The sequence below is a fragment of the Vulpes lagopus genome, chromosome 21 (assembly GCF_018345385.1).
Source record: "Vulpes lagopus strain Blue_001 chromosome 21, ASM1834538v1, whole genome shotgun sequence".
Taxonomy (NCBI): Eukaryota; Metazoa; Chordata; class Mammalia; order Carnivora; family Canidae; genus Vulpes; species Vulpes lagopus.
This window is the reverse complement of record NC_054844.1, coordinates 44,665,072-44,769,669: the sequence shown is the minus strand read 5'-3', so window position 1 is coordinate 44,769,669 and position 104,598 is coordinate 44,665,072. Positions and strand designations below refer to the sequence as shown.

Below are 104,598 nucleotides of genomic sequence, written 5' to 3'. Positions count from 1 at the left end.
CGCTGGTTCTCTGTGTTTGCTCCTCGGTGTCCCTGCTGCAGCCGGGACGGGGGGCGGGGAGGCCACAGGCCGGCGGGGTGGGGACTCGGCTCCCGCGGCCTCTCCCCCAGAGCTCAGGAGGGGAGGTTTGGCGGAGTGGATGTGACCATTCTCGGGGTACTTGCCCCCGTCGGGCTGGGGTGAGGGGTGCAGGGCGCACGAGGGGCACCCACGTGGGGCTGTGCAGGCAGCGAGGCCACTAGGCCGCCCGCCACCCCCTGCGGCTCCTAGGCCAGGGCCCCAGGGAATAGGCGAAGACCAGGGACAGGAGAGGGACAGCCAGGTCGGGGGGACATCGATGTCCCTACACTCGACGCGCCTCGAGGCCCTGGAGTCCCGCGGCCTAATCACACGACACGTGTTTCTGGGAGCCCGTGCTCCACAGAAACCACAGCCAGGGAAACTGAGGCAAGCTCAGGCCACTGAGGCAGGGGCGCAGCCAGGTGGGGTGAGCAGCGGGGACAAAGGGTCCAGTCGGGGCGCCCTGGTAATTAGCTTTGGGGCCTGGGCCCCCCCCCAGCCTCTGGACCACGGGGGCTTGATTTTTGTTTTTTGTTTTTTTGATTTTTGCTTTCAATTAAAGATTTGTATTTATTTGAGAGAAAGAGAGTGGGGGCGATGGAGGGAAGGAGAGGAGGGGGGGAGGGAGCGGCAGCCCCCCAAGCCGGCTCCATCTCAGGACCTGAGCGGAAGGCAGGCAGGTGCTTGACCCACCGACCCCGCAGGTGCCCCTGGGCCACGGGTTCTATCCTGGGCACCGGGTTTGGGGGCGCGGCCCGAGCCCCGTGAATACACGGTCTCGGGGCTTCTTACGGGGTTTACCGAGGAGGCTTCATTACGGCCTCGTTCTTGCAAATGAAAAAAGTGGAAGCACGAAGAGGTTGCGGCTTCGTGCAAAGCGCAGGACGTCCTAAGGGGCGGCGGGGCTGGAGGGCGGGGTCCCCGTCACCACGGGCCGGCAGGACAGCTGCGGTCCTACAAGGGAATCAAGCCAACAGGCAATCCCTGCAAGTCCCTCCGCGCGGCCCCGCTTAGGTTCTGAGAGCCGGCGATCGGCGCGGGGGCGGGGAGAGGGCTCCCTTTCCACACCCCTCCAAGGCAGTCCAGAAGCTTTGGGGCCCGCGGAAAGCAGCAGCAGCAGAGACTGGAGTTAGACCTAAGGAGGGACTTCCCAGTTCTCGGCCGCTGGAGAAAACGACTCACGGGCCACAAGGAGGAAACTGGAGTCCGCGCCCAGAGAGGCCCGATCCCCGCAAGGCCGCAGCCCCCGCCGCTCTCACCCTCCGCGCCGCCCCACCCCCGCCTCTAATTTCGCTAAAATCTTAGGAAAATGGGGCGGAAGGACGCCCAGGCGGCGGCTCGGGCTTGGCTGCGGCCGCGGGGTCCACGCGCGAGACCGGGCGCCCCCGCGGCTTCCCTTTGTCCCGGGTCCGTCCGTCCGTCCGCCCGCAGGCCGCCCGCTCCCCCTCCCCCCTCCCCTCCGCTCCCCGCCCCCCCGCTCGCCCCCGCCGTCGCTCCGGGCAGATTTATGGCCCGCCCAGGGCTTCTCATTGGCCGCCCGCTGACAGCGCTTGATTTAACGCCTCCCCCCATTGGCGGAGCCTGACAGCCCGATTTACGAGCCGCCCTGCCATTGGCCGCCCGGCCCGCGCCCTGATTTACGGCTCCGCGGCCGCGGAGGGAGGGAGGGAGGGAGGGGAGGGGAGGGGGCGGCGGGCTCGAGGAGGCCCCTCCCCTCCGCTCCTTCCCTCCCCTCCCCCTCCCCCCCTCCGCGGCCGCCTCCCTCCGCCTCGCGAGCCGCCCTCGGGTGCCTGTCCCTGCGGCGCCTCCGCCCTGTCACCCCGGGGAGGGCAGGGGAGGGGAGTGGAGGGAGCGCGAGGGCGGCCGAGCGCGCCGAGGAGCCCAGGGAGGCCGAGGGGACCACGGGGTGGCGGGCGAAGGGAGGCCGCGGGCGGGGAGCAGGGAGGGGGCGGCCGCGGGACGGGGCGCGGGCCTGGGGGTGCGGGGCCTGGGGCAGGGGGGAGGCGGGGGGAGACCCCGCCCCGACGGCGGCCCGAGGACGGGGAGGCCTAGAGCAGCGGGGCGCGGCGGCGCGGGGACAGCGGCAGGGGCGGGACGGAGCCCCGCGGGTCGGCGACGGGACGGCGGGGACGGGCCCAGCGGCTGCCCCCCTCCCCTCCTCCCCCCTCCCCGCCCCGCCCCGCCCCGCCCCCCACTGTCTGCGTCCTGGCCGGGCCTTCGGCAGTCAGCGGCGCTGACGCTTCCTTGCGGGGCGCCCTCCTCCGCGAGCCCACGCCCGGGCCGCCCACACCCGTCGGCCGAGCGGGGAAGGGGCGCCGCGGGGCGGGAGTGGGCGGGTCAGGAAGGACGAAGGGCTCCACCTGCAGGCCCCGCGGGCAGCTCCCCCGCCGCCCCGCCGGGAGGGCCGAGCAGGGCTGGGGGGAGCGCCAGGGGCGCCTCGGCGGGCGGACGGTAGGCCAGAGGGGCCGGGATTCAGACGCGGGTGTCTGTGGCCCGCCCCCCTCGAGGGGCAGGAAGACGTGAGGCCCCCCACGCCCCAGAGCACAGGAGTGGGGGGCTCCTAAGGAGCAGGCCAGGAGTGGGGGGCTCAGGGCGTCTCCCAGAGCTCCAGGCCCCCGCCTGTGCACCCCCGGCCTGTGCCTGTGCACCCCCCGCCTGTGCACCCCCGGCCTGTGCACCGCAGCCTGTGCACTCCCGTATGTGCACCCCCCGGCCTTTGCACCCCAGACCTGTGCACTCCGACCTGTGCACCCCAGGCCTGTGCACCACCCACCTGTGCACTCTGGTCTGTGCAGCCCTGGCCTGTGCACTCCCCAGCCTGTGCACCCCCCACCTGCGCCCCCCTGGCCTGTGGAGCCCCAGTCTGTGCACTCCAGCCTGTGCAGCCCCAGCCTGTGCAGCCCCAGCCTGTGCACCCCCCACCTGCGCCCCCCTGGCCTGTGGAGCCCCAGTCTGTGCACTCCAGCCTGTGCAGCCCCAGCCTGTGCAGCCCCAGCCTGTGCACCCCCTGCCTGTGCACCCCTGGCCTGTGGAGCCCCAGCCTGTGCACTCCAGCCTGTGCACCCCTAGCCTAGGCTCCCCTGGCCTGTGCAGCCCTGGCCTGTGGAGCCCTGGCCTGTGCACTCTGGCCTGTGCACTCCAACCTGTGCACCCTCCGCATGGGCACCCCTGGCCTGTGCACTCCAGCTAGTGCACCCCTGGCCTGTGGAGCCCTGGCCTGTGCACTCTGGCCTGTGCACCCCTGGTCTGTGCACTCCGACCTGTGCACCCCCCGCATGGGCACCCCTGGCCTGTGCACTCCAGCCAGTGCACCCCTCGTCTGTGCACTCTGGCCTGTGCACCCCCACCTGTGCACCCCCCGCCTGTGCAGCCCCACCGCCGCTGCAGGGAATTAAAAGCAGCCAGTAGTGCTGATGCTCCCTGCCCGGCCTCCAGGACGATGGAGGGCCAGCGCCTGCTGCAGCCCCACCCCCACAAGAACCGCGTGTCTGTGCCCCCCCCCCCCCCGCCAGGGGGACTCGCTCTGGGCTCGGGTGGGCAGTGCACACACGCGGGGCACAGGGCGCAGGGCACGGGGATGGGGGCGTCCAAGGGCATGCCGAGCTGCGGGGGAGCCGCCGCCCCACACCCCCCCACACACCGTGCCCTCCACCCACTGGGAAGGCCGCAGCAGCTCCCGCACCAGACCTGCTGCCCGGGGGGCCTGGCGGCGGGGGGCGGGCTCCTAGGCTGGCCCTTTAAGAGCCACTTAGGGTCAGAAAGCCTGGGCTCCAGACGGGGAAGGAGCTGATGTCAGAAGACGGATGGGCGGCAAGATGGGGATTGATGCTAATGGGGGAGTTAGAGCTAAGTACCCAGACGCTCCGAGGGCAGGCCCGCAGATCCGTCTTCCTTACGCTCCCCCCAAACCCGGGCTGTAAATCTGCCTTCTCAACTGGGGGAAGGGGGACGGGGAGGAGATGCTCTCTTCCCTCTTCCTGTGCTCTCCTTAACCTGCGCCATCCCCCACCCCGTTCCTTTGTCCTCTCCCGATCCAGAACTGCCTTCCACTAAGATTTCTGATTTTTGGCTTTCCATCAGGAGTTGAGGTGGTGATTTCAGCTTGCGGGAGGAGGCCACCAGAAGGGAGGGCCGGGGGCGCTGTGGAGAGAGGCCAGCAGGGCAGGCAGCTCCCGGCTGCCTCAGTTTCTCTTCCTTCCACGTCTGCTCACGCGCGGAGGGGGCTCTAGCAGCTTCTGGACAGTGAAGGCAGCCGGGACGCTTGGGGCGCCGGGAGCGGGCCGGGAGCTGCAGGGCTGGGCTCGTGGGGCCTGGGACACCCGGGGAGGCTGCGCGAGCTGTCCACGGCAGGATACTCGGCCTGGCTTCCCGGAAAGCCCTGGCCCACGCTGTCCCTCCCCGGCCACGTCCCCCGCCTGTGAGCAGGCAAGGTCGGGCCCATAGTCTATGGGAAAGGCAGGTCCAGCTGGGGTCTGAGCGAGGAAGGCCTCGGACGGCGGGGGCCAGTGGCCCCGGGGGACTCCGCGCCTGCGTCACCTTCAGCGTTGTCCTGGGCTCTCTGGCCCCGCAGGCCCGCCTGCCCCTGTCCTCCCTGCGTCTCCGGCTGCAGCGGCTGCAGCGCTGGACCTGGTGGCCTTCCAGTCCCGGGCCCCGCTGCCTGCGGGCTTCCCGCTCCCCAAATCCTCCTCAGGGTCCACACCTGAAGACTCGCCTCCTTTCTCCCCTTCCCCAGGCTCCCTTCAGGGCCCTGAAGTCACCTCGAGGCCGCCCTCCGTTTCCTAAGTGTCGGGGCTGGAGAGAGAGCGAGGTCGAGGTCATGGTGAGAAAAGTTGGGGGTTGTGAGGCCGAGCCACGGGGACCCAGGCTTCCCGCCGCCCGGTGTCCGGCCCAGCGCCCCCCGCCACCCCAGGGAGGTCAGCCAGGGCCCTCAGCCCCGCTCCGACCATAAATCCTGTCTTTGTCTCCCCCTTGGAGCGGCCCCAGGCGGCTGGGGGTCAGCGGCGGGGAGGGGTCAGGCCGCAGCGGGGAGGGGAGCCCGAGGAGAGGGGGGAGAGGACGGACAGGGGCAGCTGGTGGGCAGGGGTGGGCAGGGGGTGGGCAGGGGGTGGGCGGGCTCCACGTCCGCATCCTTCAGATCCCCATCCCCGCTGCACATTCCTGCAGGGCGGCACTGCGGGGCGGGCAGACTCCTAAGACCAGGGCACCTTGGGAATGACCCCTGGGAGTCAGGAATCCTGGGGGGTGGGTAGGGGTGGGGGTCCCGGAGGAAGGGAGCGCGGAAAGAAGTGGGGGAATGGGCCTATTCTGAGAAGCAAACTCCTGCCACCAGACCCCATGTGCGGGAGCCCGGGCACACACACGGGCCACATCCCAGGTTCCCGGCCGGCCGAGGGCAGGAGGGAGCCCCGCAGAGCCCCTCCCCAGAGGCCTTCCTGCTGGACGTTCCTTCTCCATCTCTCCATCCTTTGCTGTCCCCAGGCTTGCGGCTCCCTCCTCCGAGTTTCTCTCCCTCTCCAGCTGCTTCTGGCTGCCTCTGTCTCTCTTCTCTTCTTCTCCCTCTGTTCCTCCCCCTTACCCCCCCCCCTTTCCTTGGACTCTCCATCTCTTCTGCTCCTCAGCCCAACCACGTCCTGCTCCCTCGGTGGCCACCGGAGCCTCAGGGTGACACCCGGAGTCTCAGGGTGACGGGAAGGAGAAAAGAGGCTCTGAATGGGCCCCTGCTTTGCTGGGCGGCCTGGGGCCATGCTGCGTTCCAGTATGGGCTGTAGGGGGGCAGGGGAGCCAGGCGACCAGGACAAAAGCTCAACCAAGGGAGGAGAGCTGAGAGGATGGAAGAGAAAAGACAGAAGAGCAAACAGTAGGGACGCCTGCGTGGCTCAGTGGTTGAGCCTTGGCCTTCGGCCCAGGGCTGGTCCTGGGGTCCTGGGATCGAGTCTTGCATCGGGCTCCCTGCATGGAGCCCGCTGCCCCCTCTTCTCCCTCTGCCTGTGTCTCTGCCTCTCTCTCTCTGTGTCTCTCATGAATAAATAAGTAACATCTTAAAAAAAAAAAAACAAAAAGAACAAGCAGTAAAGGGGGGAGGGTAAGGACTAAAGGTTCCCTTTAAGCATATTTTGGGTCGGTCTGAATGGGAGGAGCTGAGGGGCATCTCCTGAGTCAGAGAGAGAAGCACCCGGCAACAGGGCCCGGAGACTCAGCCAGAGAAACAAAGACGTGATGCCCACCAGGCAGCCGGTTCTGGGCTCTCTGGCTTACCCAGGGCTCGAGGACCTCTCTCTGGCCTGCAGCCGTTGTCGTCGTGGAGTGCCGGGTCCCTCCCCACTCTCCTCCTCCTCCCCTAACACCCGCCCTGCCACCAGTGCGAATGACATCAGCTCTGGCTGCCGCTGTCCTCAGCCCTGCTGATGTACTCTCCCATGGGTGAAAGCGAGGCCAACTGCCCCTGCTCCACCCACTCATTCTCCGGTCCAGGAGCTGGGGCTTAGACACCCCAGCACCCCGGGGTGGAGTAGGGCGGGCTGTACCAGGAAGCCATCTGCAGGACTTGGTGGGGAAAAAGGGGAGGGCCTGGGCACCAGGGGGAGGGAGAGGGGCTGGAAGGGGGCACTTGGGGAAGAGGGGCTGCGGCACTAAATCACACTGTGGGGGGCTCTCTCTGGCTGAGCTCAGTGGGGTGGGTAAAGGATAGACATTTGAGGAGGGGAAAGAAGAATGGGGGATCGCCACATCTGGCAGGCAGGTGTCTGGCACCGTTCAGGCTGCAGTCACTTTCCCAGCCAAAGGGGAGGACGCGGAGACGGGAGGAGGGGCTTCCCAGGCCCCCTGGGGAAGAGGGAAGAGCTTGCAAACAGGCCCAGAGGCCCAGAGTCAGATGGAGACGGACGGAGGGAGATCGTCAGACCCTGCTCCCCAGTCTGTGCTTCAGTCGGTGCCGGAGGAGGGAGGAGGGTTTGCTCCTAGTCCTGAAAGAAACCCGCTGGCCGGAGGGCTGGACAGGCCAGAGCTCCCCTCCTCACGGGAAACAGAGGCAGGAGGGGCCAGAGCAGGCGAGGCCGAGGCCGGGAAACAAGCTCAGAGGATTTCTGTCCCCGCACCGCAGCCCTCCCGCAGCCGGGGTCAGGGCTGGTGATGCAGGAAGACTAGGGTGGTGGGGCCGCAGGCTAAAGCCGGGCTGCCTGGCCCTCCTCCACACCCCTGCACCCCGACTTTCAGAGCAGACGACAGGGGTGATGACCCAAGCGTCCTTTTTTCTACCCGCTAAGGGGCATTCGGGGCTCAGGTTCCCCGCAGGTGCTGAGCTCTACTGCCCGGTCCTCCTACAGCGGGGAAGACCCGACGGCCGGGCTCGGGTGATGCTGGAGAGGCCCTTCCCGACTCCATCACCTTCCCTCCTCTCCCGAGGCCCCACCACGGGGCCTCCTGCGTTCTCCCGGGGTTGCGGCCCGTGCGTGGGCTGGCGAGGGGCCGACCGCGGCGCAGAGGAGGGCTCCCCGCACCGCCCCCCCTCCCCTCCCCTCCCCTCCCCCCCTGCCGGGGACGGACGGGGCCGGGCCGGGGCGGGAGAACGCCAAGGCCCTCCGGTCGCCGCGGCAACCGCGAGCCCCAAATCCATCTTGTGAGCTCACCGCCCATTAGGATGCAGGGCCAGGCTCCGCGCCAGCCCGGCCACATTCATCTGCGCGCGCAGAGGGGAGGCGGGCGGGCGCCGGCCGCGGCGGGGGCGCTTATTTACACGCGGCCTGACCTTCCCGCCCGCCCCGCCCGCCCGATAAATAACGGCCGCGCCGGGCGCAGGGGGGCGCGGGGGCGCGGGGGCGCGGGACGGGCCGGCGCGGGCCCCACGCAGGTGCGCGTCTCCGGGTTACTAATGGCCGAGGCGGGAGCCGGCAGCTGGCTTTGGGGGCGGCGGGGGGCGCTCGGTTCCCGGGACTCCCACCGCGCGAGCGCACCCGCGCCCCACCCCTGGCGCCGATTTCCAGGCGAGGGGACGGAGAGATGCCAAGGAGGCAAACAGCCCCGTAAATTAGGGACCGGGTGGAATGCCGGGGAGTCTCCGAGGTAGGAGGGAAGAAATATTGTAAGGCGGGGAGGGATGGGGGGCAGGGGACTGGAAGCAGCTGCCAAAAAGAGAGGAAGAGGACCAGAAACCTCACACAAAGGCAGTTTGGAAGAAGAAATCGGTTTTATTCCTCTCTGCACACAGCAGGATGTGAAGGTGGCTACTATCTGCCGACTCCAGACCTCTCCGACCCAAACACGCCCCCTCAAATAAGCCCCGTTACTCGCCCACTTCAGTCTTGGAGAACTGGCAGGTGGAGGGTGGGACGGAAGGCTGAAGTCTCAGGAGGGTTTTTCTGAGACATTTTTGTGGGAAGGTTTGGGTCGAGGGGAAAGATTAGACCCAAGAGTGGGTGTTCCAGCCTCCATCTTCCTGGGGAAATCCAAATCCCAAAGGTTTTCTGAAGAAAGGCACCTCTCTCAGCGGCCTAGGGAGGGAAAGAGCCCAGACCTACTGCCTGGATGTACGGCTGAGGCACAGAGGAGGAAGACCCGAGGCAGGGGAAGTGCATGTGGGGAAGCCGGGGGCCAGAGCCCAGAGGCCAGAGGCCCAGTCATAAATCCGTCCCCCGCCCCAGTTCTGAGCAAAACCCCTCCTTCCCAAGACTAAAATGGAGTTTTAGGTCGGGGGACTGGCTTTGCTCCAGGGCACAGCGAGGACGAGCCAGGCCAGGATCCCACGGGTCGTGACGCTGGAGAGTCGAGGGAGTGGGCCAGGGGACAGACGCCGCAGTGAACACTCACAAACCACAGTGGCTCTGAAGCTATGAGCCAGGATCAGGGTAAAGAATGCAGCTGCGACTGAAATACAGAATTCTGTAAGCCCTATCCAATAAAATGTAAATCCCTGCGTCTTCCACTCTGTCCCCTGCCCATGAGAAAACCGGCAATCTTTTTTTTTTTTTTTCCAAGGCTGGAGGACAGGGCAGTAAGAAGGAATGGGAGGAAATGCTGAGGCCACTAAGTGGGGCTGTGGCTGAGCCGGGATATGCCACCCCCACTCATCCTATAGAAAAGAATTCTCTCTCCCCCTCCCCTTGCTAACATATGGGCTGTTGGGAAAAAGGCCCAGTAAAGGCAAAGGGAGGAAAACACTCAGCACATTCTTTCTCCTGCTTTGATCTCAAGTGTAACTGCAGCAAAGGGCACAGGAGTTGAGAAGAAAATATGGGGGGTAGGAGAGCATGAGAGCAAAATCTGGTGTAAAAAGGAAAAGGGTGCTTCCCTTACCCTACGCTTGAATCTGCTGGGAGCTTTACTCCCAGACTGCAAAAACAGTGAGACAGAAGAGGAAGTATACGTGGGGGTTTGGGGAGCAATCACAGACAGAATGGAGATTTAAGGATCCCTTGTGATCCCCGAGATGACCCTGAGAGCATCAGTTGGGGGACTGGATGAGAAGTCACAGCAGACATGTGGATTTTTTGAGGGGGTGAGGAGCCAGGAACAGTGAGGTCTTCACCGAAGGAGTGACCACTTGATCTGTTCTTTGGCTGACTGCAGCACCTGCAGGGACAAGGGCGGCAGTGAGGGGCTTGCCTGGGGCAGGGCAAGGTCCGAGACCGGGGCTCTCCTTCCCCTCACTTGCCTTCCCTGTCCTTAGGAGAATGGCAAATACAAAATCCCCAAGGGTAGAGGGATGGGAAGAAGCTCTCTAAGGCCCTAGAGGGTTGTCAGTTTGGGAAATTCCAAAAAAATTCAAATCCACTGGGGGGATGAAGAGAGAAGAGGTATACCTGGGAGGAAAGAAAAAAACTGGGGGTTACTGGACATATGTTAGAAAGGAGGGGTTACCACATCCAGATGGACTTCTTGGTGAGAATTCCAAATAGAAAACAGAATCCCTCCCTTGCCTCCCGCATCAGGTAGGCAATCTATCCATTAAGGAGCAGGATGGATCTGCAAACCTGCTTATTCTAGGATATGCATTTCCAGCTTAGCCTCATTTGAATAATAAGAAAAGAGAGAGAGAGAGAGAGAGAGAGTGTGTGTGTGTGTGTGCACGCGCACGCACACAGACCATCTGTTTAAGGCAAGCCTCTGCTGGGGAATAAATCACTGAATGAGGCATCAGGCAGGGAGGGTTTGAAGGGTACAGAGCAAGGCTGACAGCCACTGCTCACAGCAAAGTGGGACAGGAGTTGGTGGGCAGGGCGTGTTGGCTGGATAAGGCCCAGTCCTCTGGAATACGAGGGAGCCAAGAAAGATGGGTCTTCAGTCTCTAGACTCATTCAGACTTGGGCTGGGATGGAATGCTACTCCAGCCTCTTTAGTGGCCCCATCCATCCTGGAGAGGAAGAAAGGAGAAAGTCCTACCTGAGACACGGTCTGCTCCGTGAGGGGGACATCTTCACCCTACGGCACAGAGAGACAAACAAACATTTAGCACGGGAGAAAGCTGGAGTAAGACCTGACCGGAGTCAGTAGTGGAGAAGGAAAAGGTGGTCCTTTCAACTGTAGCAGGAGGCAGATGCCCGACTTCTGAGTCCCTTCTAGGTAGGAGAGCCACAGTTTTCTTGGCCAGAGGGACTGTGAGCAGGAAAGGGTCATTTCATCCATCCTCTAAGGCAGGAGGACTTCTTAAAAGATTTATTCCATTCCAAGTAATCAGCAGGTTATCTGATCCTCAACTTGGGGGTGGGGGACCTGATTCCCTAGTCAGAGAAGACCTTCCCTGAATATCAATATCACCAGGGAAAGGATGAGGGGGAGCCAGGGGTAATTTAATGGATCCCGCAAGGCCTGATGGGTAACGACAGCATGTTAATTTGAAGAAATAAACTGCTGCAACAGCAGCCTGAGAAGGGGAAGGCGGGAGTGGGGGGGACCCTCTCTCTTGCCACATAGAGACATATGTTAGAGGAGAAGATTAAACTATGCAAATGGAGCCCACGGCAGTTAAGGGAGAAGATTTCCCATTACCCGGCACTGTCAGCCTTCACTCTGTGGAGGTCAGAGCTGGGACATTCCATGAATGGGGAGATTTGCTTTGCTCAAACACCTCTGCACCCCAAAATTTACTGGTGGGCTCTCCCTATACCCACCATTATCTCCCCAGTGGACTTGGAGACGTCTGTGGTTAACTCAGAGGCCCCTTTTGGAGATTACTACTACCAGGAGAGGACTGAGGTTCTGGCAAATAAATGCTTCCTGAGAGAGAGGTGCTGTCCTCACGTAAGAGTTTAAGACAAGGAAGACACTCCTCTGCCTCACCTGACTGGGATCCGTCCCTAAAGGGAGTAGAAGTCAACCTCAAGCTCCTTTATAATTCCAGACACATTAATATCAAAGTTTCTTTTATTCATCATTGAGTCACTTAAGGATGTATTAAATGACCCTCTGTGCAAAGACTGTAAGGGACGCTAGGTATCAGGTAAAGGGGCAAAAGTATGCAGCTTCTGCTTCCTCTCTTTGAGACCATGAGAATTTGAATGGGAAGGAGGAGGCCATATGGATTCTATAAGCCCTAACCTTCGTAGGCATTTAGCAGGTCGGCCCTGGAGGGTGAGTAGATGGGGGAAGAAGGGGAGCACACTCCTGCTTACCCTTAATGCCACCCGGTGTACCACTTGCTGGGGATCACTCTCTAGGATCACCCTAAGAAGATAAAGAAGAGACCATCATTCACTCTGTCCTATAAGACAAACTCATTCACTGTATGGAAACTCTGGTCACTCAGGCCACTCGCCTTAGGACAGAGGCAATTACTCCATCCCCTCACCCTAGATCCAAGGCAGGTCAGAAAACTCACCCTCCATCTACAATTTCATCCACGGCCAAGAAGAGCCCCTCCATGTTCTCCAGCAGAGCTCGCTTTTCTACATTTTTCCTGAGTCCCCAAGAGAAGAGAGAAAAACCAGCTTGTGTGTAAAAGGAACCCTAGGACATTGTTGAGTTGGAGATCCAAAACTAGACCTATAAAATGTCTCCACCAACCACACAGACTAAAAAGTAAATAAGAACTTTTTGGCTTATCCACTCTAAACCTCTTCTTACTCTTAGTTGCTAATAAGTAAGGATCAGGAATGTCAGGAAAGAGATTCAAAGAATATAGGCAATTTCTGATTATTCAAGGGTTGATTATCCAGCTAGTTTCTTCCCTACCTACCGCGATGCTGCTAGTGACACTGCTCGTAAACACTGACATCACTGGGTGGAAAAAAGGAAATAAACAGCTAAACTCAATCTGGAGGTGGCGGGAGGGTGGAGAGGAGTTGAGTGCAAAGTCTATTTGTACTTCAGCTCTGACAACCCTTCTAAGCCTCGCTCCACTCCCCCCGCCTCCTCCTCCCTCACCAGCTCCTCTCAGGCCTTGAAAAGAAGCCCAACTAGGGGGCTGGGAACAGTCGGGCCCTCGTCCACCAGCCTTAGATCCGGTGGTTGTGCATGTGGCCAGTCACATCCGTCAGTCTGACTCTTTCACTAGATCACTGAAATGAAGTCTATTCATTCACCTGGCTAAGAAATAAATCATCCCCTTCCTGAGGAAATCTGAGCCATTCGCCCTGCTGATTTTGTGGGGCTGAGAGCGCCTGCTGTTCTGCTCCGGATGGCGGATGGCTGTCTGTACTGGGTTCACTTGGGAGCTGCTGGGGGAATGAAGTTCAGAGCCCTGGATGTTTTCAGGAAAAGTATCTTATATCTCCTCTGTTGCCCGTCTACATGGGGAACAGGGCTGCTGGGGAGGTGGAAAGGGAGGGGAAGGTAAATGGCATATTCTTCCTGTTTTAAAGAAGGGAAAATCTAAGGGCTAAAGTTAAAAACTGGGAGCGCTGCCTCCTTTCCCAGGGTACTGATGTTACATCTGGGACATTCCCCTATGCTTGCCCTTTCCCTACCCTCTAATGAGGTCTAGGAAAGCACCATAAGGGTGCTCAGGACTCTGACAGAGCCACTGGGTAACATGAGAGTAGACAGACATTGCTCCTCCCCGTCCCCGTTCTTAGGAGAATTATCCCACAGGAGGGACATACTTTCCATCCAGTCCTCCCCATCAGTGCGAATTACTCTGAAATAATAAGCCTCACTTCTCAAGGTAAATCAATTCCCAGGAGCCTCTGCTAATTCCCCCCCAAATCCCTGGGCCTGATGAATATGACTTTCTCTCCCCAACAGATGTCAAGAATGGCCTGCTCACCTCAGCATCTGGCTCAATGAGTCAAAGAGGCAATTCAGAACAGCCATGAGCATCAGCTGTTGGGAGACAGAAGAAGCAGAAGGATAAGGTTCAAGGCCCTGAAAACTGCTACCTGAACACAAAACTCACTAGTTCATTAAGCGTCAAAAGACACAGGCTTTCTTTCACAAAGGACCAAAAGCATAAGGTGAAGACAGAGCAAAACAGAAGAGGACCTGTGAGTTCTCACAGAAATAAATTCTGCTATACGATCCCACAATTTGAGGTCTGTCTTTGGCCAGACTGTTCAAACTTTCCTATCATAGTCCCCAACACGTCTTTACCAACTCTATATGTGTCACCCAGTATCTTAGGTAAAGAAGTCATTGACCAAACAATAGCTCAGCTCAGAGTCAGTGGAAGGAGCATGGCCTTTTGGAGTAAGATAGACCTGGGCTTAAATCCCAGCTGAGCCATTTCTAAATGTGTGACCCCGGGAAAGTTATTAGGTTGAACCATATGAAACTGCCACTTCTGTAGTTCAACAGTGGCCATATGCACGGAATTTCATTACATTCCTCATGGCTTGGTTGCCTCATCTATAAAACAAGGGCACAGGGCAGCCTGGGTGGCTCAGCGGTGGAGCGTCTGCCTTTGGCTCAAGGCATGACCCCGGTATCCAGGGATCGGGTCCCGCATCAGGCTCCCCGCATGGAGCCTGCTTCTCCCTCTGCCTAAGTCTCTGCCTCTCTCTCTCTGTATCTCTTACGAATAAACAAATAAAAATTTTTAAATATATTAACCCCAATTTGACCCACCCTAGTAACTCTTTTTTAAAAAAAATATTTATTTATTCATGACAGAGAGAGAGGCAGAGACACAGGCAGAGGGAGAAGCAGGCTCCACGCAGGGAGCCTGATGTGGGATGATCCTGGGACCCCGGGATCACGCCCCGAGCTGAAGGCAGGTGCTCAACCACTGAGCCACCCAGGTGTCCCAAATAAAATCTTAAAAACAAAAAAGAAAGGGCACAAATGCCCATAACCCAGAAGTGCCATAAGATAGAAGTAACAAAGCACTTAAAGTAGTAAGAGCTTCAAAAGAGTTGGTTCTCTCAAACTAACTTTTGCTTCAAATTATGTGGGGGCTTATTTCTACTTATCTACTCCTGCAGACATTGCACCTGAGGTAAGTAGCCTTTCCTGTGCACAGGCAGCAGGTTAGGACTGTACCCACAGTCTTCTCAATTTGATCCATTCAGGATGTATGGCTTCATTCAACATGACCCCAAATATTGTCTAACTCATCCAAACTCAGTTAGGTGTGCACCCTATGTAGCAGGAGGAAGCATCCCTCCATCCTTGACCACACCTCAGAAATCCATCTTTTATGGATGCCTGGGTGGTTCAGTCAGTTAAGTGTCCAATTCTCAATTTTGGCTCAGGTCATGATCTCAGGGTCATGAGATCAAGCCCGGTATTAGGCTCAGTGCTCAGCACAGAGTCTACTGGAGATTCTTTCTCCCTCTCTCTCTGCCTCTGCCCCCCACACCCCCACCACTTGCGCTCGCTTTCTCTCTCTCTCAATAAATAAAATCTTTTTAAAAACCTCATATTAGCCCCCCACTGGGTGTAGACATTACTTAAATAACAAAACTGAAAGAAAGAAAGAAAGAAAGGAAAGAAAGAAAGAAAGAAAGAAAGAAAGAAAGAAAGAAAGAAAGAAAGAAAAAGAAAGGAAAGGAAGGGAAGGGAAGGGAAGGGAAGGGAAAGAAAAGAAAGAAAAGAAAAGAAAAGAAAAGAAAAGAAAAGAAAAGAAAAGAAAAGAAGAAAAGAAAAGAAAAGAAAAGAAAAGAAAAGAAAAGAAAAGAAAAGAAAAGAAAAGAAAAGAAAAGAAAAGAAAAGAAAAGAAAAGAGCAAGCAATTGGGGAAAACGTCCACTCTAGGCTGATTTGCTAGGCCACATCTGTGAGGTCAACAGTGATCTCTCACAACTTCTTTACCCCAGAGGGACGTGGCACTCCTGGGGTCCAGACCCAATGACTATGTCCTGCCTTTGGTTTAGGAAGTGGGATCAGAGAGAGCGAAGAGGAGTGGGATTCTCACCTCATTTTCGTAGGAGCTGCCAATCACATAGAAATAGAGATCGATACTGCTCTTGTATACCACCGTCAGGCCTTCCAAGAGGGCGATTTCACCTGGGGAGGGGGAGAAAGGGAAGGTGGAAATAGTGGGTGGCCTGAGATCAGGAAGTAAGACAGGAGTTGCCACGAACCCCTGGTACCCAGCTCTTTGGGCTTAAGTAAGTAAGTCATAACAGCCCCCAAAGACCAAAGTTCGCCTGCTCTTTCCTTCTGAGTGGTAGCACAAGAAGGGAAGTACAAACTTGGGGGAATCAAAATGTATCTTCTCCTAACCACCTCCCCAACAACTACCCTTATTTCCCTCCTTGTATAGGAGACAGGATACTAGTCGATCCTTCGGAGGTGAAAATGCAGAGCGGTCACCTTTACAGACTTCCATTTACCTGCCCTAATGGATGCGGTACAATAAGCAGAGCTGCAGTTAAATTTGTCAAGTGAGGCTCATAAATCCAGGGACTAGACAGGTAGCTAACAGCCAACCTTCCAGCACGGTATTCCCGCGTGAGGTACACTCACCTCCCCATTACATTCTGAAGAGTTTATTATATGAGGGGAGGAGGAAAAAAGAGAAAAAGGAGGCAGTCATTTTATCCTTTCTCTGCAGTCCTGCTGCCACCCCCTGCCCACTATGGTTCCCCCAGCACAGGGAGCAGCAAAAGGAAAATGACCTACTGTCAGTCCGATGGGTCTTGTTGAAAATGTTCTTCTCAAAGGCCTTTTGCTCCTTGACACTGGGGTAGGTGTCGTCATAGTACTGGTCGAGGGAAAGGAGATAGGTTGGGTCATTAGAGCTGGGAGCCCAGAATGATTAGTGACTGTGTTTTGCCCTGGATCTTGGATTTCTTGCCTTTAAGGCATGGGGTGAGGGAAAAATACTGGCACGAAGGAAGAACTACGGAGGTAGGGAATGGTCAGTGAGTAACTGAATATAAAACAAAAACAAAAACAAAACTCTCGTAAAGACCCTGCCATAAGCATGCCCACCTCACATCCCTAAGACCCTAAGGACGGAGGCCTGTGATGAAGCTCTACCCCTGTCTGCATTCTGGGAGAGCAACCCTGAGGCCACTCTCATCCAGTGCTTCCTAGGGGCTACCCCATGGCAGGGAGTAGGGAACACAAAAGGCACTAGGGCACAGAACACGCCTTTTAGACCCTCACTCACACTATGAAGCTGAGGAATGGGAATGGGGAAAGGCTGCAAGAAGCTCCTCTAAAGAAAGGCAAACCCGACTCAATCTCTCGCAGATCTCAGCTCTCTTTTCTGCAAACTGAAAGAAGCAGGAGACAGTCGAGCACATTGTTGAGCCCACTCCCAAGCTCTCCCTGGCTGGCAAGGGGTAGAGATACAGGCTGCTAAATCGCTCTGCTCTTTAGGGGCTAATCCGTCGCAGTCAGCTGAAGACCTATGACAGGTCTGGCATTTAGTAACTGGATAACTGTTTCAAAAGGTGTCCTGCATAGTTACATCCAATTACAGGGAGGAACAGCTGGTGAATTCTAAACTAATCTCTACCTGCTGATTGATTTATGCTGTGCTCGCCCGGAGTGAATACACCAGGGACAGAAAAAATTTCCAAAGGAGGGGGAGAATATGGAGGGAGAGGAGAGGGGTGTCCTTCCTCCTCTCTTTCAATAGATCCAAAGTTAGAAACATCACACTGGGAACGTCAGGAGGTAACAAGCCTGGTGGTGACTGCAGACCTAGGGCTGGAACTCTGGAACTGCCAGGAGAATTCCTGGAAAAACCCAGGCAGGGTGACAAAGCAGAAGGAGAGGGGACAGGAGTGACGGGCCTGGGCAACCTGCTTCTCACACCCAAACACTGTATTGTTCAGAAACCAAGGTTCCCAAGCTTTTCCCTGCTCTGGTACAACAAAGGAGGTCAGAATCTGTGGGAGGCAAGTATGGAAGCAGGGCAACCAAGACACAGAAACGGTTTTATCTGGAGTAGGCACAAGAAAGAAGAATTCTCAGAATTATAGCATCAAGGACTATGAAACAGGGGCAATCCCAAATCCAAATTTCAAAATAAGTCTTTGTCTTGCTCCTAAATGAATTTCAAAGGGAATCTCACCTTGGCAAAAAGTCGATCTCCATCATTGTCCAGAATCAGGATGGCTTTGACAGTATACAGGGAGGGTTCCTGAAGAGATATGAACATACCTTCAGTCCTGAAGGCTCCTGCCACCCCTGGCAAACCACGTATCTTCCCCTAGTCCCAGTGGGGCTGCAAGGGGATACAGAGGTGCCTCCGTAGTATGTCCCCTATCCCCTATCCCGAATGGTTACAATTAGACAATCCCCACGGAGAACGATCAAGTGATGAATGAACTGAATGGGGGGGGGGGGCTTTCAACAAAGGACCCTAAAGCAGCATCAGAGAAACAGTTTCTCTGAGCCAGACTCACAGAGGGTTTAATAAAGGTAGGTCATGCTCTTATTTTCAAGTATTATGCTACAGTTATTTTCCAAATTACCCTCTCTCCCTGGTCTCCCATGTGCAGGTAGGTATGGAATGCGACCAGATTAATTAGTAGGCACCGCACGAGGCTATCTGAAAATAGGGTTGAATGCCCTAGTGTACTTGAAGTTTCTGCAGTCCCAATGCAGTAGCAATGCAGAGGCATAAAGCAAGCCTTCCCTACACCACCCACACACCGAGCAGAGGGAAACGAGCACGCATGCGTGCACACACACTCAAACACACCAGTTCTGAATGCAGCCCAGTGAGACATCCATCTTCCAAGACTTCCCCTATGATCCCAATTCCTCTAGTACACCCCCAACCACTACCACTTAACCTGCCAAGACAAAAACCAATCTGAATTTTGGAGGAATTAAGTAGTAAGAAAAGGATCTACGAAGCCTGGAGCCTGGATATAATGAGCAAGAGGGGAGTGTTCTTTTACTACCAAAAATCAAATTTTGAGGATAATAGCTCTCATGAAGGAACTGCAGCCTCAGCCTTAATGGTTACACTCAAACAAATGCAAAACATAGCACTTTGCAAAAGCTCCTCTACTCCTGCAACTTCTAGGGAACCAGCTAACAGAAGAGGAAGAGGAAGGAAAGGGAGGCAGTGTGATGTGTATGGAAGGGTCTGCAGGCTCACATTCCTCGAATTTCTTTCTTTCATTCTTTCTTTTTAAATATTTTTTTTAAGCAGGCTCCACGCCCAGTGTACTCACAACCCCAACATCAAGAGTCGCGTGCTCTGCCAACTGAGCCAGGTGGTGCCCCTCACATTCCTTGAATTTCTAATCAACATTACTTACCATTGCTATCCCTCCCCTGTGCTATGAGAAAGGGCTGTTGCTTTGCTGCCTCCCTTTCCTGGCCTTACTTAGGAAACCCGCAGTCCTCACAGGGGCTAAATATAACCTCCAAGCATGTGTTTAACAAAGACCCAAGAGTGAAGATGGAAGAATTATTGCCAAGGATCCTGAAACTGCAACCTCTACAAAGGTAAACTGTCCCATGAGGCTCCAGGAGGTTTATGGTTCCACGAAAAGAATCAACCGTACCTCGGGGAGTTAAGAATGAGAGTAAAGGGAACCCAGTCTTTTGACAACAGGGTGATGAAGAATGCGTGCTTTCCCCACTTGGAATTCTTGAGAATAGCAATTTTTGTGTTTTGCTCACTGATTTATTCCAAGTGTCCTGAACAATGTGTGACATACACTAAACTCTCAGTACCTGCTGAATGATTAAGAGAATTAATGAAGTTTGAGAATAAAGAAAAACTTCCTGAAGCAGTAAGCATCTAGGGGACCCTCTTATAAGTAGACTTCCAGATACAGGGAGACACTCTGCTGTGGCCATCTTGGGTGACATTACTACCAATTTCTCTCTCCTCTGATAAACACTCCTCAGAGACGCCCACCTATACACACTACCCGCTGGAATAAATACACTGTCTGACTAAGGAACTCTGCGTCTGGCAGAGGGCAGTCCCCCAGAGGATCATCTAAAAGGTCACAAGTAGAGGAGCTTTCCTAACTCTTGAACCCCACAGAAAGCTCTTCCTATAAAGCAGGCTCGATTCTATCGCAACTGGATCCTCAATTCATCAAAAAGGGAGACACCAATGGGAGCGAGTGTCCTTAATAAGAGGAAAAGAAGCCCACAGGGAAGGAAATTCACAAGAGATCATTTTCCCTACAACCTCTTCCCTGGAAATCCTTGGCTCTGTTCCTCTCTCCACATTCACAGGAACACTAGAGAGCTTCCTAAAGGTTTACGCTGGGCACTGATCTGGCATCGGTGACTGGTTCCTGCAGCCACAGACTCTGGCATCCCTAGAAAGAATGGGATGGATCCCAAAGAAAAGAAAGACTCTCTTAGCCAATGGGGTACGAGTGCCTACAACTGCTGGCAAAGGCAGAAACAGATCCCTGGGCTAACCCCAAAATAGGAACTGGATCTCTGTGGGAAGGATGAAAGACGGGCAAAGGCAGGCAGGGGAAGACCAGACCCAGCCTACCAGCGCTCTCAGGAGGGCAGAGGCGCTGGAGAAAAGGCTGATCATTTCAAACTTCAAAGGAGTAAGCACACGAAACACAGCCGAGAACTCAGCCCCGAGTGGAGAAGCTGCTTCAGTTCTCCACCGTGCACAGCGGGAGCCAGCAGCTTCTCCTTTCCTTCTCCTGCCACGTCCCGACTGCCGCCGGGGGGCCGCCACCTCTCAGGGGTGGGGAGGCCACGAGTTCCTCTCCTACCATAAAACCAGCCAGTTTAAAGGCCCCAGAAGCCATTACTGATAATGTAATTTCATCTTAAGTTTTTGCAAAGGGCAAGTTTATAAATAACTCCTGGCTATTGAGAAATGGGCCTCCCGGACAAGGGACTAGGCCCGACCTTGTAATATATTAAATGCCGATGGCTGAAAAAGACCCTACAAGCTTAGGGCCATGTTCAAAGGACCTTAAAGGTCTATTCTTCCCTCCCATTCCCCAATGTGTAGCTGCTAGAAAGCTTTCGAGACAAAGTTCTGTGATGCACTGACTTTCAGAGAGCCACAGCCTGAGTGTATAACAGAACTTCACCTCAAATGCTAATTGTGCCTGGGAACGACAGGCAGGCAGGCTGGCTTGTGGGAGGTTGGGCGGCTCAGACACAGATTTCCTTGTATGTTTTTATTATCAAGAGAACTAGACCGGGCTCCTCAGGAGAGCTGAAACAACACGGAACAAGCAACCAGCCTGCTGCAAAGGCCTCTCTGATCTCAACCGGAGGCTTTCTGAAGCCTGGTGGAAAACCATCTCCCAGCACCCCCGCCCCCGGCAGAGGGGACAAGCCGGGGCCGCCGTTCCCAGTGCTGCCCCCTGGGGGCCCTCGAATGACCTGCAGCTTTCTCAGGATAACAGCAAAAATCTTAAAAAGGCAGCTCTGCATAAAAGCTCTCTAATTGTGTGTCTCCTAAGTCAAACTAGGAGAGATGGGTTCTGAAAAAGCACCGAATTAAGTCAGTTCACAACGTACACAGTAAGAGGGCACCCTGGGATAAGATCACGAAACGCCACCAGAAGGGCCTGGGATTGCAGCAGGCAGACAGGATATTTGAGGGCTAAGCCTGATCATTTAATTCACGGGGGTGGGGTGGGGTAGGGTGGGGGGTGGGTACGACCAAGAAGCCTCTGTGGAGTTAGAGGATGCCATCCACGCGGCTGGAAGGACACAAGTAAGAATCCGGCTGAGATTCCTGGAAAGTTCTTCATTTTCCACTTATAAAGAAATCTTTATGGCCATGCCAAAAGTAATACCCTGGCTTGGCAATAGGTCCTAAACAACAAGAAACAAGATGCTCTTCCCTCGACCCTATTTATAACGTAAAACCAAAACAGGATACCGCTCCCAGCTCCACAGAGCTAAGCAGGTATTGCTCCCTGATTCTGTGCCAACTTCTTTAAAATGAAAAGCTCCTCTGGGGTTGAGGGCTTCAATTTGTCAGCCACGACCCAAGGGACTTCAAACGAAAAGAATTAGCTCAAGGCTTCGACAAGGAAGCACAGTGTTTACACACTACCCAAAGGTTTGCTTGGATTCAAGCATAACTCAGGAGAGACTAGGAGCCACAGGTACCAGAGAACGGAACCCAGATGCCATGAGACCAGGTACTGGCTATAAAGAGGAAACCGAACACGAGTCTTAGGAAGGAAGAAGTGACGTCAGGAAGAGACACCTAGAGAATCTTCCTACCTGACACAGATACAAAACGTGAAAGCGCAGCGACTGCCCACAACTCATGACCTACAGGAGAAAATGTCTCTCAACACTTAAAATCCTTTGTTATAATCTGGGTCCGCCATTAACTCAAATTCTACCTTTCTTGGGACTCCACTGCTTCATCAGAGAAACGAGAGGCCTGACCCAGATCAATTAAAGTGAATACCTTAAGTTACAGCAGACCTCTTGGGTAAGCTGGTGAAATCTATGCACCCTGTTCCCAGAAAAATATACATTCACAAACTTTTATGATTTCATGGAGCTCAGTTAGAATTAAATATGATACTTGGTGAGGATAATAAGATCATGTGGAGAGGGGAGGGGAAAATAAGGGGAAATGAGTGATACTTTTGTAAATCACCCCCCTTTCCTCTGCCTGGCACCAAATCATGATTTCAACAAATATGTGTGTGGCCTTCATAAATTAATGAATATGACTGAGAAAACCAACGCAGCCAGCAGGGGGAGCAAAGGTCAGCACCTTTCAATGACTAAATTTGGCGGCTATGAGACAGGAAGGACAAAGATAACCAAGCCCAAGCTCTTCAGGAATGCAAAATTTTTTTAATATTTTATTTATTTATTCATGACAGAGGGGGAGAGAGAGAGAGAGAGAGAGAGGCAGAGACACAGGCAGAGGGAGAAGCAGGCTCCATGCACCAGGAGCCCGACGTGGGACTCGATCCCGGGTCTCCAGGATCTCGCCCTGGACTGCAGCGGTGCTAAACCGCTGGGCCACCCGGGCTGCCCAGGAATGCTAAATCTCAAGTCCTCTCTTAAAATTCAAAAAGCCGGGAGCCTGGCTGGCTCAGCTGGTTGAGCAGGCAACTCTTAGTGTCAGGGTTGTGAGTCTGAGCCCCACATTAGGCCGAGAACTGATTTAAAAAAATTTTTTTTAGAAAGTCGATCTGCGGGATTTTTCCCCGGGGGCCACACAGTAAAATCTCCAACTACTATGAAGGTGAAAGAATTACAGAAACGCAGCACTGGCAAGAGGAGGTGAACAAGCAGAAATCAAAGTACCCGCACCCGGGGCCTGACAGCAACATTGGAACCTCCTGCCTTCCCAGGTCTGTAACCCAAGCGCCCTCATTTAAATACCATTCGGTAAAGGGAAAAATCAAGTGGAACTAGATGTACTTCTGCCGAGTCCTGGTTACGATCATGTCTAAGGCTATCCGTGCCCCCGCCCCGTCTGCTGGTCTGAGAACGAGCTGACAGCCTCTGTGCTCACCTTACCGTCTACCAACCCAGAATTCCAAGTCACACTCGGAGGGTCACTGCTACCCTCTGCCCCGGTCTGTCACCCTCTGAGACGTCCACAAATAACAAACGGAGTTGAAGGAAGTCGGCAGAGCGACCCAAAGCTGTGGCTCTAGGTGGGGACTATCTGCCTTGCCCGTGTGAAAACGAAACAGCCGGAGAGACGTGCGCTTCACCTGCAGCCTGTGATTTAGGTCACAGGGCAGAAAAGACTTCTGAAACGATGGGCGTGGTCTAACGCCAGAAAACCCCCGAAAGCTAGGAAATGTAAGGAGAAGAGAACTCCTCTAATAATGTGACCTGAGAGCGAGCCTCTTCTGTGGGGAATCAGGCAAGACAGACGTGAGAAGGCCTTTGCCAGGCCTGGCACCTCCTAATGCGCACGTTCCCCAGGTCCGGCCCAGCGGGGTCAGCGGCCCGCGGGCCCTCTGCGCTCGTCCGCCTCATCACTCCCCACAGGAGGACCGGCAGGCACAGATTCCTTATTCCTGTTCGACCCTTTATCTGCTTCTCGACCTCCCCTTTCCGTAACTAGTCGTCTTGTCAGTATCCTAACCCTAACCAAGTCGGGTCAGTGGAGTAAAAAACAGTAGCAAATATCTAGATGAAAAAGACCCTAAGCCTGCCACTAGCCTCCCTCAAATAACGGGATCATTGCATTCATCCTCTGCCTCACAGGGAAGACCTGGCTTCTCAAAGACCTGGCTTTCTTCACATGGAGACCCCCTCCTCCTCTCTCGACCGTGTGACAGCTCCCCTAGACCTCTGATATAATTTATACCTTGCCAGGGACCAACTCTTTCCCACCACTGTGAAGGAGAGGGAAAAAATATATATAAATACGTCGGAAATCTATAACGAGGTCTTCTTGGAGGGCAAGACATGGAGAGAGTTAGAAGCAGCGTCAATTGCTCTTTGGGGGTTTTAGTTCAAGCCGAGGTCTGCTTCCAGCAATCAACCATTAAAACAAGCCGGCCAGAGTAACAGCACAGTTTATTCTGATCATTTAATTTGAAGTGTCAATAAATTAAACTTCAATCAATTAAACTAGGTGTGCAATAACCCAGATGGACACCCCGACACCAACATAATCACAATAAAAATTTTTATGGCTGCCAGGGACCTCACCGGGGGCAGTGCTGGCACTGCTTGCGCCCTCGCTGAGAAATATATCTCCACAGTGCAGGAACGAGGAGATTGCTTCTTCTAACGAAATGGAGGGGCCAGGCACCGGCAAGGACGCAGCTGGGAGAGGGGCACAGGGGACTGCCAGGAACGAGATGGGAGTGCTTTGGGGGCTTAATGTAATTGATACCTTTGCCCAGAGCAGGGGGAGGGGGCATTTAGGCCAAGTACCTCTACTGTTAGTGCCAAAGGAATTTAACAAAAGCCCCATTAAGATGATTCAGGAAGCGAAGGCCACGGAGCAATATCAACCTTTAAGTCATTGATGTATTCCGCATAGTTTCCTCCTCCATATATACGCACCCTCTTGTGCACTCTGGATGCCCTGATTTTTGAATGAGGCTTAGAATTCGGGATTTGGCCACTGTAGAATAAAAAAATGTTACTAAAGGGAGAGAAAGGGTAGAACTAAGTCTGGTCTGAAAAACACTGGAAAAACGCTCAAAGTGAATCTAGAGAGGATGAGGAAAAATGAAACCTCTGAGGAAAGATTTAAGGATCTAGACTGCTAGAGTAATTCATTGGAGGAAAAAAAAAAGGTAGAGGAGGAAGGGGTAAGTCATTATCTTTAAGATTTCATTGGTTATTAATGGAGAATGGTGACCCGCAGAGATCCCTCTCCATTCACAGCGAAGAAAGGAAGAACCAGCAGAAAACAGCAGGAGAGAGGAAGCCGAGTCCAAAGATGCAGGCTGGGAGCCCTATAAAGCACTGGGAAGAGAAGGCGATGAAAGGGTCTCTTTCCTTAGAGACCACCAGAGGACCTGAGAAAAGATCAGACAAATCTGCTTGAAACCTAGGGCCAAGTTACCTAACTCAAGAAAGAAACGTGACCCACTGTAAAGTACCTAAATGAAGGGCACCTACTGGTAATTAGAAATCCCCATAATCAGATCAAATTTCGGCAGATGTTTCTTCTTGACCCCCTCTAGATTTCCCTTCCCTTCTCAATATCCTATGGCTGTGAGCCTCGCAGAGGTGGGGAAAGAAGAATATACTTTGATGAGATTTCCCCAGAGGTCCAGAAACCTGGAAACAAATGTGAAAGGAGGAAGCCGACAAGAACTTTAGAAGGTGTCTGCCCTGTTTGAGGAGTGGTTTGTTAAATATTATCACGTTACGGTAAACTCTAGTTCAGGAGAGACCTAAGGTAAGATCCATGGACTCCTCATACTTTTCACAATGAAGATGGGAATTTAAGTAATCAGATGCTGCTGGGTAAACAGCGGAGGGGGTGAGGTTTAAAAGGACCAATGCAGGAGGGTGATTCTGAGTCCAATGGGGCTCAATTTCTTGGGCCAATTCGTGAGTGTAAAGAGAAATAAAAATTTAGGAAGTATCACCTGATTTTCAACTAGGGTTCCTCATCCGAAGCACCGAATCCTAAAAACTATTTAAATGACTACTTTTTTCTAACTTCTCCCAAGGATGGTACAAACTAGTACCATTGTGGATACAGAGAAGTTGATTCATTACATTAATGAATGCCTTAGGGCTTCATTCTCTCCTAGAACTCTGGTTGAGAAAAGGCTGGAACAGTGAGAAAGATCAATAAATTATTAATTGGAGGCCAAAATTATAATGAGATTGTAAAGAGCAAAAAAAAAAAAAAAAAGTCTTGGAAAAAGGCTAACCCAGAGGAGGGAAAATACTGGCTTATTATCGTAAGACCTCTGAAGACCAGCACACGTGTTGATACCTATTAGTACTTTGTCCCCAACAAAAGCTTTACGTAACTGAGGTTTAAAAGTACGATTCTGCATACTAAAGAGGTACAAAGTCCACGATGAGAACACCTACAGTAACATGAGAGAGAGAGAGAGACAGTCTGGGAGGATGACGAATCAAAATTTAATCCCAGTTTTGACACGTGCTTCCCTGAGCAATCCCTTTCCCCTGTAATTCGGTTTCCCCTAACTCCATTACGTAGATTTCCCATGACGAAGCATCAGTGTGGTTTTAGAACCAAAGTTCTGGGATGCTTGAGGAGGTTTGAAGGGATGTGTAAAGCGGCGTCGTAGGTACAGATCAAAATGGATCTAAGGAAGCAGCAGATTGCAGACTTCACGGAGGAAGCGGAGGCTGAAAACCGAGGTAAGGGAAAACGTGAGGCTTTCACACACGCCTCCTTCCCCTCACCACTACACACCGATCCCTCGTTAAGAGGGCTCCCAGGACCCTGTCCTCACTTCTCGTACCTTTTCAGCAGGCTCCCTTGTAAACTGATGGACGAGCGCATTTTAAAATTTTCTAAAGATTTCCGAAGAAATCAACTCCCTGGAGTATATCCTACTGTGTGTAAACAATATTGGCTCGGGGACGCCCGGGGGGCTCAGCGGTTGAGCACCCGCCCTGGGCCCAGGGCCTGATCCTGGAGACCCGGGATCGAGTCCCCCATCAGGCTCCTGCGTGGAGCCTGCTTCTCCCTCTGCCTGTGTCTCTGCCTCTGTCTCTCATGAATAGATAGATAAAATCTTTAAAAAAGGGAATACTGGCTAACTGCCTGGTGCAAAAAAACATCTTATTAAAAACTACTCAGGGCCTGCCTGGGCTCCTTGGTGGAGCCCGCGACTCTTGACCTGCAAGTCACAAGTTTGAGCCCCACACTGGGTGTGGAGATTACTTAAAAAAAAAAAAAAGTTAAATCTAAGAATTTTGCAAGACTCAGATTCCAAGCCTTGACCGATCCGTACAGTCTGAAGGAGCTATCCCTATCGTTGCCCTTTTGGGGGAGAAGAACTAAAGCCCGTCATTCCGGACGTGTGCATGTGCTGGGGCTGGAGGAACAGCCACGGGAGACACCGTCTCTGGGAAGCGGCTGGAATTCGGCTCCATCACGGGGGCACCCGGCGCTCACCCCGGATCCTAAGGGCGAAGGAAGGCGCCCGCGGCCTCTAGAGGAGCCAGGGCATGACGTCCCGGGTCGTGACGCGGAGCCCCCGCAGGAATCCTCCGGCCCAGTTCTCAGGAAGACGCAACGGTATTTTATTGGTTCTAAGAAGCAGAAGGGATCCTCGGGGCGAGGAACGCCCGCGCCCCTTTAGCCCCCGAGACTGTCCCGCACGCGGAGGGCGCGTGAGCACCGCGCACCCTGCACCGGGGGCTCCTGAACTCTTGGTGGGGAGCGGAAAACAAAACAAACAAAAAAAAACCACCCCCAAACCGGAGAAGAGCAGGGGGGCTCCGGGGTCACGTCCCCAGGCCGCGCCGGGCGCACCAGGCGTTCCAGAGCTGCGGTGGGACGCGCCCGTGACGACACACCTACACCGCGGGGCCGGGGGGATGACGTCAGAGGGAGGCGTCTCGGGGCTGTGACGTAATCCCCCACGGAGGCCGAGCGTGGCGACCCCGAGGGCCCCAGAGGCGGGGCCCGCGCGCAGGGCCGCCGCCCAGAACGCCGAGGGGGCGCGCCCCGAGAGGCCGCGGCCCCGCGCGTGGACGGCGCCCGCGGCCCTCGACTTCCCACGGGCTCGCCCTCCCGGAAGGGCTCCCCCCGCCCCCCGCGGCCTCAGCGCCTACGGCCCCTGGACTAGGCCGCGCGCTCAGCCCGCGGGCCGGCGGAAGCGTCGGTCCCCGAGGGCCACCCGGAGGTGCCCTGGCGACCCCCGCCCGCCGCGGGCGAACCCCAGCTCCCGGCCCCCGTGGACGCCGCAGCCGCTCGGCCGCCCCTCCGGCTCCTACCAAGATCAGCGCCTCCATCTTGCCCCGCAGCTGGTGCCGACGTGGAGCCGCAAAAGCAACGCCGCCGCTGATTGGCCCTGCTTCCCCGCTAGGCCCCGCCCAGGGCGAGGACTATTGGATGGTGTCCTACCGGCGCTCGGCCCGCTGGCCAATCAGAATGCTCGCTTGCTGAGCGGAAGCGGACTGTCCAACCAGAAGGCGCGGGCGTTTGACTGCCAGTCTAAACACTCAGTAGAACGCCACAACGTCACGGCTGGAGGGGGCGGGAGGGTCAGGGGGCGGGGTTGTTTCCATGGGGAGCGGAGGAAGCGATTGTGAATCTTCAATTGGCAGAGCGGGGAGCACGTGGTGTCGGCGGCCCGATTTCGCCACTTTGATCGCGCTGCCTTTAGGGGGCGCTGTGTCTCCTTGGCGCTCGGCGCGCGCGGCTCCGAACCCACGGCGGCCCCGAGCATCGCTGCGAGAGCCCGCGGGGGGCCCGGGAAGCACGGGAAGCCACGGGGCTTCCAAAAGCAGATTTTCAGGGGTCGCCCGTGGGGGGGGGGGGGCTCAGCGGGTGAGCACCTGCCCTCGGCCCAGGGCGTGACCCCGGGTCACGAGATCGAGTCCCGCATCAGGTCCCTGCAGGGAGCCTGCTGCTCCCTCCGCCTGTGTCTCTGCCTCTCTCTGTGTCTCTCATGAATAAATAAATAAAATCTTTTTAAATAAATAAATAAATAAATAAATACATACATACATACATACATACATACATACATACATACATACAGATTTTCTTTGACCAGACGTGAAACGGAAGGAATGTTGTTAGAGCTTGGAGGCCTGAGAGAGTAGGAGACTAAGGAGCAGAGGGTCCAGGACAAGGAGGGTGCAGGGAGCAGGGTCTGCGGTTTTCCAGTAGGGACGAGCTGTTGCAAAACGAGAAAAGAGAAGTTTACAGAATGCAGGGATTTCACAATATGGAAGGTTTTTTTTTTTTTCTTTTTTTTTTTTATGAAGTTTAGCTTTCCCCTAATCTCCTCCCCCACCCCCTCCCCAGGTTTGTTGGTCCCAAAACTCCTCTTAGGTCAGGGACACCTCTTTGCCATATATTGTCTCTAAAGAGGTGGTTTTTTTTCTCCCCCATTTCTGACAATTACATCTTCAGGAACTCTCCAAGAAGAGCATCCAAACCTACCCAGGAGTTTTTGTTTGTTTGTTTGTTTTTTTTTGATTGCAGAGTAGAGTCAGAGGGCCTTAGAGAGGAGTATAGAACAATACAAACCAAACCAAAGAGTTAACTGGTATGAAGGAAGGTATGTGATTTTCTGGTAAAGTCCCAGGTGACAAGCCTTGTATCTGGAGGAAGTAAAGGGCTCAGCCTTTATTTGTTCTGAATGGGAAGTTATTCAGACATTTAGCATTGTGTCAAGGTTGTCCTTGGCTTGGCAGCTTAATGATAAAGCTAACATTTAATGACAATCTGCTCTGTGCCAGGCACATGCTAAATCTTTGAATGGGTTGCTTAATATTTTTATTTATTTTTTAAATACTAAAAAAAGTTAATAATCTATTATAATTTATTTTTTTAAGATTTTATTTATTCATGAAAGAGACACAGAGAGAGAGAGGCAGAGACACAGTCAAAGGGAGAAGCAGGCTCCATGCAGGGAGCCCCATGTGGGACTGGATCCCGGGTCTCCAGGATCACACCCTGGGCCAAAGGCAGGCGCCAAACCGCTGAGCCACCCAGGGATCTCCTTATAATTTATTTTATTTAACGATCTAGAAAGGTCACAGTCATCAGCAGCTCCAGTGCAGTTTCAGGTGCAATTGGGAATTCAGGAATCACTGTGGAGCTGTTAGGGTAGCAAAACTTGTAGGTAAAATAGGTGTATGCTTTTGATAGCACACATGAAGGGATCTCTCTATTTTTTATTTATCTTTTTTTTTTACTTATTTATTTTTATTTTTTTTTTAAGGGATCTGTCTAAAACTGACTCCATTACTTTTTTTCTTCCTTTCTTTTCTCTTTTTAAAATAGGCTTCAGGCCCAGAGTAAAGCCCAACACAGGGCTTGAATTCACAACCCTGAGATGAGGACCTGAGCTGAGATCAAGAGTCAGAGATTTAATCAACTGAACCACCTAGGTGCCCTCATTAGTTGTGGTTTTTTTTTTTAAGATTTTATTTATTTATTCATGAGAGACACACACAGACACAGAGAGGCAGAGACACAGGCAAAGGGAGAAGCAGGCTCCATACAGGGAGCCCGACATTGGACTTGATCCAGGATCTCCAGGATCACGCCCTGAGCCAAAGTCAGGCTCTAAACCACTGAGCCATCCAGGGATTCCCGCCCCTCATTAGTTTTGTTCTCTGCAAGCTGACCTGGGCCACTCAACATGGCTTTTCTTGTTCCCAACGTTAGTGCATGTTCTCTCTCTTTTTTTTTTAATTTAAAAAAAATTTTTTTTTTTTAAATTTATGATAGTCACACAGAGAGAGAGAGAGAGATGCAGAGACACAGGCAGAGGGAGAAGCAGGCTCCATGCACCAGGAGCCCGACGTGGGACTCGATCCTGGGTCTCCAGGATCGCGCCCTGGGCCAAAGGCAGGCGCCAAACTGCTGTGCCACCCAGGGATCCCGCATGTTCTCTTTTTACAATAAATTCATGACCATCAGAAGATACCAATTTGATATACATGGCAGCAGGGCCTTCACAGCCACCATAGGTTTTCTCCAACCATTATGTTCTTATTAAATTTGAATTTACTTCCACAGGAATGTTAGTAGTTTCTCACCAGTCCTACAGCCACCGCAGCCACCTCAGCTACCTCTCCAGGTCCCCATGCCCAGCCACAGCCCCTACTCCAGGGCCGCCCCCTCACCCCCAGCTGCCTGCCACCCCAGGGCCCGTTATTGAACATTTTTGGAAGACATTTACGAAGTAGATGGTTATTACTCCCACTTTATAGATGAGGAAAGTAGAGCTCACTGCAGTTAAATGATTTACTTAAGGCCATACAGCAACTGGCAGCCATACATTCAAGCATAGGAGGTCTGGTTCTTCCCCAAAATCCAGTCTTCTAACTTGTGGTGCAGCCTCTTGTGGGTTCCATTCCTACCTGAAGTACTGTACACCAGAGCCAGATGTTCCATGCGGACCATGAAGAGGAAAAATGTGTGAGGGGTGGGGCCGGGGGGTGTTCTCTTTCTCTGATAGAATAACTAACAAATTTTAGCAGTCAGGTATTGTTGCGGAAAATGCCTCAATCTTAGCTCTCGGGCCTGTAGGTGACTGTGCTGTAGGGGGAAGAAAACTGGCTGTACCGAAACATTATTTCTTATTGTGACTTGGATTTAATAAGCAGGAGCCTCTGGAGCACCTGGCTGGCTCAGTTTAGGGCCTCTCGCTCTTGATCTCAGGGTCATAAGTTTGAGCCCCATATTTGGGATAGACATTTCCTAAAAATAAAAATTTTTTTTTTTAATCAGACTAGCCCTATCTAAAGTTAAAGTCTTATCTTCCACCTCCCCTTCACCTGGAAAACCTTTAAGAATTGATCAAATGGGAATGCCTGGGGGGCTCAGTGGTTGAGCATCTGCCTTTGTTTTTGTTTTTGTTTTTAAGATTTTATTTATTTATTCATGAGAGACACACAGAGAGAGGCAGAGACACAGGCAGAGGGAGAAGCAGGCTCCAACTAGGGAGCCCCATGTGGGACTTGATCCCTGGCCTCCAGGATCAGGCCCTGGGCGAAGGCGGCACTAAGCTGCTGAGCCACCAGGGCTGCCTGAGCCTCTGCCTTTGGCTCAGGGTGTGACCCCGGGGTCCTGGGATGGAGCCTGCTTCTCCCTCTGCCTACATCTCTGCCTCTCTCTGTGTGTCTCTCATGAATAAATAAATAAAATCTTTAAAAATAAAATAAAATCTTAAAAATACATATATATGGGGGGAAAATGGAGAAAAAGCTGGAAAGACTATACCAAAATGTAACCAGTGTTTTGTTTTGTTTTGTTAAGTGCTAGGACTTTTCTCAGCGTTTCCATATTTTCTGGGTGTTCCAAAATGTGCGAGTGCTATTTTAAAAGGAAAAAAATAAGCTATTTTTTAAAGGACAAAAGCCACTTATTCTCATGAAGCCTTCTCTGATGTGCACAGGTGGAGTTGAATGCTTTCCCCTTCGTTACCATCGTTGACCCTACTTAGAGCCACGTTGTACCACATAGACCTAACTCACTAGACTTGCCGTCTATGTCCCACTCATTTTGTTTCTTCGGCCCCTAGCCCTGGAGCGGGAACACTCAATCAGTAGTTACTGAGTGGAATGAACATTTGTGAAAATGCAAGATACAAAGAGGAATGAACAGTGTCAAAGGGAAGCTTAGGATGAAAAGACTAATAAGGAGCACAGATACTGAAAAGGGAGTGAGCCCTCAAGATTGGGGCATGGGGTCGTCCAGGTCTGGGAGAAGAGGAGGTGCGGAGTTAGGCGTTAACTCATTCACACATTGCTGAAATGCCAGGTAGAGTTCGGTAAGAATGAGAGTACGGAGGTCTGAATGTGTAAGAGATTTTTACTTTTTAATTTTATTTAATTTTATTTTTTTTAATTTTTATTTATTTATGATAGTCACAGAGAGAGACAGAGAGAGAGAGGCAGAGACACAGGCAGAGGGAGAAGCAGGCTCCATGCACCGGGAGCCCGACGTGGGATTCGATCCCGGGTCTCCAGGATCGCGCCCTGGGCCAAAGGCAGGCGCCAAACCGCTGCGCCACCCAGGGATCCCTACTTTTTAATTTTAAAGTAAAATAATTTATTTTATACATAACAAGCATCTTACCATTTTTATGTGTACAGTCTGTGACATTACATTGACGTTGCGCAACCATCACCCACTATCAGTCTACACAACTTTTTCATCATCCGAAACTGAAACTCTGTACCCATTAAACAATAACTCCCCATTCTCCTCTTCCCTCCAGCAGACTTTGGTAACCACTATTGTACTTTCTATCTGGATGAATTTGACTATTCCAGTACCTTCTATAAGTAGAATTATACAATATCTTTCCTTTTGTGTCTGGCTTATTTCATGCAGCAAAGCAAAAATGTCCTCATGGTTGCGTAAGAAATGTTTGAGGGATTGACTTGATGGCACAAAGGATTCAAATAAAGAAATACAGAAGAGGATGGAGATAAAACTGGAAAAGTACTTTGTGGCCAGATTGGGAAATGCCTTGAATGCAAGCTTAGGTAGCTGCTGTAGTGGGACCAGACGATGGTGGGAGATGGAACTGTTACAGTCTCTTGGAAAGTATTACAGCAATATCCTGTAGAATTAAATGTAAGTACATCCTCACCTAGAGAAATAAACACATAACCCGGTACATAATGATAATACAAGAACGCTTATTGCGACATTGTTTACAATGACAAAAAATAATATTGTGTATAAGTAAGGGAATAGTTAAATAAATTATTGTACATCCAGATTGGGGAATAACTTGCAACTAAAGAAAAAGTATGTTCTAGCTGTATACATTAACCTGGAGAAGTAGTGGAGTGGCATGTTAAGTGAAAAATTAAGTTACAGAGGAATTTGCGAGGTATGATCGCATTTTATTTATTTAAGAGGGAGTGAAGGGCAGAGGGAGAGAGAGGGGGAGAGAGAGAGAATCCCAAGCAGGCTACACGCCCAGCACGGAGCTGGACGCAACCCTGAGATCATGACCTGAACCAAAGAATTGGACGCTTAACCAACTGAGCCACTCAGGCGCCCCTGCATTTTTAAGATTTAAAACAATGTAAGACTCTAATTATGAATAACTATATTTGTAAATGTTTCTATTCTATTCAACAAATATGTATTGAATTCCACCGTGGTCAGCCACTCTAAGCACCGGTTATATAGCAATGAACAAAACAAGTAAGTCTCCCTACCCTCACGGAACTTGCCTTCTAGTTGGAGAGCAGGAGCAGATAATAACTAAAGGAACAGGGATCCCTGGGTGGCGCAGCGGTTTGGCGCCTGCCTTTGGCCCAGGGTGTGATCCTGGAGACCCGGGATCGAATCCCACGTCGGGCTCCCGGTGCATGGAGCCTGCTTCTCCCTCTGCCTGTGTCTCTGCCTCTCTCTCTCTCTCTCTCTGTGACTATCATGAATAAATAAATAAATAAATAAATAAATAAATAAAAAATAACTAAAGGAACAAATAAACTATATAGGAGTTTAGGTAGGGAGAAAATTAAATTGTTAGGGATAAAATTAAAATTGAAGACACTGGGGGCAACTCTGGTATGTTGCACGATTTGAAGTGATACCATTCATCTTGGGGAAAAGTGAGGGACAGAGAGGAAATTCAGTAGGGTGATCAAGGAAGACCTTCCTAAAAAAGGGGATATTTATTTATTTTTAAATTTTATTTGTTTGTTTTTGTATTTATTTATTTATTTATTCATTCATCCATTCATTCATGAGAGACAGAGAGAGACAGGCAGAGACACAGGCAGAGGGAGAAGCAGGCTCCATGCAGGGATCCCGACGTGGGACTCCATCCCGGGACTCCAGGATCAAGCCCTGGGCCAAAGGCAGGCACCAAACCACTGAGCCACCCAGGGATCCCCAAAAGGGGATATTTATTTATTTTTTTTTAAAGGGGATATTTAATAAACGATCTGAAAGGAGTAAGAGAATGAATGATGTAGATATCTGGGGGAAGAGCACTCCAGGCAAAGAGAACATAGAAGAGGGGATGACTGGCTGGCTTGGTCCTAGAGCATGTGACTCTTGATCTTGGTGTTGTAAAGTGTATGTTGGATATAGAGGTTACTTAAAAATAAAATCTTAAGAGAAAGAAAAAAAAGGGCAGCCCAGGTGGCTCAGTTGGTTAAGCATCTACTAAGCTCAGGTCCTGGGATTGAGCTGAGCCCCATATCGGGCTCCCTGGCTTCTCCCTCTGCCCTTCTCCCTGGCTCATGGTCTGTTTTTCCTCTCAAATAAATGAAATCTTTAAAAATATATATATAAAAAAATTAAAAATTAAGTTAAAAAAAAAAGAGAGAAAGCATATAAGGGGAAATGTGGAAGAAAAGTATGAATATATGTTACCCATAGGGGCACCTGGCTGGTTCAGTTGGTAGAGCATGTGACTCTTGATCTCAGGCTCATGAGTTCGAGCCCCATCTTGGGTGCAGAGATTACATACATACATACATACATACATACATACATAAAGAAAGCTATATTCTTTAAAAAAAAGAAAAAATCTGAATATATATATGTTACCCTAAAGGGTGAGATGGAAAGAGTGGATTATTAAATAGTTTTCCTTTATGTATGTCAGTATTATTTGACTTTATTACAAGCATGTGTTTATAATTAAAAACTAATAAAGAAAAAGATGAACATCAAAATGAGGATAAATGTGTAAGATTAAATGACATAATAAAAATATGTAAAAACTGTTAAATGTTCTACCATTGTTATTCATTACCTCATACAGAGTTGGAACCCGTTGAACACTTCTGAGCAGGGGCCTGAGATTATGGAGGCAATTTTTTTTAACTGGAGCAATATCATATACCAAAAAAGCAGCCATTTTATCATTTTTTAAAGATTGTGTTTATTTCAGAGAGAGCATGAGCAGGGCGGAGGGCAGGCAGGAGCGGGAGAAGCCGACCCCTCCCTGAGCAGGGAGCCGAATGCTCCTCTTGATCCCAGGACCCTGGGATCATGACTTGAGCCAAAGGCAGATGCTCAAGCAGCTGAGCCCCCAGGTGCCCTTAGCCATCTTAAAGCGTACAGTTCAGTGGTATTAAGTACATTCACAACGTCGTGCAACCACTTCTATCTGGGTCCAAAACATTTTCATTACACCCCCAAAATACGTGGCGCCCCAAAAGCAGTCGCTCCCAATTTTCCTCTCCCTCCAGCCCCGGGCAACCACTAATTTGCTTTCTATCTCTGTGGATGTTGCAGATAAATGGATTCATACCATACGTGACTTTTTTTTTTAAGATTTTATTTGTTCATGAGAGACAGAGAGAGGCAGAGACACAGGCAGACGGAGATGCAGGCTCCATGCAGGGAGCGCGACTCGATCCTGGGCCCCTGGGATCACGCCCTGAGCAGAAGACAGAAGCTCCACCGCTGAGCCACCGGGCGTCCTCATACGTGACCTTCTGTATCTGGCTCCTGTCCCCTAACGTGTTCAGGACGCACACGTTCCTCAGCAAGCCTCAGTATCATTTCTTCTCACGGCCATGTGATGACCCATTGCTCACTGTGCCCTGTTGCGTTTATCCATTCAGTGGAGGGACATCTGGGTTGTTCCCACCTCCTGGCTCTTGTGTATAGAATAGTCAGTACTGCTAGGGCCGCCCGGTGGCTCAGCGCTTTGGACCCCGGAGTCCCTGGATCGAGTCCACGTCGTCGGGCCCCCGCAGGGAGCCTGCTTCTCCCTCTGCCCGTGTCTCTGCCTCTCTGTGTCTCTCATGAATAAACAAACAAAATCTTTAAGAAAAAAATAGGACAGCTATGCACATTCATGTCACGTAACGAGCATTTGAGTACCTGTTTTCAGTTCTTTTGCTTAAATGCCTACGAGTGGAATTGCTAGGGCCTGTGTTAACAGTATGTGTGGCTTTTTGAGGACGCGCCAAGCTGTTTTCCACAGCAGCTGTACCGAAGTACTTTCCAAAGTACGGGGGTTCTAGTTTCTCCACATTATAACTAACATTTGTTGTTTGCCTTTTTTTTTAAATGACCATCCTAGTTAATGTGAAGTGGTGCTTCATTGTGGTTTTGATTTGCACTTCCTTAATGACTAATGATCTGAGCATCTTCTTATGTACTTGTTGGCCATTTGTAAGTCTTTTTTGGAGAAATTTCTATTCAAGTCATTTACCCATTCTTTTTAAGATTTTATTTATTTATTCATGAGAGACACACAGAGAGAGAAGTAGAGACACAGCGGAAGGAGAAGCAGGCTCCCTGCAGGGAGCCCAACGTGGGACTCGATTCCAGGTCTCCAGGATCACGCCCTGGGCTGAAGACGGCGCTAAACCACTGAGCCACCCGAGCTCCCATTTACCCATGTTTTATTTTTTTATTTTTTAAAAGATTTTATTTATTTATTCATGAGAGACACACACACACACAGAGAGAGAGAGAGAGAGGCAGAGACACAGGCAGAGGGAGAAGCAAGCTCCATGCAGGAGCCTGATGTGGGACTCGATCCCGGGACTCCAGGATCATGCCCTGGGCCGAAGGCAGGCGCTAAACCGCTGAGCCACCCAGGGATCCCCATTTACCCATTTTTTAAATTAGACTGTTGGTCTTTTTATTGTTGACCTCGAAGAGTTTCTTATATACTCTAGATACTAGGCCATTATCAGACGTGTGAGTTGCAATTATTTTCTCCTATTTTGTAGGTTGTATGGAAGAAATTTTAAGATAATTAATTTGAAAACCGTGTGTATAGGAAGGATTCCCGGAGCAATGCAGGGCAGAAAGACCAACTAGGAAGCCATTGTAGTTCTTCACGTTGCAGTGGACACAGAATAGTAATAATGGCAAAGTACCCCCAAAAGATGATGTACCACAAGTGACCGAAATTAGGAAAAGTCAAAGTGTAATGGATAAAATTAGCCATCTGTAAAAGTAGCCAATGACCTGGTGTAGTTTCAGGAGAGCATAATTCTATCAATATTCCTGAAGCCCTAGCAGCCTAATCACTTAAAGTAGAATGGCTGGAGCCCTAACGCAATCAAACTCTAACCTAATCAATTATGATAAAATGGCTGAAGTGAACATAAACAGAATCAATTATATTAACTTGGCTGGAGCTGAGACCCAATCAATTGACTTGTACCTTGTCTTCACAAAAAGGGGAGATCATCCGCATAGAATTCCCCCTCCCCAACCAAAAATAGGTTGCCAGCCTCTCCCCAGTGACATTTAGGGAAGAAGACTCCTTGTTTGGCCTACATAAGTATCATGTTTATTTATTTATAAAGAAGATGGATGTAGTTCTATTAGCCATTAAAATCATCCAACTAAAAAATAAATAAAGAAAATAAATAAAATCATCCAACTAATTCTCGCTTGTTCACTGAGTAGCCTTCTAGTTGTAATACTTGACTTCCAAAATTGTCAAGTGTTTTGATTGGTCAATAGGATTGTCTAGGCCACCGTAAGTTATATGTGGAACATTAAATCAACCATGTGGCTTATATTTCATGCTCTTTTGAGTTTGGTCAGCATAAATGAGTTCTCCTAAGATGAATTAATTTGACAAATCAACTTCTGGGCATTCAAGCTGAGCCTCTGATCCTCCTAAAGAAGAAAACTCAACCGTGTTTCTGTCTCTTGTCACTCTAACATCAACCCAGGCACGGAAGGAGCCTTATGTATTTCATGTAGTCAGAGAGGTAGTGTGTGTGTGTGGGGGGGGGGTTTGTTTTTCCATTTTAAGAGTGGAAGAAAACTTAGAAAGTGCTTCAGGTCGCCTAGGGCCACACATGGCTCACGTAGATTAGGTGCTGAATGTTCCAGCTCCCAGCCCAGGGCTTGCTCTGCCTCTCGCTACAGCAATCATTGTTTCTACAGAATGGGAAACAGCACAAACAGTGGGATTTACAGACAGGAGGGGGACAGCGGCCGTAGCTGATGACCTGGAGATGTGGGCACATCCCCTCCACAAGATGACAAGGAAGGACGCCTCAATCTTGAGTGCTCAGTAGGGGCACTTTCGGACAGTGAGGCAGGTCCTGGGGAGATAAGAGAAGGTCGCATCTTTCTGCCCCAACAGCAGTCTGGCTTTGTCTCTGAAGTGTGGGAAGTGTCTCCCCAACCACCCATGACTATGATGACATTTAAGACCACAAAGAGGAAGCTTTCTGGGATTATATAGCTGCGCTTGCATCCAGGAGAATGGGGACTTCTACCTGGATGAACTCTCAGGGCTGCTATTTTGCAGCTCAGCACCACCACCACCACCCCTGAATTAGCCTCCTCCTCGGGACTGGGTGCGCGTAGTCAGCTGTGCAGAGAGCAGCCTTGCTGTGTGTGGTGCAGAACTGAATGTCAGCTATGCTTTACAGAGCTCACAGGGAATGGCCTTAGTTAGGAGCAGGGATACTCTTTTTTTTTTTTTTTTTAAGATTTTATTTATTTATGAGAGAGAGAGAGAGAGAGAGGCAGAGACACAGGCAGAGGGAGAATCAGGCTCCATGCAGGGAGCCCGATGGGGAACTTGATCCCAGGACCCCAGGATCACGCCCTGAGCCAAAGGCAGGTGCTCAACCGCTGAGCCCCCCAGGCATCCCAAATAAATAAAATCATAAAAAAAAGAAAGAAAGAAAGAACGAAAAAAAAGAAAGAAAGAAAGAAAGAAAGAAAGAGAAAGAAAGAAAGAAAGAAAGAAAGAAAGAAAGAAAGAAAGAAGAAAGAAAAAGAAATATGAGGCGAGGTCATCTGCTGAGAGGGAAGTGGAAGGGGTGTTGGAGATTTTAGAAGAGAGAAAAGGTGAAACAATTATTGAGGAGAGTAGAAATGAGAACTTACCAGGGAAATGTAGTACTAGGCAGTGCTGAATTTGGGGGGCGAGCATTTAAAGTGATATTAGCCAGCAAGAATCTGAGACGTTTTCTCTAGCAAGATTTAGCTGCCCAGGTATAGATGTGGAGAAGCTAAATTGTTGGATTTAACCAGAATTGATTTTTTTAAGTTTCCTTAAGCAATGTCTACACCCAACAAGGGCTTAAACCAACAACCCCAAGATCAATAATCACATGCTCTGCCAACTGAGCCAGCCAGGTGCCCCAGAATTGATTTTTTTTCCCCTCAGGAAAGTATAATGGAGGGGGAAAGGGGCAAGGAAGTTAACGGTATTTGCAAATTTATAGTTCTGGATATGAAGGGGAGTGGGTGGATCATTTAAAGAATAAAATAACAAAATAGCATCAATAGTTTAGGGTCCTTGAAGGAAAAGGGGTAATTGGATGGGAGGAGTGGCGTAGGGTGTGAGAAGAAATGGTGAACAGAAGTTAAGGTCCTTGGGACATTTCGGAGGATTTCATCTGGATTAAATTGCTCCAACTTTCTTTTCTATGCCAACCCTTGGTCTTTCCTTATTTCTTCTTTCCACCTCTCCTCCCACCAGAGAGTAAGAAACAATGAAGCTGCTTTTCATTTCTCGCCTGGGTAACCGAGCTGCTGGCTCTCCACCAATCCTCTATATGGATCTCTGTCTCTTCACTCCGGAGAAGGAAAGCTGATAGTTGGGGGAAGATGAGGTCAGGAGATCGGCACCTTCCTTCTTGTGGGTGTCTCATTCTCTGCCAAGTGATCTCTTTGGGGAAAACATTGCCAGCGGAGCAGCAACCAGTTCATGAGCGTGGTTTCAGCTGCAGCCAGAGAGAACCGGACAAGGATAGCCGACAGGGAGCGTGTGAGGCCCTGGTGTAGACATGGGCTTTTTGTTTTTTGCTTTTTTTTTTTAATTTATTTATTTATGATAGTCACAGAGAGAGAGAGAGAGAGAGGCAGAGACACAGGCAGAGGGAGAAGCAGGCTCCATGCACCGGGAGCCCGACGTGGGATTCGATCCCGGGTCTCCAGGATCGCGCCCTGGGCCAAAGACAGGCGCCAAACCGCTGCGCCACCCAGGGATCCCAGACATGGGCTTTTTGGAAGGTTTACACACACGAGAATTTGGGAAGGGGCCCAGAGGCACTTAGAAAATTAGACAACCTTTGGGACGCCTGGGTGGCTCAGCGGTTGAGTGTCTGCCTTGGGCCCAGGGCGGGATCCTGGAGACCCGGGATTGAGTCCCACGTCGGGCTCCCTGCAGGGAGCCTGCTTCTCCCTCTGCCTGTGTCTCTGCCTCTCTCTCTCTGTCTCTCTCTGTGTGTGTATGTCTCTCATGAATAAATAAATAAAATCTTAAAAAAAAAAAAAGAAAGAAAATTAGACAACCTCTATAGGTGTCTCCATATGCTCCACAGAGGTGGGGCCCAGCTCGCCACAGTGAGGAGAACCCCCTTGTCAGCTCTGGCCAAGATGGTCACTCCTAGAGACTGGAAGAAGCTCAGGAAAGCCTTGCTAAGGTTTCCCAGCGTAGGTCATCCCAGTTTACCCCAGTGCACTTGGAGGGAGCGACCTGCCCGGGAACTTTGATGGGCAACTCGACTCTAGGCAGGGAGTGGACCCTGAGCCTCCTCACCAAGACCTGCTCTGCTGTCTCAGGAAACTTCAGGAAACCTCCTCTCCACCCAAACCCCTTTTGACGACATTGGGGTTCCCATACACTGTAACTGGTCAAATCTTACAGGTTTTCCCCCCACAACGATGCATTTATAGATATTGCTTCTTCTGCTTAGAATGTTGTCTTCCATTTTCCTTCCTGGATAATTCAGATTTTTCCATCTTTCAAGACTAGTTGAAAGTGTACCTCCTCTCCGAGGCCTTCCTTGAGACAGTTCCTCCTTTTCCTTTGTTACCCCCAAAACGAATTTATCTATTCTCACATCACTGTCCATATTCACTTACCGGTTTATACATGTGTCTGCACCATTAGACTGTGAATGCCCAAAGGTAAAAGATCACAACTTAGCTATCTTGCTGTCCTCCAAACTTAGCAATTTGGCAAATATTCTATAAGTATTTGTTGATAGTGACAGTATCTATACTCAGAAGTAGACACCTCAAGGTATATATAAAAAAGACAAAACAGGGATCCCTGGGTGGCGCAGCGGTTTAGCGCCTGCCTTCGACCCAGGATGTGATCCTGGAGACCCGGGATCGAATCCCACGTCGGGCTCCCTGCATGGAGCCTGCTTCTCCCTCTGCCTGTGTCTGCCTCTCTCTCTGTGTCTTTCATGCATAAATAGATAAAATATTAAAAAAAAGACAAAACATAAAATACAATTCTTTTCAATAAGTTTATATATTAGTTAACAATTTAATACTTTAATATATTTAATTATTTAATAATAATATTAGATGTGCCACTCAATAGTGCTTACTGTATCTCAGGCGATGATTCACTGAATTAAACATACATACCTGGCTTTTAACTCATTTACTTTTCTCTCTCTCTTTTAAGATTTTATTTATTTATTCATGAGAGTCACAGAGAGAGAGGCAGAGAGAAGCAGGCTCCATGCAGGGAGCCCGATATGGGAATTGACTCCTGGACTCCAGGATCATGACCTGAGCCGAAGGCAGACGCTCAACCACTGAGCCACCCAGGCGCCCCTCATTTACTTCTCACAGTAATATAAAGTATTGTTATTATCCTCAAATTGCTGGGTGGGTAAAATTAGGCTTGGAGAGATTAAAGAATTTGCTTGAAACCTCAAAGTGATTATCAGAGTACAGGCATTTCTTTTTTTTTTTTTTTTTAAGATTTTATTTATTTATTTACTCATGAGAGACACAGAGAGAGAGGCAGAGACACAGGCAGAGGGAGCAGCAGGCTCCATGCAGGGAGCCTCATGAGGGACTCGATCCCAGAACCCGGGATCACGCCCTGGGCTGAAGGCAGGCAGGCGCTCAACCACTGAGCCACCCAGGCGTCCCAGTACAGGCATTTCCAACTCCAAAATTCATGCTCTCAAAAAATTTTTTTAAAGATTTTTTTTTTTATTTAAATAATCTCTAGACCCACTATAAGGCTTGAACTCAGGACACCAAAATCAAAAATCTCATGCTCTTCCAACTGAGCCAGCCAGGGGCCCCCCAAATTCATGCTCTTAGCCTTTGTGCTATAGCAGTGTCCGAGTCAAGTTTTTTTTTTCCGAGTTAAGTTTTACACCATCACTAATACAAAACAAATAATAATCATCACTAATAATAAAACAAAATCGTATGGTTCGATTTGTAAATAAAACATTTAAATCAGGTTACTAATTATTCGGTACATATAAGGAACTCATGGACTACACGCTACATACATTGTCTCGTCATAATCATCCCTCATAATCGCCTGTGTGGGGAGTTCTAGTCTCCCCATTTAAGAGTCTAGAGGAGTTTAAATAATTTGCCCAAATGCCCAGTGCTGGGTTGAGCAGACACTCAAACCCCATCTCTCTTCCACTCCACACCGCCTCGGGTTGGAAGGAAGGGCCCAGCAGAGCATCCTCGTGGAGGGGAGGGCAGGAGGAAAGATAAGGAGGCTGGAACGAGGGCAGCCGGGTGGCTCAGGGGTGAGCGTCTCCCTCTGGCTCAGGGCGTGACCCCAGGGTCCTGGGATCGAGTCCCGCGTCGGCTCCCTGCATGGAGCCTGCTGCTCCCTCTGCCTGGGTCTCTGCCTCTCTCTCTCTCTCCCTGTGTCTCTCATGAATAAATAAATAAATAATATATATATTTTTTATTTTTTAAAAAAGGAGGCTGGAATGAGCAGGATGGCTGTGAAAAGCAATAAATAGGCATCTGGCTGGCTTGGCTGATGGAGCATGCGGCTCTTGGTCTCAGGGTGGTGAGTTCAAACCCCACATTGGGTATTGGGTACAGAGCTTACTTAATAATAAATAAATAAATAAAAAATAAAGTAGGCATCAGGTCTCCTCCTCTAAGGAGCAGAGGGTGAGGCTTCCTCGGCAGCTCCACCCCTGCAGAGGATTGCAACACAGTGAGGTGGGGGTAGGGGTTTGGGGTTCCTGGAAGGTGGCTGAAGCCCCATAAGGCTGGCCCTGTGCCACTGTGCGGCTGAAAGTGGCCCCGCCCATCAGTGCTGGTGGGAGAGCCATGGCCTGAGGGCTGGTTCCTGGAAGTCTAGCTGCCACCTGCCCCGCAAACTGCTGCATCCTAGGCCTGATGCCTCCAGAGTCAGGCTGCCCTGCTGGCTGCGGTTCTGTGCCAGGTGCCTCGCACACGGGCGTGTGGCCTCCAGGGACGTTGTTCTTGTTCCTCAAGCCCCTGAGGTGCTCTGGCCTCCAGGCTTTGAAGCTTCCATCTCCTAATAATAACAGACTCGCTTTCATTTTATTTTATTTTATTTTATTTTATTTTATTTTATTTTATTTTATTTTATTTATTTATTTTTATTAATATTATTTATTTTTATTTGATTTTTTTTTATTTTATTTATTCACCTGACAGAACAGAGCAGAGGCTGAGGGAGAAGCAGGCCCCCCACAGAGCAGGAGGCCCAATGCGGGGCTGATCCCAGGACCCTAGGATCATGACCTGAGCCGAAGGCAGATGCTAACTAACCAGGTGCTTAACCAGACGCTTAACCGACTGAGCCACCCAGGCGCTCCCAGACTCACTTCCCTATTGACTTCTTTTCATCTTCTCAACACCGCTAAATAGGTATTATCATTACGTCTCTATTTTTCAGGTGAGGAGAGAAAGCTCGGGAAGGTTGGGCTGCCCAAGCCACATAGCCAGGAAATGCTGAGACTCAAGCCTAGGCTTCAGGATTCAGGATCCAGGATCCAGGATGCAGTGGCAGCCCGGGTGGCTCAGCGGTTGAGCATCTGCCTTCAGCCCAGGGCGTGATCCTGGAGTCCCGGGATCGAGTCCCACGTCGGGCTCCCTGCATGGAGCCTGCTTCTCCCCCTGCCTGTGTCTCTGCCTCTCCCTCTCTCTGTGTCTCTCATGAATAAATAAATAAAATCTTAAAGAAAAAAAAAGGATTGAGGATCCGGTCCTCCCTCATTCTGCTCTAACCATGCCCACCTCCCTTTCGAGGTTTAGAATGAAGCCCTAGGGGCGGTTTCTTCGGGCTACTCTGGACTCCTCTAGTAGCCTTCATCCTTTTGGGTTCAGCGCTAGGCTCTGCTAGCAGGGCGTAGCTCTCGGACGTCAGAGTCTGGGAACCTCAGTCTTACCCACATCCCTGGACCTCTAAGCCCCAAGCTCTTTTGGCCTCAGTGTGGGGCTCAGGCTCCCCTCAACTCCTCAGTCAATCCTCAAACAATTTTTTTTTAAAGATTTTATTTATTTGTCCATGAGAGATCCAGAAAGAGGGAGAGAGAGGGGCAGAGACCCAGGCAGAGGGAGAAGCAGGTCCCTGCGGGGAGCCCGATGCTGACTCCATCCTGGGACCCGGGGTCACGCCCTGGGCCCAAGGCAGCCGCTCAACCGCTGAGCCCCCAGGCGTCCGAATCCTCTAAGAATTCTTATCCCTGGAAAGCAACCCCCTCAAAGACTTCTTTTGTCCTCTCCTTGCGCAAACTAGAGCACGAGGAACCCCCGGTGATGGGGTGATGGCTCGGGAGAGCTGGCTCTAACACCGGGGCCTCAGTTGGCTTTAGGAAGAGGGGCCTCAAGTATTCCCAGGACCCGCCGGCCTCTACCTCCCCCAGCCATCGGGGCAACCGCCAGGCCCTGGTGCCCAGGATAACGCCCGGCCCTCCCCTGGCCTCCTGTGGCTGCCTCCCCTTTCCGTCTGTTGGGAGAGGAAGCCAGGGGGTGGCGGGGGCCAGCCTGCAGGGCACTGATAAAGGGCCAGGCCCGCCCCCGCCCCCGGGGCCGCTGCGGTCAGAGCAGCGGGGAGCAGGCCAGGGGCGGCCCTGCCCTGGGGACCGGGACGCCGGTTCCACCTTTACCCGCCCCGCCCTGCTCGGGAAGCCGCTTGCGTAACCGGGGGCGTTTGGCAACAGGCTTGCGGCCTGGCCTGGCCTGGTGGTGTGCGCCCCGGGGGTGAGGGGACGGATCAGGCCCGCAGGCCAGCGTCTCGGGGCGCAGGAGCCGCGTGGAGGGGACGTGTGGCCGCGTGGTCCCCCCTCTGCCTGCTGCCCGGCAGAGGGGAGACTTGGGAGAAGGTGGGGCCCGGCCGTCCAGGCTCCCCGCCCCTGCTGACCACGCCGGCCAGGGAGGGACGGAGAAGGCCGCTGCCTCTGCACAGCAGCGACCCAGGGGAGGCTGAGGGCCCAGCCCGCGCCCAGGGGCCCAGGGGCCGCAGGTGTCCCCGAGGCAGGTGTCACGGAGGCAGGCCCCTCCTGGGGCAGGTGGGAGAGGCAGCGCCGGCCTGCGAAGGCCTCCTCCCCCGGCCCAGCCCGCGCCATCCCGATCCGTGTGTCCCCCCAAACAAGCAGTGAACCCCTGCGAACGCTTCCATGAGCCCGGTGCTCCAGGGTGCAACCCCCCCGCCCCGTGCTCTTGGGTCGCTCCCCCACCCAGCCCGGGCCTCCCCACCTCGCCTGCCCCCCATCATCCTCCACAGCCCAGCCCAGTTGCCGCCTCCTCCGGGAAGGCTTTCCTGAATCTGCGGAAATTCACCTGCGAAGCTGCTAGTATAGACCTTGCCCGGCGCAACTTCCCAACGAGGCTGTGAGTGGGGACGTGGCCTGCGGCACTCCTCCCTGTGTCCCTGTAGTACGTGACATCGTGGGCTCTCGATAAGCCCCCGTTGAGCAGACTAATGACTGCGGAGGCTGGTTACCCACCGTGGCGTCTGCGGCCACACCAGGGGCCTGAGCCAGTTTTCACTCCGTGTGTGTCCACTAGCTGCAACCTGATATCACTACTTCATCAGCCACAGGCGTGACTATCACCACCCCTCGCCCCGCCACACCACTGAGAGCTACATCTGGGCGCCCAGGTGCCAGGTGTGCAGCCCACGTTCACGCCCAGCTCATCAGGGGGTTCTGCGGCCCCACCTGCAGCACGCCCTGAAGCCGCGCGTCCCCTCCGGCTCTACGTGCATCATGCGAGCAGGACCATGGTCTCCTGGGACAGAGCTGGAGTCCCAAGCACTTGACCTCGGGGTTGGGTGGCTGTTGACCCGTCCTCCTCCCCTCGCCAAGGCTTCAAGGAGGCCTCTTGGGTCGCTCGGTTGTGTTGCTGGTTGTGGAAGGTCCTGAGGGAGAACCGGGGTGCTGATGTGGAGGCGGCGGGGGCGGGGGGAACACTCGGAGGAGCTCTTATTTATCAACCAGGACAGAATATTTTCGTCATTTTAACAGTGAGCACGATCCTTTCGGAGAATGGCCCCCCTTTCGCTGGGGGCCAGCGCCGCCCATCTGCCTCCCAGTCTTTAACTGTTTCCAATAGAACTTGAATATTCTAAGAAGAAAAAATAGAGAAAACGTCTAAGCTGCAGCTGCAAGGACTGAAGCTAGACCTGGGGAGGACTTTCCTTACAGCTGAGAGCCACTGAAAGGAAGCTAGGAGGAAGCAAGCCTCCTCCAGTCTCTGGAGAGAGATGTTTGGCCTGGGCCTAGGGTGCGTGTTGGAGGCCGAGGGGTGACGGAGTGATTTCTGGGGATCCTTGCTGGCCTGAGACGGAGCCGCTCCAGGTGCTGGGGATGAACCTGATATCCCGCGCACATGTGCCGGCCGGCCCGGAGGGTGTGTGGCGGCCATGCGTCTGGGGTGCCCCGCCTGGGAGAAAGGAGGACAGAGGGCACCCAGGGCCCCTGTAAGAGGGGTGCATAATGTCCCTGCTGGGCGCCCCCGCACACCTAACTCCCCTCACACACTGGCAACAAACCGGGCCAAGAAAGAGGCCTTTGTCCCAGGACATCTGAGGCTGCTGGGGGAGGGGACAAGCTGCAGGTGAAAGGACACATCAAAGCAGCACTGCCCCTCCTCCCCAAAACAGCTCCCTCGCCTCTCTCCCGGAACCCAGGCTTTCCTTAAATGAAAGCAATGCCCTAAATGCCCAGCTGCCCAAACAGCTGGGATGCAACACACTGGGTCCCTATCTCCAGCTGCCGTTCACCTTGCCATGACTCGGTTTCCCTGCCCCGAAGAGAGTCAAGGGGGCAGAAGGAAGGAGGTTACGACTTGCATAAAGTCGAGAGGTCACCCGGGAGAGGGCCTCCAGGTTGGGATTCATCATGTGCCCGGGAGAAACGCAGGCCTGGCGGGCCTCCTGGGCTCCCCAGGGCCGGGGCGCTGGAGCCCCGAGTGCCCCCGCTGGCCCGAGCACCGTGGGGGCGGGGTGTGGGCAGAAACCGCACCGGGCTCAAGTTTCCTCTCTTGGCCAGAAGGGGCAGGAGGAGAGGAGGGCCACGGGGAGAGGGGAGGAGGGTTGGAGGAAGGACGGAGAGCTCAGGCCCAGGTCTTCAGAGCGGAGGCTGGGGTGCCGCCGCGCTCCCCGTGCTCAGTGCTCAGGCCGGGCCTCGGCACCCAGCGCTCAGTGATGGCCCGGGGGCGGGGCGCAGCCCTCCCCTGTTTCCAGAGGTAGCGGGGATCGTCACCCCGGAGGTGTCAGCGCAGGCCCAGCCTCCCCAGCCTCCGCGCGGAGCCACGGCTCTCTCCTCACCCGGCTCGGACCCTGCCACAGGTGCCTGCGGGGTGGGGCGGGAGGCGGGTGTCCGGGGGCCAGGGACAAGCTGGGGATGTGGAGGTGGCGGCCCAGAGACTCAGCAGCTCCCCACACACCCCCAAGGGCCTCGGGCCTCCCCAGCGGCCCCCCTTAGGAGTGGACATCCAGGAATTCATCTGGGGGAAGAAGACCCAGATGGCTCCTTGAGCACCCGGGGACCCTCAGGGTGACCGGCTGCGGGGGGCGGCACGGTGGTCCTCTGGGTCGCGGTCGTGGGGCTGGGGCACCCGGAGCCAGCCCACGGCACGGCCGCCCTGGGGGAGCGATGCTCAGGTGCGTGGTACCCATCCTGCTGCCCCATGTGGCCGCCGGGAAGCTCGGGAGGCGAGGAGCTGGGGCCGCCGCTGGCCTGGGGGGCGAGAGGCGCCAGGACGGGCAGGATGCGCCGTGGGGGGGGGCTGTTGGGGCTTGGCCTCCCGTGGCCTTCCTGCCCCCGTCCCCCGCTGCAGCCGGCAGGGCAGCCCTTCACCCTGGAGGTCCAGCAGCTCGGGAAGGAGGAGGCCGGTGGCAGCCGAAGAGAGAGGGGGGCGGCCGGTCTGGGGCCTGGGATTCTCTACTCCTTGGCCCCCAAATGCCTGGAGCTTGGTTTCTAGGGACCGAACGGGGATGGCACACACTTGTCCCTTTCTCCCTCGTTCCTATACACCTGTTCGAGTCTGGATCTCCCACTGATGATCTCTCTCTCTCTCTCTCTCTCCGTCTCTCTCTCTTCCCTTTTCCTCTGTTCTGTTTCTCTATTTTACCTTCATGTGCCTCCCCCTCTTTTGGGATTGTTCCTACTATTTCTAAACAGCTTGCTCACCTGCCACTCCACGCCCCAGGTTTCGCCGATCCCTCCCCATCCTTTCATGGCTTCTGTTGATGCCCGGAGAGGTGGGTGGTCTAATAAACCTCAGAGCAGGATCCCAGAGGCCAGCACCCTCTCTGTCCCCTTCTCCCCGTCAAGGCATCCGCTCGCAGATGGTCCTCCTTTGGGATCCTTGGGTATAAGGCTCTGTGTCACTCTGTGAGTGCCCGGACCCTGCGGTACGAGCTCTCCGGGTGGGACCATCGGGGGGAGTATAGTCCCTGTAAATGGCTCCCGTCCTGCCTGGAACATGTTGGTGGGGAGGAAGAGGGCTGTGTGACCTCAAAGTGCAGGTCACACTGCAAAGTGGGAACAGTTTACTGTAAAGCTAAAGGGACGCAGGGAGGCCCGCTCGCTTTCCCGGGAGCCGTCATGCGTGCGTCCCCAGTGGTGGTCTGAGCAGTTCTGACTACAGCCTCCTCCCTGCTGTGTACCTGCCAGCCCCTGTGCCCCGGCCCCTTCCTTAGACAGGGAGGCTCCCAAGAGCCGGAGAGGCCTGTGCTGGTGGAGAGACCACCACCAAGCCCTGAGTGGCTGGGGAAGAGCACACGCTCCCCTGGGGCTGGTCCACGGCCTGCACCACACCGGCCGCTAGAGCTAATCTGGAGATTCTCATCAACTCCCTCCTTCCCGACCTTCCTGCCTCCAGGTCCCCCCGGGGACCCTTGTGGATTCTCCTTTCCTTGTCCCAAAGGTTCAGGAGAGATTGAGCTCCTGGCCTCCATGAGAGGGGCTGATACGGAGTCTCGGAGACCGGGGCAGCCCCGAGGGCAGCCTGCCTGGGTCCTGGGTTTGAAGCTAGGAGGCGTCTAGGGGTAATTCGCCAGGCTCTTTTCTGGCTTCGTGTTCTTCCCTGTAAACACAGAAGGTTGGACTAGCTCAGCGTTTCTCAAGGTGGGGTGGGGCTGTGCATCAGAAGCACCAGGCGCTTGTTAAGGAGCCCACCACTGGGTACCTGCACCTATGAATTCCATTCAGGAGGTCTGGGGTGCCTTGCGGGAGCCCGAGTTCCCACAGGCACAACAGGTGAGTGTGGCGCACGATCAAACTGGTGACTGCCCGAGCTGGGTGCCGCGGACCGCCTCCCTCAGCTAGGGTCGCCTCTGGTCCCGGGTCCGAGTTCAGGTCCGGGGAAGAGGCTGAATGGGGAAGTGATTTGCCCCAAGGCAACCTTCGGGAGGCGCGAGAACCTGGTCTCCTGCCTCCTAGGGCAGGCTCCTGGTACTGCAGCTACGGGTCAGATCCAGGAAGGCCCGAGGAGGGACCAAGGGAGGGGTGCAGGGTGAAGGGCTGTGAGGCAAGAGTCATTGTCCCTGCCCCCTGAGCCCCTTCTCCATTCACTTTGCCTTTGGGCAATTTCCTCCAGAACCTGGGTGGGGGAGGGCGGGGTTCCGGTGTTGAAATGGCATCCTGGGCAGACGGACACACCCCACCCACTCTGCCCACTGCGAGGCCGCGCCACCCCGCTCCCAGCTCTGGGGGGCCCTAGGGCCGGGGGGCGGGGGCGGCCCCCTCAGGATAGCTTCTCTCCCTGAGTTTGCGGGAAACCAAGGAGCGGGCTGCACAGTAGATTGCGGGGATGGGCCATCCTAGTGGTGATCAAGGTGCTGCAGCTTGGGGCGATCCCGCCCCCCAGCCTGCCTGCCCTTCCTCTGGGGCAGCGATGGGGGCCGTGTCTGGCCCTAAGCTTCGGGGAGGCCCCGTGAAAGCCCCTTGGATCCCTCCCGGGGGCGGGGAGAGCGGGCCCGGGAGGTGGGTGAGGGCGGGCGGGTCCGGTCAGGTGGGGAGGTGGGCTGAGAAGGGCCCGGAGGGCAGGTGACGCGGAGAGGGCTGGGGGCGCCTGAGAGCAGCCGCGGAAAAGGACCCGGAGCTCAAGCTGTGCACCCCGGGGCTTCATGGATGCGGAACAGGCTGAGAGCAGTGCCCGGCCTGGCCTGCCGGCCTCAGGCCCGGGGCCGCGGCAGCTCGAGCCCAGGTCAGGGAAGGTCGGCGGGGACGAGCCGAAGGGACAGTGCTTTTGAGGCTCTAGAGAGGCCTTTCTGAGAAGAGGAGAGAAGAGATTCCGCGGAAAGAACTGCGTGAGGAGGAGGGCCGCGGGCCGGCAGTGCGGGCCGGGGCGGGGGGCGGCGGGGGGCGGCGGGGCACAGGCAGTGGCCCGGCTTATCGGCCGTGGCTGCATTTCGGGCGACCTCCTGGGACGGGTGTGGGAGCCAGTCGCAGACTCAGGCCTGCAGGACACCCGCCGCTCTTGAACTCTTGACAGCGCGTCTAGGCCTCTGCGACGATTGTCCTATTACCTTAGGAACCCCGGCCGCCTGGCTGTGTGGGTTGGGGTATGGCCGAGATGACCCTGCAGGGACAGAGGACAGAGGTCCAGTGTCTCCAGAGACCATTCCTCCTCTGCTGCCTCCAGCTGATAAACCTCTTATCAGGCCCAAGCAGGGGAGCCCAGAGCCAGGAGAGGAGGAGAAGGCAGGGCTGCTATCAGCCACCAGGCCCGGGCCATATCTCGGAGCAGAGGAGGGGCTGTGTACTTGGCTCTTCCCACAACACGCTCCTGGGGGATCCCCAAGTGCTCATTCTCATCTTGGGAAGATGAGACAGAGGAGGAAAACTGAGGACAGAGGAGGAAAGCAGGAGTGATCCCTGATGTCGCCCCGGAAAATAGGGAAAAAAGTCCCCTGGAAGATCTGACTTCTGTCCTGGCCAGTGATACAGTTTTAGGGAGTAAGAAGAAGGGGAAAGAGAAGGCACCTTGCCTGAAAAGGAAGGTACAGACCTGCTGTGCTCGCAAGGACCTGTCTGCAGCCAGAGCAGGTGAGGTGGAGATCACACCACACGGACAGCCTCTGCAGCCCAAGGGGCTGGTCGACTGGGGGACCAGGGCGCACCTTCTCTCCCGCGAGGCTGCGGGAGCTCTCCGTGGAGCCAGGACAAAGTGGCTGGTCCCTAGCATGAGAGGCCTTAACCTGTTTCTCCTTTTTAAAACTTATTTGTTCTTTACCCTGTTTCTCCTTTGACACAGGTTCCTGGGGACTTTGGGCTTTAAGGACGCTGGACCAGGCCCTGGCCCAGTAGGATGCCCCCGTGTCCTCCCCAGCAGAGCAGGGACAGGGGGACACAGTTGCCCACTCCAGAGCTGGGCGAGATGGAGCTGACTTGGCAAGAGATCATGTCCATCACTGAGCTGCAGGTGAGCGGGACTGGGGGGACCCAGGGGAGGGGAGAGCTGAGGAGCAGGGAGTCTGACTGGGGCTGAGCAGGGGGCTGGAGCGAGCGGGGAATGTTCCAGACACTGGAAAAGGAAGGGCTGGGGTAGGAAGGCGACCTGGACCAGAGGTGCGGAAGAGCAGGGCAAGGAGTGGTGGCGAAGGAAGGATCTGATTGGCCGTGTAGGCTCTCAGCAGCCCCTCCCCTCCCATCTCTCTAGCCCACCTGGGCCGCCTGCCTTCGCTCACCTTCGTCCCTTCTGAACTCCCTCTCCTCCAGCCCTGCCCATCTTCTCCCCTCATTGCCTCCCCCTGCCCTCAGATGCTGGGCCCCTTTCCCTCAGGTAGCAGAGCAGTAGTTCAGGGGCCTGGGGAAGGAGGGGGTCAGACTATGACAGGGTCCTTGCCTCCTGCCAGTTGGACAAAGGGGTGTCTGTTGGCCTAACAATGATGCCTTTGTCCCCGGCTGGGCTGGAGCACGGTGGCTCCTCGATGTGGGTTGGGGGCCCTGTTTCCAGCATGTTCCCTCCTTCTCTCTGCACCTGGGCAGGGACAGAGGGCCTGGGGAGGAGAGGGTAGTGCGAGTGCCGGCTCCCCAAGGTGCCTCTCAGCCCCCAGACCTAGCCCTCTGCCCCCCGCTTCTCTGCCCTGCCATCTGCCCTAAACCCTCCTCGTGCTCAGCAGCTCCCCCTGCCGGGTGCCAAGGGCATGGCCAGCGTCTGAACTTGACCCTTTGACCCTAGATAACCACAGCAGGAAAGGGTTCTGGGGGGGTCATCACAGATAACAATTGTCTTGTCTTCTTGAAGGAAAGAAAGGAAAATGAGCCTTTTCAAACTTGGGTGAGAACTTCCCCTGAAGAGCGGGAGATTCCATAGCGTTGCAGCGTTAGGTAGTCCTTCCCGGAGTCTGACCTGGGGACTGCCGCTCCTGTTTAAGCTTTTTAAAGCTGCTTTCTGCTTGGAATAGCGGCACTGCAGCCTTACGAGAGGCTTTGCATGGTGTTTTGCACCTCTCTGTTCCCGTTATGTCACCGCACCTTTCAGGAGGACCCAGCTGGTTCTCCTCCTCAGCCTGTCTTCAAACCTCTGCGTGTTTTCTTGCAGGGCCTAAATGCTCCAAGTGAGCCGTCGTTTGAGACCCCAGGCCCAGCCCCATACCCTGGGCCCCCGCCGCCCCCGACTTACTGCCCCTGCTCGATCCATCCAGATGCTGGCTTCCCCCTTCCTCCAACACCTTACGAGCTCCCAGCAGCCGCCTCTCATGTCCCAGACCCGTCGTACTCCTACGGCAACATGGCCATACCGGTCTCCAAGCCCCTGAGCCTCTCGGGCCTGCTCAGTGAGCCCCTCCCAGATCCCTTGGCTCTCCTGGACATCGGCCTGCCAGCGGGGCCCCCGAAGCCCCAAGAAGACCCAGAATCTGACTCGGGATTATCCCTCAACTATAGTGACGCTGAATCTCTCGAGCTGGAGGGGTCGGAGGCTGGTCGGCGGCGCGGCGAGTATGTAGAGATGTACCCAGTGGAGTATCCCTACTCACTCATGCCCAACTCTTTGGCTCACCCCAACTATGCCTTGCCACCTGCAGAGACCCCCCTAGCCCTAGAACCCTCCGCAGGCCCTGTGAGGGCCAAGTCCACGGCCCGGGGGGAGGCGGGGAGTCGGGATGAGCGTCGGGCCCTGGCCATGAAGATTCCCTTCCCGACGGACAAGATCGTCAACCTGCCGGTGGATGACTTTAACGAGCTGTTGGCCCGGTACCCGCTGACGGAGAGCCAGCTGGCCTTGGTCCGGGACATCCGACGGCGGGGCAAGAACAAGGTGGCGGCCCAGAACTGTCGCAAGAGAAAGCTGGAGACCATCGTGCAGCTGGAGCGGGAGCTGGAGCGGCTGGGCAGCGAGCGGGACCGGCTGCTCCGCGCCAGAGGGGAGGCCGACCGGACCCTGGAGGTCATGCGCCAGCAGCTGACGGAGCTGTACCGGGACATCTTCCAGCACCTGCGGGACGAGGCAGGCAACAGCTACTCCCCCGAAGAGTACGCCCTGCAGCAGGCCGCCGACGGGGCCATCTTCCTGGTGCCCCGGGGGGCCAAGGTGGAGGCGGCGGACTGAGGGCGGGGCCGGCCCGGGAGGTCTTAACTCCCTCCCGAGGAGGGTGCTCCCTAGCAGGAGGAGCTCTCGAGAGCAGGAGGGCCGAGGGGAACCCAGCATTTGGAGGTCCGAGGCGGATCGGCAAGGCTTGCCTCAGGGGCAGTGATTGCGGGGGGCTGGACTCTCTCCCGTGATCCGGCTTCGTGGATCTCCAGCCTCCACGTCCTGTTTGAGCTTCGCTACATAAAGCGCTCTACACGCACTCGAACCTTCCGCTGTGTCTTCCTTCTCAGGAGAGGGCGGTGAGACGGAGGAGCCCTCAGCGCTCAGCGCCGGGCAGTGGTGGAGAGGGGGCCTGCCGGGCTCCTTGCTGCCCCTGCAGCTCTGGGAGACAGGTGCGCAAGGCCTTTGGGCTTGAGCAGCACGGTCCACCCCCTCACCTCCTTCTTCAGAGCCGGGGGTCACGCATGATCTGAGGGGCCCCCTCCCTGGCGACCCACTATTTAGGGGTGGGGGCTGCTGCCAAAGCTGGCTATACCCCCTGTGCAAGATCCTGAAGCTCAGGCCTCTCCTTTCCCAATCTCCGGAGCACAGAGAAGTCCAGGATACCGCGGGCCTTCTTCCTGTTCCCTCCCGCCCACTTGTAGGACTTGCTCGTCCTCGTGCACTAGAGCTCTCGGAAGACTGAGATGCTCTTAAGTGGAATGCATTTTTTTTTAAATAAAGATTTTATTTATTCATTCATGAGGGACACAGAGAGAGGACCCCGGGGTCATGCCATGAGCCGAACCGAAGGCAGACGCTTCATAGACTGAGCCACCCAGGTGCCCCTCGAGGGATTTCAAACCCGAGTCTGGGCAAGCCCTGCTCCCTGGTGTAGGATATGCCTTTTGGTGAACTTTTCTCCTTGGTTGTAGTAGATGCACTACCCCATTGTTTGGGGGCCTCCCTTTTCTAGAGCCTCAAAGAACTAGGGCATTTTTTCCTTGAAGCAGAACAGGACTAAGTTCCAAAATCCAAGTCCAATCAAACTTCTCAGACCCTACACTTTAATCTTCCGGGTTGGAGTTGGGTGGTTCCTGATCTTTTCAGTCACTGCAATAGATCTTTGGGGTATTTTACTTTTATTTACACTTCAATTTTACTAGCTCCATTCCAATGGGGAAAACGCCCAAATTCTGGTAGTTTTGAGACATGAAATCAGACATCAAAGGTGTGGAATTGTTATGCCTAGATTCTCAAAATGGGGCAGCCCGGGTGGCTCAGCGGTTTAGTGCCGCCTTCAGCTCAGGATGTGATCCTGGGGTCCCGGGACCGAGTCCTACGTTGGGCTCCCTGCATGGATCCTGCTTCTCCCTCTGCCTGTGTCTCTGCCTCTCTCTCTGTCTCTCGTGGATAAATAAAATCTTTAAAAAAAAAAAAAAAAGGGTTCTCAAAATGTGGTCTCCTAGGTTAGGGAATGAAAGCAACAGAAAGCCTCAGATTCCTAATAGATCTGCTAAGTTCAACTTGTCAACCTTACTTTCTTAAAAAATTGAAAATGCAGGATCAAGTTGCAAAGGGCAGTGCCTGGGTGAGCTGTTTAGCAACTCGGTTAGTTCACTTAGGGATGCCAAGCAATGTTTTCACTTCTAGGCAAGCTCACAAGGGGGTAGTTCAGACCATTATTCAGTGCTTCCTGAGCACCTATTCTAGAACTGTTCTAGGCACTGGAGATACAAAAGGGGAAAATGCTCCATTCTAAAGATACATCGAAGCGGGTAAGACCACCATAAACACAGAACCTACATAACCTAAAGTTAAAGGTGAACATGGGTTTTGTAGGACCTGGGTTCTGTTCCGGAGGTTGCAAGAACTGGAGCCAGGTCACCTTCATTTAAAAAGTACAGAACCGGGGGATCCCTGGGTGGCGCAGCGGTTTGGCGCCTGCCTTTGGCCCAGGGCGCGATTCTGGAGACCCGGGATCGAATCCCATATCGGGCTCCTGGTGCATGGAGCCTGCTTCTCCCTCTGCCTGTGTCTCTGCCTGTGTCTCTGTGACTATCATAAATAAGTAAAAATTAAAAAATTAAAAAAAAAATAAACTAAAACTACAGAAGGACTTTAAAAAAAAAAAAAGTACAGAACCTGGGACGCCTGGGTGGCTCAACGGTGGAGTGTCTGCCTCACTCAGGGTATGATCCAAGCTCCAGGATTGAATCCCACATCGGGCTTCCTGCAGGGAGCCTGCTTCGCCCTCTGCCTGTGTCTCCCATGAATAAAGCAAACTTACTAACATCCTGTATTTACTTGTAAAGCACGTAGTGAAGTACATGGAATGTAACCGAAGCATGACCTTTTATTCTAGTGGCCCTGTCCTTCTAAACCATTATTGTGAGAAACTTAGTAACTTCAAGTCACAAAGGGAATTAGATTCTTACAGTGGTAGATCACCTACACATGCACACCTAAGTTGAAAATTGAAGCTGGACGATCCTTTTTTGAAGACAGAAGGGTTAAGCATTCACCAGGTGGTTGAATTACTGCTTCATTATTTTTGGATCACTTTTAAGAAATTTAAAAACTGGGCAGCCCAGATGGCTCAGTGGTTTTGCGCTGCCTTCAGCCCAGGGTGTGATCCTGGAAACCCAGGATCGAGTCCTGTGTCGGGTCCCCTGCATGGAGCCTGCTTCTTCCTCTGCCTGTCTCTCAAATAAATCTTTCAAAAACACCCAAAACCTTAAAACTTCCTGCTCTCTGCAGATTCCCCTTAACTTTGTTTCAGATTTTTTGAAATCAGAGATAGCTGGCCAATAAATACTTGTGGAGGGCAGCCCCGGTGGCTCAGTGGTTTGGCACTGCCATCGGCCCAGGGTGTGATCCTGGAGCCCCAGGATCAAGTCCCACACTGGGCTCCCTGCATGGAGCCTGCTTCTCCCTCTTCCTGGGTCTCTGCCTCTCTGTCTCCAATAAAATCTTTGGGGGAAAAAAAAAAACACAAAACAACTTGTGGGGCAAATGTAAACAGCTTACTTCTAACTAGGCCAAGATTTACCCCTACAGTTTAGAGCCAGCTTTGTTTCACTAATCATGCTGCTGATGGGATAATCTTTTAACATAGTATTAGAACCACTTTGGGGGCAGCCCCGTTGCAGTGGTGCAGCGGTTTGGTGTGACCTGGAGCCTGCAGCCTGGGGTGTGACCCTGGAGTCCCAGGATCGAGTCCCACTTCTGGCTCCCTGTATGGAGCCTGCTTCTCCCTCTGCCTGTGTCGCTCATGAATAAATAAAATCTTAAAAAAAAAATAAATAGAACCACTTTGGGACACCCAGTTGGGTTCAGGCTGTGATCCCAGGGGATCCTGGGATCAGAGTTCCACATTGGGTTCCCCTGCAGGAAGCTCACTTCTTCCTTTGCCGGTCTCTCTCATGAATAAATAAAATTTCGGGGGGGAGGAACCACTGCCATTCCAAAACGCTGAATGCTACTTATTTTTGGAAAAAAGGAGCACTCCCAACAACCCAACTGTTCCTCCCTGATCTCAACTTCAACCTGATTAAGGAATTTATGTTGTCCCACCTTTCTTTACATACCCAAGATCTTAGTTGTTCCTTTAGGTTTAAAAGGGTCCAAGGAAGCATTACTAAGGTATGAAGGAGAAAAATCTTCAATTCTAAAAAAAAAAAATTTGATTTGCCATATTATGAAGGGGGGGGGGGGGAAGGAAACAAGAGACAGAACCAAGTTACAAAGTATTTATTAAAAAAGTCCATTCACAAAACTGAATGATTAATTCAAGCTGCAGAGCAGCTAACAACTGCATGGCAGTGAAAATGAGGTGCATAGTGGCTCAGATTAAAGGTTGTCCTCATTAAGGATGTTCCTGCAAGGAAAAAAAAAGTTATTAAGTGTTTACAGAAGCGCTTGAAAAATTCTACAATTATAGCCAGATTTTGTTTAATGGGAACCCAATTACTTTAAATACTTTTTGCCAGCTACGGCAGGCAGATCCCATTTTTTGGGTTCCCAGGCACAATTTGTCATTCTCTACTTTGGCAATTACCAAGCACTCTTGCTGACAATTAAGTTTATAAAAGGCTTACCTTTTAGCCATAAATTTGTATGGATGAGTTTCTGAAAATTTTTTTTTTTAAAGAGAGTTGATTAGCCTGGAGTAGCAGACTCCTCCCTAGAAAAGTAAACAACCTTTAGAACTAGCTTTTCTGAGACCAACTCCCAGATCAGGGTAAATCCCCCACCCCCCAAAATTAATGGTCCACCCTCCCTCCCACCATGTTTTGGGGAAGATTATAATGCATTACTTTGAGCCATTGTTTTAATGAAATGGGTTAAAGGAAGGTAGGAAATAAAATTAAAAGGGCAAAAATATATTGTCACAATAGAATTAAGTGTTCACTTCCTTCATTTGGGAGCCAAGTCTAGGGTGTCCATTTAAAACAACTGATCTCCAGAAAAGCCAGTTCAGCTTAACTGGACTAGTTTTGGCTCAATATATTAAGGAAAATGTAACAGAAAACTGGAATTTAAGTAACACTATATGGATGTAAGTAAAATCTGTTCTTACCTACCAGCATAGCAATAAAACCTTTTCTCCTGGTTCTGACTGCTAGTCCTAAGAGTCAGGTGTGCCTTACTCTTGTCTGCCTCCTTTCTGGCGATGGTCACTGAAACTTCACTCCCTCCTAGCTTTCATGGAGCGTGCCGTGGCCTGCCCCTGGCTTATCTGTACTCCACATACCACAAGTGTCTACTCTCAGCTGTAGAGTGTCTGAGCTCGGAGCCATTCGCGCTATACTTGCTAGCAGTTCCTAGAAGCTGAACATCTCTCCTGGATCTTTAAAGGCATTGTCACGAATCCTGAGGTATCTGCAAACTCCCTCAATAGTTAAGGTTCCACCTGCCATTGCAAACTCAGCCAATATCAAACTCATGGAACTATCACCCATGCTTTCCCACCCTCCTCCCCCCCACTCCACACCCACCCTCCTCCCCAAACTTCCAAGTAACACACCCACGGGATGGAATACACAATCCTAGTGATAAACAATTCTCTATGCTACCAGGTACAATGGCACTGAAATTGAGGGTACCAAAGGGAGGGCTCAAAAGAACCTATGTAACAAATAACAATGATTGGATATTAACTGTAAAAGGCTTTAGAAATCATTTTCTATACAATTAACATTTTAGGATGGTTGTGTGATGTACCATATTTAAAGGAAAACTGCAGTTAACGTGAATATAATAAGGTTCCTCACCATCTGCAGAATTTTAATGTCCAAACAGGTTTAAGTAGTATGGGATTATTTGTAAACCTCAATTATGGACCCACCCACCAGAACAAAATGTAACTGCTGTTTTCCTTTAATGTAAACCTGGTTTTGTATTAAAAATAAGATATTCTTACTGGTGCTGGTCAGTTTAAAAAGGTCTCCCAAACACTTCTAATCTGTGGACTTATGGGGTGGCATTAGCCAGCAGCTGGTTTCTATTCTCTGGCAGAGTTTTGAACTTGAATTGTGATAGAAGCATTCAACATTATGAGGGGTAGTGGGTAGGGAAAAGTCCAAAGCTCTGCCAGTCCCAAATCCATACAGTTGTCATTCCATTCAAGAGAATATTAAATCGTTTATTGATTACACATGATAATGGACGATACACAAGCTTTAATCCCATCTATAATTTTATCTGATACCATAATTCAATTTAGATATATTGCATAGGATGTGCCAACAATCATAATAACCAAATAAACTCCAGGACTTTGCTTGGGTGACCCTTTTAACGGTGAACTCCAGGTCACAACACATTAACTGTCAGTTCAACCACACCAAGGTTTGTGGAGACAATGGCTTCTGTGCCCAAGCAGGTTGCAAATAAATTTCGAGTGGAACCTGGCATCACCCTGAAGGAATTCTAACTTCACACTGTTGGGGTAGTTTACCAAGATGGCTTCAGAGTAGACTAACTTTACACAGCACATTTAAAAAAAGACACATTTATTCAGCGTCATGATCAGACTATTACATTTAGCAATCAACAGCATGGGTGCAAAAAAAAAAATCTACATTAAAACCCTTTGTTGGAATGCTTTACACTTTCCACAGAACAGAAACTAAAATAACCTGTTATACAATTAGTCACAAATACAGTCCTCGAGTTTTTTGCCCATACACATGAGTATTGTCTAAAACATGTCTTCTTTGTAGCAGCTAGGCCCTGCCACCACTGTGCTTGGCTGAGTTCACAAATCTGTTGTAACCTGTAGCTTCCCTGTCACTTCTCTGGCTCTCCTCTCCTGCTAAGCTTTGTTTCCTGTTGAACAATATGGAATAAAGTTGTTAATCTAAACATATTAAGACTCAAGGCTACAATCCAATAGCAAGTTTTGTTTCCCACAAATTTTGCTGATCTGAATATTAACATCCACAATTTTACTGCAATTATAATGTTAACTACGTTGCACTGCTCAGCTACATTAGGGTTACTGGGTTCAATATCATTTACAAAAATTAACTTAAAACATAAAAGGGTGTTTACTTACCTGGCAGTAATTAAAACCTTCTGCCACTGCCATAGCTGCTGCTGCTGCTGGAACCGCCATAGCCACCTAAAACATAATTTGCCCCTTTAAGGTTTGGAAGCACCAACAGTAAGATTTTTTTAATATAAGGGGCAGTAAAAGTTCAAATTTTCAGGAGTCTGAGCTCACAAGACTTTCCCAATTTGATTGCAAATTGCCTGTCACTTAAATTTCCTAAAGGCTTTAACATACTCTACTGGTATTTATAAATACCTAACACTCCCAACAGCGCATATATACGATACCTTGGTTTCGTGGTTTGGCAAAGTATTGGCCTCCACCACCATAGGGGCCAGAGCTTCTGCCTCCAAAATTTCCTCCTTTCATGGGTCCAAAATTTGAGGATTGATTGTTGTAATTGCCAAAATCGTTATAGCTTCCGCCACCTCCAAAGTTGCTTCCTAGGAATGGAAAGAGGGCCTGTTACTTGAAGATGGTAGTTCTGAATTCTATTTAGTGCTCATAACAAACAAAAAAAGCTGCAGGATCTGCTTTGCCTTCCTCCCAAAGTCTGGTTGCTCCAATTACCTATTTCATCCTTTTCTGGGCAAGGCACTAAGTTGAATAATCCAGTGTTTTTAAAAAGATTCACCCACAAATTATCATGGCGTTAACAGATCATATTCTCTAGCCTCAAAGGCTTGTACCCATCCAGGGCACTGCAAACACAGGCTGGATCTATCAACTAAGTGCCTAAGATCCCAAAGGAGTCATATACTAAATCCTGCTGGAAACTAATCTAATTCTGATTAAAGGCACCACTATCCACTTACCCATCTATCTTATTTGGGAGTGAGGCGGCCCCAGCTTAAAGCTAGGAGGAGGTAGCATTAGCAAGCCCATTAAAAAATACCATGCATCGTACCACATAATGCTTTTTAAGAGCATTAAATCCCCTTAGGGACATAAACTCTAAAGGGCTAATCTAGCTTTTGCACCAAGTACTTGGATCACTGGATACCTACCACTACCACCGCCATAGCCGCCTCCGCCTCCTCCGTTGTTATAGCTGTCATAGCTGCCACTCCCGCCATAGCCACTGCCCTGGTTTCCATAACCCTGTCCACCACTTCCATAGCCTCTGCTTCCTCCAGAGTAACCAGGGCCGCCTCCTCCATAACCACCTACAAGAATACAATTCTTCTCAATAAGACAAAAGTATTTCACAGTCAAAACCTGTGCAAGTGTAATGCCTAAAAGCCTGCTCACAGCATGCTGTTATCAGAGCTGTTTATCATGCACTAGTTTAGCTCTAACCTAGTCTAAAAGTTGCCAAACGAAACTTCACCTATATATTCCTTAAAACAAACTTACCGTCGTTACCAAATCCGTTATAGCCATCCCCACTGCCACCGTATCCACCACCACCTCGACTGCCACCGAAGCCACCTAGAAGAAAGCAGAGTTTTAAACCACTGTGAAGTGTACCGTTGTCTTAAAGCTGAATTCTATAAAGATACTTCCTGCGTTACAAAAATGTTGATTTTAGCTTTCTGGTTAGTGAAAAGCCAAATCTACACTTGGATAAAATTTAAGCCAGGAGTTAATCTACCACAGATGGCAGAGGAAAAAGGAACCTGGGGATAATCAAATTATAAATTTATTGTTAACTTTTAGTGGTAAACTTACCTCGACCACTGAAGTTCCCTCCACGACCAAAGTTGTCATTCCCACCAAAACCACCTCCACGACCACCACCAAAGTTTCCAGAACCACTTCGGCCTTAAAAAAACACAAGTTTTAAATGTTACATTACACGGATTGGAGAATCACTCAGTTATCTGTACGGGTTAATCGAACAAACGCACCTCTTTGGCTGGATGAAGCACTAGCCATCTCTTGCTTTGATAGGGCTTTCCTTACTTCACAGTTGTGGCCATTCACAGTATGGTATTTTTGAACTAAAAAAAAAAAAAAATCCAAGAGAACATGATCTCAGGCTTTAGAACGTAACACGGACTTCAGAAGCGTAGCAAAGAGCATGCCCAACACTTACTGACAATCTTGTCTACAGAGTCGTGGTCGTCAAAGGTCACAAAAGCAAAACCTCTCTTTTTGCCACTGCCTCGGTCAGTCATGATCTCAATCACTTCAATTTTCCCATACTGTTCAAAATAATCTCTTAGATGATGTTCTTCAGTGTCTTCTTTAATGCCACCGACAAAAATCTTTTTCACAGTTAAGTGGGCACCGGGTCTTTGAGAATCCTATTGTGGGAGAAAAAAAACACCCAATTCCGTTATTTACACCGACCAAGCCATCCCTAACCAAGATCACTAAAAAGCGTGCCAGGAGCCCCAAACGCGAGGTCTCCTTGGCGGCCTGCTTCTGCGTCTGCCAAGAAGGAACAACCGTCGCTCACCTCTCGGGAGACAGCCCTCTTTGGTTCCACGACTCTTCCGTCCACCTTGTGCGGCCGGGCGTTCATGGCCGCGTCCACCTCCTCCACGGTGGCGTACGTGACGAACCCAAAGCCTCTGGAGCGCTTGGTGTTGGGGTCTCTCATTACCTGAAAGGTGAACTCCCTGAATACTGAGAACCCCGGAACTCCTCACGCTGAGTTACAAATTAAAAAAAGGAGGAAAAAAAAAAAAGCGCCCCCCCCCCCGCCCGCCCACGACGCCCTCCGGCTCCCCCGGGCCGCCACACGTGCATCCCCTCCCGGGAGCGCCTCCGCGGCTGGGACCACCCCTTCCGGCGCCGGCCGGCTCTCCGCCCCAGTCCCGTGAACCGCCGTCGGAGCAGCGGAAACCACGTCGCGAACCACGTCGCTCCCGGGGCCCTCCGCCTCCGGCACGTCTTACCACACAGTCTGTAAGCGTCCCCCATTGCTCAAAATGGCTCCTCAGACTCTCATCGGTCGTTTCGAAGCTCAAACCTCCGATGAAGAGCTTCCGCAGCTGCTCGGGCTCTTTGGGAGACTAGGAGCGGGGACACAGCGCGTTACGTGGCGCGCCTAACGCCCAGCCCTGTCCCGTTGGGGGGAAAATCCTCGACAGCAGCGTTACAGGGCACGTATTGTTCCCTCGGGTTACGGGAGGCCACGTGCTTCTCCCCTCGGGGGGGCCCGGGCGGTGGGGGCTGGGAGGCCGCGGGCGCATGCGCCCCGACTCTCCCTCCGACGCACGCGCAACAAAAGGACTAGGCTGGACGGACGCCTAAGCGGCGGGGAACTACGGCTGCTCTGGAAGAAACTCGCTCCCGGAGACTCGATGAAGCAAAACCCGTCGAATGCGCCCGCGAGTTCTGCCGGGAGGGCGCAGCCCGGCGCGACAGCCAAGCGCTGCAGGACGGCGGCCTCATGGCGACGACGAGGACAAAATGGCGACCTCAACTTTGGGAGGGGAAGGCCCTGGCGGCCGCCGAAGCGCTGCCGAACGGGCTGGCGCGAGCAGCCACTCCAGGCCGCGTCCTACGGGACCCAGGGAAGGGGCGAGGAAGGAAACTAGGCGGGAGACAGCGTGTTACTCACCTCTGACTTAGACATGACGGCGGTGGGAGGGGAGACTTTAACGATGCTTACTCGGCGGCGTCCAGGGGCAGAAAGGAGTAATCTAACGAACGTATCTGCCAGCCTACCTTCGGCCTCGCTTTTTTATCCCGCCTCCTCGCTTTAGGCATTGGTAGACTCCGCCCCTGAGCGCCTCTGATTGGATGTTTGCGATAGCCTCCCCCTGCTATTGGTCTATAGTCCCGCACTGCTGCGCAACGTCATCCGCTTGGGCGTTCTACGCAGGCTCCGCCCCTTAAGGTCTATTGGTTCCCGGGTAATATTATTCTTCAGTCCTGCGATTGGCTCGCCAACCAGTCATTCATATTTGAACGAACCTAAGGTATTTAAATGAATTTTCAATCCATTCCGCCCCGAAATTATGTTCCGCTCAGTTGGCGAAGCACGGCTAATACTATATATTACGAACGAATTTATCAGGTGATTTTCTTTTTTTTTTTTTTTTTTTGGCAACGACCGCCCGCCGGGCGCATGTGTAGTAAAATGGCGAGTTTACGCAGGCGCACTAACAAGTTCCGCTCGGCGCCTGGAGCACGTGAAATGGCGGGCGGGAGACGGCGGCGGATCTACGGCGCCTGCGTAGTGGCGGGAGTCGCGCCCCGCTTTGCGCAGGCGTAATGGGCGGAGAAAGGGTCCGGTCCCAGGATTGGTCGCGCAGGCGCAGGGAAGGATCCGTTTTGGCGGGCGGTTGGCGTTGCGCAGAAGGCGGCGGCGGCGGCGTCCCGTGGTCCGGCCTCGCCGCAGAGGAACAGGGGAGACGTTGGCGCGAGTGACCGGTCTCGATTCCGGGTAAGCGGCGGATCGTCTCGCCTACTCGTACGAGGTGTTGAACTGACTCCAATTGGGCCCGTTATTGTGTGAAATGAATGGAGCGCGGGGTGGGGGCTCGTAAAGGGGGAGCGCTGGGTTCAGCCAACCAATGGCCGGCGGGGGCGGGATGTCTGCCGGCCGGGTGTCGCGGGGCTCCGCGGCCCGAGTCTGACTGGCTTGCGCGCGGGCCAATGGGGTCCGCCCTCGGCCGCCGTCGGATGGGCCCTCGGGCCCTCGGGACGTGGGGGCGGGCTCTGCGCCCCTGAGCGGCGTCCCGCCGAGCCAATGAGCGCGGAGCGCGCGGTAGGTTGGGCTCCTCGGAGGCGGCGGGCGGACTCCAAGGGGGAGGCTGGGAGCACGGCCCCGAGTGGAGCCGGCGGCGGGCGGCCCGGTCAGCGGTGCGGGCTGCGGCGGAGCGGGCGCGAGGGCGGGCGGGCGGGCGCGCGTTCCCTCCACAGTGGCCCCCGGCGCGGCGCTCGGGCCTTCGCCCCACACGCGTTTCCGGTAGGGAGACCCTGACTGGCGGGTCGCTTGGGCTTCGGCTTAACCCCTCCGCGCGCGCACGCACACGCACACGCACACGCGCACCCGCCACACAGTCCCCGCGCGCGCACGCGCCCCGGGGCTTCCGGCCGCTCCGCGCGTGGAGGCTCCCCGGGGAGCGCGGCCGGTCGTCGGGAACCCGCTGGAAGAGCCGTGGCGGGGGCGCCCGACCCACGTGTGCGCGTCACGCCGCGGCCTCCCCGGACGGGAGGTGGATCCTTGAGGGCCCGCAGGAGAAGTTTGCGGAGGGCCGCCTGCCTGGGGCCGGGCGGGATCCGGGCAGGTCGCGTCCCCACCGCGGAAGTCCTCTCAGGGCCCGCAGTTTGTGACTAGGGGCGGGCGGGACAGGCGGCGCCCGAGGTGGCAGGCCTGATGCCTTGCTCCTCACCTCCCCCTGGGTCACCCCTACGCCTCGAGAGGGTGCTGCCCCCCCCCGCCCCCCGCGCCCGGGGAACTAATAGGGTGATGCTCAGAATAAAAACACGAATTTTAAAAACTTGACTTTCTTTTGTGTACTTAGTACCTGCCAGGGAGACGCTGTGCTGAGTAAGTAAACCCTTCACACGCATCTTCCTTGTTTCCACGCCTTTACCTCACTCTCTTCTGTGGACTTCTGTATCTTTTTTTACACCATTAAAAGGTTGGTTTCTTTTTTTTTTTTTAAGACTTTGTTTATTCATTCGTGAAACACACAGAGGCAGAGAGAGAAGCAGACTTCCCACAGGGAGCCGGATGCGGGACTGGATCCCAGGACCCCGGGGTCCCGCCCTGAGCCCAAGGCAGACGCTCCACCACTGAGCCACCCCGGCGTCCCATCCATTAAAAAGTTCCGAGCCTCTTTCTGCTCTTCCTCTAAGGATGTCTGAATTTTGACAAATTGCTTAACATGGATGATATTTAGGGTGTTAGGGGTAGGAGGACTCATCCATCACCTGGATTATTCCATTGCCTGCATTGTATTTTCTTCAAAGTGTTTATTTTACAGGCACTGTAATCACCTGTTGGTAACACCCATTCAGCTGATTTGAAGATGTTTTAGTAAAAATAAAGACGTTTGTGTTACATAGTGGTTATATCAGAATCTAAATTGCACTCTTGATCAGTGGCATAAGGTTAACAGAAAAATGTTTAGATGCTGTAATAAGTTTAACTACGTATGAAGGACACTTCTGATTATAGACCTTTGTGACCTTTATACAAAGGAAGGTTAATTTTAGTTGTTCCATATAATGAAGACTGGAGAGATTTGTGTTCTCTGACACTTGCAAGAGGACAACTTGATTTCGTATTTCCTTATAAACTGTAGGTGTGCTAATCAGCTGCTTCTGCTGAGTTTATAAGAACTAAAGGGATCTAAATTACGGTTCTCCTTAATTTATTTAGGTTCAAAAGAAATACACTCTTGACTTACAGGATTTCTTACAGCACTATTGACATTTTAAGCTAATAAATGCATTTCACCTCCTCCCTCACACCCATTTGTGACTATCAAAATGTCACCACACATTGCCAGATGTCCTGGGGATGTCAGTGGTAGTGATGGTGGCGGTGGTGGTGCAAAATCTTCCTCAGTTGAGAACTGTTGATTTAGCGGTGCCTGGCAGGCTGGGTCTGAGGAATGTGACTCTTGATCTCAGGGTGGTGACTTCAAGCTCCACGTTGGGAGGGCAGCTAAAGAATTAACTATTAATAAAAAAATTTAAAAAGCAGCGTTGATTTAAGTTGACAGATGCTGGAGGCACCTGGCTGGCTCAGCAGAGGAGCATGCAACTCTTGCTCTCGAGTCATAAGTTTGAGCCCTACATTGGGTGAAGAGATTACTTAAATTTACAAAAAATAAATAATATGACAGATGCTAGAGTTGATAATCTTGTCAAAATATTTTATTTTAATAATTGGAAATTAGTGGGAGAAGATGAATGAAGTGTTTAGGAAGTAGCCTTTGGTAAATGGATCGCTAAATCTTAATGGTAATCTCTTCAGATATAAAGAGCTCTTTGTTCCATTGGATAGAAAGGAGAATTTCATTAAGTTTTTATTATTTCTTGCAGTGTAACAGGATTGTTTGCATCTTTTGTTTGCCGAAAATAATGGAATGGTGGACTTTGGATTAGATGCATCTTAGATTCTTACCTGCTTTAGCCTCTTTCCTTTACTGGGGATTCTTTTGGATCAGTGTGTCTCAAACTTTTGATCTTGACCCTTACTAGGCAATCTGTTTAACCCTGTACACAAAACAAGTTTTGTTATATAAATAAGTGTGCAAAGCGCTCTGGTATTTTCTCATCTATTTCTCATTATTTCTCATTATTTCGTTTTCTTAAAAATGCAGATCAGTTTTTGCTGATTTTGTGGCTGTGTTTGGGGAAAAAAGAAAACTGATCTGAAGAATAGGTAAACAAATCAAGGCCCCTGGAGTATCTGAATGGATTTTGCCCATCTCCAGCCCCAGCTCTTTGGATTTATAAACAAAATTAACTGTGACCCCTTATCTGATGATTTTAATTTCAAAGATTTCAGGATTTCAACATAGGTTTCTTGGTTTACTGTGGTTTGCAAGTACACATTGCTTTTTTGTGAATTCTCTTACAATGTTAGAGTTGTTTTTTTTTTTTTTTTAGCAATGTTAGAGTTAATAGGTCTGATGAACATTTTTCTCCGGTGGGGAAATTTTTTAGTGGGTTATTTTTCATGGATGTTCTGAGGTTATTCCATTGAAAATCTTTTTTTATTTTTTAAAATATATTAATTTGAGAGAGAGCACACCTGCATGTGTGCAGGAAAAGGGGGCTGGGTTAGGGGCAGAGGGAGAGAGAGAGAATCCTCAAGTGGACTCCCCTTGGAGGTGGATGCAGGCTCAATCTCAGGACCCTGGCATCATGACCTGAGCTGAAATCAAGATGCTCAACTGACTGAGCTACCCAGGGACCCCCACACTGAAATTTTTTTTTTTTTTTTTTTTTTTTTAGGATTTTATTTATTCATGAGAGACAGAAAGAGAGAGGAAAAGACATAGGCAGAGACATAGGCCTAGGGAGAAGCAGGCTCCCTGCAGGGACCCAGATACGGGAGTTGAACCCAGGACTGCGAGAGGCAGACGCTCAACCACTGAGCCACCCAGATGTCCCCCAAATCTCAAGTTTAGACTTATTTCTTGCCTTTTGGAGAACCTGGTTTGGTTGTTCATTTGTACTGATCTTTTAACAATGCAAGATGTTTTGGCTGTGTTAGGAATTTAAATTTCGAATACTTCTGTTTACAACTTAAAAATTTACTGTACTTAAAAGGATAGTGTTCACCAAAAGGGAACATAACATAGCTTCAGTGGTCTGTCTGAAAACCAGTAAGTAGAAAGCTATCTGGATAGCAGGTGAGCAGGATAATGTTGGGGCAAAAAGAAAGAAAAAGAACATTACAGAGGCTGAATTTTTATATGTCTAGGAAAGTTTTGGTAGTTTTCAGAGCCCTTGGCAGATGCTCTGGAAAAGAGAAAGGTATCCAGGGTATAGAGGTTTTCTGAGGAAGATTAATAATTTTTACTTTTGTTTAGGTATTTTATTTAACCACACAGCATGGTTTATGGATCTTATGGAATAGCACATTTAGGGACGCCGGTGTGGCTCAGCGGTTGAGCATCTGCCTTCAGCTCAAGCGTGATACTGGAGTCCTGGGATCGAGTTCCGCATCGGGCTCCCTGCATGGAGCCTGCTTCTCCCTCTGCCTGTGTCTCTGCCTCTGTCTCTCATGAATAAATAAAATCTCAAAAAAAAAAATAAATAAATAAATAAAGGGAATAGTACATTTAACAATTCTTGGTAAAGAATTTCTTATGCCTTTTCTTGTTCTTCTGCTTGGTCTGTTTTTGTTTCCATTTACCTTACATGAAATTGGGTTTAGAGCTGTGTGCTGTGAATATTGATTTTAAAAGTAGTAAATTGCAATGTGAGGTATCACTTGTAACTGACTTGGTGTGGCTGCTGTTTATACATTGTTATTCATAAACTTGGACTCTGGGCAGTTACCTTTTTTCCCTAACATAAACTTTGATTTTCCTTTCCTTCTTATAGAGGATGCCTTTTAGCTGATCATTGTACTAATGGGAAGGAGTCCAGGTCATCCTGAGAAGAGTTGGCTTGTGCAGAGTCCAAGATACAGCTTTGTTGGATTTCTGTAAGCTACTCGAAGCCACATATTCATTTCTGATGACAACTTTACACTTGTGTTGGCAGAACACCCACAGCGACAACTGGTGCCTATGTTTAGTCTGTCCAGGAGCTCCACTAGCTAACATGTTTGGGGAAAAACCTACACTGTTCTTGTTAGCAGCTATGTAAATATTAGACCTTGCTGAGTTTGTCTTCCTGGATCTGCCAGGATTTGGGGGGATAAATTACAGTCTCTGGTTGCCTCAACTTAACCTTTGAAATCAGGGATTAAGGTTTTTAGGCATTCTTCTGGTTACTTGAAGCACAGTTCTTTTTGGATCAGTAATTTGTTTTATATATGTCCAGTTTATGATTTTTAAAATTTTATTTCCCTTGTATGTTAGTCTCCTGTAGCTGCTAGAACAAATTACCACAACCCTAGTGGCTTCAAACAGTGGGAATTTATTCTTAAAATTCTGAAGGCCAATAGTCTGCAGTCAAGGTGCTGAGCCCCCTCTGGAGGCCCTAGAGTGGAGGCCCTTCCTTGCCTCTTCCAGCTTCTGATCGTTGTCAGCCTTATCTTTCCCTGCTCTGTCTTTGCATTGTCTTCTCCATGTCTCTGTCTCAGAACTCCTGCCTTTTACAAGGATAGATGGAATTCTGTTTAAGAGCCAACCAGATACTCTGGGATAAATTTCAGATTTCTTCTTTCACATCTTTTAGTCACACCTTTTGCCATATAAAGTAATATTCGTAAGCTCAAGGGATTAGGGTTTAGGTGTCTTGGGAGGGGAGCGGTCATCAGTCAGACCACTACACCCTAATTCTCCAACTTTTTTTTTTTTAATGAAGATTTCATTTATTTATTCATGAGAACACACAGAGAGGAGAGAGAGAAGCAGAGACACAGGCAGAGGGAGAAGCAGGCTCCATGCAGGGAGCCTGATGTGGGACTCGATCCGGGGTCTCTAGGACCACACCCTGGGCTGCAGGCGGCACTCAACCGCTGAGCCACCAGGGCTGCCCTAATTCTCCAACTCTTATCCAAGTTTATGTAATTTTTTTTTTAAAGATTTTATTTATTTATCCATGAAGGACAGAGAGAGAGAGGCAGAGACACAGGCGGAGGGAGAAGCAGGCTCCATGCACTGGGAGCCCGATGTGGGATTCGATCCCGGGTCTCCAGGATCGCGCCCTGGGCCAAAGGCAGGCGCCAAACCGCTGTGCCACCCAGGGATCCCCTGACTCTTGGTTTTGACTCAGGTAATGATCTCTGAGTCATGAGATATAGCCTCACGTGGGGCTCTGTGTTTGGTGCAGAGTTTGCTTCAGATTCTCTCCCTCAACTCATGCAGCTTCTGTACGTGCATGGGCACACTCTGTCTCAAATAAAAAGTGTTTTTTAAAAAAGGAAAAAGTTGGGATCCCTGGGTGGTGCAGCGGTTTGGCGCCTGCCTTTGGCCCGGGGCGCGATCCTGGAGACCCGGGATCGAATCCCACGTCGGGCTCCCGGTGCATGGAGCCTGCTTCTCCCTCTGCCTGTGTCTCTGCCTCTTTCTCTCTCACTGTGTGCCTATCATAAATAAATAAAAATTTAAAAAAAAATAAAAAAGGAAAAAGTTACTTAATTTTTCTGGTTTCAGGAAAAGGTTGTTTTTTTTTTTTTTTTTTTTTTTTTGACAGAGGGGGAAGGAGAGAATTTTTTTTTTTTTTTTTAAGATTTTATTTATTTATTCATGAGAGTCACAGAGACAGAGACATAGGCAGAGGGAGAAGCACGCTCCCTGTGGGGAGCCCAATGCGGGACTCAATCCCAGGACCCCGGGATCAAAACATGAGCCAAAGGCAGATGCTACAATCAGTCATTGAGCCAACCAGGTACCCCAGAGAGAGCATCTTAAGCAGGCTCCATACCCAGCATGGAGCCTGACAGGGAGCTCCATCTCACTACCCTGAGATCATGACCTGTGTTGAAATCAAGAGTTGGATGCTTAACTGATTGAGCCACTCAGGCGCCCAAAGGAAAAATTATTTTAAAAATGAGAGGCAAATGGAAATTAAAGTTTAGGAAACCTAGATTCTCTTCCCACTTATGTCTTTTTTTCCCACTTATGTCTTTAACTACTGATACAACCTTAGGTAAGCCATTTGCCCCCTTGGTCCCTAGTTTCTCCATCTTACACGGAAAGAATTGGTTAGGTGATTGCTACTAGCCTTCTAGACTAAAGACTTTCATGAAATGATTCCTGAACTGTCTTGGATTTTGTTTTTGAAGTCAGTGATTTTAAATGTGAATGAAGAACTCATTCTAATATTTTGGGCCAGTATAGGCCTTTGGAGGTCTTGCCTGGGATTTGAGGACTGACTTGTTGGCTGGTTGTCAGATCCTTGGGGTATTAACACAGGATAACAAATTTGTTAATTGTATGTGGTTTTCTAAAAAGGGTATAATGGATAGGTTGGGCCATTTTTCACTCTTATCCTAATGTATAGTCTGGATTTCTTTTCCAGTAAGAGTAGTTTGTCAAAATTAAACACTGACAGATTTTTCTACCTGAAACTAGGTCGTGGAACTAGTTTTAAATTTTTTCACATGCAGTCTTATTCTTCAGACTTAACTGAGTGCTTATTCTATCACGCTTCGTTGCTAGAAACGACACTAGAAAACATGGGATTGAGATGGTGTTGTTGAAAAGACTATTCAAAGATCTGATTTTTTATACACTCATTATTTATTTCTTACATGTAGAGGAAGAGGAGGAACCAAATTGAATTCAAGTATTTCTCCGATTGTAATCTCCATTTCTTAGAATAAAGCAAGTTCACATCTGAGTCAGCAGGCATAATTATGTCGGAATAAAATGCCCTGCTAAAGAGGTCAACCAACAGGCTGGGAAATCTATCTTAAGTTTGGTGTCTGAGGCAGATCCTTGAACTCCGTGTACATTCTTTCTCATCCCTAAATCAGTGAGACTCACTTACCTCACAGGAAGTTATGGAGGGTAATATACTGTTAATTTGTTCAGTATTTCACAACAATAAATCTAAGGATCTGATAAAACATAGGCAAACCCCATTTATATGAATAGCTGGAGACAAGCATAGATCTAACTTACAGATAGTTCAGGAAATTCATTAGAGTTATTTTAACTTCCTTTATCATCAGACATCTTACCTTCTGTTTGCTGTATACTTTCCAAAGAGGTTTTTTGTTTTCTTCTTTTTCCATAACAGACACAGGAGGTAGGTAGGACAGATAGCTAACACCAGATTAGATGATAAAAGAATCAATTCATCAAGAAGACATAACAACCCTAAGTGTTACACAACTAATAATAAAACTTCAAAATACATGAAAGAAAAAAATGTTGGAACTGAAATATATATATCATTATATTAACACGTTTCTAAGTAACCCATGGATCAAAGAAGACATCACAAAATTAGAAAATATTTTGAACTGAATAAAAATGATAATATGACCTTAAAATTTGTGGGCTGTAACTAAGGCAGTGCTTAAAGGGAATTTTATTTATTTATTTTTAACGATTTTATTTATTGTGAGAGACAGAGAGGGGCAGAGACACAGGCAGAGGGGGAAGCGGGCTCTGAGCTATAGGTAGGAATCCCTAAAGGGAATTTTATGGTATTAAATGTTTCAGGGGCACTTGGGTGGCTCAGTGGTTGAGTGTCTCTGCCTTTGGCTCAGGTCGTGATCCCAGGGTCTGGAATCAAGTCCCATGTCGGGCTCCTTTCAGGGAGCCCGCTTCTCCCTCTGCCCGTGTGTCTGCCCCTCTCTCTGTGTCTCATGAATAAATAAATAAAATATAATTTTTAAAAAGGTATTAAATGGTTCAGTTAAAAAAGCAGAAAGGTCTAGAGTCCGTGACCTACACCTTTCTTTTTTTAACTTTTTTTTTTTTTTTTAAGATTTTGTTTATTTATGAGAGACACAGAGAGAGAGGCAGAGACCTAGACAGAGGGAGAAGCGGGCTCCATGCAGGGAGCCCGACATGGGACTCAGTCCTGGATCCCGGGATCACTTCCTGGGCCAAAGGCAGATGCTCAACCGCGGAGTCACTCAGGGGCCCTGGTCACCTACACTTTTATCTTAAGAACCCTAGGACAAGAAGAGCAAGTTAACCCAAATTACGTAGAAGAAAGAAAAATATTAAAAGCAGTAGGTAGTTGGTGAAGAATAAAACAAAATAGTAGAGAAAATCAATGAAAGTGAAAGTTGGTTTTTGAAAAGATCAGTAAAATTAATAAACCAAGCAGATCTTAAAAAAAAAAAAAAAAGCAGATCTGATGGGGGGTGTGGAAAAACAAATGACTACTATCAGGAGCAAGAAAAGAGATATCACTACTGATCCTAGAGACATTGAAAAAGTAATAAGGGAATATTACGAACAACTATGCCAGTACATTCCGTATCTTAGATGAATCGAATCACCTCCTTTAAAGACAAACTGCCAAAGTTCATTTCAGAAGAAATACAGAACCTCACCAACCCCATATTTATTAAAGAAATGAAATTCGTAATTGAAAATGTTCTCCCAGTGAAAACTCCAGTCCTGGATGGCTTCACTGGTAAGTTTCACCAAATCTTTTTTTTTTTTTTTTTTTTTCTCACAAATCCTTTAAGGATGAGGTATTACCAATTCTACAAACACTTCCAGAAAATAGGTGAGGGAGGAGCGATTACTAAGGCATTCATTATTTTAACTTCATCTATTATCAGGCAAACTTTTATTTCCCATATATATATATATATTGTTAAGATTTTTATTTATTGATAAGACACACAGAGAGGCAGAGACACAGGCAGAGGGAGAAGCAGGCTCCATGCAGGGAGCCTGACATGGGACTGGATCCCGGGTCTCCATGATCATGCCCTGGGCTGAAGATGGGGCTAAACCACTAAGCCACCAGGGCTGCCCACCAAGATTTTAAGTCATCTCTGCACCCAAGCTGGGGCTCAAACTCACAACGCTGAGATGAAGTGCTGCATACTTCACCGACTGAACCAGCCAGTCGCCCCCCCCCCTTTATATTTTTAAAAGTGTTTTACAGGGTTTTTTTCTTCCCTTCATAGCAGACCTATAAGTAGGGCAAATAACACCATTAAGATGAAGTGAACTGTCTAGTTTGACCTTTCAGTGACCTAATTTAGGAGAGGACCACATCTTATTCCTAGTCCTGGATTTTTGCTACTGTTAACAAGTTGCCCCTTTAGTAGCTTTTTTGTAACAGGACTGTCCCTTGGGACAGGACTAACAAGTGCTGACTTCACCAAGGAGAAATCCTCAGCCCTTAAGTTGAAGACTGGGTTAGACTCAGTACCCATGCAATAAATACCCCAGAACAAGGATTAGAAATGCAGTATCAATCATCCCTTTGGCATAGGATTTAAATTAGGATTGTGGTTGGAACGTGGACAAAAAGAAACCTCTTACTTGGTTTAAGGAAAACATCAGAACACTCAGTGGAAGAGCTGGGTGGTCTGAGATTGGCTCTCTTTTAGCCGTTAATCTGGTGGTGGCCTTTCTTTGCATTTAACTATCAATATATCTGAAGTGTAGAACACACTTTTATGATATTGTGGCATAGTAACTCACACTTAAATGTCAATAGAGACACTTGCAAAGACCTACAAGGTTCAATAATTTCTGGTGTGGGTTTGTTTCTCCTGTCATCACCCATTATGTATTTTTTTACAGCTTTTAAATTGCCACAGAGAGGAATTGGTCAGGATCATAATAGATGGCCAAGGAGCTGCCAAGGATACCGTTGCATGGGATGGGAAGAAGTTCAATACTGCCTTGATTTTATTTATCTAAATTGTAGGCTATGACTTCAATATAATTCATGTTGCTAATATACCAAGGTAATGACAAAGCACAAAATTATGCCATATATTGAAGGAATGCTCTCTTTTACTCCATGAAGTTTTTTACAGTCTGAGATATCTTTCTAACTCCAAATATATAAAAACTCCTTTTTTTTGTCAGCATGTATTAATCAGATTTTAGCATATTAACTTAAATTATAGCATTTCAGCAGTTAAATTAGAGATATTTTGGAAATTTTTTAGTTTAAGGTATTCAAATGGATTTTTTTTTTTTAATTTTATTTATTTATTTGACAGAGAGTGAACATAAGCAGTGAGCTTGATGCGGGGTTAGATCCCAGACCCTGGGATCATGACCTGAGCTGAAGTCAGACACTTAACCCACTGAGCCACCTAGGCGTCCTTACGCAAATTAGTTTTTATGTGTTTTGAATGTCTTCTCTAAACTAAGCCTATCAGAGGGAGGACGCCTGGGTGGCTCAGTGGTTGAGCATCTGCCTTCAGCTGGGATGTGATCCTGGGGTCCAGGACTCGCATCAGGCTCCTTGGAGGGAGCCTGGTTCTGCCTCTGCCTGTGTCTCTGGCTCTCACTCTGTCTCTCATGAATAAATAAAGTCTTAAAAAAATAATAAAACTAAGGTTATAAATTGTCTGGCATAGCAGAGGCTTTTCCTTAAATTAGAGGATCTGTTGGAGTAACCTTAAGGGGTCTTTGTAACCTTTAAGCTGCTGATGTCCAAAATCTGTACAAGCTGGATGGTGCCAGATAAAGCACTATGTCTTAATTTTATGGCTCTTTGAAAAATACGACCATAGATACTTTAGTTCTCTTTTAACCGTTCTGTATTTTGTGAACATGCTCTGCCAAAGTGGTATGTAAAAATCTAAGATTCACACTAACTACTCCGACATTGCTCTTACCCATTTTTCTTAACATTTATTTATGGTGAAATTGCCAGGTTCTTCATGAAAGGTGACTGGATCTCCTAGTTCATGCTTCACATTTAATTAAGAGAGGAGTGGTTGTGAGAATCACACCCATATGAGACTGGTGCCTTCAGAGGAGTTCAGTCCATTGCAAGGATGGAATTGTTGGAAAGCACCATCTGGAAGACATTTGCCCATAGTGATGCCAAATTATCTACTTTCTCATAAATCTTGGAACAATTGGATATCTAACCTTGCCCAGTGATGGATTTAGGTGTGGCCTAACTAAATTTAAAGACGACTGACACTTGAGAGAAGAAATTCAGTAGATTTTAATAAAGGACAGAAAATCCCATTTAAAATTATTTTGTGGGATTGTGTTCTCATAATAAGATTTCAAGAATTTGTGTTACTGCTAAATATGCAAGTGAACCAGACTGATAACTTTAAGCAGTTCTGGGAATTGCTACAGTACACATTCATTTAGATTTTTTAATGGTGGTCAGAGCTTGTAGGAGAGTACAGCTGAACAAAATTTATAAGGCAGTCTTTATCTCTATTTATAATGTATATGTTTTAATCTAAAAGAACAAAAGGTTCTTTGCTCCCTGGAGCAGGAGGCTTGGATAATCAACAAACAATACTTTGCCCTAGAATAATTTTGTGACTGGTTGAGGCAGTGCTTTGGCCTGATTTTTAAAGAATCACAAACTGGAACTGCACTAGCCAAAGGGAGAGCATTTCCTCTCTCCACACTCCTTTCTATTAATAAAGTTTGTGTTGTCTATATGTGGCTTGTTAATGATAGGGGTGTTAACGACCACAGTTAATCTTCCTCCTCAACTCTTTCCTAATCCAGTCTCTTAAATAGACATTTAAAAAGCTTTTAACTCCTCTTGAATTGGGTGCTCATGGGCTTTTGGTGGAGGTGGAGTGATAGTTATCAGCCCATTTAACAAAACCTGAGACAGCCAGGACAGCTGTAATGTGTATCTCTATGCTGTGTTTTTGTTAAAATGCCACATGGCTAATACTTTGGAAATCATAAATCTAGTAGAAGAAAACATTTTTATAGAGGGTATTTTAGTTTTATGCTATGTGTGTTGCAAACTTAAAATCATTGGTGCTGCTAGATCCATAAAGAACAAAGAATATAGACCAGATTAAAATGGTTCTGTAAATTTGGTTTCTTTTCATCTGTTTTATTTATTACAATAAGGCTATATAGAGGACGCCCAGAAGACGGTGCTGTAGCTGACAAGCTAATCTTCACTTAAGCCACTAACTTTCCCAAAGCTCCTTGGGGGAGAAATGGGAATGTCTCAAGCCTGGGCCAACTGAAGTCACTCATCAGCAGAATATTTAATTAATACATGTGACAGGGAGCTTTGCATATGCCCTCACACCTTTCCCGTCTTTAGAATGCCTTTCTTCCTGGAGAATTTTGCCTTCTTACTGGGCTTATAGATTTTATACTGAAACTCTAAAATAGGGGTGCCTGGCTGGCTCAGTTGGTAGAGCATGTGTCTCTTGATCTTGAGGTTTTAAGTTTGAGCCCCACAATGGGGTAGAGATTACTTAAATATAAAATCTTTGGGGGGGGGGTGTCTCAGTGCCCCAGTTGGTCAAGCATCTGCCTTTGGCTCAGGTCATAATCTCAGGGTCTTGGGGTGGAGTTCTCCCCTCCCACCCCATTGGATTCCCCGCTCAGCAGGGAGTCTGTTTCTCCCTCTCCCTCTGCACCCCCTCCTCCCCCTGCTCATGTTTGTTCTCTCTCAAATACATACATACATACATACATACAATCTTAAAAAAAGAAACCCAAAATCTTTGGGGAAAAAAAAGAAACTCTAAAATGAAGAGAGAGCTCACTGATTATGTGTTTTGACATTTGGTCTGACTACCACTTCCAAATAGTTCAGTGGGTGGTTCAGTGAAGCAGTTTACCAGTTGGTTTTCATTACTTTTTTAAAAATACAAAGCAAGCTCAGAGAAAGATTTAGAATTATGTTGTATATATACTTTTTCTTGTAAGTAGTGATGAAAATAAAATGTGCTACACCAAGATCTAAGAAAAGACACCAAGACAGCTGGCATTGCAAAGTAGTGACTGGAGGGACTAGAGCAGAGCCTGAACTGGACAAACAGATCCCAGAAACCCTGTGTGGGTGATTCTGTGATTCCAGGATTGATAAATGCAATCCATTACCTCTGTTGTTCTGGATTGCCCCAGTTTTCTCTAATGGCCTAAGTTCTGGGGACTGATTTTAATGGTTCCCCCTCCCCCCTTATACTGAGTGGGATTTTCTGGTCTCTTTCTGCTTTGCTGCCTCACCTCTTCCCCCCCTTTTTTTTCCTGGAAGATTTATCTGTTAAAGAAGTCTCCTGTCATCGACTTGGAATGTGGGTTCTGACTGTGCCTGACCACAAAGCTCTTTGATGTTTTTCCAATGCTGACTTCTCACCAGATCCCTGGTTTAGGTTTTTTTTTGCCCAGCCATCGGAGGCCTGTAAGGTGAATTTGCCTTGTATCATTGATACGAACAGTTGGTGGGGCCTGTTCTTTTCTCGTGTCCTGATGGGCAGTTGAATTGCTGGCATCTGTCTATAGTTGTTGATGCCTTTACCAGTTACTGTGTGTAGTCAAGAAAGGGCTGAGAGCTGTTATGCCCGAGAGACTCTAGAAACCTGAGAAGCTGCTTACCCCTTCCTATGGAGATTTCCACAAGGATAGGGTTGCGCTCAGAGGCTCATCCTCTCTTCCTTCGTCATGGTATCGGGATTCTACCTTAATCACTCCATCATCCTGCCAGCCATGTCTCATTTCTCCTACTTGAGCGCTCCCTCCTCTCAAGCCCAGCGTGAACCACCATTCTTGATGCTTTATCTGGTCCAGGCGCTGGTCTTAAATTGTCCGTCTGGCTTTGTGTTTCATTTGACCCTAATACTCTGGGTCGCAGTGTCTAAAAGAGAATTATATCCCCTCCAATGTCTGAGTGCATTTCTCATTTCTTACTGCTGCTCCTGAGCAGATCTGTAACTTCAAGGTTAAGATAAGACACATTCCATCAGAACTATGTCGTCATCCTTGCCAGCTTCTGATCTGTGACTGTCCAGGAGATTTACAAGACAGTTGCGTGCCATTCTTTACAGAATATTATGGTTGGACTCTGACTCCTGGCATCAGGCCCAATTTGATTTGTCAGCTGTTACAAAACCCATTTCCCAAAGAGAAAGGGACCTTAGCCGGGTGCCCTTTAGGTAGTTCTTAAGGAGTGGGAAGGAGGAAATTGATCTGACATTATTTCCGGATGCTTTAGGGAAGGGGTAGACACCAGAGTATTTTTGTCCTTTTCTTTGTGGGTTTTACTTTTCTTTTTTTCTGAAAGGTTTCACCAAAATATTAATGTTGCTGTCATCCTTTCCTGTCCTTTATCTCTTCACAGAATTACTGTTAGTCTTTTCATTCTGCTATCTCCAGTGCTTTTGAGTTTTAAGGAGTAAGAATAAGTATTTTTACCCTTAAGAGAGAATGTACCTGCTGCTTATTCTCTGAAGCTTTATTAGTTTACTGGTGCCTAGTAGTTTAACAGCTACTTCTTTCTTGCTATCTACTAACATGTTGAGCTGCAGGAGTTACTGCATGTGATAGGGTTTAACGGCTTAGGAATTTGGAAGGTCAAGTATTTCCTGCTGCTGATGTATTTGGCCCTATATTTTTATAAAAGCTTCTCTTTGGGGGACTTACCAGCTCCTTCGTCTCTTTATAAACTTCCCTAGGAGGTAGGCCATGGGGATTTGGCCCATTTTAGTGATTCTGGGATTAAATCTCAAATTATTTACTGAAGATCACACATGGCAAGTTAATCACAGAGTTAGAACCCTGATCTAATCCCGTTGGCATTGTTTTTATATCCTTTAATTACAAAAAGTATTAAAAAGTTATAGGAAAAAGTCCAAAAAGGCAGTTTTTACCCAAACATTTTCTGACAGTTCCACTCAAATTTGAGGAAACCTTCTGTAGCTAAGAACTGTCTACTTTACTTTTATACCCTAAAATTTCTTCTATTTGATAATTTGTTATTAATCACTATTTTCTGCTTTTTTCCTCAGTTGGGTTCTTTGCTTTTGAGTATCCCTTTTTCTTACTCTCCTGTGGCAGCAACCTCTGGCTCTAAAGACCTGAACCGTAAAGCAGAAGGCTCTAGAGCTCTTGAAAATGTTCTTTAGGGTCAAGAGAGAAGAAACTTTATGGGACTGCAGGTCTCTAAGTAGCTCTTTTTCTTTATCATCCTTTATTTCAGGTATTAGGGATTATTGATATGGAGTTTTAAACTATTATATCTTAATGCTTCAGGTGGGTAGTAGTTATGTGAAAATTTGTTTCATAATGTTACAGTCACAATTAATGAAAAGTGGTTTTAACTCAATAACAGTTGTGGCTGAACTGTTCTCCCCTCTTTTTTTAAGAACTACATAAGGATTACATTTTTTTTCCTACCTGTTAATTTCGGTGGATAGGTTCTTCAATAGTGCTTCAAGTGTCTGGATTGTGTTTCTGTATCTAGTAATCCCCCAAAGAAGGAAAGTTGTATAGTATCCTGAAATACTTCCCTTCCCCCCTTTCCTGCTATCCCCTCATCCCCCAAGCAATTTTAATTAACTGTTCAGTGACAGATGGCAAAAAAGGCCTTATTTAAAGTGCTTCTGGTGGGCTGGGTTAGGGGTGAGTGGTTTGTACTGATCCTGTTGTAGAAGGGCCTAGCTTTTCCCCTCCCCCTTCCAGTTGAGCTATAATCCTGTTAGATGATCTTAAAATGCTATTGATTAATTCCCAGTGCTCTTAGAGGAATAAGCACAGGTTTTGGGTTTAAAACGCAAGAACCAATTCCCTTGAGCTCTGAATGCCTTTGCTTTGAGACCAAGGGAGTACCTTCCAACTTCTCCACCCAGTCTTCACTGAAAAGGAAAGTTAAGCCTTTTAACTTTTCCGTTTGCCTCTCCCCCCCCTTAGTCTAGTACTGCTGCCAGTTGCCATGGCAACGGGCTGGGACAGCTGCGCAGTGGCTCCCAGGCAGCTGGGTGGGGGCGGGGGAGCTGCCAGCCCGCCAAGCCCCAGACCTGGGAGGGGAGGCCCCTCCTGTTAGCCCAGAGGGAAAGAAAGAACTGGGGCGATCCGGTAGGTAAAGGAGGGAACCCCCATTCATCTTCTACCTTTGGGGTTCCTCTTCTGCATGAAGGTATAAAGGGAGATTTTCCTCTTTCCTCCCTCAAACTGAAGAACACATATGTAAATCCTTGTTTTTCCTCGTGAGGCAGGGGAGGCCATAGCCACAATGCTTAACTGCATGCATCTAACCCGGGGCTGGTTTTAACCCCAGCGCTCTGACCTAAACTGCTCAGCTCCCGGAAATTCCAAGGTGAGTGGGGGTGGGGGTGGGGTACTCTCCCTGGAATATGACATTTCCTGTCTCTGGTGAGGTTAGAGGCTGTTTTTATTTTAAATAAATAAGATTTTTTTTTTCTTGAAGCTTAGGACTCTCTTCTAAATTCATGGAAAAAATATTTTGAAACTCCTGTCTACATTCTCCCCCTCCACCCCCTTTTCCAAGTAAAGTACTTTAATAAAAACTTAAGTTTTTTTTTACAGGGCAGTAGTGGATACAGACAGTATTTTGGGTGGGCAGACCTATTGCTAGTAGGTTCTAGAGATGTGGTTTCCAACTAGATGTTCTTGGAATAATTCCTTAAATTTTGCTAACTTGAAGTAAATTGATAAATGCAACTTTTTATGTTACTTGAACACAGTTCTGAGATTAGTAGTGGTGGCCTTTCCTGTTCCTGGGAGTCGTCTTCTAGTCAGGATGGAAATATTTTTAGAGAGTTCTGAAAAAAATCCTTTAAGCTTACAGAAAAATAAAAATGGAGTTCAGCTAAGAAAACAATTCCTGCTACTCTATATTCCAGACTGTAGGCACCATTTAACATGGTTAAAGAAGAATTCTTAAAAATGATTATGGAGACAACAATGTGGGAATTTAAAAAAACTAGATTCTGTGTTGAGTACCCCCTGGTTGTGCATATTTCTGAGCTTAACTCAATTTCCATTTGTGTTGCCTTGCTTCAGCTTTCCTTGGGCCTATGAATGGTTCCTCTGTGCTTTGAGGCTTCATGTTGATGTGAGTTTGGGGCCAGACTTCTTTCTTTTTCCTCCTCTTCTTCCTTTGGCCCAAAGTCAACTCCAGTTAAGAGAGGTACCTCCTCAACTATTTGGATTAGTTGAGCCATGAGAATTACTGAACAATCCAGTAACTAATTTTTATTTTTTGGACTAAAAATTTTTTTTTTCTCTCTGCCTCTCATCCCCAAGTGAAAAAGGTGGCTTAGTGTATCTGAGATGCCAGCCTTGCTTTTGTGAACTGATGGGTGCTCTGTAGGGACAAGCTCAGTTTGTTTTAAGGGAGAGAGAGATATACCAAGTCACTGAAGACAGTGGTAAAAGATACCTGAGCTTGCTAAGAGACTAGACAAGATTCTCCGGGCTGAGGTTACATTTTGGAGCTTTTTTTTTTTCTTTTGAAGATTTTATTTATTTATTTGGGAGGGAACATAAGAGAAGCAGGGGGAGGGGCAGTCTACCTGCTGTGCAGGGAGCCTGACTACAAGAAGTCCTGGGATCATGACCTGAGCTGAAACCAACTGAGCCATCCAGGTGCCCCTCTTTTTTCATTTTTATGAAGAACCTTATTCACCTTATAGGGAAAGGTTTTAATTCTATCACTGTTATTTTAACTAATAGTTTTCTGCATTTATTTGAGCTCCTGGCTTGTAAAACAGTTATAGAAGTACTCAGGAGTAATATACCACACCACTTGTCTTTGGAATCTGAAATTAGAGAAGTTACACAGTTGTGTCTATAATAATGATGTTGGCCTTGTGAGCTGATAAGAAAGTTGTGGTTGGGAAAGTGGTGATTGACCCATTTTTTGCTTATATTCTTAGGACTCATCTAGAATGCATCAAGACCCAAGAGAAGGGTACATGGCAACTTTGTGTTATACCCCCTGCATTCCATCAAGAAGAGACAGAGTTTTAACTTCTTGCATGGATTCTGACCATACTGTCCTTCCTATTTGCAGGAACCCGGTGGCCTTAGTTCCTTCAGGTGGAACAGCTTGCGACATGGGAAAGAAAACCAAGCGGACAGCTGACAGTTCTTCTTCAGAGGATGAGGAGGAGTATGTCGTGGAGAAGGTGCTAGACAGGCGTGTAGTTAAGGGGCAAGTGGAATATCTACTGAAGTGGAAAGGCTTTTCTGAGTAAGTGCCTTCTTTTAGGCCTTAGGACTCTGTAGAGGTGGACACCTTTTTTCCTTCCCCATGAGCCACTGCCGTCTTTGTCTTTTTCTCTCCTCACTTGCACTCCTCCTGAGAGTTTGAAGACGTAGCAATAAATTAAAGAGTCTCCTCTCCCTTGGAGCTGGTGTTTTAATGATAACGCTTTTGAGAGAGAGTATAATGAATTGGCTAGGTGCATAGACGTGGAGCCAGATTGCCTAGGTCCGGATTTTGTTCCACCACTTGTGATCTGGGTGACCTTGGTTTAGTTCCTTCATCTTTTTCCTCCTCAAAAAAACAGGAATAGGAAATGGTACTTGTCATAGAGATGTTGGGTATATGTAGAGCCTGACAGGTAAGCTTAGTGTAAGTATAAACTGTTACTGGAGCACCTGGCTGGCCCAGTCAGTATAGCATGTGACTCTTGATGTCCGGGTTGTGAGTTGGAGACCTACGTTGGGTGGAGATTACTTAAAAACAAAATCTTTAAAAGCATAAACTTTTACTGTTAATATTCTTTTGCATATAACTAAGCTAAAATTATATACATTTAAGCAGAAGTTGTCTATTCCATAGCCTATACCTCTCTAAAATGATCTTTGGATCTTACAAGTGACCTAGGATGAAGGACTCATCTTAATGAGAAACTTAAATCTGAGGCCACATTTTTCCCCCTAGTATTTATTTTTTTAATTTCAAATCTACAGCCGAGGCAAAAGAAATTGAGTAAACACTGAGATACACACAACCTAGTTTCTGCAGTCAACACTAAGATAGTCTAGCTTTTTGTTTTTGTTTTTGAAAACCTCAGAAACCCGTTTTTTAAAAGTCAGCTTTAAGAATGATACTGAGTATTGACTAGAATGTCTCTTAGGAAGTAACTGGCTTTATGCTGAAGTGCTAGAGGTGATTATTCTTTTTCCTTGGAGTAAATAGAACTAGACACATTGAAGCACAGAAGAGGTAATTTGAAAGGTGAAATCTGTGTAATCATTAGACATTTTGCCTCAATTTCTGATTAATTATCTTCCCAGGATGCCTGATAACAAAGAATGGATTTTCTAGAATCCTAGTGCAGTGGTAGAAACTGTTGTAGGCTTCTTGGAGTGGCTGTGCAATAGAAATATAATGCAAAGCATGTCTATAATTCTACATTTTTGTTGGCCACATTAAAGAAAAGTGAAATTAATTTTAATTTATCTAACACAGTATATCAAAGTGCTGTTTTAACATTAACCAATATAAAATTAAGATATCTTTTTTTAATATCTTAGAAATCTCATGTATATTTTACATTTTATAGCACATCTCAGTTCATAGTAGTCACATTTCAAGTGTTCAGTAGCCACACAATATGAAATCACAATATGTTAACATATTGAATATCACAGCTTTAAAGTATAGGACTTATTAAATGTAGTAAAAGGTTCAAGTGTTGATAGTACCTTTGGACAAAGGTCTGAATCAGGAGCCTTTGGAACATAAAGTTCTTTCATTACGGAAATCAACGTTTCTCATTTGGAGCACTTTTGACATTTTAGATGAGATAGTCCATGCACTACAGGATACTTAGCATCTCTAGCACACAGCACTAAATATGGGTAGCACAGCAATCAGAATATGCCCTTTATATTCCAAAGAGGAATCGTATCACGGCATTCTTTAGAGATGAGAAATTACGAGTTTGAGAGACCTAGAAATAAGAATTTAAAATAACACCAAAAGGTTTTAAGGATGTTTATTGGGCCCATTGAATTACCATTGGAAGTTGTTGGTCATTTTGAAGATACTTAGGACTGTATCTGTATTTGAGTTACAGTAACTGGTAACTTACATTGATTAAAGAGGGAAAGAAAGTTTGGGGCAGATGAATTAAAAGCACTTGTCCTTACTTTGTCGGAAATGCCCGGGAATTCATTACAGACTGGAACGAATTTTGCCCCATTAGCATTGTACCTGCTGCTTGCTAGGCAGTGATCAGATTCTTCTACCTCATGGATTCTCTTTAATTCTCATAACAGCCTTTAGAGGTATTTTGAATGTACAGATGAGGAGGTTTAACAAAGCTATTTGCTGAAGATAGCATAACTGGTAAGTGCTGGCACAAGGATCTAGTATCAGATTTTTTTGGCCCTAATTCCCAGGCTCTTTTAAAATTATACCATGCTATCTTTTGGGTAAAAATTGATTGTAAAAGCAGCCATACTAATATGGTAGGAAAAGAGATAAAGCCATTATAGTACTGGCTTTCCTTATCATTTGAGACCCCCCGCCCCCCCCAATGTCTGCTTGCTTGTGTTTTACAGTGTTGGCAAGCCTCTTGCTTTTGGTGTCTTAATTTCTTCTGGGATAGTAAACTATATGGTTTGTGGATTTGGGGGAAAGTTACTGTATGAGGTGGGGTTTTTTCTTTTGTTGTTGTTTTTTTCTGTCTTGCTGAAAGAAGAGCTATGAAGGCAAGCATTTTCTAGTTTTAGCTCAGATTATTTCAGTATAAATTTTGTCTCATTCTCAAGCTCTTTTTGCAGAAAGTTTTAAATCTAGAGTAAAATCAGATTTTTCCATTATTCTACTTTTTATTTGAGTCAGGTTATTATGGTGTGTGTTCAAACCATGCCCATCTAAAGATACCTTGTTTAAAAAACAAAATTTTTAAAATGGATAGTGCATACATGAAATAATTTTTTCTCAAGTCTATGAAAGGATTGTAGAAACCATTTATATGACATATTTTCAGATGTACTTTAATATAAATTAGTCCATTACCAAATAACCAAAAGAACTTTTGCCACTGGCTAGGACTGAAGAGCATTCCTGGTCTGATTTTTCCCATGTTAGGTACATTTCATGCTTCGGTTGCATAAGTTTATGATGTAGTTGGTGGTTTGGTTTTCTAAACCCCATGCCAGGAATAGACAACAACTTTGTGAATAATAACTGTTTTCCTCATAATAGGACTCCCTTGATCCAAGCTTAATTAGACTCGTTTATTCAGCCTGGGTTTTTTTAATTAATATGAAAACATATTTTGACTAGTAACAGTAGACTTGAATCCACAGCATTGAAGCCCCACTTCTGGGTCGTCTTTTTAACATTTTGCCTATATTCTAATGATTTAAGCCCTTACGACTACCTTTTTTCTTAATAATTACTTCCAGTCCTCCAAAAATTTATTGACATTTTTTCAAAATATAAGTAACATGCTTAAGATAGTGAAAACTGGGAGTGCACAATTTATTATGTATTCTTTCCTCAGGATTTGCATAGATGATTATATGTATGAAATCACATTATTTTATAAAGCAGAATTCCTATTTTGAGTTTCAGAAAACTTGATTGAGGTGTAATTTACATACCATAAAATTCATTTGTTGAATTTTAGTAAATTCATTCAGTGAATTTTAGTAAATTCATAGAGTTGTCAACCATTATAATCCACATTCCAGTTTTAGAATATTTCCATAATTTCCCCAGATTCTCTTGAGCTCATCTGTATTTAATCCCAAACCCAACAAACCACTGGTCTGCTTTTTGTCTCTAAATGTGTCTTTCTTACATTTCATATAAATGGAATCAGACAATATATGGTCTTTTGCATCTGGTTTTTAGCATATTATTTTTGAGATTCTTTCATGTTGTGACATGTATTAATTAGTATTGTGTTCCCTTTTTTGCTGAATAGTATTCTCCTGTATAGATACACCACATTTATTCATCCATTCACAAGTTGATGGGCATTTGAATTGTTTTCTGTCTTTAGCTATTAAAATGCTGCTCTGAGTACTTGTGTGCAAGTTTCTTTGTGGATATGTATTTTTTTCATTTCTCTTAGATAGATTCCTAAGGTCAAATTTGTTATCTCTTAAGTGTAAGGCTTATTTCTTTTTGCCTACTTGTCTTCTTTGAAAGAAAGCACTGGATTTTTCCCCCCTCATTCTTTTCCTTCCCCCCCACCCCATTCTTTGTGCCCAGGGAGCACAATACTTGGGAACCCGAGAAAAATTTGGATTGTCCTGAGCTAATTTCTGAGTTTATGAAAAAGTATAAGAAGATGAAGGAGGGTGAAAATAACAAACCCAGGGAGAAATCAGAAAGTAACAAGAGGAAATCCAATTTCTCGAACAATGCTGATGATATCAAATCCAAAAAAAAGAGAGAGGTAAGCTTCTTTCCCCCTTTTTCCCCACAAACATTTGTTTTGCCTCTTCCCCACCTCCCCAACCTCCTAAGCAGTATTTTGGTGGTTTCTGTTCTAACGGTGGCTTGCAAGGTAAATTGTTGAACAAAAGAGCTTCCAAGGAGGTAGGTTGATTAACTACAGCTCCCTCTCCTGGCTGATTGAGAAATATACTATATATTCCACTGAATTGTAGTAGAGTGGCAAAATTAAATCCCTGTAAAACAGGTAACCACTTCCTGTCTTCTCCATAAATAGGCAAAGTTATCTTAGTGAGCGAGGGAGGGACTTGGTGAAGTTTTTAAGTGTAGAAAAGGGGCTTTAAAGTGTTTACTAATGGGACGGCTGGATGGCTCAGCGGTTGAGCGTCTGCTTTGGTCCAGGGCATGATCCTGGAATCCTGGGATCGAGTCCCACATTGGGCTCTCTGCAGGGAGCCTGCTTCTCCCTCTGTGTCTCTGCCTCTCTCTCTCTGTGTCTCTCATGTATAAATAAATACAATCTTTTTTTAAAAAAGTAAAAAATAAATTATTTACTGATTTTTTTGTTTCAAAGATAGCACTTCTTTTCAAACTTTAAAATTCTCTTTTTTAAATTGAAGTGAAATTCACATAGCATGCGATAAACCATTTCATTTTATTATTAAGGATTTATTTGAGAGAGAGTGAGCACGTATGCATACATTGTTGGAGAAGGGCAGAGGGAGAAGGGAGAGAATCACAAGCAGACTCTGCTGAACAGGGAGCCTGACCTGGAGCTTGATCTCAAGACCCTGAGATCACAACCTGAGCTGAAACCAAGATGCTCAACTGACTGCGCCTAGACGCAATTAACCATTTTAAGTTGTACAGTTCAGTGGCATGTATATTCTCTTTTGAGTCTATTATTTCTACATACTCCAAATAATTTTCATCTTTTTTTTAATTGTTCAGTTTATTTTTTTTAATACTTTATTTATTTATTCATGAGAGGCAGAAAGAGAGGCAGAGACACAGGCAGAGGGAGAAGCAGACTCCCTACGGGGAACCTGCTGTGGGACTTGATCCCTAGACCCAGGATCATGCCCTGAGCTGAAGGCAGACGCTCAACTGCTAAGCCACCCAGGCATCCCTATTGTTAAGTTTAAAACGTGTATTTATGAAAGTTTGGTTTGATTTAGTTACTTTAATTCTTCTGATCTTTAGCTCTCAATAACTAGCATAAACCCTGTTCCTGCTTCTCTTTTTTTCATGTGTATATTTTCCATCTGTACACACACACAGACACACATATTACCCACCCCCCCAGCTTCCAATCCTTTCATTTATTTCAAGGTTATGAAGCCTTTTGTGATGAAGGATGTATCATACCCTTAACATTTAATAAAATAAAAGCATAAGTCCACTTCAGAATTTTCTAGTGTCCCTACCATAAGCATCTCTATTTATCTTCATTCTACTTGATACCCATCTTTCTAGAACATTAGTTCTCAGCCCTAGCTGTACATTAGAATTACTAGGGGTGGGTGAGGGGCTTAAAAAAAAAAAAAAAAAAAAGACCAAGTACCCAAGATACACCTCAGACTAGTTAAATTCAGACTTCTCTGGGTTGGACCCTAGACATCAGTATTTTAAAAGACTTACACAAGTGATAGAGAAAATGGGAGATCAGCTTTCCAAAAAGAATTGAAATAAGAGTGAAAGATTGGAGGCTAAAAGTGAAAGTGCACTCTAGGTTTGTGTCTATCTCTTTGTTTCCCTGGTTAATTTTATTTTTTGCAACCATATTTTTAAAACTACTTTGTTTTGGTGAGGTATGTATATCATTATGATATACTGTACTGATAAGGAATTTGAGAATGCCTTCTCTTCTCTAAGGAGCTAAGACCTGGTTTCCTCTTTCTTTTTTATTAGTCCTTTGTATTCTGGCTTTTGTTGTTTGATTCATTTTCTAGCTAAGTAAAGAGACCAAAAAACAGCATAGCAGAAGACTTGGGACTAGCCATTTGTGACATACGGTGTGTATTTCCTCAACCTAGGGTTTCTCTCCTTTCAAAAAGGAGCAGTCTGGCTTAGACCTACTGGCCGGCATAGAGAGTTTCTTTCCTGGGCCAGGTTCTGATGCTGCTGACCTTGAAAACAACCCCCACACGTCCCTTGTAATGTTCATCTGGGGTCCCTGACAGCATTCTCAGCAGTGCTGGCGGCTGTCAGGTAGGCAGCCAGGAAGATAGGTGATTGTATGTTTTAAAGGTACAGGAGGGGATTGCGTTTCTTTCTTTAGACCACTGCAGAAGAAATTTGTTAGTCGGCATTATGCCTGATTTAAGATTACTGCCTGTGTGATGATTTTAGCATTTTCCTCGCCTCGGCTCCTTTTCAGCAGCTTGAACATTTTTCTTTCCTTCCCTCTCTATGTGGCAAACTGTTTTCAGCCGCCAGCTATGATTTACAACTCAGTTTGTGTGCCAGCATTCCAGCTGTGAGCAGCTGTGTGCACATCTGGGAACCTCCTCCCCTTAAGCGCCCCCAAAAGAGGCAGTGTTTTTAAGTCAGTATCTCCCCTGATCCGTGCATGGAATTTCCTTCCCAGTGTTGGTTTTGGTATCTTTGGGGACCACCTGGATCCTGAATACTTTGTATCTCTCTCTCAAAAAAACGGGCAGAGTAAATGTCAGATCAAAGAGATTTTATTATGAAAATCAGATACCAGAGATCTGGTTCATTTGGGCAGTCTTTTTAAATCTTTTTTATGTTGCCACTAGATAAGCTTGCATTATCTTCCATAATAAGGTTTTTAAAATTACCTGGTTTGTCTAAAATTTCACTGTTTTGCTCTCATCAGTGCCATCACACCTGAATAGGACTCTGTGCTCCTTGTCTTGATTGCATGATTGCATTTTGACCAAGTTTGAATAATCTCCTAGAAAATTACTGGTTTGTTTTAAATCACTCTCCAGTTCTGTTTTCTAGTGCTAACAACTCATGCATATCAGGAGGGGTTAGGCACAGACCAGGGCCTCTTCTCCAAGTGTGTGGGTATTGTGCAGTATGTGAGCTCTGAAAGAAATTTGCTATTTTATGATACTGCCTTGAATCATTCTTATCTCTGTTCTTTCATAAATATAAACGACTGTGAAAAATATTAAAAATATTGGTCAGTGTTAAGGTAAACTAAATGTCTAAAAAATTAAGATGGAGAAGTGGTACGTTTGAGTTTATAAAATGAAAAAGGGTTTAGTTCGGGTAAGCATGGACTTGTTTATCATCTCGGAAGCAACAATTGAGAAGTAGTCAATTCATAATATCAAGGAGATTAGATTAGAAGGTTAGATGAGTTCCTAGGTGATGCCTCCAGAATATCTTAAGGGATATGAAAGAGTTTTAGGGGCTGCTTATAATCCTGTGGAAGTGTAGTGGAAGGACAACTGCATCTAACAAAAATACTTCTTGGCGTCATTGTCACTGGCTGGCCCAGTATTGTATTTCTTAAGTTCTAAGAATTCTTTGAATTTGTGACAAAAATGAACTTAGGTTGGGCTTTGTTGAGCTGTGAAACTTTTTTTTTTTTTTTTTTTTAACTCTTCTCCAGACTGTAACCTTTTCTTTATCTTCTATTTATAGCAGAGCAATGATATCGCTCGGGGCTTTGAGAGAGGACTGGAACCAGAAAAGATCATTGGGGCGACAGATTCCTGTGGTGATTTAATGTTCCTAATGAAATGGTGAGAGAGATTGGGCTTCACTGTACAGTTGTGTTTCTTTGCCAGTGGCTTGAATTTGTATAGAAGATAGGGAAGGAAGGCAGAGTATATCCCGACTAAGAATTTTGATTGTCAAGAATCTTTGGTTTATATCACCCATTAGTATTAATGGAAATTACAGTTGGGAGTGGATTTAAGACATTCTCAAGCCTTGGTATTAAGCCAAATTATTTTAGCCCAAATACCTAAGGTAGCTTTGAGGCAGGAAATGTATAGACATGACCTAACCATTTATTTACACAGTTCTGAATCATTTACCGTTAGACCATGAGCCTGTGGCCATGAGATAGGAGTTGAGTGAGGCTTTCTGGCATCACAAAGGATCAAAACAACTGAATAATGTCTAAAAGCGAAAAATAATCTCAACAGAAAGCATTTACTAATACTAGCCAAAGCGTAAATAAGCATAAGTTATTTCATTCGGTGGAGGGAGTGTCTCTTAGAGGAAAGTGTAGTTACTTCCCCTCAATTTGGTTTCGTAAAGACAGGGTGATTTATGGTGTGGCCCTCACTACCTCTCTGTTTCCAGTGTTCTGGGCTTGTGATTTAAGTTTGGTTTCTAAAGAGAGGCTTCATGCTGCATTGCCACTGAGGAAGCTTATTTACCTTGAAGTTGTAGAATCAAAAGGTTTAATATTTTATCTGATCGAAATTTTGCTGGTAAATTACCCAGAAGCCTAGATTTGAAGAATCATTATACTCTGTCAGAAGTAAGGAACTGTATTGACTATTTTCCCCACTCAGCCATATGTGTTACGTATGATTTATAATCATACATTAACTAGCTTTTTTTCCCCATCACAGTCCAAATTTGAGTGTCTGCTCTGAGCTGTGTGTTTTCCCCTCCTTTCCTCACCCATAATACTTTCTCCATTTGGAGTGTTGGTTGAGGGACTTGCTAGATTTTTATTTATTTATGTTTGTATGTATGTATGTATGTTTTATTTATTCACAAGAGACACAGGGAGAGGCAGAGACGCAGGCAGAGGCAGAGACGCAGGCAGAGGGAGAAGCAGGCTCCCTGCAGGGAGCCCGATGTGGGACTCGATCCCAGGACTCTGGGATCACTCCCTGGACTGAAGGCAGGCGCTAAACCACTGAGCCACCCAGGGCTAAAATTTTATTTATACACGTTGGTAGAGCTCTTGTAACTTGGACAATTGAAATTTGCAGCTAATTCCTACATTTCATTTTAGTGACTGGATTTTACATTCTCTTATTCTTCCTTGTATAAGTACTGTTGCAGACTTAAATTTCTGTTTTCTTACTATTCTAGTCCATAGTTCTCACCAAAAGGATAGTGAGTGTTTAAAAGGCCACAAGATGAGAAAGGTTAACCCTTTCACTGAGATGATCCAGAAACTGGATTGATCATTCTGTGCATCATCAATAGGACTGAATGCAGATTTGATCATGTTCACTCAATACATATAAATCAAAATTATAGGAGCAAAATTTATATAACTTCATTTTCAGCCTTTTGATTAAGCCTGCTATGTTTTCCATCTAAGTTCTAGCTGAAGACTTCCACTTCTGTCTGATGTAGCAGCAGTTAAATGATTACTCACTGATAATTTATTTACTTGAATTTCTCCTTGAAAATACGGAGCTGTTAGGGTCGTCCTCACCTTGAAATCGAGATGGAGAGGAGGAAATCAAGTTGGTTAAATCCATATAATATAAACCTTGGTGTATTTATTTTTAATATTTTATTTATTCATGAAAGACACACAGAGAGAGAGGCAGAGACACAGGCAGAGGGAGAAGCAGGCTCCACGCAGGGAGCCTGATGTGGGACTCAATCCCCTAACTCCAGGATCACGCCCTGGGCCGAAGGCAGGTGCTAAACCGCTCAGCCACTCAGGGATCCCCTAAACCTTGGTTTAGATAGATTCTCTCTCACTCTTACTTCCTCTCCTTCTAAGTCTCATATTTTCTCTCTCCAGGAAAGACACAGATGAAGCAGACCTGGTTCTTGCAAAAGAAGCTAATGTAAAATGTCCACAGATTGTGATAGCATTTTATGAAGAGAGACTGACATGGCATGCATATCCTGAGGATGCGGAAAACAAAGAGAAAGAAACAGCAAAGAGCTAAAGGAGGGGGTGGTCTCTGTCATTTCTCTTTGTATATAATACATTCACCTCCCTGCCTCCTCTTCCTTCTGCCCACCCCCTTCTATCCTAAACACATCCATAAAAAATGTGCTTATCACTGTGCTCCACAGGAGAAATGTTGGTATTGGTTCTCTTGTAACATAAGTGATGGTCTGATTCATGATAAGTGTCTCTCTGTGAAGACCAGGCATTTACATACTGTGTGTAATTCCCACACTTTTTTCCTTTGCCCTGATCTCTTCCTTCTGCTCCCCTGTGACCTCAAGATGAGTTTTAACTTTTTAATCACCTTAGAGTCTTGATCTTTTCAGGGTTGGTTCCTTTTTAGATTGGGGGATTTTGTTGAAATGATGATGAATTTTGGTTTCTTGCTTTGGTTCTTAGAACATGTTGATGACCAGTTAGCTTTTGTTTTGAGATGTTGGGATGGAAAAGATGTTCCCATCTTTTAAAAAAGCCAATAGCAACTGCCTACCTGTTGGGGCTTTCCCAACCTCATTCAGCTCTACCCAGTAGAATACAGGGTTCCTGGTGTGGTCCTCTGGGCCACCCTCTGTTGTTTATCCCCACTCATCCTCCCAGAATAGCTCCATCCCTTGGAGGACTTGAAATTTTACACTCATATTTGTTAAGGCGCTCTTAGCCCCAGGACTTTTGGCCTTGTTTGTTAGCAATCCCTGATTCTGCTTCTGCAAGGTGGTATAGTCTGTCATAAAATGACAAGATTATGAACTGCGGAGATTTTTTAGCTATTCGTACATGAGGATGATGGGGTAGGATACAGTTGTCTTTATGATCACATATGGTATATATGAATTTTTTCTTTCCATCCCTCACATTTGGACTCTATATTTATGTAGGTGTGAGTGACTGCCTGGTGCTTGCTTGTGCCAAGGTGCTAGGCACCCTCCTGCCCTGCCAGCTTTTGTGGCCTCCCAAAGCATTCCTGGTACCAAAGAGGCTTCAGACCTGACCCTCACTTCTCAGTGGACCCAAGTTTCCCCTCCATGCCATTATTTTCAGTGGGGAATTCTTGGAGGGGAGCCCTTGGCCGCAGTATCAATTTTAAGTATTCATAGCATTTATAGTCATAAATTTTCTGCTTTGTTGACTCCTGGATTTGCCACCAAGAGGCTCCAAAGTATTATTGCTCTTCCCTTTTTCCACCCTCAAACTCACAGTTGTATTTTATTTTTCAAAATACATTTTTGTGGAAGACTATCACCTCAGAGATACAGACCCTGGCATTAGCATGTTGACACAACCTTTTGTCCCTATTCAGAATATTTCCCTTTTGGCTTTCTCCTGCTTTGCCATTGTATTGAGAGATCATTATCTGATCTTCTGTTTCCATCCGTGACCCCAAGAAATGCCCTACTTCTCTTTAGCCATTTCCTTTTAGTTGACGAGGGGGCTAGAGAATCAAGACTAAAGAGTAAGGAAATAGCAGGGTCATGAGCCTCTGTGTCCCAGTCCAAAGCTGAGGAATTAAGAATAAATGCTTGAAATAGCCTTAACTCTAGAGTTCACTAGCCACTGAGGTGGTTTTTGTTGTGCTTTTGATTTTTAAAACATATAGCTGTCTGGCCAGGAGCATTCAACTATTTCTAGATTATTCAGAGTAATCAGGGGAATGGATAGATTGCTCCAGTCCACAGATGAGCTGAATAATATGCAAATCATATACCCATTCATAGCATTTGTTACCATTGCTTTCCTGCTCAGCTGCTGATTGAATTCTGTGTGCTTGTATAAATTATGTCAAAAATTATACTGCACAGTTGAGAAGACAGCTGTTGCTGCAGTGACATGACAGACTGGAACAATGAAGCTTTTGGTTTAAGTCATCCAGGAAAATCCTTCTGAATGGTAATGTGATTGGGTGAGAACTCCTAACCCATACCTCAAGTGGGTAGGAGTTTTTATCTCTTTCTTTACTCTGGAAGAATTCAAGGCCTAGATAATTGACAGTTGATTAGTACTTAATCTGATGGGCATCTGAAAGAAAGAAAGGATGGTCAGGAAACGGATTTGTCATACAAGTAGCCAAGGATATAATTAGGGTAGACAAGAATAAGCCAGAAGTAGGCCAGAGCCCCTGAGGAGGGGATCTGGGCCTGTTGATTTGCAGGTGGAGAAAATGACAGCTTATCCATGGAGCCGGTGTGTGTCTCCCAGGAGCAGTGGGCCTATAAACTACAGTGAGACTATTTTTCAGACCAAAATCAACATGTGGACAAAGAACACAGAAGAATTAGTTTATGCTGAGATTGGTTCTGAGAAACCTGGGGCACGTGGTTGCCATGGTTATAGGTGATATATAAGACATTTATCAAAATCTGATTTTCTTTTAACAAAGGAATTACCATCTACTACTCATCAGCTGTTTAATACCTTACTCTTCACTCCATCTTTTCTGTTCACAGTTTATTGAATCATGGTCTTGTACTGAATGCTGCCAGAACAATTGTTGTTTTCTCCCTGCCTACCCACATTCTATAGGAATTCCTACATTCTATAGGAATGTAGGGAGCCAGAGGCCAGAATTCTGACTTGAGCCCTCAGCAAAAGGAAACCACATACTGGCCTGTGCCTCTGGCATTTGTTAGTGCTGAGTAGCTATCCTGGCCCTTGCAGAATTGCAGCCTCAGAAGGAAACCTATTTTCATGGAGCTTTCTCCTCAGAAGAGTTAGTAGCCCTGGGCTAAATAAGCACTCCTAAACATCTAGGTCTCCGGTGCTCAAGCATGCTTTCCCTGTTTTTACGTAGTCTTCTTTCAAAACATCTTTCTAATGCTGAATTTCTTTTAGTAATCACCATTCAAGGATCTCACTTTCCACCGTAGGTAACAGAGCCCTGCCACAGAGCCCTGCCCGGCAAAGTTGACCAAGGTCAGTGTAGCTGCTTTTCTGAGCTCTGCACTGGGCCAAAGCCCTCCTGTTAGGATTAGCTGTTAGGAACATCAGCCTTGATGGAAGCCCCTGTTTTTAACCTGGAGAGAGCCATATCATTTTTCCTCCCACAGTCCAGTTTTGGTCTGTTCAAGGAAGCGCTTGGGCCTCTGGTGTTCCTTAATATGAATCTAGGCGGTCCTTGGCTGTCCCCCAGCCATGGCCGTGTACTGCTTTTTGTTGGTGATGAAAGGTTAGTTAGTCCTGTTTCCGTAGCTAGGGCAGTTAGGTTCTTCTTAACTCTCTTTGTTCCTGTTCTGTAGCTGTCCTGCAGTCCATTATCCTTCTGTTCAGGTCAGAGCCTAGGGCTTTTGGGAAGGTGCTTGGGATTTTCATCTTGTGATTTTGTTGGATCTGTGTTTGGTCCAGCTCACCTAAGGTACAGTAAGGGGTCAGAGGGATCTATCTTGTGTCTGGGCTGGGGAGCAGTTGTCTTTGCCCTCAGGATTTGAGTTTGAGGACCTAAAATAAAATACTGCTTTCCAATGACATGAGAACCACAAGCATGGTTAAGTCATTAGATTAGAAATGTGGAAGTTATTCCTCACAAATGAGGTCAAAGGAAAAGCTCATTTTGCATCCATACTTCTATCCTTTTGGTTTAGGTTTTTGGATTAAAAGTTATAGTGTGGAAGTCTGTACCTTTGTAATCAGACCGCCAAGCAAGCCTACCTGTGGCAAGGTGGAAAGAGGAATGGTTTGGATCCAGTGTATTCTAGTTTCATGCTGGCTTTATCACTAATCATAAAAGTTATATTTTCAAAAACAGTTGTCACCAGCCTTGCACCCAGGGGTACATGATATGCTTAGAATTCAGTGTTCTCATCCAATTAATAGTAGTGGATTTATATTGAGCTGTGCATGTTCCAACCATATTAGTGTGCAGCAGCACTCATTTTATTCCACAAGCATTTTTTTGGCCTTAGGGGTACACGGTTCAAGAAGATACACTCTTCTGATTTCAAAGAACTTTCATACTGTTGTGGGATGAACTGAGTGTTAATAGTGCAATGTAATAAGTGCTACAAATAGGTACACATTTCTGATTTGGGGACAGTAGGTGGGTGATGGTTCATAGGGGGATAGACCTGTGACCTTGGATGAACTTAGCTAACTGGCCATAGGTGGACTACAACGAGGGCTTGTTTTATTCCAGAAAATAAGGATAGCTGAAGGTTGGTTAGCCGTGCTGTTGCTGAGAGAGAAAACAACAGGTGAGTGGGGATTGATGAGTGTGGATTGAGAAGCCCCTCGTGTTGATCCCTGTTTTGGGCTCTTTGCCAAAGTACTTATGGTCTAGTTCATCCTTGCTTGTGGAATGTATTATCTATGTTGCAGACCCACCTTTGTGTTGTTACATTACTATGGGTTCTGTGACGTTTATTCCTCACGGACATTTTATCAGAGTCGCTCACACCTTTTTCAGTTTCTCATCACTTTTGGAAGAATTATCGTGAGGTTGGCTTTAAGTTTAAAACAAGGACATACTTTTCAATGACGAGAGGTTTGCTAAAAAGAAGGCGTCGGGCACACCTGTTAACACATGAGCGTCTACTGTGTGCAGTGTAGTTTCATTCAACACTGCAGCGTGGTGATTTCTAAGCAGACGTGTGTCAATTATGTGGTAACCTCTCTAGGAAGCGCACATACCTGGAGTTGCAGATTTAATCTGCAAGGGTGAGGCCTTAGCCCTGCTAAGTAAGAAACGGTCTAAGAAATGTCTTAATTCTGAACTGTGTAACTACAAGAAAAAGGTACTTTTCTCTGTCTGGATCATTGAGAGTTGACTAACTTCAGAAGTCAGAATTCCCAGGAATGAAGAGTAAGTGTTCTGGAAAATTGAAATGTGAAGGTTCTTTGGATAGCTTCATAAAAATAATTCTAATTTCTTTGTGCTTGCGCTGGATTTCTTGAATTTTAAACTACCTCATCTTGTCTTTTTAGAAGTTACTTCGGCTTGTCATTGCCACTCTCACATCATGCTTGACTTTGATTGTTTCCTAACATGGAATTTTTTTCTATGCCTCGACAGCATGTTCTCTTCTCATCCTGATCCTCATCATCTCATATTGTTCTTCCGTCAGAGAACTGTTTTAAAATAGTTAGAAATCTTGGCTTACGGGAAGTGGTCCTCCAATGCTGTTTGTCTCTGGGATCAGTAGGAAAGAGTTAAAACAAGGTGGTGAGGGCAGGGGACAGAACCTGCACTGGAGGCAGCTGAGGAGGGAAGAGCCATTAATTAAGACAATTTCCAAGTCAACTGATTGTGATCATTAATGTCACAATAGATCAAAACCTAATTATCACAGCCTAGGTAAGAGCCATCAGTATTAATCGGAAAATCTAATAGGAAACTATTATCAAGAAATTAGGCTAAATTGAATGCAGTGAACTTTTTATCTTGCCATTCTGTTTGTGTGTGTGAGAGCGGGCGAGCGATGTCCCTTGGCATTGGCAGGTGTGACCCTCATAGTTGATCCTAGGTGCCGGTGGCCAGTTCATCACACTTTTTGAGGAATTCCAAACAGACTAAACTGTCATTTTAATGTCTTGAACATTATCATCACCCAGGCTTGTCCAGTGTGATCAGCAATCAATGGAAAAAGGTTAATATTTAGGTCTTGTGATGGTTGGTCCTTCCTGGAATGAGAGCATCCCTGGTGGACATTATACCGTGTGTTGGTAGATCATTCTTTGAGCTTCTGATGTATGGAGAGTCCTGCTGCTCTGGCTATTGCAAGGGGGTGCAGAGGAAAAGAGGGGCTTTCTGCCTGGAGAGTCTTCAAGGAGACCCAAGAAGATAGAGTTCAGTCATGTCACAGCACTTTTAAAGTCTGTGTTTTACAGTTTCTAGTAGCTTTAGAATTTGATTCTAAACTAGGGCTGACTGTGGTTTTAGTTTTTTTCCCCTAGTTTTAGGATAAGGGTCATAATGATTACCACCAGAATCCAGTTGTAAGTCCAGAGAGGGGGGAAGGTTTTCTTTCTTTCAAGCTTTCATCAAAGAGTTACGCTCCTGTCAGGGTATTAAAGAATATTACAAGAGTCTTACAGCTAGTCCTAGAGAACACTTCATTCCCCTCTCTGAATGGAAAAGGAGGGGTCACCATTTGTATCCTTAATCTCGAGAGCCATTCATGAAGATCCTGGCAACTCCTGAAGTTAGACTGGTGCAGAATGGTTGGAAAGATGCTGCCTTGTGGGCATTGAGGGGAGGGATGAGCGGCAGCAGGAGGGGGCCGCGTCCTGCCACCTGGCCTGGCTTAGCCTGGGGAGAGTGTCTCCCATTGGTGCCACTGCTGCTGCTAGGCCTGCGCCCCCTCCCCCGGCCTTGCATCTCGGGACACCACCGAGACTGGCCCTGGGGATAGGGTTCTTGCGTTCTTGTTCGAATGAGGTCTTGCTCTTGGGTCTTAGGATTTAGGGATAGGGGTTACTCAGTATAGAACTTTAACCTCTTTAAGAGAAAGTGTGTATTTCTTTACAAAAGAATCATGCCCTTAATGCTTAAAATGTAATTTTATTTGCAAAACATCACTAACACATGACTTTCAGAAGCAGTTTGTGTCTCCAAGGTTCATTGCGTTATGCCGGATAAAGAATGGGCCCTCTGTTAATAGTTGTGGGTTGGCTAAGTTCATCTAGTTTGCAGAGTGAAGCGTACCTGCTGACTTCCTTTAGCGAGCAAATGCGCTCTTAAGAGGTAAGGTGCCCTAGGGAGTGAAACAAGACGTGAGTGGATGCTGACTGTGTGCCAACCTCCTCAACTGGTTCATAATGGCTGACCTTGGGCAAGTCACTCCTTTCAATGCCTCAGTTCCCCATCTGTCAAATGGGGTTAATGATACTGACCTACCTCACAGGGGTGTTGTGAGGCATTGCAAATCAAAGTTGGTAGAACACTTTAGGGTCCTCGACGGAGGATGCCTTGAGCCGAAGTCTAAAGTCTAGGCCTGACATAGGCTTCAGTCCTCACTGAGCTGTCCCAAGGTTGGAACTACTAGTGACCTCGGCAAGTTCTCTGCCCCCCACCCCTCCTCAAAGCTGCTAGTTCAGATGTTGACAGTGTTTTTGTGAATGTTGGAGTCTTAATAGTCCAGACGTAGGATGTTATGGGGGGAAGGCACTTAGTATTTTCTATGTCTTGCATCCACAAAGAGAGGCTGTCTCAGACCCAGGAGCATTGGATTAGGGAACTATGAGGCAGGGATGCTACTGCTTGTTTCTCTCTGCAGGTTGGGAATTAAGGTCCCATTCCCCAAGGGATTGGGACAGACTCCAGCTGTCTCGGGAGCAAAGTGAACACAGTGGGCTTAATTTATATCGTTGCTTTTATCGCGCGCCCCCCCAACTGAGTCACCGCACCCCCTCTTGCCTCCCTACAGGAACCAGCTGGTTCAATAAACATAACCACTTTCCCCATCCCCTACCAAAAAAAGAGCCATCTTGGGAAAAAAAATTTTTTTAGAGATATGTTTAACACTCTTTAAGCTTCATCCGACTTTACTGTACTCATTTGTCATCTTTTTCTGTGTCCACAGTCTGAACCTGACTTTGACCTGTTTTCCCTCCAGTTTGGGAAAACTTTGGACACGGTTTCTATTTGCCCAGATGTGGGCTTAGCCAGCTCCTCTTCCCAACAGGGCTCTTTGTCCTTTCCCTCTCCTTGGCCCTAGACGTGTAACCCATGGAAAAGCACAAGGTTCTGGCCCCTTGCTGTGGTCACATTCCGGTTCTCCGTGCTTTGTGGACTTTGCTCTATTCACCCAGCTCGGGCAGCGCCAGGTGGTCCTGTGGAGTTGTGGGGGATGGAGAGAGCAGTCTGCCTCCTGCCAGGTAGCCAGGAGTTGACTCACCCGTGGCCCGGCAGCTCTGCCGCCCCGTCCCACAGGATGGGACGTGAAGGACTCAAGAGGCTGGGCTCTCCACACTGTCTCATCCTGTGTAGGAAAACACATCACACTTGGTAGCCAGATTTCTAAGTGGAAAAATGGGAAATTGAATTCTCTATGGACCTTTTGGTTTGTGGGGGAGTTTTGGTTGTGTTTCTTGGTTTTAGTTCAGCCAAACATGTCGGCTTTTCATTTTTTTATTTTTTTAGGATAAGTGATATATATATGTTCGCCTTTTAAATGTAAATGTTTAAAAGTAGGCAATTTATGTGTTTCCACAACTGACATTGATGCAGACCTCATTCTCTCCCCCTCTTCCACCCTCCTCTTTTCCCTCTTTTCATACTCTTGTATTGGTTCTAATAAATGGTTGCTTTTCAAATATGGATCCTGAGTGGTGGTTTGAAGATCTGGGTCCGACACTCTTCCTTAGTTTGGTCCCTGGAATGTCAGCCAGTTGTCACACATGCCTTTCTGAAAGAAAAGAGCAGCGAGCCTTCCAGAACAAGGGCTTTTTTTCTAACAGTTGCTGGTCTCTGATTTGCCACGGGGTGGCGCAAGCCTAGGGACTAAGACCCCACGTATCCTGTTCCCTACTCCATTCCCTTAACCTATTCAGACTGTGCCTTCCTGGTCTCTGCACTCCTCTCTGCTGCCAGTGGCTCAGAGAATAAATGTTAGCCTTCAGCAACCCCGGGACCCAGAGGAGTCAGCCCCTGGTTATTAGAATTTGCAGGAAACCACACTGACAATCTAAATCAGGCTTACAAATCCCAATATATGTGGGCTTGCAAATATGGCTTTTTTTATTATCTTTAACAATTTGCTTCACAAATACCAAAGAAACCATGTCTTTGACGACCTGATGATTGTGGGTCAGGAACATGGTGTGTCTCGGGGTTGCGGGGGGAGCAATTGGAAGCTGGATGAGGAGGGAGATGTGTAAATTTATTAATTAATTAAAAAGCCTGGTGCAGTTTTGAATCTAGTGGAGACAAACTCAGAGAAGAGCAGTGAGGAAGGCAGAGGCGCCGAGAGCCCAGACCTCCCACGGATCGATAACACCCCGAAGGCCGAGCCTCTTTTCCACATCTCTTATCTGCAATTCTCCCCTCTTGTTTTCCCTTCTTGCTGCTGAGTTATAGGGTCTCCCCAGCCTAATCTCGTAAAGTCTTATGAAGACATCTGTAGGTTGGCTGGTTTAATGGTCCATGACCCCATAAACATGGGACAGGAGAGCCATTTGGTCCACTTCAGAGCCAGCCCCTTCTGGACATTATTTATTTCCCCCGCCGAAGCCTGGGACCGCTTGCCCCTTCCTTCCCTTTCCCGGTTCTCACCCTCACGCCACCCTGCGCAAGGCCAGGCGCCGGGGTTTGACCCCCGCACAGCCGCCCCTGAACGACGGTGCCGTGGGTTGTGTTGCCCTCCGGTGTGTCGGGGCTCGCGCCCATGGCCCTCGTCCGATGAGCTCATCGCCGCTCCCGAGTCCTCTCCCGGCGATGCTGGGCGATGCTGCGCGATGCTGCCTCTGCTGCGCGTCCGAGCCGGGCTGTTGCCTCCCCTTTGTCTCCGCCTGAGGGCCGCGGAGCTGCAGAGGAGCTGGTGCCATCGGTGCGGCACGGACAGCCTGGGGGCAGCGGGGCCCGGTGTGGGGGTTCGGTGGCTTGCCGGCGCGCAGCCTGCACCTGGGGGAAGCGGGAGCCCCGGCGGGAGGGCTGCTGCCCGCGGCGTGTGCAGAGGGGGCCCAGGACACCCCGAGCTGCCCCGAGCCTGAGGGCGACTGGAGGAGCGTGGGGCAGAGCTGGGGTGCTCTGCTACTCTGCGGGGATGGGGGAGGTGAGGACGGTGAGACCCTCCCGAGCCTGCCGCTTCCCGCTCAAGGTTGGGACGGCTGAGGGCTGAGGGCACGGGGAAGGGCCTGGCCCTGGGCTCCTCGGCCTTTGTTTCCTCCTCCTGGCCTCTGCCTCCTGCCTCCCCCCCCCCCCCCCCCCGCCCCCTGCAGCTGGAACATCTTGCTTTCCAGGTGCCAGCTCCCTCCTCTCTCAGCTTCTGTCTTTATTTGTGTGTCTGTATTTTTTATGGTTTCTCCCCTTTGTCTACTATATTGTTTTTTTTTCTCTTTCTTTGTCTTTTTTCTTCTCATTTCTGGTCCCTCCACCCCATGTTCTCTCCACCCCCTTTAAATTTCATAAGCAGCCTCAATTTGGACATTTAATTTCAACCCCATCAAATTATTATCTTTCTTGCAACAACCTGGGACTCTTTACGAGCTCTTTCTACCCCATGCCACCTCTGGAAACAGGTGCGTCTCTTTCTGTGTGTAGCGTGATGCTCCCTCCCAGATGGGGAGAGGCGATGCCTCCTGCCTTTTCTCAGCAAAGCCTTGTGTGATCATTTGGTTGTGAGCCAGGGAGGGAGGAAGAGAGGCTGAGAATTGTGCTGGCTGATAAATCTGGGGGCTGCTGAGATGAAAGGTTTGGGGTTATCATTGCACCCCTCCTTTCTTCCCCCTTCCTGGGGCTGCTGTCTTCTGGGAAGGAGCTGGCGGTGAGCTGGGGGATGGGCCCCAGCTGCCGCGGCTGCAGCGAGGAAATTCTGCGGCTGTGCCTGCAGGGGCAGGGGGCGGGGGTGCAGGTGAGCTCTGCAGCGCGGGGGAGGGCGGCTAGCTGAAGCCCTGGCCTGCGCTGCGGAAGCGCTGGACCCCGCGCCTTCCTGCAGTTCCCGCAGCGCGGTGCCTCCCTACGGCCTGGGGGGCCTGGGCCCATTCCCGGCGCCCGCGAGCCCTCTGCTGCCTCGACTTGCAACTCCGGGGACGGGCCTGACTCTGCCCCTCTGCCGCGCACCCCACTCCT

At 48.7% G+C, this 104,598-nt stretch overlaps 4 protein-coding genes and 1 pseudogene across 18 annotated transcripts; 2 read left to right on the top strand and 3 right to left on the bottom strand.

The window, feature by feature from the left end:
* Positions 1-8,223: 8,223 nt before the first annotated feature.
* On the bottom strand, positions 8,224-27,825 carry COPZ1 (COPI coat complex subunit zeta 1). Its single transcript, XM_041736316.1, has 9 exons — positions 27,735-27,825; positions 17,455-17,523; positions 16,050-16,131; positions 15,340-15,431; positions 13,256-13,311; positions 11,870-11,947; positions 11,664-11,715; positions 10,435-10,473; positions 8,224-9,624 (listed from the first exon to the last, which is right to left on the bottom strand). The coding sequence occupies exons 1-9, from the start codon at positions 27,750-27,752 to the stop codon at positions 9,577-9,579; spliced, it is 534 nt and encodes a 177-aa protein (XP_041592250.1). The 5' UTR covers positions 27,753-27,825; the 3' UTR covers positions 8,224-9,576.
* Positions 24,450-54,418, top strand: NFE2 (nuclear factor, erythroid 2). 13 transcript variants are annotated; one of them, XR_005984882.1, is made up of 4 exons: positions 24,450-26,147; positions 32,821-33,066; positions 43,113-43,204; positions 43,828-43,885. XR_005984882.1 is itself a non-coding variant. In XM_041736312.1 (3 exons), the coding sequence occupies exons 2-3, from the start codon at positions 51,934-51,936 to the stop codon at positions 54,175-54,177; spliced, it is 1,122 nt and encodes a 373-aa protein (XP_041592246.1). In that variant the 5' UTR covers positions 24,450-26,147; positions 51,880-51,933; the 3' UTR covers positions 54,178-54,418. The 13 variants fall into 13 exon arrangements, 5 of the variants coding, with proteins under 5 accessions (XP_041592246.1, XP_041592244.1, XP_041592245.1 ...); XR_005984883.1 differs by lacking the exons at positions 32,821-33,066; positions 43,828-43,885 and adding an exon at positions 44,069-44,278; XR_005984884.1 differs by lacking the exons at positions 43,113-43,204; positions 43,828-43,885 and adding an exon at positions 44,069-44,278.
* Positions 29,411-31,300, bottom strand: LOC121480047 (annotated as a pseudogene).
* A 3,458-nt stretch (positions 54,419-57,876) lies between the features above and the next one.
* HNRNPA1 (heterogeneous nuclear ribonucleoprotein A1) lies at positions 57,877-64,333 on the bottom strand. Its single transcript, XM_041736768.1, has 12 exons — positions 64,212-64,333; positions 63,544-63,660; positions 63,102-63,248; positions 62,736-62,946; positions 62,548-62,640; positions 62,369-62,461; positions 62,054-62,128; positions 61,705-61,863; positions 60,985-61,140; positions 60,701-60,766; positions 58,239-58,324; positions 57,877-58,018 (listed from the first exon to the last, which is right to left on the bottom strand). Exons 1-10 carry the CDS (start codon positions 64,224-64,226, stop codon positions 60,711-60,713), a joined length of 1,122 nt encoding a protein of 373 aa, XP_041592702.1. The 5' UTR covers positions 64,227-64,333; the 3' UTR covers positions 57,877-58,018; positions 58,239-58,324; positions 60,701-60,710.
* Positions 64,334-64,884: 551 nt separating this feature from the next.
* On the top strand, positions 64,885-102,125 carry CBX5 (chromobox 5). Of its 3 annotated transcripts, none has more exons than XM_041736087.1 (5): positions 64,885-65,039; positions 83,666-83,845; positions 87,836-88,022; positions 91,643-91,743; positions 93,729-102,125. In XM_041736087.1, exons 2-5 carry the CDS (start codon positions 83,709-83,711, stop codon positions 93,877-93,879), a joined length of 576 nt encoding a protein of 191 aa, XP_041592021.1. In that variant the 5' UTR covers positions 64,885-65,039; positions 83,666-83,708; the 3' UTR covers positions 93,880-102,125. The 3 variants fall into 3 exon arrangements, with proteins under 3 accessions (XP_041592021.1, XP_041592022.1, XP_041592025.1); XM_041736088.1 differs by lacking the exon at positions 64,885-65,039 and adding an exon at positions 81,598-81,705; XM_041736091.1 differs by lacking the exon at positions 64,885-65,039 and adding an exon at positions 81,749-81,946.
* Positions 102,126-104,598: the final 2,473 nt, after the last annotated feature.

Coding starts and splice junctions, on each gene's coding strand:
- NFE2 (XM_041736312.1), top strand. CDS start 51,934: ATGCCCCCGTGTCCTCCCCAGCAGAGCAGGGACAGGGGGACACAGTTG. Junction 52,048..53,169: donor TGTCCATCACTGAGCTGCAG/GTGAGCGGGACT, acceptor GTTTTCTTGCAG/GGCCTAAATGCTCCAAGTGA.
- COPZ1 (XM_041736316.1), bottom strand. Junction 11,716..11,869: donor GATGAAATTGTAGATGGAGG/GTGAGTTTTCTG, acceptor TTATCTTCTTAG/GGTGATCCTAGAGAGTGATC. Junction 10,474..11,663: donor TACACCGGGTGGCATTAAGG/GTAAGCAGGAGT, acceptor TCTGTGCCGTAG/GGTGAAGATGTCCCCCTCAC.
- HNRNPA1 (XM_041736768.1), bottom strand. Junction 62,129..62,368: donor AGGGAACTTCAGTGGTCGAG/GTAAGTTTACCA, acceptor GCTTTCTTCTAG/GTGGCTTCGGTGGCAGTCGA. Junction 61,864..62,053: donor TAACGGATTTGGTAACGACG/GTAAGTTTGTTT, acceptor GTATTCTTGTAG/GTGGTTATGGAGGAGGCGGC.
- CBX5 (XM_041736087.1), top strand. CDS start 83,709: ATGGGAAAGAAAACCAAGCGGACAGCTGACAGTTCTTCTTCAGAGGAT. Junction 83,846..87,835: donor AAGTGGAAAGGCTTTTCTGA/GTAAGTGCCTTC, acceptor CTTTGTGCCCAG/GGAGCACAATACTTGGGAAC. Junction 91,744..93,728: donor TTAATGTTCCTAATGAAATG/GTGAGAGAGATT, acceptor TTCTCTCTCCAG/GAAAGACACAGATGAAGCAG.